General features: G+C 45.0%; 2 long non-coding RNA genes across 2 annotated transcripts; both read right to left on the reverse strand.

Moving 5' to 3' along the window:
• Positions 1-8,865: 8,865 nt before the first annotated feature.
• On the reverse strand, positions 8,866-75,959 carry LOC138745719 (uncharacterized). The gene is made up of 2 exons (XR_011346445.1): positions 75,475-75,959; positions 8,866-11,097 (listed from the first exon to the last, which is right to left on the reverse strand). It is a non-coding gene; the product is annotated as an uncharacterized lncRNA (long non-coding RNA).
• Positions 75,960-100,422: 24,463 nt separating this feature from the next.
• Positions 100,423-105,912, reverse strand: LOC138746387 (uncharacterized). The gene is made up of 4 exons (XR_011346929.1): positions 105,749-105,912; positions 104,458-104,647; positions 103,764-103,844; positions 100,423-100,890 (listed from the first exon to the last, which is right to left on the reverse strand). It is a non-coding gene; the product is annotated as an uncharacterized lncRNA (long non-coding RNA).
• Between the last annotated feature and the right edge of the window lie 38,267 nt (positions 105,913-144,179).

A 144,179-nucleotide genomic window follows, 5' to 3' on the forward strand; every position in this document is an offset into this window, starting at 1 on the left:
TTGCCACCACCTTGATATCTTGTGGTTACTGCCACCCTCTGCTGTTGGAGAATATATTTCTTGGTCTCAGCCCCTCAATGTGACTAAGAGCCCCTTAAATGTCCCTAATGTTTTGGCCTTCATCACCACTCCTGGCAAGGCATTCCTGGCACCCACAACTCTGTGTAAAAACAAGTACCTCTCATATTGCCCTAATCCTTCCTCCCTTTGCTTTTGTCAGATGTCTTCTAGTGTTTGCAACTCCCATTTGGGTTTCAGGCAAACCGAAGGGCATCTTTCACCGAGTTTCTGGTCTTCCGCAGTTCTGGATGTCTGTCTCTGGATACTCTGCTCCGTGGACCACCCCGCAGTATCCCATCTAGTCCTAGAGTCTCTGTGTCAGCAATGCTCTGCTGACCACTGCCTGACAGCCTTGTGGTCAAATGTGTTTGTCTATGAAACCATTCTCAGGAAGGTGAAGGGGCAAAGTCCTGCTGACTGGGTCATTGAGCGGTACCAGGGCCAGACCAATCTTTCGCAATACCTGAGCCAGGTAGATCCTCAGCACATAGTGACATTTGGTGCCCTTGCACTTTGGTTCCACGCACAGCCACACACAATGATGACCATGCTGGTTACACACTTGCCCCCATTGATTGACCATGTACATGGACCCCCACATGAATAGGAAAACTGTTTTTGGAATTGCCAGGCTGGAGGTGTGGGGATGGGCCACACCTGCCCCACGTGCAGCAGTACCGAGAGTTCCTTGCACCTTGCAACTGATGATCAGATTTTATCCGATTGACAGAGTTGGGCATCTCTGTGGTTCTCCCTGTCTCCTGGAGCTGGGGGTGTCTGTACTGCTCCCCATCTCCTTGAGTTGGTGCTTTGTTCTCCACCAGCCCCACAAGACAACCAAGACCTTTGGATGGAGGGCAGAGGTGCAGAGAGATCAGTGAGAACACGGGTAGTTTCAACAGGGTGGGGTCCATCCAGGTGCCTGATAACAGGAGGAAACCAAGGGGGAAGGAGAATGCAGGACATTCATTAACAAGACATAGCGAGAGAATGGGTTCCTCAAACTCTTGAGGGGAGAAGGTGCTGATCGATCCATCGGTTTAGGTGGGGAAGGGTATAGACATGGCAGCTCACTGGAATTGTCAGCGGGATACTGAGACTTGGGAGAGGAGGGGAAGGAGGGTGCAGTAGTGTTCTGACGAGAGAGTGCTGAGGGATAGGCAACATTGGTGGAACCTCAAGGCAAGGGACCCCTGATTGTTTGGAGGGATGGGATTTGTAAATAGATATCCAGCACAGAGCCTCTTTGTCCCCCTGCCATCAGGAAGGAGATATGGAGGAATAAAAGCAAGACAGCCAGGCAGCTTCTTCCCACAGGCCATGAGATTGACAAGGCAACATGAGCTGTCTGGGAGCAAAGAATGAAAAGGGGGAGAGGAATATGGACTGATTACAACAGCTCAGCCAGCAGGAGAGAGGGGCCAAAGGGCCTGTTTCTGTGTTGTCTATCTGGACGAGCCTTTTGAGTTCAAGCTTAAAAAAACCCAACCATTTTTAAATTTAATAATAACGGTACAGAATGAATCAAGAGACAAGATGTCTGTCCAGCAGCGAGCATCGAAGGCACTTCCTGAAACGGAGGCTCTGAAACCACAGGGAGGTTCTGGACGGAAAGAGGCCCAGCTTCTTCTGGAAGGAGGAGAGGAGAGGCAGGGGAAATGCGGGGGAAGGGAAGGGGAGGGGAGGGGCTAGGGATGCCGTCCACCGTTCACCTCCCCTTTCCTCTACACCGTTCCCTGTCCTGGTTAAACTTGTACCTCTCACTTTGTTCGTTTTAGATTGGTCACAGTGTTCGAGCTACCATAAGAAAATAGACACCAACACCGAGAGTAGTTCAGTTTAAACAAATGTTTATTACAAATTCAAAAGCTGATTTCAAACTAAATTATGCAAGCCCTTCCCAATTATACTTATCAACGCCTGGACTGGTCCCAACTGCCGAAGCAAGGCAATGACTGCACACTTGTAATAGGTTGTTGGTGCGCTGGTTGCAGCTTCTCCACCTCCCTCGACCAGGACGTTAGCTGGACTCTAGAAGTTCTTCTTGCTGAAAGATGTTGCCACCTCTCGGAGAGTCTCAAACTTCAGCAGCGGGACCATGGCTTATATTACACAAAAACTGCTTACCCAAGCATATATTCCCAGCGCAGTAAGAAAGATAAGCGAGCAAGCTAGCATGTTAGGCTTCTAAGAAATAACATAATTTTCAGCTTATCACTTTGAATACAATGGTTATTTTGCATCAAGGCTAGGCCTCTGACAGTCTGTGACGAAAACAAGCAGGAAGATTAAATGTTCTTGGTACACAGATGTCCTTTTGTCAGATAACTGCATCTCTGGCCCCTTGGTGGAATTTAGCTTATGTCTGCTGATTGTAAAAAACAAGCAGGTTCTCAGCCTTGCAGAAGCAAAGGTTGCAAAGGTAAAAAAAAACACGGTTTAAATCTTCTATTACATTCCCTTCCCCATTCCCCTTCCCCTTTCCTTCCCCCGCTCGCCTCCCGGTTCCCCTCCCCCTTCCCATTCCCCTACTCCTAACTCTAACCCCTAACAAACCCTAACCTTAACACTACCGATACCCCCTATCACTACTCCACATCCCCTAACTCTACCCCTACACCGTCCCCTAACTCTATCTCTACCCCTACGACGTCCCCTAACCCCAACCCTAATACTACCCACCTTCCTCTAACCCAAACACTCACCGCACCTCTATCTCCTACTCCTAACCCCTTCCCCTAAACCTAATACAAACCCACATCCCCGAACTCTAATCCTAACCCTAAACCTAGACCTAATCCTAGCCCATGTCTCCTAACCCTAACCATGATGTTACCTCAATCCCGGCCCTAACCCTTACTCTCACCCAACCCAAGCCTAAACCCTACCCCTATCCTCTACACCTCTCTCCTTCCCCAAACCATACCCCTTACCCCTATCCCATACCCACACCCCCAAGCCTACCCCTTACTCACCCCGCTTCCATTACCCTCTTTCTCCTACCCCCCTTCCCCTACCACTCCTTCCCCCAGTTAGGGTAGGAAGGGGAAAGGGGGGGAAGGGGAGGTGAAGGGAGGAGGGCTGAGGGAAGGGGAATGTAAGCAGGAGGGGGTTGGGATGGAGGAGGTGTAGGGGAGAAAGGGGGTGTGGGTGAAGGGACATGGAAAATGCAGGGAATGGGGTTGGCAGGGCCAGAGGGAGAAGAAGGGGAGAGATTCAGGCCATCATGATGTTGTCCATTCTCTGTTCAGCTGGGATGCGAGGTTCTTCTGGACTCGTGTCTTGTCTCTGAGATCGCTCCTTCTCCTGGGAAGAGAAATACGAGTGATAGAGATGCTGTCTCCGAGGCCTGATCATAATGATTTTGGAGGGTCCCAATTCTTCCCCCATCACCCCCCTCCCTACCCTTCACACTAGGGCCTTTCCACTTCCTCTGCTTTACCTGAGGAAGTGTGTTTTTGAGAAAAGCACAATCTATCTGTGCAGAGCTCAGAGCATCGTGTCCCCATCAGGCAACACCCTGGTTCACCACTACATGACAGCAAGATGCTGGACAAATCATGGATGGATCAGTCGAGTCCCTTCAGCTGACCCATCTGAACCTACCCCACAACAATATTACCCTTCCCTTCCTCACACCAGTACCCTCTGTTTTTCTTTTATTCCTGTCCCCATATTAAAATCTTTTTTATGCCTTTTTTGGACCAGCCTCCTTTAAATCAAATATTATAACAATTAATATCAAATCACAATGTTACAGTGTTTACAAATATATGTTGATAACATATAAAAAAGAAAAGAAAGGAAAAGAAACTAAGATACGACTGTAGCGGCGGCTACTCTGTTACTGAATGACCTCACAAACAGATGGGTTGAGTTTAGTGAGCAAAAACTCCTTTATTCAGGTCTTATGCTCCGAGCCCGGACCTGGCTGAGAAGCACACCGGGGGCCCTGATGTCACTGGGGGGTCACGTGGGCCGCAGGTTGCGGGCTTCTGAGTCTGGTGCCGAGGTCGTCGAGAAACCCCCGACAGCGCCACTTTGGCTGGCTGCCCCGCCACGTGCGTGACATGAGGGGCTCGATCGCCTGCCTCATGGCTTGCCGCCACACACCCCCCCAGAACCGGCGTCAATGGCCTTTTATGCCGGGCAGCCTCGCTTCTTGGGTTGAGACGCAACCACTGCCTCGTTGGGATCGAGGTGTGCTTTCTTTAATCTGTCCACAGTAAACAGTTCCCTCTTACCACTGATGTCTGGTGTGAAGGTGGATCCCGAATGCTGGATGACTCTGTACAGCCCTTCATATAGTCTTTGAGGGAGTGCTGTGGAAGGGCCTCATCTGATAAAAAACACTGGGGATGTAAGAGGCCTGTGTGCTATGTCTGGGCGGTGGTGGGGGTGTGAAGGAGTCCAATTGGGCCCGCAGGCAGAGAAGTAAACCGTGCGGTGACTGTTGCAGGTTGTGAGGTGCATTGATAAACTCACCAGGCAGGGCTAGTAGATTACCGTAGACCAGATCAGCAGATGACATTTGCAGGTCTTCTTTGGGTGTCGAGCGGATTCCCAGGAGTACCCAAGGCAGCTCATCCACCGAGTTGGGGCCGGTGAGGCAGGCCATAAGTGCCGACTTAAGGTGGCGATGCAATCGTTCGACCAGTCCATTGGCAAGTGGGTGATAGGCCATTGTGTGATGCAGCTCAATTCCCAGTCTGTTGGTGAGCTGTGCCCAGAGTGAGGTGGGCCGGGATGCCGAACCAGGTAACCCAACCTGCTTGGGAACAGGAGTCCGTGGAGACATCTGGCATCGGGATCACCTCAGGTCAACGAGTGGTGCAGTCTACCAATGTGAAAGGATAACAGTTACTTCGGGAAACGGGTAAGGGGCTGGCAATGTCCACATGTATGTGGCTGAAAAGTCTCGGACGTGTTCAAAATCGAGCACGGGCATTCTGGTGTGCTTGTGTACCTTGGAAAGCTGGCAATGGGTGCAGGTTCTGCCCCAGTCCACAATCTGCTTTCGAAGCCCATGCCAGACGAAGTGTTCTGCCACCATATGAACCTTGGACCTGATGGAAGGGTGGAAAAGGTCGTGGATATGGTGAAAACTTGCCTGCACCACTGCTGGGGAACCACTGGTCACATGGTGCTCATCACTGAGAGGCTTCGGGAGGATCTGGAACCGCAGGCCCATGATGGTAGTCCTGAAGGCCTGCATCTCCTCGTCGGACTTCTGATCCGGGACAAGCTGGTCGTAGTCTAGTCTGCGTATCAGCGAGCAAATGGCCGGTTGGGAGAGCGCTTCAGTAACCACATTGTCTTTCCCTGCCTTGTGCTGAATGTGGGTGGTGAACTCCGATACAAAGGACAGGTGACGGTGTAAGTGGGCCAACCAGGGATCTCTAGCTATAGCGACAGCTTGAGTGAGGGGCTTGTGGTCGGTATAAATTGTGAAAGGCCTCCCCTCCAAGAAATAGCGAAAATGAGGCACAGCAAGGTACATCCCCAGAAACTCACGGTTGAAAGCACTATACTTGCAGTCTAGCGGATGAAGAAGTTGGCTAAAGAATTCCAGTGGTTTCCACTGTCCATTAACCTGCTGCTCCAAGACAGCACCAATGGTATTGGCAGAGGCATTGATGGAGAGCACCATAGGAAGGTCGGTGCGTGGGTGGAGGAGCAGGGTAGCCTTCACGAGGGCAACCTTCGTGGCTTTGAACGCCCTGTTGGCCTCTGGAGTCCAGGCGAGTATCTTGTCCTTGGCGAAGTGTGCCTGCATGATGTGTGCAGCTCCTGGAATGAATCGGTTATAGAAGTTTACCATACCTGCGAACTCTTGTAGCCCCTTGTGGTTGTCCGGGCATGGAAAATCTCTGATTGCAGTGACCTTCATAGCAGCTGGTGTAGCTCCTTCGGCCATGATGATGTGGGCCAGAAACTTCATGGACTCTTTCCGGAACTGGCATTTGGCCAGGTTGATTATTAGGCCAGATTCGGCCAGTCGGGAGAAGTGGGTGTGCAGGTGAGACTTGATTTGTGCCCAGTCTCTGCCTGCGACAAGAATGTCATCCAGATAAATGAACATGATATTCAAATCCCTGCGCACCGTATTCATGAGGTGCTGGAAAGTCTGGGTGATGTTCTTGAGCTCGAAAGGCATGCGTAGAAATTCAAACAAGCCGAAGGGGGTGATGATGGCCATTTTGGGGATGTCCTCAGGCTACAATGGGATTTGATGACACACGCGCACCAGATCGACCCTGGAGAATAACCTCGCGCCATGCAGATTGGCCGTAAAATCCTGAATGAGAGGGATGGGGTAAGGGTCAGGTACTGTCGTGTCATTAAGCCATCGCTAATCTCTGCAGGGGCGCCAGCCACAGGAGTCTCTGGACCAGGTGGAGCGGCGAGGCCCCAGTTCCTGCAGATGCGAGAACTCCTCTTTCGCTATCTGGAGCTTATCCGGCAGGTTTAACAGTAATGTATAATAAACTATGTCAGATATTGTGACACGAGGTTCACATTGGGGAGAATATTTAACAGTGATATACGGTAGAGTTTGGCAGATACTGTGACATCAAGTTCACATTGGGGAGAAGTTCATGGTGATGTACAAAAGACTGACGCTGATACGGTGACACTGCATTCACAATAAGGAGAAGGTATATCAGTGATGTACAATAAACTGTGGAATATACTGTGTCCGGGCACAGGGAGAGCAGCAGCGGCCCCGGCCCCGGTCCGGGCGAAGGGTAGACGGCGGCGGCCCCGATACGGGCAGGAGCAAGGGGGAGACGGCGGCCCCAGCCTCGGTCGAGTGAGGCAGGCGGAGGCCCCGATACGGGCAGAGAGTGGGAGGCGGCGGCCCCAGTCCGGGCACAGGGAGAGCAGCAGCGGCCCCGGCCCCGGTCCGGGCGAAGGGTAGACGGCGGCGGCCCCGATACGGACAGGAGCAAGGGGGAACGGCGGCCCCAGCCTCGGTCGAGAGAGGCAGGCGGAGGCCCCGGTCCGGACAGGGAGTGGGAGGCGGCAGCCCCAGTCCGGGCACAGGGAGAGCAGCAGCGGCCCCGGCCCCGGTCCGGGCGAATGGTAGACGGCGGCGGCCTCGATCCGGGCAGGAGCAAGGGGGAGGCGGCGGCCCCGGCCTCGGTCGAGTGGGGCAGGCGGAGGCCCCGATCCGGGCAGAGAGTGGGAAGCGGCGGCCCCAGTCCAGGCACAGGGTGAGCTGCGGCGGCCTCGGCCCCGGTCCGGGCAGTATGGACCGACCTAGGAGGGGAGGCAGGCCCCTCCAGCCCGGGTAAGAAACCTGCATAGGAGAAGGCCACTCCGATATAAAACCTACGACACAAGGACCTCGCTGCCACGTCCCAGCTTGCTCAGCCACGGCACACGAACCATGGGTGTAAAGGGTGGGGCCAGTACTGCGCGCACTGCACTCCACCTAAAAGCTCCTTTGCGCAGGCCCGAGGACAGGTCCACGTCCTCCCCCTCCACGTCCTCCCCCTCCACGTCCTCCCCCTCCACGTCCTCCCCCTCCACGTCCTCCCCCTCCACGTCCTCCCCCTCCACGTCCTCCCCCTCCACGTCCTCCCCCTCAAAAGATGCTCACAAACTCACGTCTCCAGAATGGAGGACCATCGCCTTCCCAAGATCGTGTTATATGGCGAGCTCTCCACTGGCCACCGTGACAGAGGTGCACCAAAGAAAAGGTACAAGGACTGCCTAAAGAAATCTCTTGGTGCCTGCCACATTGACCACCGCCAGTGGGCTGATAACGCCTCAAACCGTGCATCTTGGCGCCTCACAGTTTGGCGGGCAGCAACCTCCTTTGAAGAAGACCGCAGAGCCCACCTCACTGACAAAAGGCAAAGGAGGAAAAACCCAACACCCAACCCCAACCAACCAATTTTCCCTTGCAACCGCTGCAATCGTGTCTGCCTGTCCCGCATCGGACTTGTCAGCCACAAACGAGCCTGCAGCTGACGTGGACTTTTCACCCCCTCCATAAATCTTCGTCCGCGAAGCCAAGCCAAAGAAAAAGAAGATGGGTAGAACTGAGGAATAGCAAGGGGCAGAAAACATTAGTGGGGGTGGTATATAGGCCTACAAATAGTAATGTAGAGGTGAGGGAAGGCATAAAAAGTGAAATTAGATAAGGGAACAGCTGTCGGAGACTTTAATTTAGATATTGATTGGACTAGCCAAATTTGTAAAAATACTGAGGAGGAGGAGTTCCTTGAATGTTTACGGGATGGTTATCTAGACCAATATGTCGAGGAACCAGCTCGGGAGCAGGCCATTTTAGACTGGGTATTATGCAATGAAAAGGGGCTAATCAGCAATTTTGTTGTACGAGGTCCTTTGGGTAGGAGCGATCACAATATGATCGAATTCTCACTCGACATGGAGAGTGAAGAAATTAAAACCGAGACTAAGGTCCTGAATTTAAATAAAGGGAATTATGATGGTATGTGATGGGAGTTGAGTAAGATTGATTGGGTGGTGTTTATCGGGGGGTGGTGGGTTGACGGTGGATAGACAATGGAAAGCATTCACAGATCTAATGGAAGAATTGCAGAAATCGTTTATACCAGTTTGGCATAAAAATATACCAAAAAAGGTGACTCAACCGTGTATAACTCCTGCCCGGAAATTAGAGACAGCATTAGGTCCAAAGAGAGAGCATATCAATTGGCCAAAAAAGTACCAAATCCGAAGACTGGGAACAGTTCAAGATGCAGCAAAGGGGGACAAAGGGATTAATCAAGAGGGTAAAAATAAATTACGAAAGTAAGCTTGCGGCAAACATAAAAACCAACTGCAAAAGCTTTTATAGATATGTCAAGAGGAAAAGATTGGTGAAATCCAGAGTAGGTCCTGTTAGAAATAGAAGTACCTTTAAAGAAATTGCTCGAGACAAATATTGAGAACAAAGAACAATTATTACAACAACAATGCAAAGTTGGGTGCTTCCCCTTACCCTGGGAATACACACATACACTGGGGCTCACCCAACATTTATACGGTAAATTTCAGTATCAGAATACCCTCCCCCTTACATTCTTCTGCCCCCTGGATGGGTTTGGCAGAGGCAATCCTTCCTGCCTACATGCAGTTTCAGTATACTTGGAGGACCAGGGGGTATCCTGTCGGTGTCTTCTTATGCCATTATTCCCATTGTTCTTATTCACATCCTACCCCTTGTCCCCATTCACACCTTCCCGACTCTCAGATCTACAGTCCCTTCATCTGCAGGGTTCGTTAATCTTGTCTAGGGTTTACTAGTTAAATATGCATACTTGAAAAATCTGTTGTATGGCTTACTAATTATAGATGTATAACTTGCTAATACTGTCTAAGGTCTTCTAATTATTTATGCAAGCCTTGCTAATTCTATCTGGGGCTTGGCCACCCTTATCTCGTTCAGACTAACTCTACTTCTATTCTCAATTGTCTGTCCTTCTCTCCTTCATTCAGTGAACTTGCTGGTGTAGGAGATTCTTATCTTACTCAGACAGTGTCAGCTTCCTGCCTTCTAATATCCATGTCTCATGTTGTTTGCACTGGCTTCATTCATTTACTTATGTATCAATTTTATTTTCTTCATTTCTTCATGTTCATATTGCAATGTCAGTTTTTCTCATCTCTCACAATCCTCACTTTTCTTTTAGATCAGTAATACTGATCTCACGCAATGATCAGTGTTACTGATCTCAGTGTTACTGGTCTCTCACAATCCTCCGTTTTCTTTTAGATCTGTATTACTGATGCGGTAAAGTGGAACTTGTTGGTTTTCCCAGCTGGTCAATAAACGGATAGCAGTTTCCATGTCCTCAGAAAGATGTTGAGAATCGTACATCCTTTGGGTGTAAGTGTTCTGACGAAAGGGTACTTAGCGTACACCAAAAGCGTACTTAGAGTCTGTATGTAGGGAAGCAGTAAGATGGTGAGAGTAATGAGTCCAGCTGTTAAAAGGGTTGCGAGTATCAGATTCCAGTAACCGGTGAAAAGTCCAGTCCATCCCGCAGAGGACTGAGGTTGCAAAGTCTGTCCCTGGGCATGGGAAGTTTTTTGACGTCCTGAAGAAGTGTTCTTAACTGCCTGCCCGTTGTGAGTAGTGTCTTTAAGGAGTCTTTCACAAGTGCTGCGTTCAGCAGCGAAGCTGTAATCGAGAGGCAGGCGGTGTTGTTGAAGTGTGTCTGGTAAACGTTGTTTATCTTCAGCCCGTAACCTCAGGGCCATTGTGTTGCGTTGGATGATAATGCCCAAGGCTGCATGGAGTCTGATTAGATGTTTCAGATGGCAAGGAGCATTAGCGATCTGTAGCCGCTGTTGCCGTTTATAACTGGAACTTCCCTTAACGATGCAGTAGTAAGGATTGTAAATGCCGGCGGAACCCAAAGGATGTTTGAGAAAAGACCAGGCTGGGGAGGATTGTGCATTACGATTAGAGATGTGTGTAACAGTCTGAGTAGAATTGAAGTTGTGAGTCGAAGCCTGTCTGTGTACATTAGCAAAAGTCTTCTCTCTCTCTCTCTCTGACAGGTGCATTGGTTACTGACATTCAGTGTGTCTGTGTCATATCGCTCTCTTTGTGCTACAGGTTTAGAACTCATACCTTTAATATCTATGTGGGAAGTTAAGTGATGGTCTCTACAGCTGTTCTGGTCCCCTGGTCCGTATTGGAATCCCTTATTAAAACATATCTTACTATGGCTAAAAACTAAATCTACACTTTGTCTAAACTCTAAAGGAAAAAAATTGTGACCTCTGCTGCCCCTATTCCAGGAGGACTTAATACATTGCGAGTAATTAAGTGAAGTCCCAGAAATGGAGAAGCAACAATTAAACAATACAATAAAGAATAAAAACAACATTACGGCACTTTTTCACGGCGTAGTGTAAGTTTCAGGTCAGAAGGATGAGGCACTGCACGCCAGGTGGAGGGTTGAGTTTGACTGTCTTGATCCTGTGGTTTGGTAGCTGGTTTAATCCGTTGGATGTGGGTCCAGCCTTTTTCTCTTGTTCGCACGGCAGCGTCTGAAATCAAAAGTACACAGTAAGGACCATCCCAGGCAGGTTTCAATCGGTTATCTTGCCATGCTTTGACATAAACCTAATCACCAGGTTTAATAGAATGGATAGGAAATTCCAGGGGTGGAGTTTGGGCTAATAATCCCTTCTGTTTCAGGTCATGTATCGAAGTAGAAAGACCCTGTAGAAATTTTGAAATGTATTGATCATTAGCCTCAGGGATAGGGGTATCAGTGTGGAATCCCATAAATGGAAGTCCAAACATCATTTTGTATGGTGAGACTGCAAGGTCTTTACGAGGGGCTGTGCGAATTCTAAGCAGGGCTAATGGTAAAGATTTAATCCAGGAGAGGCCAGTCTCTTCATGAAGTCGAGTGAGTTGATTTTTCGAAGTTTGATTCATTCTTTCAACTCGACCTGAACTTTGGGGGTGCCATGGGGTATGTAGTTGCCAGTCTATTCCCAGTTTCTTGCAGACACCCTGGAGAACCTGAGAGGTAAAATGTGTTCCTCGGTCTGAATCAATGGTTTGAATCAGACCATATCTTGGAATCACAGATTCAATAAGTATTCCGATTACAGTGAGAGCTCGATCATTCGGGGTGGGGAAAGCTTCAACCCATCGTGTAAAATGATCTACCATGATTAGAAGATATTTGTAAATACCAATTTTAGGAAGTTCTGTAAAATCAACTTGTATGCGTTGAAACGGGCAAACTGCGATGTCGCGACCGCCAGGCATTACAGGGCGCATAGATTTCTTATTGATTCTCTGACAGATCGGACAGCTGCGAGTAGTAAGTTTAGCAATTGTATATATACCGGAGCAGTATAAAGATCGTAGAAAGGCACCAACAAGCGCCTGAGTTCCCCAATGTGTCTGTTGGTGTAGCTGATCTACCACTTGGCGGGCTAATGCTTTGTTAAGGACTTGACGTCCGTCTGCTGTCCACCACAACCCATCGGCAGTTTGGCGAAATCCCTGATCTTTCATTGAGACCTCCTCTTCCCGTGAAAAGATGGGGCTTTTTATAATCTCTAGTGGTTTGGGCAGTAATAGGTGGATGTGAATCTTTTCCGCAAGTGCAGCCTGTTTGGCAGCTGCATCAGCCTGTCTGTTGCCGTGAGCTTCAGGACTGTCACCACTTTGATGTCCTCGGACATGTACTACGGCTATTTCAGTCGGGAGTGTCAGAGCATCTAGGGATTGGACAATTAAGTGTTCATGGGCTAACTTCTGTCCTTTACCAGTTATCATTCCCCGTTCTTTCCAGATCTTCCCAAAGGTGTGGACTACACCAAAAGCGTACTTAGAGTCAGTGTAGATAATGTCTATATTGTTCTCTAAGCCGTGGAGTGCTCTACATAGGGCGTATAATTCACAGGATTGCGCTGACCAATGACCAGGGAGGCGATCGGCTTCAATCACTAGTCCTTGCTTCCCATCCACTACACTATACCCACTTTCGCGAGTTCCTGCAATGCATCGTGAAGAGCCATCAATAAACCACCTTTCAGCTTCTTTTAAAGGGATATCAGTTAGATCTTCCCTAATTTTGGTTTGTAGATCTATGACTTCTAAGCACTCATGTTCTAATTCATTTGTGGAATTGTCCAAATTTGGAGCAATGAGGAAGGCTGCTGGGTTAAGGGTTTTAGTCGTGAGCAAATCATCCCTATCCATTAGGATCGTTTCATATTTTAAAATTCTAGGGTCCGTGAGCCATCTCCCAGCACGTTGTAAGAGAATATTGTGGACTGTGGGAGGGGTGTGAACTATCATAGGGGCGCCGAAAGTAATTTTCCATCCTTCGTCAACTAAAACAGCAGTGGCTGCGATGGCTTGTACACATTCTGGCCAGCCACGACAAATGGGGTCTAAAATCTTTGATAGAAAAGCCACTGGTTGTCTATAGCCTGCCCTGTCCTGGGTTAGTACTCCGGTGGCTACACCTCCTTTGGCATTAGTGTATAAATCAAAAGGCTTATTTAAGTCGGGTCGTGCCAAGACTGGGGCACGCGTAAGGCTATGTTTAACGAAGTCAAAATCTTTAATCTCATCGTCTGTCCAGACTAGAGCTTTGGTTTCTATAATCGTGAGTTTATCGTAAAGAAATTTGACAAGGCTAGAATAATTTTCCATCCAGATTCTACAGAATCCCACTAAGCCAAGGAATTTCCTAAGTTCCTTGGCATTTTTGGGAGGGGGAATCTGCAGAATACCACGTATCCTCTCTGGACTTATTTTCCTAGTTCCCTGACTTACCAGATGACCTAAGTATTTAACTTCTGATTGAACAAATTGTAATTTGGATTCGCTCACTCTAAGACCTTTTTTTTCTAAAAAATTTAAAAGTGCAACAGTAAATTCTTTAGCCAATTCGTATGTTCTTCCAATAATTAACAAGTCGTCTACATATTGTATTAGCTGACAATTGTCTCTCCGAGGAGCCTCATCTAGTATCTGTTCCAGGACCTGACCGAATAAATTTGGAGATTCTGTAAAGCCCTGAGGAAGGACAGTCCACTGGTAATGATTTTTACGTCCAGTAAAAGGGTTTTCCCATTCAAAGGCAAACATGTCTCTGCTTTCTGTTGCTAACGGACAGGTCCAGAAAGCATCTTTGAGGTCAATCACACTAAACCATTTACTATGGGGATCGATTTTACTCATGATCGTATAGGGATTAGGTACAACAGGGTGACGGGTAAGAATGATTTTGTTCAACTCCCTTAAGTCCTGTACTAATCGATAGGTACCGTCTGGTTTCTGGACAGGTAAAATCGGGGTATTAAAGGGTGACATACAAGGATCGAGTATACCATCCTTAAGCAGCTGGTCAATTACGGGCTGCAGACCTTTGCGGCCAGCCAGAGGAATTGGGTACTGTTTTCTTCTAATTGTTTGTTGCGAGTCTTTTAAAGTAACTTGGAGGGGAGGAACGTCTAAAACTCCTCTATTGCCTTTTTCTGCCCATACTCTTGGATTGATAAGTTCTCGATCTTCCTCGCTTAAAATATAAAATTGAACCCCGATGCCTGATTCTAGTGGTCTGGTACCGATAGCCAATTGGTCCTGTAAGTCTCATCCTAATAAGCATACTCCAGCCTGGGGAAGTAGTAGAAGATCCTCTACTATTACCTTATTTCCCATTTGGATTCTGACCTCTCTTAATACAGGGACTGTGAAGTCTCTTCCTCCCACCCACGAAACTATCATTGTCCCTTCTATTTTAACCCCCTTTGGTTGGTGTAAAATACTAGATCGGGCTGCTCCAGAATCAACTAAAAATATCATGTTGTCACTGTGGGGTCCTATGCATAAATTAACTAATGGTTCTCCGTGCAGCCCCACAGTGTGTATTGACTGAGAACCGTGACCCCCCTATTCATAATCTGCTTCCATCAGGGCATAGGATCGTGTGTCCCTGGCTCGCAGTGGGCAATCCTTTTTAAAGTGTCCTTCCTTTTTACAATGGAAACAGACAAATGTTCCCATTTCCCAATCTCTACTTGGGTTTCTAAGATGCCCCGGGAAGGGTCTTCGTCCCCGGAATCCTCCTCTACTCCTCCATCCACTGGGGTCCGCACTTCCCCACCCGTGGCTTCCCTCACCGCATACAGGAGCTGGCACACAGTCCCTATCCTTTTTATGTCGCTCATCTACTACCTCTCTGACTGCTTGGATTAATGTTTTTGCCTTCCCTATTTGCTTATCTTCAGACCTCTGGACAAATGCTTTCTGTGCAATCTGTAGTAGCTGGGTAATTCCTTGCTCATGCCAATTTTCTGTTTTTTGTAATTTTCTTCTAATGTCTGGGGCTGAGTTGGTAACAAAACCAGTTAGTACCAATTGTTGCCCTGCTGGGGATTCTATGTCGAGACCCCCATATTGCTGTATTGCCGTGCGCAATCTATTCAGAAATGCGGAGGGGGTCTCGTCGGGACCTTGGGGAACCTCAAAGGCTTTCTTGAAATTCTGTCCCTTTGGGACAGATACCTTGATTCCTCTTATCAAATTAACCCTGTACTCTTCCATCAATACCCGACCGTCATTGGTATTTTTATCCCAATTAGGTCTTGCCAAGGGGAATTTAGTTTCTCCTGGTACCACATCTAGTCCCCCTTGGTGATCCCTATCTCAGACTTTAATCCCTGCCTGGCGGATCATTCCACGCTCATCCAAAGTAAACAGGGTCCTAAAGATAGATGTTAACTCCTCCCAAGTATATAGATTTGGTCCCAAAAATTGGTCTAACTGTTCGGCACATCCCTGGGAATCTTCTATCAGGGAGGTGAGTTCTTTCTTAAAGTTACACACTTCAGTACTGGTCAGGGGCACATTTATGAAACCGAGACCCTCTCCTACGGGAACTTCCCGCAGGGGTTGCATCCAGTTGGTTTCTGGCTTATTAAGTCTGGGTTCCTGCCCCCTGGGAGATGGATTGGGGGGCTCTGCCCTTTCTTCCTGAAGAGTCTCACACTGTTCTGAACGGGGGTGGTAATCGAGTGCTTTGTGAGCGAGTCATCATACCACTCCTGCTCTCTTCTCTCTTCTCTAGTGGTGGGGGAGGTGGGGAAGGTGCAGAAGGGTAGGTTATAGGAGTGGGAGGAAAGATAGGAGCCGGCATAGGAGGAACATAAGGTGGAGAGAGGGAATGTAGCACATCCCACCCTTGTGGTTCAGGGACAAAAGGTTCCTCATCTCTCTTGTCCCTGTACTCTTTTTCTTTCAAAACCAATTGATCACACGATCCACTAAGCCAGCAGGCTGCATATTCCTTGCTCTCTAGGTTCTCTCTCTGGTTTTGATAGAGCCAGATGTTCAAAGGTTGACACATCCAGTCATCCTCGGATCCGAGTTTTGGCCAGTACACGGAGCTCCCTTTTATCGGGTATTTAACCCAGTCCCTACAACAATACCTGACCATGGTCAGTTTGTCCTTTCCACGGGTCCTTCCCGTGCCCCAGTCAGATAACATCAACCCAAGCGGGCTGTGTGTAGTTATCTGATCCTCACATCCTTTACCAGGACTCTCTTCCTTGCTACCCATATTTCCCATACTGATAGGCAAGTAAAATTCCTCTTACCGGGTTCCAGTAACAAGGCTCTAGCGCGCTTCCTTAACATTTTCCGTTGTTTGTTCTCAATGCCTCTTCTCGGATATCACTCGCTTCTTCCACTGACCAGCCACCCGTCGTCCGTGAGTCCAGCTGAATCAGCTGGGATGCACCTACTCTCGTCGTCGGGCACTCTGTCAGTGGAGGGAGTGTGATCCTGGACGAGCCCCCATTTGTTAGAAATAGAAGTACCTTTAAAGAAATTGCTCGAGACAAATATTGAGAACAAAGAACATTTATTACAACAACAATGCAAAGTTGGGTGCTTCCCCTTACCCTGGGAATACACACATACACTGGGGCTCACCCAACTTTTATACAGTAAATTTCAGTATCAGAATACCCTCCCCCTTACATTCTTCTGCCCCCTGGATGGGTTTGGCAGAGGCAATCCTTCCTGCCTACGTGCAGTTTCAGTATACTTGGAGGACCAGGGAGTATCCTGTCGGTGTCTTCTTATGCCATTATTCCCATTGTCCTTATTCACATCCTAGCCCTTGTCCCCATTCACACCTTCCCGACTCTCAGGGCTACAGTCCCTTCATCTGGAGGGTTCGTTAATCTTGTCTAGGGTTTACTAGTTAAATATGCATACTTGAAAAATCTGTTGTATGGCTTACTAATTATAGATGTATAACTTGCTAATACTGTCTAAGGTCTTCTAATTATTTATGCAAGCCTTGTTAATTCTATCTGGGGCTTGGCGACCCTTATCTCGTTCAGACTAACTCTACTTCTATTCTCAATTGTCTGTCCTTCTCTCCTTCATTCAGTGAACTTGCTGGTGTAGGAGATTCTTATCTTACTCAGACAGTGTCAGCTTCCTGCCTTCTAATATCCATGTCTCATGTTGTTTGCACTGGCTTCATTCATTTACTTATGTATCAATTTTATTTTCTTCATTTCTTCATGTTCATATTGCAATGTCAGTTTTTCTCATCTCTCACAGTCCCTTGCAGTCAGAATCAGGGGAATATATAATGGGGAATAAGGAAATGGCAGACCAATTAAATTCTTACTTTAGTTCTGTTTTCACAAGAGAGGATACAAATAACCTCCCGAGGATGTTGGGAAACATAGAGACTAATGTAAGGGAGGAGGTGAAAGAAATCAGTATCTCTAAGGACATGGTCTTGGGGAAATTGAAGGGATTGAAGACCGATAAATCCCAAGGGCCTGATAATCTACATCCTCGTGTACTTAAGGAAGTGGACATTCTGAATTATTTTCCAGAACTCAATAGACTCAGGATCAGTGCCCATGGATTGGAGGGTAGCTAATGTTACCCCACTATTTAAAAAGGGGGGTAGAGAAAAAGCAGGGAATTATAGGCCGGTGAGGCTTACATCAGTAGTGGGCAAAATGATGGAATCCATTATTAAGGATGTAATAGCGGAGCCTATGACTAGCAGAGAAGGGATCGGACAGAGTCAACATGGATTTGCAAAAGGAAAATCGTGCTTGACAAATCTATTGGAATTCTTTGAGATGGTGACAGGTAATATAGATGGGGGAGAGCCAGTGGATGTGGTGTACCTGGACTTCCAAAAGGCCTTCGATAAGATCCCACATAAATGTCTGGCATGCAAAATCAAGGTTCATGGGATTAGGGGCAAGGTATTGATGTGGATTGAGAACTGGCTGGCAGATAGAAGACAGAGAGTTGGGATAAATGGCTCATTTTCTGAGTGGCAGGCGGTGACCAGTGGGGTGCCACAGGGATCTGTATTGGGACCCCAACTGTTCACAATTTACTTTAATGATCTAGATGAGGGGATTGGATGTAATATCTCCAAATTTGCAGACGACACTAAGCTAGTGTGCACTGAAGAGGGGGTCAGGAAGCTCCAGTGTGATTTGGATAAATTGGGGGACTGGGCAGATACATGGCAAATGCACTACAATATGGATAAATGTGAGGTTATCCACTTTGGTAATACAAACCAGAGGGCAGATTACTATTTGAATGGCAATAGATTGGGAGATGGGGAAGTGCAGAGAGACCTAGGGGGTTTTTGAGCACCAGTCACTGAAGGTGAGCATGCAGGTACAGCAGGCGGTTAAAAAGGCAAATGGTATGTTGGCCTTCATATCAAGAGGGTTTGAGTATAGGAATAAGGATATCTTACTGCAGCTGTACAGAGCATTGGTGAGACAACACCTGGAGTATTGTGTGCAGTTTTGGTCACCTTATCTGAGGAAGAATGTTCTTGCAATGGAGGGAGTGCAGAGGCGATTCACCAGGCTGATACCTGGAATGGCAGGAATGACTTATGAGGAAAGATTGCGCAAATTGGGATTGAACTCGCTGGAGTTGAGAAGATTGAGAGGGGATCTCATAGAGACATATAAAATTCTGGCAGGACTGGACAGAATGGATGCGGAAGGGATGTTTCAAATGGTGGGGGAGTCCAGAACCCGGGGCCATGGTTCGAGGATAATAGGCAAACCATTTATGACTGAGATGAGGAGGAATTTATTTACCAAGAGGGTGGTGAATCTGTGGAATTCATTGCCACAGAGGGCAGTAGAGGCAGGTTCATTGAATATATTTAAGAGGGAATTAGATATATTTCTTCAGTATAAGGGAATTAGGGGTTACGGAGAGAAGGCGGGGACGGGGTACTGCACTTTAAGATCAGCCATGATCTCATTGAATGGCGGAGCATGCTTGAAGGGCCAAATGACCTCCTCCTTCTCCTATCTTCTATGTATCTATGTAAACTATATGGGGAAAACACCACTGTCAAGTCTTCTGCCTTAAAGGAGTAATTATATTCAAATGGGCAGTAGATCAAGAGATGGAAACAGTGAAATCAGACAGAGGTGAGTGGCTGCTTAAATTAGAAACATTCGTGTTCATGCTATAGAGTTTAAGGCTACCCAGGAGGAATATAATGTGTTTTCTTTAAGATTGTTTGCCCTCACCCTGGCGAAGGATGGGGCCAACAGACATGTTGCTGGAAGGGTTCTAGAATTGATATGGTAGGTCACAGGAAGCTCAAGAGCGCATGTGTTTAGCAAAATGGCCACCCAGTCTGTATTTGGTCTTGCTGATATTGAGGTCAACTGAGTCGACTAAATGTATTAGATTAGGTTGGATGGAGTGCACGTGAAGCTCTGCCTCACCTGGAAGGCCTGATTGGATGGAGGTGAGAGGAGATGTAGGGACAAGTTTGGCAATTTCTGCAATTCCAATGGGGAGTGCATCAGGTGGTGGTAGGTGGAGAGGGAAGTGCCGTCGAGGGAGTCACAGAAAGACGTGCACCTATGAAAAAAAGATATGAGTGGAGCGGGTTAGATGTAGCAGGTTAGAGGATGGTGCTGAAGTTCGAAGTGTCCAAGGATAACGTGTCAGATGTGGCAGCTGATGGGTGGTAAGTGAGAAATCTGCGGGATTCTGTCCGTGTTCTGCCGGAAAGGAGGTGGGGTAAAGGCAAAAAGATAATTGGAGATATGGGTGCAGGCTTTATCAATGACTGTATGGGGGAATCGGCAATTATTGAAGAAATAAGACATTTTGGGTATCCTGGTCTGAGGACATAAACTTGGGATTGTTACAGGCCCAGAGGACCCCAAAACCTAGCAGCAATAGAAAATCACCAAGACAAATGGATACTTCAACAAATGTCTTTTTAATTTCCTTGAAACAAAAAAAAACAGGATCAAACTTTAAACTATCACTATTAATTTAACTGCCTAACATTAACCCTTTCTAATTCTAAGCACAGGTGTATGTAAAGTGTATAAAGTTCTTTGACACTCCTACAAGTTCACCGGTATCTATCAATTCTTATACTGTGCACAGAATTCAACATTTATGACTTTTGACCAAGCTCTGGTGCTTAAAAGTAAATGTTTACCCTCCAGGAATGCTCTTGTTGGTTTCAGAGAGGGATTTCTTGCTCATTGGACACACAAAAACTGATTCCCTCTGATCAGCCACTTTGGTGTCTTGCCAAAGAAACTTTCACCATCAGAGTTTTCCAAATGATAACCTCTTCTGCAGGTCACCATTGAGTTCCTTTTGTTTCCCTTATTTCAGGTGAAACACCATTTCTAGCCAGCCATTTCCTCTTGTATGTAGAACAAGGTTTTTCAACAGGCTGAACTGAGAACTCACAACCCGTCTTCAAAATGGGGTTTCAACAAGATGCCAGCTTGCCATCTCTCACTCTCTCTCTTTTAGCAAAAAGCCTATTTGGTGTCTCCTCTCTGCTTGAAAAAGCACATGACCTTCTTAGAACAGTAAACTTCTGAGTCCAATAATATGTTGTTTTAAAAACAATATTCCATTTTGCACCTGCTTTTGAAATTATTTAGCAAAACAATCTTTGCAAAGGCTCTCGGCGGATCTGAGCGCCTGCATGACTCACTCTCGGCAAAGGTCTTGCATTTTAAGTAAGAGCTGTTTTGCAAAGTGTTTGTATTTGTTTGTGACCTACACGACTCCTACAATCTATCCTTCAAAAACATATCTACATACAATATAAAATATAGATAATCTGTCATAGGACAGATGCAGCAGAGGAGTTGTGATAAAATCAATGGTGTCCTTGCAAAAAAATAAGTGGGAAGAGGTATAATCCAGGTAGCTCTGGTGAGTGGAGTTTATAATAGTTTGAAACTTGAACCTCTCTCACTATTTCAGGAGGCAATTTACTGTCATGTATTTAAAATGTGTCATATCACACAAAATTGATTTTTTCTTGCTGAAAGACAGACAGATTCTCCATTGGCAGAAATTGCCTGAAATGCCTCTTGCAGCCAGAGAAGGAAGGAAATGAGAGTCACTCTCCCCCACCCCCACCATTCCGAATCCTGGGCCAAGTCACTGAGGGTCTGTGGATTCTCTTTCAATGCTCACAGACCAATCCAAGCCATTGGTTATGCGAGCTCCAGTTTTGAACCTCTGACACGATTAGGAACCCTTCAGCACCCACTCATATCCCAGGTCTGACACCCTTTTAGCCAGTCTTCAACCAGTCTCTAGGAATCCACGGACTGGTGTGAGTTCCTTGACTGCTTTATGCAGAAGCCCACAGCCTGCGTGGGTTCCTCTCCTCAAGTCACCAACAGCCTGTCACCTGTGTGGTTCCTTCAGCTGCAGAACCCCTCACTGGTCTGCTTCCATTGTCACTGACCTGTGGATTGAATCTTCTGCTTCTAAGATGTTGATGGGGTTTGGTCTTCTTGTTTTCTGGTGCCCTGCCCTAGTCCTTCGCTTCCCTAGAGTTCGCGGTGCCGAGGAAATTTAACACATCTAAATTAAAATTTTACAACTTAGAGGAGAATCTCCCATGTCTAGAGGGATGGAAAGGGCATTATTACAAATTGAAGCCTAATATTTGAATATTCATGTGCCAAATTTGGAAAAGCATAGAGTATATATTTCTCAAGCTATATGTAATTTTTTCCAAAAGAATACAACTTTGAATGTTTGCATGTCATCTTGGCATCCCTAAAAATATATCTGATTTCCAAGTAATGCAATACATTTCCTCATCACCACTAAGGCTAATTTAACAAATTTCAATTGATATATTAATAGTTTTAATTTGGGCCTTGTTCATTCAATATTTCCTAATAAAAATAAAGTTTGATTTTGCGGAAAAACATCTGCTGTAGCTTGTTCCAAAAAATTTATAATTCTCCCTAAAAAGATCTTACATTAGGGCAAAGATAAGTTTAATGCAAGAAAGTTGCCACATCTTCACCACACCTAAAACATTAATCTGATAATTCTGATTTTATTCTAATCAATTTCTCTAGTGTAAGAAGTAACTGTAGAAGAAAAACGAGTTGTGAATTCCTTCCTCACTGCTGTAGTGTGGAACTCTGGTCAATAGTTCCAGACTGCTGAGTTGAAGTGAATTAATACATCTCCCCTTGATCAAGTGATCTCTATTGCCAAATCAGCTTCCTACAGTGCTTTTCATATCCAACTGCCTGAGTCACCTGATTCCAGGTGTAGCTTTCAGATAAAATCCTTGCTGACATCTGCTCCATGACTGATGTAAAAACAATTATATTGAACTAATTTATATCATACATTACTACAACATTAAAATCCATTTCCCACATTTGTCTAGACTTATGAACTCCTCATTTAAAAGTTCCTACTAGTAATAAAGAATACATTATCGAAGTAAACATTTTAACAATTCCTCTTTATAAGGAATTTCTATTTCAGTACAACATGGTTGGTCCTAACTTATCCTTCAAATATGTCCTTAGTTGGAAAGAGCAAAAAAGATTGTGATGAGTTATACGATATTTATTTCTCAGTTGCTCAAATGACATTATTTTACCCCTTTCATCACAATCTTCAACATTTATAATTCCCTTACGAAACCAGCTATTCAGAAATTGATGATCCTTTGAAAAAGAGACGAGGATTTGTATATCCACTTACACCAATTTCATCATTTATTTGATTCCATATATTAATCAAATGTTTCAACAATGGTTTATCTTTATCTCCAACCATTAATTTCAATTCCCACTTGGATATAGATTCTTCTGGTTTTCCTCTCTCCTATTTTATTTGATTCAATTTTAACACAAGGCAATTTTTTCCCTTTCAAAAAAAGAAGGAAGAAATCTCATTTGAGCTGCTCGATACTAATTTTTAAAATGAGGAAGCTGTAGTCCTGTCAATGTAGAATTTGCATTAAGACAAACGCAGCTGTCTTTAGCTACCTTATTGAATTGGCTAAAATGGCATAACATGAGAATAAATGTCCCGGAGGAGTGTGGGTCATTTGTAACATGGGATTCGATCGGAAATGGTTTCACATGACATAAACTCATGACGCAGACTGTTTTATAAGAATGGAATACAAGAGGAAGGTTGTCTAGGTCTCCAGCAGGATATAGGTCACAAGATATAGGAGCAGAAGTAGGCCCTTCGAGTCTGTTCCACTATTCTTCCACTCAGCCCCACTGCCCATCTCTCTCCCCATAACCCTTGATTTCTTAACTAATCAAATACCTGTCAATCTCTGTATTAAATAAACCCAATTACCTCAGTTCCATGGATTCATGACCCACTGACAAAATAATTTTTTCCTCATTTCTTTTAAATTGACACCCTTTTATCCTGAAATTATGCTCTCCTGTCCTAGAATCCCCTACCATGGGAAACATCTTTGCCATATGTACAATGTCCAGGCCTTCCAGCATTTGAAATGCCTCTGAGGTCCCCCTTACCCTTCTGTACTCCAACTAGTACAGTCGAAGAGTCGACAATTGTTCCTCATACACTAACCCTTTCATTCCTGATATCATTCCAGTAAATCATCTTTGACCTTCTCTAACACCAGCACATCTTTTCTCAAATATGGCACCCAAAACTCTAAACCTGATTGAATGGAAAGGGAATTCTCCAATGACACAAACACAACAGTTAAATGATATTATGTCGTGTTGAAATTTACAAAAAATTATTAAAGAGTCAAATAATAACTTGCAAAAGATGCCGGGGCCCAATTATGGACAATTATCACAACCTAAAGAATTCGGGTTGTTCTGAAGCTTGGTGCTGTGTTACGAGACCAGAGGATCCCAAAACCCAGCAGCAATAGATATTCACCAAGACAAACGGTTGCTTAAATAAAAGTTGATTTTAATTATCTTTCAACATGAAAACAGAATTACACTTTAACTTATCACTATTTTACTAAATTACTTTACCTAACTTAGCCCACTTCTAATTCTAAGTGCACGTGTGTGTAATGTGTGTGTAAGTTCAGAAAAGTTCTTTGGTTCACAGTCCAATCTCACTTCTCATTCCTCCAAGTCCACTGTATGCAGGCCATTCTTATACAGAATTGAACATATAAAAAGTTCACCAGACTTTGGTGCTCGAAAGGTGAATGATTACCACTCGGGAAGGTTCTTGTTGGTTTTCAGAGAGAGGTGTGTTATTCAGGGAAGCATTAGTGTTTATTTGTGCTCAACGAACCAGCATCTGAAAACCATTATATCATCAGAAAAGCTCTGATAGCTTTAGCATGGAGCAGAGCTGATCCAGGACTTTGCAGGTATTTAAGGGAGTGTGTGGGCAGGGTTTGTTCTGGACCAACCAATCTCACCAAATGATACTGCTTGAAATCAAGATTCAAACCATTTTGAGGAATACAACAGGAATTGTTCAACAAGAGCCTGGTGTTCCCTGAGGAGTTTTCTTTCAATAGTGGAAATGATTTTTTTTTAAAGTCCATTAATCTTCCTGATGCAGATCTTTGTATTTAACTTTCAGGTTGCTATCTGTTGTTAACTTGGAGGCCTTTAATGGGGTGATGGGGTGGAATCTTTGCTTTAACCAAGCAGTTCTCTTGCAATTTTCCAGCTGTAGGATGCGGTGCAGTTGCTTGCAAGTTTAGCAAGTGGGATGATGATGTGAAACTGCAAGTCACAGCGTCATTTTTGTGTTTGAAAAAGCAAATGTGAAAATATTAACTTTAGTCTCCTTGGTTTGCTTAAGTTTAAAGAGGAGACGTTGGGTCAAGCTGAGAAGACAGAGTTGGATGCCCATTTGGCGAATCTGCTGGGCAAAGCAGAAAGTACAAAACAAGGGACTGAAAAAATAATGAAGCAGAATGAAGTGCCGTTGAAACCAAACCCAAGTAAAATTTAATTTTGTGCAGCGTACTTTAGAGACCAAACGATTTGGGGTTTTAGTGGTGACCTATTTAAATGAACAAAATCTGATTAGAATTGAAGTTCATGGAATGTTTTGAAGTTGCCACAAAAAAAATGAAGCATCTAAATTAGATGTTGTAATTTAGATAAATGAGCAATACAATCAGCCTGGTGTCACAGTATCTGCCTCACCGTTAAACCTTCTCCCCAATATGAACCTGATGTCAAAGTATATGCCAGAATTTATTGTACATCACTGTTAAACTTTCGTACTACAGTGAATCCGGTGTCAGAAATATCTGTCTAAGTTAACTGTACATCACCTTCAACATTCTTCCCACTCTGAACCTGGGGTCACAGTATCTAACAGAGTTTATCATACAACACTGATAAACCTTATTACCCCTGTGAACCTGGGGGTCACAGTATCTTCCACAATTTATCTTAGATCACTGCTAAACCTGCTCCCCACCATGAACCTGGGGTTACAGTATATTTTACAGTTTAGCGTACATCACTGATAAACCTTTTCCCCATTGTGAATTTGGTGTCACAGTATCTGCCTCAATTTTCCGTGCATCACCATTAAACCTCTCCCCAATGTGAACCTGATGTCACTTTATCTGCCACATTTTATTTTACATCACCGTTAAACCTTCTTCTTACTGTGAAACTTCTGTCACTTTATCTGCCACAGTTTAATTTTTTATCACCGTTAAACCTTATATCCATAGTAAACCTGCTTTCACAGTACCTGCCACAGTTTATTGTACATAACTTTTAAACCTTCTCACTACTGAAAACCTGGAGTAACAGTATCTGACTCAGTCTACCGTACATTATCGTTAAACCTTATACCCACTGTGCACCTGACGACACAGTATCTGACACAGTTTATCGGACATTACTATTCAACATTCTCACTGCTGTGAACCCAGTGTCACAGTATCTGTCTCAGTCTACCGTACATCATCGTTAAACCCTCTACAACTCTGAACCTGGTGTCACTGTATCTGCCTCAGTCTACAGTACATCACCATTAAACCTTATCCCCACTGTGCATCTGGTGTCACATTAACTCCCTCAACATACCGTACATCACCGTTAAATCTGATCCCCATGTTAACCTGGTGTCACAGTATCTGACACAGTTCATAGTATATCACTGTTAAACCTTCTCACAAATGTGAATCCTACTATAAAATAATGCTCCCTTTCTAAGTCTCGAATCCCCACCTATTTTAAAAATTCCAAAAAAAAGAGAAAAATCAATCTCAAAACAAGCTACTCAAAAGTAGTAGCCCCCTAAAAATCTGGGTGTGGTGAAGTCCACAAGTGGCAGGTGACTAAAGGACTCAGTGTCACCCACCCCCAGTCAGACTTTCACAAAGTACTGAAACAAAAACATTCAACCCACTGATTCCAGTCCCACTGATTGTTCCGGATCTTCAATATCGAGAAGACTTTGCATCAATTCAACTTTTTGCCATTCTTTCCATATTTTCCAATCTTCCCATTTCCATTCCCATTGACCCTTCCCTTCAGTGACAATGGTGACGATCGCCCATTTCCTCGAACATCTGACAATGAATATTAAAGGATCATGGTCATTCTCAAAAAACTGAGATTGAAAATTCCCCAAAAAATCTTTCAATACTGCCGCATAACGAAAAGCAAATTTATTTCCCTTTCGCCACAATACTTCTTAGACTGAATTAAATTCTCGGTCTCTTCTGATAACTTCTTGACTCAGATCTGCATTTAAAAAAAACCCTATTATTTTGAACCATCAGTGGAGCCTGATTTTGCCGTGTTTTCTGCACCACCAATCGGAGGATCATCTCTCTGTCTTGATATTTAAAACAGTGAATCAAAACTGCTTGTGGTAATTGGCCTAGAAACGGTTTTTTCCTTAACGCTCTGTTCGCTCGATCTAATTCCAGTCCATCTGGAACGAATTACATGCCCTACACTTCTGGGATCCATTTCTTCAAAACCTTCACCGGATCCAAACCTTGCATATCTTCCGGAAGACCTACTATCTTAACATTATTTCTACGACTTTGGTTTTCTAATGAGTCAAACTTCTTCAATAATTCCTTCTTCTGAATCCCCCAATCTACAAAAGGATCTTCCACTATTTCCATTTTTTCTCTATTACGCTCTACGTGACTCTTGCATTCAAGAAAGCCTCCTCAATCTTTTTAAAATGATCTTGCACAGTATCCACTGATCATGTCCATCTCGTAACATCACTCTTAACTACATTAATATCTTGCTTCATGAAAGTTATTTCTTCAAACACAGTGTTCGTTTGAGTTTTCATTTCAGAAAATCCTTGAGTCATCTGATGAGTCATCTGCATTGATATATTTGACATATCTTCCATGAGCTGAGCAATCCCTTCCAGAATTGGAAACACAGAATCCAGTCCAGGATCCATCACCTCCCTTTGAGGCCGACCGTCTTTTGCCTCAGTCCCCAGTTCTTCAAATTCTAATGAAGTTGAGCATCTTCTTCCTCCATAGCAATAGGTCCTCTTCCGGTGCTGCTGCAGGTCTGGACACCCGACAACAGTGTGCGACCTCGTCAGTTCACTGTCGCTCAGGCTCCCTCACAGCCCACACCTTCTCCAAAGGTTTGTGGACCCTCGACGCACTGTGCATGCCCGGTAGGGCCACCGACTGCGCAGGTGCATCTTCTGATGCTACACTGTACCTCTCCTGACCATCAGGCAATACTGCAGGCTCACGGGCCTGTCGTCGCTCAGCTGGCCCACCCTCACTCCTGTGTTCATGAGCTCACGAGTCGAAACCGCTGAACTAATTGCTGAGCTGGCACCATCTTGCGATAGCGCAAATGGTGCTGACAAAATACTTAGCCGGGCAGGAATCCTCTGAGGCTTGGGGACTCCAGTCAATGACTCCGTTGCTTCAACTTGAACTTGGCCTCAATTCTTCAACACTTTTGTAAGGTAATTTCTTCTGTAACTGAGTTTTCACTTTTTTTCACATTTGCAGCTATTTCGATCCTCCACTATTCAAAAGTCTATTAACAGTATTTTTAATCACTTTTACAACTTTGAAAATTGAGCATTTAATAATCTAACTGGGGAAGGGTGGAACCACACGTCTACCCTCTGCGCCATCTTGTCACAGTATCTGACACAGTTTATAGTAAATCACTGTTAAACCTTCACATTCCTCTGAATCCTGTCTCTCAGTTTCTGCCTCCGTCTACCTTTAATCAACATTAAATATTCTCCCCCTGTTAACTTGGTGTTAAAGTATCAGCCTAAGTTTACCACACATCACCATTAAACCTTCTCCCAAGTGTGAGACCGTTTTTACTGTATCTGCCATAGTTTATCGTAAATCACTATTATACCTTCTCACTACTGTGAACTTGGTGTACAGAGTCTGCCAAAGTCTACCGTACATCATCAGTAAACCTTCTCCCCAATTTGAGCCTGGTGTTATTGTATCTGCCACAATTTATTGTACATCACCGTTAAACATTCTCCCCAATGTGAAGCTGGTGTCACTGTATTCACCAAAGATTATCGTATAGCTCTGTTAAACATTTTCCCCACTATGAACCTGGTGTCACAGTAACTGTCTCAGTTTCCCATACATCACCAATAAAGCTTTTTTTTCCTACTTTGAGCCCAGTATCAACGTATCTACGTAGTCTCCCGTATATCACCATTAACCTCCTCCCCATTGTGAACCAGATTTCACAGTATCTGCCACAGTTTATTGTACATCATTTTAAAACCTTCTCACTACAGTAAACCCGGAGTCACAGAATCTGCCTTGTTCTCCAATACATCTCTGTTAAACCTTCTCAGTACTGTGAACACGGTGTCACAGTATCTGCCAAAGTCGACTGTACATCACCGTTAAACATTCTCCCCTCGTTGACCCATTTTTCACTGTTTTTCCCACCGTTTATCATACACCAGAGTTCAACCTTCTCCCCACTGTAAACTTGGAGTCACAGTATATTCCACAGTTTATTGTACATCACTGATATACCTTCTCCTCATTGTGAATGCAGTGTTACTGTATCTGCGTCAGTCTTCTGTACATCACCATAAACTCCCCAATGTGAACTTGGTGTCACTTTATCTGCCACAGTTAATATTACATCACCATAAAACCTTGTTCCAACTGTGTACCTGGTATCACGGTATCTACCACAGCTTATCATGCACTACTGTTAAACCTTCTCACTACTGTGAACTTGATGTCATAGTAACTGCCAAAGTCTACCATATATCACTGTTAAATATTCTCCGCATTGTGAACCTCGTGTCACAGTATCTGACACAGTTTATTGTACATTACTGTTAAACCTGCCGGATAAGCTCCAGATAGCGAAAGAGGAGTTCTCGCATCTGCAGGAACTGGGGCCTCGCCGCTCCACCTGGTCCAGAGCCTCTGGTGGCTGGCGCCCCTGCAGAGATTATCGATGGCTTAATGACACGTCAGTACCTGACCGTTACCCCATCCCTCTCATTCAGGATTTTACGGCCAATGTGCATGGCGCGAGGTTATTCTCCAAGGTCAATCTGGTGCGCGTGTATCATCAAATCCCATTGTAGCCTGAAGACATCCCTAACACGGCCATCATCACCCCCTTCGGCTTGTTCAAATTTCTATGCATGCCTTTCAAGCTCAAAAACATCACCCAGACCTTCCAGCACCTCATGAATACAGTGCACAGGGATTTGAATTTCATGTTCATTTATCTGGATGACATTCTTGTCGCCAGCAGAGACTGGGCACAAATCAAGTCTCACCTGCACACCCTCTTCTCCCGACTGGCCGAATCTCGCCAAACAATCAACCTGGCCAAATGCCAGTTCCGGAAAGAGTCCATGCAGTTTCTGGCCCACATCATCATGGCCGAAGGAGCTACACCAGCTGCTATGAAGGTCACTGCAATCAGAGATTTTCCATGCCCGGACAACCTCAAGGGGCTACAAGAGTTTGCAGGTATGGTCAACTTCTATCACCGATTCATTCCAGGAGCTGCACACATCATGCAGCCACTCTTCGCCAAGGACAAGATACTCGCCTGGACTCCAGTGTCCAACAGGGCATTCAAAGCCACGAAAGTTGCCCTCATGAAGGCTACCCTGCACCTCCACCCACGCACCGACCTTCCTATGGTGCTCTCCATCAATGCCTCTGCCAATACCATTGGTGCTGTCTCGGAGCAGCAGGTTAATGGACAGTGGAAACCACTGGAATTCTTTAGCCAACTTCTTCATCCACCAGACAGCAAGTATAGTGCTTTCAACTGAGTTGCTACGCATGTACTTTGCTGTGCCTCATTTTCACTATTTCTTGGAGGGGAGGCCTTTCACAATTTATACCGACCACAAACCCCTCACTCAGGCTCTCGCTATAGCTAGAGATCCCTGGTCAGCCCTCTTACACCGTCACCTGTCCTTTGTATCGGAGTTCACCACTCACATTCAGCACAAGGTCGGGAAAGACAATGTGGTCACTGAAGCACTGTCCCAACCGGCCATTTGCTCGCTGATACCCAGCCTAGACTACGACCAGCTTGTCCCGGATCAGAAGTCCGACGAGGAGATGCATCCAATGGTTCCCCAGCAGTGGCGCAGGCAAATCTTCACCATATCCACGACCTTTTCCACCCTTCCATCAGGTCCAAGGTTCATATGGTGGCAGAACACTTCATCTGGCACGGGCTTCGAAAGCAGATTGTGGACTGGGCCAGAACCTGCACCCATTGCCAGCTTTCCAAGTTACACAGCCACACCAGAATGCTCATGCAGGATTTTGAACACGTCCGAGAACGTTTCAGCCACATACATGTGGACATTGCAAGCCCCTTACCCATTTCCTGAAGTAACTGTTACCTTTTCACAGTGGTAGACTGCACCATTCGTTGGCCTGAGGTGATCTTGATGCCAGATGCCTCCACGGACTCCTACTCCCAAGCAATTTTGACCGGTTGGGTTACCTGGTTCGGCGTCCCGGTCCACCTCACCAGCGAATGTGGCACGCAGTTCACCTCTGCACTCTGGGCACAGCTCACCAACAGACTGGGAATTGGGCTTCATCACACAATGGCCTATCACCCACTTGCCAATGGACTGGTCGAACGATTGCATCGCCACCTTAAGTCGGCACTTATGGCCTGCCTCACCGGCCCCAACTCGGTGGATGAGCTGCCTTGGGTACTCCTGGGAATCCGCTCGACCCCCAAAGAAGACCTGTAGATGTAATCTGCTGATCTGGTCTATGGTAAACCACTAGCCCTGCCTGGTGAGTTTATCAATGCACCTCACAACCTGCAACAGTCACCGCACAGTTTACTTCCTCGCCTCCGGGCCCAGTTGGAATCCTTCACACCCCGATCACCGCCCAGACTTGGCACACAGGCCTCTTACATCCTCAGTGAGCTGTATTCCGCAGAGGATGTTTTTATCAGATGAGGCCCTTCCACAGCACTCCTTCAAAGACCACATGAAGGGTCGTACAGAGTCATCCAGCATTCGGGATCCACCCTCACACCAGACATCAGTGGTAAGAGGGAACTGTTTATTGTGAACAGATTAAAGACAGCACACCTCGACCCCAACGAGCCAGTGGTCACGGCTCAACCCAAGAAGCGAGGCCGCCCGGCAAAAAAGGCCATTGGCGCCGGTTCTGGGGGGGCTGTGTGGCGGCAAGCCATGAGGCAGGCGATCCAGCCCCTCATGTCACGCACGTGGCGGGGCAGCCAGCCAAAATGGCGATGTCGGGGGTTTCTCCCTGACCTCGGCACCAGACTCAGAAGCCCGCTACCTGCGGCCCACGTGACCCCCCAGCGACGTCAGGGCCTCCGGTGTGCTTCTCAGCCAGGTCCGGGATGGGAGCATAAGACCAGCCAGGCAGACCTGAATAAAGGAGTTTTTGCTCACTGAATTCAACCCGTCTGGTTGTGAGGTCATTCAGTAACAGAGTAGCCGCTGCTACAGTAGTATCTTAGTTTCTTTTCCTTTCTTTTCTTTTTTTATATGTTATCAACATATATTTGTAAACACTGTAACATTGTGATTTGATATTAATTGTTATAATATTTGATTTAAAGGAGGTTGGTCCAAAAAAGGCATAAAAAAGATTTTAACATGGGGACAGGAATAAAAGAAAAACAGAGGGTACTGGTGTGAGGGAGGGAAGGGTAATATTGTTGTGGGGTTGGTTCAGATGGGTCAGCTGAAGGGACTCGACCGATCCATCCATGATTTGTCCAGCACCTTGCTGCCATGTAGTGGTGAACCAGGGTGTTGCCTGATAGGGACATGGTGCTCTGAGCTCTGCACAGATAGATTGTGCTTTTCTCGAAAACACACTTCCTCAGGTAAAGCAGAGGAAGTGGAAAGCCCTAGTGTGAAGGGGTAGGGAGGGGAGTGATGGGGGAAGAGTTGGGACCCTCCAAAATCATTATGATCAGGCCTCGGAGACAGCATCTCTATCACTGGTATTTCTCTTCCCAGGAGGAGTGATCTCAGAGACAAGACACGAGTCCAGAAAAACCTCGCATTCCAGCTGAACAGAGGACGGACAACATCATGATGCCTGAATCTCTCCCCTTCTTTTCCCTCTGGCCCTGCCAACCCCATTCCCTGCATCTTCCATGTCCCTTCACCCACGCCCCCTTTCTCCCCTATACCTCCTCCATCCCAAACCCCTTCCCTCACACCTATGCCCTAACCCAAGCCCTCCTCCCTTCACCTCCCCTTCCCCTTCCCCCTTTCCTTCCTACCCTAACCTAGGGGAAGGAGTGGTAGGGGAAGGGGGGGTAGGAGAAAGAGGGTAATGGAAGCGGGGTGAGTAAGGGGTAGGCTTGGGGGTGTGGGTATGGGATAGGGATAAGTGGTATGGTTTGGGGAAGGGGATTGGTGTAGGGGATAGGGGTAGGGTTTAGGCTTGGGTTGGGTGAGAGTAAGGGTTTGGGCCGGGATAGAGGTAACATCATGGTTAGGGTTAGGAGACATGGGCTAGAATTAGTTCTAGGTTTAGGGTTAGGTTTAGAGTTTGGGGAAGTGGGTTTGTATTAGGTTTAGGGGAAGGGGGTAGGAGTAGGAGGTAGAGGAGGGGTGAGTGTTTGGGTTAGAGGAAGGTGGGTAGTATTAGGGTTGGGGTTAGGGCATGGCGTAGGGGTAAAGATAGAGTTAGGGGATGTGATAGGGGTAGAGTTAGGGGATGTGGAGTAGTGATAGGGGGTATCGGTAGTGTTAAGGTTAGGGTTTGTTAGGGGTTAGAGTTAGGAGTAGGGGAATGGAAAGGGGGAGGGGAACTGGGAGGCGAGCGGGGGAAGGAAATGGGGAGGGTAATGGGCAGGGGTATGGGGAGGGGAATGTAATGGAAGATTTAAACCATGTTTTTTTTTTACTTTTGCAACCTTTGCTTCTGCAAGGCTGAGAACCTGCTTTTTTTTTACAATCAGCAGACTTAAGCCAAATTCCACCGAGGGGCCAGAGATGCAGTTATCTGACAAAAGGACATCTGTGTACCAAGAACTTTTAATCTTCCTGCTTGTTTTGGTCACAGACTGTCAGAGGCCTAGCCTTGATGCAAAATAACCATTGTATTCAAAGTGATAAGCTGAAAATTATGTTATTTATTAGAAGCCTAACATGCTAGCTTGCTTGCTTATCTTTCTTACTGTGCTGGGAATAAATGCTTAGTTAAGCAGTTTTTGGGTAATGTAAGCCATGATCCCATCCCACTGCTGAAGTTTGAGACTCTCCGAGAGGTGGCAACATCTTTCAGCAAGAAGAACTTCTAGAGTCCAGCTAACGTCCCGGTTGAGGGAGGTGGAGAAGTTGCTACCGGTGCCCCGACAACCTATTACAAGTGTGCAGTCATTGCCTTGCTTCGGCAGTTGGGACCAGTCCAGGCGTTGATAAGTATAATTGGGAAGGGCTTGCATATTGTAGTTTGAAATCAGCTTTTGAATTTGTAATAAACATTTGTTTAAACTGAACTGCTCTCGGTGTGGGTGTCTATTTTCTTTTGGTAGCTCGAACACTGTGACCAATCTAAAATGAACAAAGTGAGAGGTACAAGTTTACCCAGGACAGGGAATGGGGTGGAGGAAAGGGGAGGTGAATGGAGGAAGGTATCTCTACACCCTCCCTTCCCCACCCCTTCCCCTACATTATCCCTGCTTCTCCTCTCCTCCTTCTAGCAGGTCAGACCTCATTCCGGCCAGAACCTCCCTGTGGTTTCAGAGCCTCGGTTTCAGGAAGTGCCTTCGATGCTCGCTGCTGGACAGACATCTTGTCTCTTGATTCATTCTGTACCGTTATTATTAAATTAAAAAATGGTTGGGATTTTTTTAAGCTTGAACTCAAAAGGCTGGTTCAGATAGACAACACAGAAACAGGCCCTTTGGCCCCTCTCTCCTGCTAGCTGAGCAGTTGTAATCAGCCCATATTCCTCTCCCCCTTTTCATTCTTTGCTCCCAGCCAGCTCATGTTGCCTTGTCAATCTCATGGCCTGTGGGAAGAAGCTGCCTGGCTGTCCTGCTTTTATTCCTCCATATCTCCTTCCTGATGGCAGGGGGACAAAGAGGCTCTGTGCTGGATATCTATTTACAAATCCCATCCCTCCAAACAATCAGGGGTCCCTTGCCTTGAGGTTCCACCAATGTTGCCTATCCCTCAGCACTCTCTCGTCAGAACACTACTGCACCCTCCTTCCCCTCCTCTCCCAAGTCTCAGTATCCCGCTGACAATTCCAGTGAGCTGCCATGTCTATACCCTTCCCCACCTAAACCGATGGATCGATCAGCACCTTCTCCCCTCAAGAGTTTGAGGAACCCATTCTCTCTCTATGTCTTGCTAATGAATGTCCTGCATTCTCCTTCCCCCTTGGTTTCCTCCTGTTATCAGGCACCTGGATGGACCCCACCCTGTTGAAACTACCCGTGTTCTCACTGATCTCTCTGCACCTCTGCCCTCCATCCAAAGGTCTTGGTTGTCTTGTGGGGCTGGTGGAGAACAAAGCACCAACTCAAGGAGATGGGGAGCAGTACAGACACCCCCAGCTCCAGGAGACAGGGAGAACCACAGAGATGCCCAACTCTGTCAATCGGATAAAATCTGATCATCAGTTGCAAGGTGCAAGGAACTCTCGGTACTGCTGCACGTGGGGCAGGTGTGGCCCATCCCCACACCTCCAGCCTGGCAATTCCAAAAACAGTTTTCCTATTCATGTGGGGGTCCATGTACATGGTCAATCAATGGGGGCAAGTGTGTAACCAGCATGGCCATCATTGTGTGTGGCTGTGCGTGGAACCAAAGTGCAAGGGCACCAAATGCCGCTATGTGCTGAGGATCTACCTGGCTCAGGTATTGCGAAAGATTGGTCTGGCCCTGGTACCGCTCAATGACCCAGTCAGCAGGACTTTGCCCCTTCACCTTCCTGGGAATGGTTTCATAGACAAACACATTTGACCACAAGGCTGTCAGGCAGTGGTCAGCAGAGCATTGCTGACACAGAGACTCTAGGACTAGATGGGATACTGCGGGGTGGTCCACGGAGCAGAGTATCCAGAGACAGACATCCAGAACTGCGGAAGACCAGAAACTCGGTGAAAGATGCCCTTCGGTCTGCCTGAAACCCAAATGGGAGTTGCAAACACTAGAAGACATCTGACAAAAGCAAAGGGAGGAAGGATTAGGGCAATATGAGAGGTACTTGTTTTTACACAGAGTTGTGGGTGCCAGGAATGCCTTGCCAGGAGTGGTGATGAAGGCCAAAACATTAGGGACATTTAAGGGGCTCTTAGTCACATTGAGGGGCTGAGACCAAGAAATATATTCTCCAACAGCAGAGGGTGGCAGTAACCACAAGATATCAAGGTGGTGGCAATGAAGCTAAACATAGACCATCTAAGACGACTGTGCGCCTGGCTGCAGGAATTTGGACTTACTATAAACCTTACTTAGTGCCAGTTCAGGCTGGAAACGTTTGACTTCCTGGGGCATCAAATCAACAGGCATGGAACTAAGCCCGTGCTTGAAAAGGTAGAGGCTGTTCAATGCTTACCCAAACACACCATAAATTCACCAGTACAATTAATTTTTATAACCAATTCATACCAGTAGTGGCCCACATCATGCGGAGAAAGGTAAAGACATTACCTGGGACAATGAGGATTTGGAGGTGTTCCAGAGGGCCAAGGACGCACTGGCCAACACCACCCTTCTGGTACACGCCAGGCCAGAGACACCCACCACTCTCACAGTAGATGCTTCCAGCACAGCATTAAGGGGCGCACTGGAGCATTTCATTGAAGGGCAATGGCAGCCCCTGGCCTTCTTGAGCAGACACCTCTGGCCACCCGAACTCAACTACAGCACCTTTGGCTGAGAGCAATCGGTGCTGTATCTGGCAGACTGAGGCAGGTAATCTGACCACAGCTTCACAGTGGGGAGAATGTTTCACGGAGATGTACGAAAAACTATCACAAACACTGTGACACTTGGTTAACAGCAGTGAGAAGGTTTAACACTAATGTACGATAAACTGTGTAAGATAATGTGAAACCAGGTTCACAGTCGCGAGAAGGATTAATGATAATGAGATAGATGCTGAGACAATGGGTTCACAGCAGTGAAAAGGTTTAACTGTGATGTACGATAAACTATGGCAGAAGCAGTGACAAATGGTTCACATTGGGGAGAACGTTTAACTTAATGTACGGTAGATATGGCAGATATTGTGACAATGAGTTTACAGTTGTGAGAAGGTTTAACGGAGATGTACGGTGGACAGTGATGGATACTGTGAAACTGGGTACACATTAGTGAGACGGTTTAATAGTGAGGTTCAATGAACTGAGGCAGGTACTGTGACACCGGGTTCACAGTGTGGAGGAGGTGTAAAGGTGACACGTGATACATTGTTGCAGATACAGAGACACAGATTTAACAGTGGGGAGAAATTTTAATGGTGATTTTCGGGAGACTGAGACAGATACTATTTCACCGGGTTCACAGTGGGGAGAAGGTTTAAAGCTGATGTAAGGTTGACTGAGATAGATACTGTGAAACTGGGTAAATAGTGGGGAGAGGATTTAGCAGTGATATATGGTAGACTGAGGTAGATATTGTGACACCGGGTTCACAGTCGGAAGAAGGTTTATCAGTGATGTAAGATAAACTGGGGCAGATACTGTGACACCAGGTTCACAGTGGGAAAGAGGTTTAATGGTAATATACGATTCAATGTTGCAGATACAGTGATACCGGTTTCACAGTAGGTAGAAGGTTTAACATTAATGTACGGTAGAATTAGGCAGATTTTGTGACAGTGTGTTCACATTAGGGAGAAGGTTTAATGCTGATTTTAGGTAGATTGAGACTGGTACTATGACACAGGGTGCACAGTAGTGAGAAGGTTTAACAGTGATAACTATATAACCATATACCCACTTACAGCACAGAACAGGCCAGTTCAGCCGTAACAAATCCCCACCCTCCTAGTCCCACTGACCAGCACCCGGTCCATACCCCTCCAGTCCTCTCCTCTCCATGTAACTATCCAGTCTTTCCTTAAATGTAATCAATGATCCCGCCTCGATCACGTCTGCCGGAAGCTCATTCCACATCCCTACCACCCTCTGCGTAAAGAAATTTCCCCTCATGTTCTCCTTATAATTCTTCCCCTTCAACCTTAAACCATGTCCTCTAGTTTGAATCTCCCCCACTCTTAATTGAAAAAGCCTATCCACATTTACTCTGTCTGTCCCTTTTAATATCTTAAACACCTCTATCGTCTCCCCTCAATCTTCTACGCTCCAGAGAAAAAAGCCCCAGTCTGCACAACCTTTCCCTGTAACTCAAACCTTGAAATCCTGTCAACATTCTCGTGAACCTTCTCTGCACTCTCTATTTTGTTTATATCTTTCCTATAATTTGGTGACCAAAACTGTACACAGTACTCCAAACTTGGCCTCACCAATGCCTTGTACAATTTGATCATAACCTCCCTACTCTTGAATTCAATACTCCAATTTATGAAGGCCAACATTCCAAATGCCTTCTTCACCACACCATCTACCTGAGTATTAGCCTTGAGGATACTATTTCCCACAACTCCTAAATCCCTTTGTTGCTCTGCACATCTCAATAGCCTACCATTTAATGCATATGACCTATTTAGATTTGCCTTTTCAAAATGTAACACCTCACACTTATCTGTATTAAATTCCATCAGCCATTTCTCAGCCCACACCTCCAGCCTTCCTAAATCACCTTTTAATCTCCAGTAATCTTCCTCACTGTCCACAACACCACCAATCTTTGTATCATCCGCAAACTTGCTTATCCAATTCTCCACCCCTTCTTCCAGATCGTTAATATATATAACAAACAATAGTGGACCCAGGACCGATCCCTGAGGAACTCCACTAGTCACCGGCCTCCAATTGGACAAACAATTTTCTACCACTACTCTCTGACACCTCCCATCCAACCATTGCTGAATCCATTTCACTACCTCCTTATTTATACCTAATGCCTCCACCTTTTTTCCTAACCTCCCGTGGGGAACTTTGTCAAAAGCTTTACTAAAGTCTAAATAGACAACATCCACAGCTTTCCTTTCATCAACCTTTTTTGTAACCCCCTCGAAAAACTCAATCAGGTTTGTCAAGCATGATCTACCCCTGACAAAACCATGCTGATTACTCCCTATCAATCCCTGTACCTCCAAATATTTGTAAATACCCTCCCTCAGAACACTTATCATTAACTTACCCACCACAGACGTCAGACTCACGGGCCTAAAATTCCCAGGTTTACATTTGGACCCTTTCTTAAACAGAGGAACCATGTGTGCCACCCTCCAATCCTTTGGCACTACCCCTGTGACCAGTGACATCCTAAATATCTCTGTTAATGGCCCCACTATCTGTCCAAAAGCCTCCCTGAGTGTCCTTGGGAATATTTTGTCCAGTCCTGGAGGTTTATCCACCTTTATCTTTTTCAACACACCCATCACTACCTCCTCAGTTATCCTTATATGCTTCATGACTTCCCCACTATTTTTCTTTACTTCGAATGGTTCATTCAAAATTTCCCCCATTTCCTCTGACTTCTCACTCAGCCTACCTTCGCTATCTACAAGGGGTCCAATTTTATCCCTCACTAATCTTTTACTTTTAATGTACCTATAGAAACCCTTTGGATTTATTTTTACTCTGTCTACCAAAGCCTCTTCATGCCTTTTTTTGGCCTTTCTAATTTCTTTCTTAAGATTCCTTCTACACTCCTTGTAGTCCTCCTTCAAATTGTCAGCTCCCTGTTCTTTATACCTCTTGTACACCGCCCTTTTACTCCTAACCAGATTTCCAATATTCCTCGAAAACCAAGCCTCCCTGTGACTTCCAGCCTTTCCTTTGATTCTCACTGGGACATATCTACTCTGTATCTCCAAAATTTCTTTTTTGAATATCCTCCATTTTTCATTTATATCCTTACCTGAAAATACCCTGTCCCACTTAATACTCCCCAAATCCATTCTTATTCCTTCGAAATTTGCTCTTCTCCAATCCAGAACCTCAACTTTAGGCCCCTCCTTGCTCTTCCCTCAAACTACCCGAAAACTAACAGAATTATGATCACTAGACCCAATGTGTTTTCCAACCTTAATGTCCGATACCTGACCTAGCTCCTTCCCTAACAGGAGATCTAGTATTACACCGTCCCGAGTCGGGTCTTCTACTAATTGATTTAGAAAACAACCTTGAACACATTTAACGAACTCTAGCCCATCCAGCCCTCTAACTGTATGGGTATCCCAATCAATGTGAGGGAAGTTAAAAATCTCCCACGATCACTACCTTATGATTCTCACACATATACGTTATCTCCCTACAAATCTGTTCTTCTAATTTTCTTGGTCCATTTGGTGGTCTGTAATACACCCCTATTAGCATCCTCATGCCTCCTTCACCCCTCAATTCCACCCAAACAGCCTCACTGGAAGATCCCTCCAGACCATCCTACCACTTCACGGCAGTAATGTGCTCCTTACAAGCAGAGCAACTCCTCCCCCTTTTTTTACCCCCTGCTCTATCACATCTAAAACAAATGTATCCTGGAATATTAAGTTGGCAGTCCTGCCCCTCCTGTAGCCAGGTCTCACTAATTGCCACAATATCATGACCCCAAGTATCTGTCCATGCTCTCAGCTCATCTACCTTGTTCACTATGCTTCTTGCATTAAAATATATGCATTTCAGAGAGTGACCCTCATCTATATTCCCTTTTCTAACTTTTATCCTAATCTCCATCCTACCATTGTTATCGTTATTATTCCTATCTAGGTGGCCATGCTCCCTTGACACTGCACTCACACTCTGTTCTCCACCCCCCTGCGAAACTAGTTTAAACCTTCCCCCACAGCTCTAGCAAATCTGCTTGCCAGCACATTGGTCCCCCTCCAGTTCAAGTGGAGTCCGTCACTTTTGTACAGGTCCGACCTTCCCCAGAAGAAATTCCAATGATCCAGAAATGATCCCTTTCCCCCTGCACCATCTCTTTAGCCACGCATTCATCCTCCACATCCCCCTATTTCTACCCTCACTAGCTCGTGGCACGGGCAGCAATCCAGACACTCCAAGGAATAAAGTCCCAACCTGCTCAACTCCTGAAGATCTGGCAGTGTCCTGGTAAATCTTCTCTGCACTCTTTCAATCTTACTAATACCCATCCTGTAGCTAGGTGACCGGAACTGCACACAATACTCCAAATGTGGCCTCACCAACATCTTATCCAACCTCACCATAACTTTCCAACTCCTATTTTCTTTTTGTTAATTAATGAAGGCCAAGATGACAAAAGCTGTCTTTAGAACCCAGTCTTCCTGTGACACCACTTTCATGGAATTATGTAACTGTGTTTTATCTCTTGCTGCCGATTTCTATAACTTGGCTGTTCAATTTCATAATGTTGGCTTCTGGAGTATTTTATTGTGTCCCTTGATCTAGAGAGTTCTGGCAAAGCAAAGCAATTTTGTTTTTTTTTGTAAGGTCAAATTTTGTCACATTGATCCAAAAACAAGTATTTTCACCATTCCTTCATTTCATATTCTCTGCAGCTGTCGTATTGAACCTCACAGTGACGGCATCATGTTTGTCTTGTTTATTCTTTACCCCTCCATCCAGACAGATATGCTGATCAATGAGTCGACTCCACTCATCCAGCACCACTGCCATTTCTGCTGCTCGGGCTTTTCATCCCATGTATTCAGTTTGTTATTTCCCCTCTTCTTTTTCTCAGCAAATAGAATCAGGTTTGTTTGATCATCTTTCTGAATCCCAGTGAAAGGTTTTCAACCTGAAGGATTTAACTCCGATTATTTTTCCAGCATTGAGTTTTTATTTTATTGCCTTGGTGTATTACTGAGTGCTTTGAATGGGAGAAGAAATATGGGTTGTGTTAAGTGGAGATGTCTAGATTATGGAGTGGGATAAGAAAAATAATTGTAAAAGGGAAGGGAGCATGGAAATAGTTAATTCATCTTTTCAAATTGTTTTCTGAGCTATGAGTGTTTTCTGATGTACGCGCAGTGTTCAGAATAAAAAAAATTATTGTGATGAACATGTCACAAAATTTGTCATTTTGTGGCAGCAATACAGGTGCAAATATTGTTCTAAATTACATTTTAAAAAAATAAATCTATTTGTTCAAATTGAAGAGTAAGTGAGGAGTGACTCTGGTTCCTTGTCCATTCAGAAATCAGATGGCAGAGGGGGAGAAGCTAAGTTTGTATCATTGGGTATTCGTCTTCACACTCCTGGACCTGTTTCCCTGGTGATAGCAGTGTGAAGAAGGCCTGGCCTGGGTGGGAAGGGGGAGGATAGAGGTTGTTTTCTTGAGACTCCGCCTCTTGGAGAAGTCCTTAATACATGGGCTAAGGATGAAAGGGGAGAATTTTAGTGGAAACATGAGGGGGAGCTTCTCCACACAAGGTGGTGGGAGAGTGGAACAAGCTGCCAGCTGCATGAGGAAATGTGAGCTCAATGTTAGTATTGAAGAACTTGGACAAGTTCAGGGATACAAGGGGGATGGAGGGCTATGGACTGGATGCTGGTCAGTGGGACGAGGCAGAATAATAGTGATTCAGTGAGTGCGTGAAACCATAAGACACAGCTGGGTACTCACCCATTTAATGGACCGTGCGTGGTGCAGCGTGCCGAGGAACAGCACGTTAATTTGTGGAGTCTCCTGCCGGAAATCTCAGGATATTCACGGGGCTTAATTTAATCCTGCCGGCAGGAAACTCTTAATGATGTCCCACCTTGTCCCATGGAGCCTGCCACGTATAACCATATGACAGATTACAGCATGGAAATAGGCCATTTCGGGCCTTAGAGTCCGTGCTGGTTCACATGAACCACTTCACTTGTTGCCCCATCCCACACTCTGCCTATATTCCTCCAACCCCCTCATCAATGTACACATCCAACCTTCACTTAAATGATAGAATCGACGCTGCCGCAACTATCTCTTCTGTAAGATCATTCCATTCTGTCACCACTCTCTGTGTGAAGAAGCATCCTCTAACATTTCTCCTTAAGCTTTGCCCCCTTACCCTTAACTAATGCCCTCTTCTTCCAACCTCCCCTGCCCTCAGGGAAAGAGTCTACTCATGTCTAGGCTATCTATTCCATTCATAATTTTAAATACCTCTATCATAACCCCCTTCAACCGTCTATGTTCTAATGAATAAAGAAACAGTCTCCTTAATCTTTCTCTGTACTCTAGATTTTGTAAGTCAGGGAACATTTTTGTAAATCTCTGCACCTTCTCCACCTTATCTATATCCTTCCTATAAGTGGAGATCAGAACTGAACACAATTCTCCAAACCTGGCCTCACCAATGTGTTAAACAGCTCTACTCTCGTCTATGCTATGATTTATGAAGGCCAGCATGCCATATGCCTTCTTAACTACCCTGTCTACATGGGAATCCACCTTCATTGAACTCTGTACCATAACTCCAGGATCCCTCTCCATTCCTCGACCCCCTCCCCTTAACTGCATAGGTCCTATTTTGGTTATTTTTTCTAGAATGCAGCTCCTCACACTTGTCAACATTAAATTCCATCTGTCAACTTTCAATCCACTTTTCCAAAGAAACCAAATCCTGTAATGCAAGAAAATCTTCCTCACCATCCACCACTCCTCCTATTTTCATATTGTCTGCATATTTGTTTACCCAGTTAACCACCCCCTCATCCAAATCATGAATATAAATGGTAAACAACAGAGGACCCAGCACCGATCCCTGAGGCACACCACTCGTCATATGCTTCCATCATGACAGACACTAGTCCAACATGACTCTCTGCTGTCTGTTTTACAGCCAACTCTGAACCCAGCTCACTATCTATTAATCCCTAGTGACTGAACCGTCCTAAATAACCTTATCAAAAGCCTTACTAAAATTCAAATAAATCTCGTCAACCACCCAACCTTCATCCACTTTTCTTGTCACCTCTTCAAAAAATTCAACAAGATTTGTCAAACATGATTTTCCCTTCACAAACCCATGCTGGGTGTCACTGATCAATCCCTGCCTATCCAGATATTTGTACATACTATCTCGAAGAATGCCCTCCATAACCTACCCCACCACTGAAGCCGATAATTACTTGTCCTACACCTACTGCCTTATTTAAACAACAGAACTACATTTGCAACCCTCCAATCCGGTGGCACCATACCTTCCTCCAGTGATCTTTGAAAAATTACTGTCAATTACTATTTGTTCCCTGGCCTCCCTTAAAGTCCTGTGAAAAATCGCATCAGGACCAGGAGACTTATCCACCTTAATTGACCCTAGATGCTCCAAAACTCTCAATTTACTTATCCCGATCCTTTCCATAACTAAGCCCTTTGCCACTCTTATCTTGTATTGCCCAATGTCCCATTCCCTCATGAATACAGATGAGAAAAAAATGTTCAATATTTCTCCATCTCATACGGTCCCTGACATAGTTCACTGGTCCCATCATCCAGTGGACCTATTCCATGTTTAACTTTCCTTTGACTGTTAACATATCTGTAAAAACCCTTAGGATTCACCTTCGCCTTATTACCAAAAGACACCTCATACCTTCTTTTTGCCTTTCTAATTTCCCTCTTAAGGTTCTTCCTGCAAACTAAGTAATGACCGTACATCTCCTCAATCCCTTGTTTTTTATATTTGTTATAGGCCTCGCTCTTGTCCCGAACCAACTTCTTAATTTCACCAGAAAACCACGGCTCCCTCAAAACTTTAGTCTTCCCCTTTGTCTTGACTGGAACATAAAGATCCTGTTCTCTCAAAATCTCACCCCGAAATGCCCCCCCAAATTTTCTCTACATTCTTTCTGGGAAAAAGTTCAGCCCACACCACTCTCTGCAAATCCCTTCTCATTTCTCCAAATCTGCCCTTCCCCCACTCAAAAACCTTCAACCTCGGACCAGATCTATTCCTTTCCATAATTAAGCTAAAGCTAATGGACCCATGATCACGGAATCTGAAGTTCTCCCTAATGCTCACCTCCGTCAAAAGTTCATGGAACCTGCCTACCACCCACCCCCCCAAACTTTCCCAAACCACAGATTTGGGATTTGCATTCCCAAACCACAGATCGAACACTGCTCCCCCTCTAGTTGGCGTCTCAACATATTGCTGAAGAAAGCAATCCTGAACACTAAGCCATCCTGCCCTTCTACTGACTGCGTTTCCCAATCGATGTTTGGAAAATTGAAATCCCCAACCAACACCATCCTATTTCACCTGCACAGCTCACCTTTTTCGTTGCACATTTGCTCTCCTCATTCCCTTTCCCCATTTGGAGGCTTATAATATACCCCCATAATAGTAACCTCACCCTTCTTATTTTTCAGTTTTACCCACACTGCCTCTCTTGATGAGCCCTCCAGTCTATCTTGCCTCAGCACTGCTGTAATATCCTCCCTGACATGTAATGCCACACCTCCCCCTCTTAATCCACCAACTCTGTCACATCTAAAGCAGCGAAATCCTGGAACATTCAACTACCAGTCACAACCTTCTTTCAAGCATGTCTCGCTAATGGCCACAACATCATAATGCCACATGTCAATCCACACCTTTAGCTCATCCAGCTTCCTTACTACGCTCCTGGCATTAAAATAAATACAACTCAGGGATCTCCTACATCCTACCTTCTGCATATCCTCCTCTCTACCATTCTCACAATTTTCACTGCAACATCTGTTTACTACTTCCTGCTTTTCCTCCCTCAAATTATTTAAACTTGTCTCTTTCCCTCTCTGACTAACCCTCACCCTGCTGTCCTGCCAAACCTGAAACCCTATCCCCAACCATACTAGTTTAAATCCCCCCTGACAGCCCTAGCAAATGCCCCCTCTAGGTGACTGGTCTCTCTGGGATTAAGATGTTACCCATCATTATGGTATAGGTCCCAGCTTCCCCAAAAAAGGTCCCAGTTGTCCAAGAACTTGAAACCCAGTCTCTTACTCTACCCCTTGAGCCACATGTTTAACCTCCACCTCCTCCTATTTCTGCCCACACTGTCATGTAGCATAGGAAGCAATCCAGAGATTACAACCTCAGTGGTCCTCCTTTCAAGCTCCCTACCCAACTTCCTATACTCATTCATTCCAACATTATTGGTACCAATATGTACCACAACCTTACGCTCCTTCCCCTCGCCTTTTAGGATGTTCTGAACGTGCATAATCACATCCCGGACTCTGGCACCAGGGAGGCAAACCACCATCCGGTTTTCCTTATCGCATCTGCCCTCCTAACCATTGAATCCCTTATGTCTATCGCCCTTTTCCTTTTATCCCTACAGAGTTTGGCACCACACCTCTGCCCATCATAGTCTGACTATCCCCCTCCTCAGTATTCAAGGTGGAGTACTGATTTCTGAAGATTACAGACTTGGGTGCTTGCACATGAACCTGACTCCTCCCTTTCCTCTTCCTAACGGTAACTCACTGCCTCTCCTCCCGTGGGCCCCTGTGCGACCACCTGCCTGTAGCTCTTCTCTACGATAGCCTCATTCTCCCTAACCAGAGTAAGGTTATCGAGCTCCAGCTCAAATTCCCTGACTCGATCCCTTAGATGCTGTGGCTCAGCACACTTTGTGCACACGTGGATATCCGGGAGACATGAAGACTCCATTACTTCCCACATATAACACTGAGAGCAGAAAACTGCCCTGATACTCATCCTGCCTCCTTCTCCTCACACCTTACAAAGTCAAAAAATTAACAGATCTGTATTAAATTAACTGTGAATGTCTTACCTTTAGTGCAGTACGCTCATCCTCAGCCTCTGGAGCCAAAGCCTCAAGGACCCACACCTTCCCTGTGCCACTCACTCACTGGGCTGCTCCACATTGGCAGCTCCCCTATACTTATCCTCCTTTTATTGGCCCCTTGACCAATTAACCCCCTCACTCTCTCCAACCTCCTCCTCCTCCAGATCGTTGCTCAAACTCCAGTCCCCGCCTCCTCTGACTCACATCCTGAAACAAGTAGGTCCAAGCCCTGGTAAGCCCTGAAATTAACAGCTTACCTGCCCATCACTCTCTTCAAGCTCCTTCTCCAGATCGTCGCCCGAGCTCCAGTCGCCATCTCCCCTAACTCACAGCCCGAACCAAGTAGCATGTTAGAAAAACATTGACTTCTGGTTGAGGAATCAGATCAGGAACGGTACATGGATATGGCGAATAAAAGTCCATTGACATCTTCCACATCACCCAGTTCATGGTTAATAATTATTAGCTAGAAAATCAAATAACTCTGGGAATAATACCAACTGTATAAATTGAGGTGTTTTTCTCTCTTTCTTTGGGGAGAAGGAGGGAGGCGGTGTGCAGAAAATAGACCAAAGATTTGGTATCATTTTGCATTCTGTTGTTGTAAGATATTCTCTTTATTGGCTTAATGCTTGCATTGATGTAAATGATAAACAAGAAAAGATGTGGGACTGAGACAGGAACTTTTTGACGTGCCACATGGTCGTGGCTGAAGGTGAGGCCATTTTGGCAAGAAAAATTAACCAGGGATAACAGGAGTGGCTTTCACGGGCAGCCCAAAGTGCTATCTACTAGGTAATGTTATGGACGTCAGCAACAAATTGAACAAATATACAATCTCATTGATAAAAATAGCATTGGCTGGAGCAAAAAAAGTGGCGCGATCACTTGGACGTCAGACTTCTAGCAGAATGGATGGCAGAAATGGACAGCTGGAAATACATGGAAAAAGTCACATCTAACTTAAAGAATAAATATGACACTTTTGTAAAGATCTGGCAGCCGGTCCTGGACCACATTGGGGCTCAAATATAGTCATAAAAAAGAAAAGGGACTGTAAATGCAACTATTATATTTATTTAAGCATGGTTTCCCCAATTGGATACTATATATTTAAAAGACATATAAACTCTAATGGTGAGCGGATTCATTTGTTTGGAAGGGGTGGGAGGGAGGGAGGGAGGCTTTTGTTGATTGTAAGAAAAAAGTTTCATATTATGATATTGAAATATTTATCAAGTATATTTTTGAAGAAAAAGTAAATAAAATATTCAAAAACCATTTCCATCCAAGCAAACCTTCCTTAACATCTCCTAGTGAGGGTCACGTGATGTAGTGAGGTGAGACGGACGCTGACAACTAATTCACAGAGATGGCGTTTGAACCCCACCCATCTTCAAAAACCAGATTTTGGAAAGGATATTAGCGACCAGTTATTGTGGGAGTCAAACTGTGCCTCTTCGCCCAATAGTTTTATATTATGGGGATAATATCACATACAAAAGGGATGAAGAAGAAATACATGGCAGAAATAGAAGAGCTGTTAACAAATTTGGAAATTGGAAAAGGAGTTCCAACAGTTTGGTTCCAAGGAATTTTTAAAAATTACTTTTAAACAAAAAGCTCCAATACGTCACATCCTTCGAGAGCTGAAAACGACATGAAGGGAGAAAGCCAAGTGGTCTTGTTCTGGCAACTGAGAACAGAAGAAAGTTGAAGGACAACTGATGCAATTCAAACTGGAGCAAGTTAACTCTCATATAATCCAATAGAAATTAATGACACAGATTTATACAAATTTATATCCATCAGAGGCACACAAAAAGAAATTGAAAAGGTCCGAGGCTAATTACAGTCAAATAAATCACCAAGGGAAGATGGTTGATCTCCTGAATTTTACAGAGAATTTAAGGATTTACTTAAATAATACAACCCTCTCATCATGGATGTTATTAACTTCACATCTAAATTTCAAACTCTGCATCGTGGGGGCTGAGTGGAATACCCTGACTTTGCTAATGTCCAGATGTGCTGGCTTGAGGTGGTCGATGGTGAAGATCTCTTCCTTCGCTCCGATATACAGCACACATGTCGACGTGTTGCGTTCGGCTACTTTCTATAGCCACACTCCGATCAAAAATATACACACAGGTCCCTGAAATTTTGGATCCAAGGATTTGGCCTGGCTGTTCAGAGGAGGCTGCAGAGGGGCTTGAGTTCCCATCTTTCCTTTTGTTTTGTCATTGAGGCCGTCAGGTCCTGTGGATTCTTGGCAGCAGCCAAAACCTTCCTGGTATCACCATCCCGGCTGCTGAGGTGTTGAATTCTTCTTTGAGGTTTACAAGAATGATCCTGTGGATTTGAGCATGATGGGGCGGGGTTTGCCAGTGGAGATGTCGCAGAGCAGCGTCTACTTACCAGAGTCGATGGCGACATCCTCCAGACTGAGCTGGAAAACTGCTGTCCCATTTGCCGGGATCTCAGTATCTTGCAGCTGTGCCCTGCCTAGGACTGCAGAGTCTATTCCCTGGGACAGACTCGATCGTGGGGTGGGACAGTGCGTCAGCCACCATGTTGGTTTTATCTACGATGTTTTGAATGTCTGTAATGAACTCAGACTCATATGAGAGGTGTTGCTACTGCCTGGCCAACCGTGGGTCCAACACTTTATGGAAGGCAAAGGTTAATGGCTTCTGGTTCATGAAGACACTGGATTGTCTACCTTCAAAAAAAACACATGAAGTGTCTGACTTCCAGGTACAGCACCAATTGCTGTCGGTCAAAGGCACTGTAGCTGAGTTCAGGTGGCCAGAGCTGCCTGCTAAAGAAGGTCATGGACAGCCATTGCCCTTCGATGAATTGCTCCAGTGCGCCCCCTACTGCTGAACTGGAAGCTTCTACTGAGAGAGTGGTTGGCGCATCTGGCCTGGTGTGTACCAGAAGGGTGTGGGCCAGTGCATCCTTGGGCCTCTGGAATACCTCCAAAGCCTCATTGACCAAGCTAATGTCTTTTCATTTCTCCGCCATAAGTGCAAAATGTGGGTGCATGATGCGGGCCACTGTCAGTGTGACGTAGTGATAAAAGTTAATCACCAGTGAATTCTTGCAGCCCCTTCACTGTGGTGGTGGTGAGGTGGTTTGGGGAAGCACTAAACAGCCTCTACCTTTTCAAGCAGGGGTTTAGTTCCGTGCCTATTGATTCAACCCTCAAGGAAGTCGAACGTTTCCAGCTTGAACTGGCTCTTAGCAAGGTTTATCCTTAGTCCAAATTCCTGCAGCCTGGCGCACACTCACTCTTAGATGGGCTGCATGCTCTGTGTGAATGCGACTGGTGATGAGAATATCATCCAAATAGATGAACATGAAGCTGAAATACCAGCCCACCGCATCCATCAGCCTCTGAAGGGTCTGGGCTGCATTTTTAAGTCCAAAGGACATTTACATGAATACAAAAATTCTAAGAGGGGTAACGATGGCAGTTTAAGGGATGCAATTGTGCTGGACCAGGATCAGGAGATAGCCCCTGATGGGGTCAACTTTGGAAAATAACCCCGCCCCTTGTAAGTTTGTACAAAGTTTTGGATATGAGGCACGAGGTAACATTCCAGTGGGGTGGTCCCGTTGGGGCAGGGATAGTCACCACATGGCCTCCACCCTCCTGCCTGCTTCGGTACCATGTGCAGGGGGGAGGCGCAGGGGCAGCTGTTCCAGGAAAATCTGTTGAAAGAGCAGCAAGGCCTGTGTCCCTCAGCAAGGGCAAGCATTTGGCTCAGTAGGGTAGATGGGACTCTGTCTGCGGGAACCCAAAGGTAGGGGTTCATCGCTCCTTGAGGGTATCGTATTTGCCTTGCTCAGGAGGCTGCTGCAGGGGGTCAAAGACCCTTGCTGCCGTGTCCTAGTCGAGCGAGCTCACCACATAGTAGTCACGCATGTCATTGGCGGTGATCTGCTAGAATTGGGCCTCGGTCTGTTTAAACCACGTGTGGTTGTGATGCCCAGAATATTGACAGCTTCAACTAAACTGCATGAAGAACCACCTGATCTGTCATCTTCAGGCCCAACTAGTGGTTGGACCTGTCGGGGTCACCAATGAAGCATGCACGATACACCAAAGTGTGGAAAGAATGACACACACCCAAGAAGTCGAAGACTGGTTTGTTAAACTGGCAGCTCTGCTTGTATATTCTTTCACTGCTGACGACAGAACTTACGAGACAGTAACACCGGCCTTGGATTGGTGGGTGTTCCCACCATTGCTCATTCCTTCCCGCCATGTGGGTTGTCACCTGGGACGAAGTTTGTCTGTCCCTGCGGAATCTGCGCAGTCACCACGTTCGTCAGCCATCTTGTGTACTGGGTTGCGTCCCGGTTAGCGGGCAGTAACAACCATATATTTTGTAAGAATATGGAGCCCATATTTACAAAGGGTGGGTATGAATATATAAATGAAGCTCAGACATTCCCTTTCTCCTGAAGGCCTCAGTTTTTGAAAAGGAACGTTAAAGTTTTCATCACTCCTGGTAGGGGTCCCTTGTCCTCATTTTTCTTTTTCTTTTATCAAGGGAATGGAGGGGGGATGGGGTGGTTTATGGGGGGGGGAAATTTCTTTATTCTTTCTTTTAACTCTGACTCGTGTATTTGTGTTTAATTTGTGTTATTTTTAATTGTGTGAATTCTTTGTAGTGTTTAATTTATCAATAAAATATATTTGTAAATGATCGGAGTTCAATCCAAGGGACCATGAGTGGCCGAGAGAAACACTGGTGACTCCCCCTGCCCACCCTGATCACAAATATCAATGTGATCTACTAGGATTATTGACAAAATGATCAAAATGTGTGTTTACATGTGTTTTCCCCAAGAACGCTGTTTCATCAGGTTGTACTTGTGTTATCCAATGGTACTAAATTTAACCTTGTACTTTGGAGCAGGTGCAGAGGAGATTTCCTGGATCGGACAATGTCTACCTGAAACCCAGATGTGAGTAGCAAACACATCTATACAAAACAAAGGGAGGAAGGTTGAGGGGAGATTTTCTTTTACCCAGAGTTGTGGGTGTCAGGAATGCCTCACCAGGGGTGGTGGTGAAGGCCGAAACCTTAGGGGCCTTTAAGAGGCTCTGAGTCACGTGGATTAACGGAGGGTTATGAGGGAGGAAGGGGTGAGTTATTTTTATTTTGGTAGGAATACATTGGTCGGCACAACACTGAGGGCCAAAGTGCTTGTACTGTGCATCTTATATTCAATGTTAAACCTGTCAGTCTTTCAGCATGCAGACATTTTTTTTAAAACTTTATTTAAAATTTTATGACATGAATAAAATAAAAATTACATTTAAAGAAATAATAAAAATAAGATAATAAAAATTAGAATACTACATCATTAAACTACACAAATTAACCCCCCCGATAATTATAACACAACATTAATCGTCTAATTTAAAATTAGTCCAACCCTCCCCCCCCCAAAATAAAGAGTGAAGAATTAATTAACAATGTTGTAAAATTCTCTATCGAAATTAACTTAATTTTATTAAACTCTTCTCCCTCAATGTATTTGTACTTGGTTTTCTTCTTTTTCTTCTTATCACCTTTCCCCTCATCTTCCTCATCATCTAATTCAACATCCTCAATTTTTAACTTATTATCTTCTGTGACATCATCCTCTTAAAAAAGAGAGAAAAATAAACCCCAAAAAAAGAGAAAAAAAAGGAGAAAAAACCTCCAAATTCCCTCTCAATTACAATCAGAAAACAAAAAGAGTTAAAAAAAATATTTATTTAAAAAAATAATTTAAAAAAAAACTTCACTTCTTCACCCAAAAATTAAAAAGAAAAAAAAAACAGGTCGGAGGTCACGACTACCTCCACCTGTTTAAACCGCCCAAAGCGGTAACTCCCCCAAAATATTGGGTGTGAGATAACTCACAGGTAGCTGATGACTTCTGGAAACTAGTGCCCACCCAGTTCCCTCTCCCAACTCCCATTTCATTAAACTATCATCATTATTTAAACTATTTAAACTCTTCTCAAAAAAAAAGATAAAAGATTTATTTTTTTAAATCAACATTACCACTTCGGTCACCATTGCTTCCATTTCTTTTAAAAATCTGGATCCCACCTTACATCTCTACTCTCTTTGGAGACCTTGAAGGACTACATCGTTCCTGAAACTGCATGATTGGTAAAGACTGAGCAAAGTCCATAACCTCTTTAGGATTGTCAAAGAACTTTGGCTGATTTCCATCCTGAAAAATCTTCAGTACCGCAGAATACCTGAATGTTCCCTTATGTCCTTTTTTCCACAACTGTTCTTTCACAGAATTAAATTCGCGTCGTTGAAACATAATTTCTTGACTCAAATCTTGATAGAAGAAAACAGGATTATTCTGAACCATCAAAGGAGATCTATTTTGCTGGGGCATTTCTAATAGCCGTAGGTAAAATTGTCTCTCTGTCACAATAGTTTAAACAACGGATCAAAACAGATCTTGGATTCTGTCCTGAAAAAGATTTTCTTCTTAAAACTCTATAAGCACATTCCAGTATTAAACCTTCAGGGAATTTATCCTGTCCTAACACTCGTGGAATCCATTCAGTAAAAAATTTTCTTGGATCTGTTCCTTCTATGCCTTCTGGCAAACCAACAATTTTCACATTGTTCCGTCTAGATTCATTCTCCAAATAATCAACCTTTTTTGCTAAATTTTTATTTTGGATCTGCAATGTTTCAATTATTCTATTTTCATCTTGCAGTTGATCCTGTGCATCGACTAAACCTTGATTACATATTTCAAATCTTTCAATGGTTTCAAGCTTAAAAGCTCCATTAATGACTTCCGCCATCACATTAATCTTGGAAATAAACAGGTTCACAAAATTAGCTAAGTGACTCGATACAGAATATATCTTATCTTCAAGATCCTTAACAGACATTTCAACAGAAGTAGATTCAGGCATAATGGGGTCTTGCTGGTCCTTGGAGACCACGGGATCTTCTGTCCCTTCCCTTAATTTAGTATCTTTTCTAGCAGTTTGACTTCGTATAAAAATCCCTCTCAAAGTCCCCCCAGCAATGCCAGGAGACTGAAGATCAGAGTTATCTTTAAGCCAAATCTCTTTAATCATCTTCACTGAATCGATGTCTGGAAAAACCATTGTAATTGAAGATGCATTTTGCAGCGCCACCACTGTAGCAGTCGAATGACAGCTCTTTAACTCTCCAGCTGGTAGCGCCCCAGCTGATTCAACTGTCAAAGTCTCAGTAACAGCACTCACAGTGGCCGTTGTGTGAAATACTGGCACCCGTCTAGCTCTTTGGTCTGAAAGCTGTTGAATGCGACCTTCAAAGAGCCTCACCGGCTTAAAACGGAGTTTCAATGCCGAACTCTGTACGTCTTCCTTTGGATCCATTCTATGCTGAGTCCTGGCTTCTTGTAAACAAGTAGGCTCAGACAATTTCGGAAAATGTAGATTTTTAACAGTCTGTTGATGTTTTCTTTTACCTTTTTTTTTTGCATATAAACCATTAGGCACTAATCCAACACCTCTTATTATTTATAAATTTTTAAAAGAACTTTAATGGACACTTAAAGACAAAACAATAAATCAGAGTCAGGAGATGTCTGGAAGGCACATCTGTTCCCTACGCCATCTTGCCATGCCCCCGACCTGCGCCAGTTCTAATTTGGACCCTGGTCTCACCTAAACCATTGGAATAACCTGCACCTTCTACCCTCGAGAGCCCGAGGGAATCTGCACCCTCAGCAGTGTCCTGCTGGTGCACCATCGAATTCCCTCCATCCCCTTCCACGGGTTCCCTGCTGTTATCATGCTCCTGGATGGACCCCACCCTGGCAAAACTACCCATATTTTCACTGATTCCTCTGCACCTCTACATTCTGTTCAGGGGTCTGGGTTGTGTTGTGGGACTGGTGGAGAACAAAGCACCAATATCAGGAGACAGGGAGCAGTGTAGTGACCCCCAGCTCTGCGAGATGGGGAAGAGTGCAGAGACCCCCAGCTCCAGGAGACAGGGAGCGGCACAGAGGCCCTCAGTTCTGGGAGACCGGCTGAGTTGTATACAAGTCTGGAAGTGGCTGGGCCCAGAAGTATACAATGCTATGTTCCAGGGTAAACTGGAACAAACGCAAGGCAATGCACTTTGGTAAATTAGTCCGCTGTCCTCTTCACAGTCAGATCTGACTACCTGAAGATGTCGGGGAACTGGCTTGGAGGGGCCGAGGCATGCAACAAAAAAATGGTCAGAGCCGATTGTAAAAGTCCACCAGAAACTGGGTCTGTGGGAATGACATTCCCTCTCAGTAATGGGGAAGAACCTGGTCATCAGGTGCAAGGTGCTCTCGGTACTGCTGCGTGTGATGCAGGCGTGGCCCATCCCACACACCTCTTCCCTGGATATTACCAGAGCAGTTTCCCTCTTCATGTGGGATCCAAAATGGATGGAGTGTGAAGGAGGTCCATGTACATCGCCAGACTATGGTGTTATGAGCCCAAAGGACCCCAAAACCCAGCAGCAATAGACATTCACCAAGACAAGTCGTTATATAAAGATAAGTTGTTTCTAATTATCTTTAAACATGAAAACAGAATCAAACTTTAACTTATCTCTATTAACTTAACTAACCTTAATCCCCTTCTAATTTAAGCACATGTGTATGATGTGTGTGTAAATTTAAAAAAAATTATTTGGTTCACAGTTCAATCTTACTTCTAATTCTTCCAAGTTAATTGGTTGTAGGCAATTCTGATACTGTGCACAGAATTGAACATGTATAAAGTTCATCAGGCTTTGCCACTCAAGAAAGTTCCATAGGGTTTTTAGAGAGAGATTTGTTGTTCCAGGATTTCCACAACTGAGCTACCACCATTAGTCACCTCAATGTCTCGCTGATAAAACTTGGCCCATCAGGGTTCTCCAGATGATAACCTCTTTCTTTCAGGCTAGCACAGTGTTCCTTCCTGTTGCACCTATTCCGAGAGAAACATCAGACGGATAGCCCTTCCAGCCATCCGCCATTCTGGAGCTTTCTGTTTCCTGCAATCTTCTCCTAGCTTGCACTGTTCAGCTGGTTTCATTGCCTGGCTGAGAGAGCTTGTTTCACCCCTTTCTCTCTCTCTCACTCCAACTGAGACTGCTAGAAAGCCCATGTGACTCTCTCACTTGCAAACCCCCCCCCCCCCCACCTCTTCAGCAAACAACAGAACTTATCCTTCTTTGGCAAGCCCTTGTCTTAGCTAAACAAATCCCAGGGGTGACCTTTCTATCAGCACTTTGTAGATATTCAACCAGCCAGCCTGTCTCCAAACCAAAACAATGGTCTATTTATTTCATGACCTCATTTCAATTAGCAGCTACTTGACAAATGTGCATAGCATTCTCCATAGTTTCTGTGATGTAACTGAATATGAATTCTTCAGTATTTCAAATCAGATATGCTTTAAAATGTGTGTATGTATTTAACCTACACTAATTTTACCAGATTCTCCCAAATATATATTCCATGACAATGGGGTTAAGGGCGTAACCAATGTGGCCTTCATCGTGTGAGGTTGCATCAGACTGAGCATGGAAACTAAGTACAAGGGCACCGAGTGCCGCTATGAACCAAGGATCTACCTGTCTCAGGTGTTCTGAAGGATTGGCGCAATGTCCCAGTCAGGTGGACTTTGCCACATCACCTTTGTGGAAAAGTTTTCATAGATAAACACTTTTGACCATAAAGCCATCAGGTAGTGGTCAGCACGGAATTCCTGCTGACACAGAGAGACCAGGATTTGATGAATAATGTGTGATGGTCCTCTGAGCAGAGAATCCAGAGACAGACTCCAGTCCTCCCTCTGGTTAAGGAGAGTGAGGTCATCACGGGCAAGGCATGTGGCCTGAAGGACCGGGTCAAGGAACATGAGCTGCAGCTCGATGACCTTACTCTTGTTAGGGAGAATGAGGCTATCGTAGACAAGAGCTACAGGCAGGTGGTCGCACAGGGGCTCACGGGACGAGGGACAGAGGGTTACCATTAGGAGGAGGAAAGGGAGGGGTCAGATTCATGTGCAAGCACCCGAGTCTGTAATCTTCAGAAATCAGTACTCCACCTTGAATACTGAGGAGGGGGATAGTCAGACTATGGTGGGCAGAGGTGTGGTGTCAAACTCTGTAGGGATAAAAGGAAAAGGGCGATAGTTATAGGGTGAGAGTTAGTAGGATAAGGAAGGGACAAGTTTATATAATTTGAGGGAGGAAAAGCAGGAAGTCGTAAACAGATGTTGCAGTGAAAATTGTGAGAATGGTAGAAAGGAGGATATGCAGAAGGTAGGATGTAGGAGATCCCTGTATTTATTTTAATGCGAGGAGTGAGTAAGGAAGCTGGATGAGCTAAAGATGTGGATTGACATGTGGCATTATGATGTTGTGGACATTAGCAAGATGTGGTTAAAAGAAGGTTGTGACTGGCAGTTGAATGTTCCAGGATTTCACTGATTTAAGTGTGACAGAGTTAGTGGATTAAGAGGGGGAGGTGTGGCATTAAATGTCAGGGAGGCTATTACAGCAGTGCTGAGGCAAGATTGACTGGAGGGCTCGTCAAGAGAGGCAGTGTGGGTAGAGCTGAAAAATAAGAAGGGTGAGGTTACTATTATGGGGTATATTATAGGTCGCCAAATGGGGAAAGGGAACTAGGAGAGCAAATGTGCAAGGAAATAGGTGAGATATGCAAGTGAAATAGGGTGGTGTTGGTTGGGGATTTCAATTTTCCAAACATCAATTGGGAAACGCAGTCAGTAAAAGGGCAGGATGGCTTAGTATTTATGCATTGTGTTCAGGATTGCTTTTTGCAGCAATATGTTGAGACGCCAACTAGAGTGGGAGCAGTGTTTGATCTGTTGTTTGGGAATGCAATGGGGCAGGTGACAGAGGTGAGCGTTAGGGCGAACTTCTGATCCAGTGATCATGGGTCCATTACCTTTAGCTTAATGATCTAAAGGGATAGGTCGGGTCCGAGGTTGAAGGTCTTCGAGTGGGGGAAGGCCAGATTTGGAGAAATGAGAAGGGATTTGCAGAGAGTTGTGTGGGCTGAACCTTTTCCTGGAAAGGATGTAGAGAAAATTTGGGGGGGCATTTAGTAGTGAGATTTTGAGAGTACAGGATCTTTATGTTCCAATCAGGCCAAAGGGGAAAACTAAAGGTTCGAGGGAGCCGTGGTTTTCTGGTGAAATTAAGAAGTTTGTACGGGACAAGAGGGAGACCTACACCAAATATAAAAAACATGGGATTGAGGAGATAGATAAAAAGGGATGTGTCTATAGCTAATAAGGCGAAGGTGAATCTTCAGGGTTTGTTGAGATATGTGAACAGTAAAAGGAGGGTTAAACATAGAATAGGTCGACTGGATGATGGGACCAGTGAACTATGTCAGGAACCGTATGAGATGGAGAAATATTGAACAAATTTTTCTCATCTGTATTCACGAGGGAAGCAGACATTGGGCTATACAAGATAAGAGAGGCAAATGGTTTAGTTATGAAAAGGATAGGGATTAGTAAAGTGAGAGTTTTGGAGCTTCTTGGGTCAATTAAGGTGGATAAGTCTCCTGGTGCTGATGGGATTTTTCGCAGGACTTTAAGGGAAGTCAGGGAACAAATAGCGGGGGCACTGACTGATTTTTCAAAGATCACTGGAGGAGGGTGTGGTACCACGGGATTGGAGAGTTGCAAATGTAGTTCTGTTGTTCAAAAAAGGCAGTAGGTGTAGGCCAAGTCATTATTGCCAGTAAGTTTGACTTAGGTGGTGGGAATGGTTATGGAGAGTATTCTTCGAGATAGTATATACAAATATCTGGATAGGCAGGGATTGATTGGGCGCTCCCAGCAGGGGTTTGTGAAGGGAAAATCATGTTTGACGAATCTTGTTGAGGTTTTAAAGAGGTGATAAGAAAAGTGGATGAAGGTAGGGCGGTTGACGAGATCTATTTAAATTTTAGTAAAGCTTTTGATAAGGTACTGCATGTAAGGTTAGTTAGGAAGGTTCACCACGATGGATTAATAGATAGTGAGATGGGTTCAGAGGTGGCTGGGAGATAGACAGCAGAGAGTCATGGTGGACAAATCTCTATTAGGATAGAAGCCTATGACGAGCAGTGTGCCTCAGGGATCGGTATTGGGTCCCCTGTTGTTTATCATTTATATTCATAATTTGGATGAGGGGGTGGTTAACTGGGAAAGCAAATATGAAGATGATTTGAAAATAGGGGGAGTGGTGGATGGTGAGGAAGGTTTTCTTGGATTACAGGATTTGGTTTGTTTGGAAAAGTGGACTGATGGAATTTAATGTTGACAAGTGTGAGCTGCTGCATTCCGGAAAAAAAATATTCAAAATAGGACCTATGCAGTTAAGGGGAGGGTGTCGAGAAATGCAGAGGAACAGAGGGATCTTGGAGTTATGGTACAGAGTTCACTGAAGGTGGATTCTCATGTAGACAGGGTGTTTAAGAAGGCATATGGTCTGCTGGCCTTCATAAATCATAGCATAGAGTGTAGGAGCTGGTTGGTGATGCTGCAGCTGTTTCAGGTATTGGTGAGGCCAGGTTTGGAGTACTGTGCTCAGTTCTGGTCTCCATACTATAGGAACGATATAGATAAGATGGCGAGGGTGGAGGGAAGATTTACAAGGATGTTGCCTGGCTTACAGCATCTGGATTACAGGGAGAGATTAAGGAGACTGGGACTTCATTCATTGGAATGCAGATGACTGAGAGGGGACTTGATGGAAGTATTTAAAATTATGAAAGGAATAGATAGAATAGACATAAACAGACTAATTCCCCCGAGGAAAGGGAAGGTTGGAACAAGAGGCCATGAGTTAAGGGTAAGAGGGCAAAACTTTAGGAGAAATATTAGAGGATGCTTCTTCACTCAGAGTGTGGTGGCAGAATAGAATGTTCTTCCAAATGAGATAGTTACAGCAGGGTCCCTTCTGTTATTTAAGAGAAGGTTGGATGTGTACATGGAGGTGAGGAGGATGGAGGGATATTGGCGGAGAATGTGAGGATTGAGCTAGTGGATTTGTTCTAGTGAACCGGTGCGAACTCGAAAAGCTGACATGGCCTGTTTCCGCTCTGTAAATGGTTATTATATGGTTACATGATGACACAGTTTTGCATTTCAATTTCTCATCCCTCATTACAAAACTCTCTGCTCTCCATGTTCGTGCTGCACATTTCTTCATTGCTGCTATGCCTAGACTCAGAAAGTTTGTTTGATATTTATCCAACTTCAATTTTTTATCTGCATCTTAAATATGACTAAGCACAAATATTCTCACGTCCTTTTGTATTTATATCTTCATAATTTGTCCTAATAATCTACTGAAATCCTTCCAAAATTCTTCCACTTTTACACAGATCCAAACCGAATGGAAAAAAAAGTCCCAATCACGTTATTACATTGAAACATTTCTCGGAATAATTGGAGATAAGTCCATTTAATTTATATGGAGTAGAGCAGAATTGATGTAGACAATTGTGCTTTTATAACTGACATAAATCATATTTGTAACACTCTTGAAACAATCTTGACCCTATTTCTTCTTGAATTTGTATATTTCAATCTTCTTTCCACCTTTGTTTCGATTTATATAAATCCTTTTCCCCATATTATATTTGATGTCTATAAAATCTCTTTCCCACAAATTTAATATTCTATTCCCTCTGTTCATAGGCAATAACACATTTTTACCCACTGGTGCTTTTCTTGAGATCCCTACCTTTTTTCCCTAAACCTACATTGATTTCTTGCCACGTTCTGATCGGATGTAACTGTGTTTTTCTTGTGATTTGACTCTCCATTTACTGATAAAATACTTTGCTTCCCCTCCTCCATTGTTGTCGGGTTCGTGTGGGTCCCACAGGTTAAGAACCAGACCAAAGCAGAGGTACAAAGCACATTTTTATTTCGGGGATGGAAACATGACAACAGGGTCGATATGTTAGGCAAACCTCTATACACAGAGTACGCAGGGAGTAAATATACACTTCTAATTAGGAGGGAGAAACCGACAGAGGTTGGGGGAAATTACATAAACTTACACATTCAACATTCAGGATCAAGGTGATACTGTGAGCTCCCACCCCTTGACCGATATGGACATGGCTCTTCCTAGCTGACCTCGAGACTCACCCCAACCCAGTGTGGAAGGTGCTACTTCCTAGCCACGATGAGTTGAAAGAGGCAGAACAAAGGGGGACATGGTTCTTTATAGTTCTGGGGGACCGTGCTGGGAGGGCCAATCACTCAGGAAAGGCTGGTCCCCGTTGACTGCTGTGGCCAATGCTCGAAGCCAAGTGCAGGGGCTCGGCAGGGGTCAGTCGAGGTGATTCACCTGGGCCAATTGGGTGAAGGTCAGGGCTGAGTCTGGCCGGGCTGCCTGGACTGCAGCTCCTGGTGATTTAGGTGGGCCAATCGCAAGGGTCACCTTGATGGCTTGGAGTGAGTCTTTGACCTGGATTGACAGGTAGTATGTCCACTGAACAGGAGTACAGCAGCGCCACCAGGTGGTGGACACTGCCTCTCCATGACAATCCACCCCTTCGGAAGACATGCTGCTTGCCAATAAAGTGCGACAGGTAATAAGAAGGTCTAACGGGGCAATGCAAAGATGCATATAAATTGACAATCACATCATGGAATAACTATAGCAATGATAACAAAAATAAGTGCAATCCCCCAGTGAATGATAGTCACCCAAATGCCCCTCGTGGAGCCAAATGGCCCCCAGGGTCCCCATGAGGTGGTGATACTGGTGGATCTGTCCCAGGATTTTTGAATTTTGGCCACCGAGTCCCGAATGTGGTCTGCCAGGTGGGTGATGTTAGAGGATTCCTTGGGAATGTAGGTGCAGCCCTCCTGGCCATTGACAGCACAGCCACCAGGAGGTAGTCCAGGGCCATCCGATTTGGCATTGGCACTATACGTCTCTCCTTCAGCTCCACAACTGTTCAGGTCAGGGTGTCCTTTGTATGGTGCAGGGACACTGCCATCTCGTTGGCCAACAACTCCAGGAGGGTGGCCATCCGGTTATTTCGTTGGAGAGCCATGCGGTGCCATATCTGGGGAAGGCGATCATCCAGAACAGTTCACCTGCAGTAAAGGCCCTCTTGTTCCAGTGGTCGCCAAAGGCTGGGTGCTCCCCTAGGTCATCGAGAGAGTGGATGTAGGGCACCTCGAATGTGGGGAAATGGCAGCCCTACCAGGTGGTAGGAAGCCAGGTGTAGGCACTGAGGCCGCCTACCCAGTGGGTGCCATTCAAGGTCCAGGGGCCCCCCAGCTTGGTGACATCAGTGGAGGTGGTGAGTGCGGAGCCCGGGTACCCTCTTTTTTTTAAAAAACTTTATTTAAGATTTTATAACATGAATAAAATAGAAAGTTACAGTAAAAGATTAAACATAAGATAATAAAAATTAGAATACTACATCGGCAGTCTAAATAAACTGAATCCCCCCCAAAATTAGTACACAACATTAATGACCTAGCTTAAAGTTAGTCTAACCCCCCAAAATAAAGAGTGAAAGAGTGAAGAGTTAATAAAATGCACAATAATTATATAAAAAACCCTTACACAAAAAATGATAAAAACATAACAAATAAAGATGCTAACATCAAAAAAAGAAAAAAAAATTAAAAAAAATTAAAAAAAATTATCAATACTAAAATATCAAACTTAAAAACATATTTAAATCAAACTTAAATGCATATATTTAGCAAACGGAGTCCACTTCAACCTATCCTGAATTGAAAAAGATATCCTTTCCATAGTCAAACAGAACTTCATCTCCAAATACCACCTATCTAAAGTTAATATATTTCTATCTTTCCAAGTAAGAGCTATACATTTCTTGGCCACAGCTAAAGCTAAATAGATAAAAGAAATCTGATAATCTTGTAGGCCCAAATCAATTAATGATTGCATATTCCCTAATAAAAATATACCAGGATCTAATACAAGACAAATATTATATAAACTATTAAATATAGATTGAATACCCTTCCAAAACTGTTGCAACCGATCACAAAACCAAACAGTATTCAAAAAAGTATTAGCCGTCTGGTCACAACGAAAACAGCAATCCGACTTACTAAGACCAAACTTTTTTAGTTTTTCCGGTGTTAAATATAACTGATGTATAAAATTGTAATTAATCATCGCCAATCTAGCATTAACCAATTTCCTAATACTATTCTGACAAATTTCCATCCAAGCTTCTTCAGCTATTATAAAACCTAATCTTTTTCCCATTTCAACTTATCCTTATCCCAATCTTTTTTACTATCAATTTCTTGTAAAATACAATTCAAATCAGATATATATCCCTTTTGTGGTATTGAAAGTACATATTCCTCAAAATTAGAATCAGGCAATAAAATCATATGTCGACCACATATCTGTTTTACAAAAGATCTTAAATGATAATACACAAATACAAAGTTTCCACTAATACCGAATTTCCTTCGTAATTCATCAAAAGAACAAAAACATCCCTCAGAAAAACAATCGGATAAATTTTTTATTCCCTTCCTTTCCCATTGTTTCAAAGTAATATTGGAGACTGTAAAAGGAACAAGTTGATTGTTATATAATGGCAATCGTCCAGACCATTTACTTTTGATCCCCAATTTATTAAGTTTACTTGTCCATAAATTTAATAAATGCTTCAATATTGGGACATCATAAGTTCGTAATAAATTTTTATTCCATCAAAACAAAAACTCATGAGAACATTTTTCTGAATTAACTGCCATTTCTATCTTTGCCCAACTGGGCGGATCATCCATATTCATTAATGCACTAAGAAATTTAAATTGAGCTGCTTCATAATAATGTTGAAAATTCAGTAATCTTAAACCTCCAAATTGAAAATCCCACATCAGCTTTCTCATCGCTACCCTCGGAAATTTTCCCTTCCATAAAAAGTCTCTAATTGCTTTATATAGATCCTTAAAAAACTTTTATTTAAAAAATAAGGAATTAATTGAAACAAATATTGTATTCAGGGAAAAATATTCATTTTTATAGTATTAATCCTCCCTAATAGACCCAAAGGCAAATCTTTCCACCTAGTCAAATCTAATTTAATCCTTTTTATTAAAGGAAGATAATTAATTGAATATAAATCTTGAAATTCCGTATTAATATTAATTCCTAAATATTTAATTTGTGTAGTGCATTTCAAATTTGTAATACTTTTATACATTGAATAATCATTTTTACAAATTGATAAAATTTCACTTTTGGTCCAATTTACTTTATAACCAGATAATTGACCATAAATTTCTAAACATTCTTGAATTGCTGGTAAAGAAATACCCGAATCCACCAAATATAATAAAACATCATCAGCAAATAGATTAATCTTATATTCCTCATTCAAAACTCTCGTGCCTTTAACATTTTCATTCTGGCGTATTAATTGTGCCAAAGGCTCAATAACTATAGCAAATAAAGCAGGTGACAATGGGCATCCTTGTCTAGTAGACCTTGTTAAATTAAAAGATTCTGAAATCTGCCTATTGACAGTAATTCTGGCCTTCGGACTATTATATAAAGCCTTTATCAATCCAATAAATGAAGAACCAAAACAAAATTTCTCAAGTACTTTAAACAAAAACTTCCATTCCACTCTATCAAAAGCCTTTTCTGCATCCAGCGAAACCACTATTGGATAATTCATCTGAGATTTAGATTTATTTATCAAAGTTATTAAATGCAAAATATTATCTGATGCATATCTATTTTTTATAAATCCTGTTTGATCACTATGTATTATTTTAGGCAAATATTGAGCAAATCGATTAGCCATAGCTTTTGCTACAATTTTATAATCTATATTTAACAACGATATTGGTCTATAAGAAGAAACCTGTAAAGGAGCTTTATCTTTTTTTTGGTATAACTGTAATTATTGCATTGGAACAAGACTCGGGTAATCGAAAAGTGTCATAAATTTGTTGTAAAACATCCTTATATATAGGAAATATATCAGCATAAAAATTTTTATAAAACCCATCTTCACCAGTGCCTTTCCATTTGGCATATCTCTTATCGCCGTTTCTATTTCCTTTTCTGTAAAGGATTTATCTAACTCCTGTCTATCTTCTTGATTCAATTGTGGCAATTTAATATTTTTCAAAAAAGAATCTATAGCATCCTCAGTTACATCTTTACATTCTGAAGTATATAATTTTTTTGTAAAAATTACAAAATTCCTCATTAGTTTCCTTTTGACTAAAAGTAATACCCGATTTCTTTCTCATTACTGGTATAATTCTAGATAATTGTTCCTTTTTTAACTGCCATGACAGAACTTTATGAGCTTTCTCACCCCATTCATAAAATTTATGTTTAGTTCGGTTCATTAAACATTCAAACCGATAAGTTTGTAATTCATTATATTTAAATTTTAAATTAGTTAACTGATTCTTTTGCGTTTCAGTAGCATTTTTTTTTAAATTCTTTTTCAGTAACAGTTATCTTTTTCTCTAAATCTTCAATCTCTTTAATTCTCTCTTTCTTTACTTTAGAAGCATAACTAATTATTTGACCTCATAAAAAAACTTTCATTGCATCCCATAAAACAAATTGACTAGAAACAGAATTACTAATATAAACCTCAATTTGTTGTTTTAAATAACTAATAAATTCCATTTTTTGCAGTAACATCATATTGAATCTCCATCTTGGAGCTCTCTGAACATCCTGTGAACTCTGATATTTTAATAATAATGATGAATGGTCCGAAACCAGTCTTGCCTTATAATCCACAGATGTAACCCTATCCTGCAAATGTGCTGAAATTAAAAAATAATCAATTCTAGAAAAAGAATTATGTCGTGACAAATAAAAAGAAAAATCTTTCTCTGTAGGATTAAATCTTCACCAAATATCAACTAAATTCAAATCTGACATCATATTAGTTACTTGAACTGCCATCTTCGATTTCTTAATTACTCTTGGATACTTGTCCAATAAAGGCTCCAATACCACATTCAATTTAGACATTCAATTTAGACATTCCTTACAACAACTCAACCCAAGAAAAAAGAAGAAAGAAAAAAAAGAAAAGAAACTCCCCCCAAAAGAGAAGGAACCCTTCCTCTTATTCCCTCTTAAAACTACAATCAAAAACAAATTAAAATAAAGAAAAAAAAATTACTTAAACAAAAGTAATAAAAAAAACTTCACTCCTTAACCCAAAAATTAAGAAAAAAAACAGGCAGGAGGTTACTATTACCCCCTCCTGTTTAAACTGCACAATGCAGTAACTCCCACAAAATACTGGGTGTGAGATAACTCACACATAGCTGATGACTTCTGGAAAATAGTGCCCACCCAGTTCCCTCTCCCAACTCCCATTTCATATTAAACTATCATTAATGACTAAGATCTTCCAAAAAAAAAGATTTATTTGTTTTAATCAATTTTATCACTTCGACCACCATTGTTTCCATTTCTTCTTGGAATCTGATTCCCATCTTGTGTCTCCACTCTCTTTGGAGACCGAGGAGGACTACGTCGTTCTTGAAATTGCGTGATCGGTAAAGATTGAGCAAAGTCCATAGCTTCTTTAGGATTATTAAAAAACTTTGGCTGATATCCATCCTGAAAAATCTTCAATACCGCGGGGTACCTAAAAGTTGCCTTGTATCCTTTTTTCCACAACAACTCTTTCACAGAATTAAATTCACATTGTTGAAACATAATTTCTTGACTCAAATCCGGATTTAAAAAAAACACGATTATTCTGGACCATCAAAGGAGATCTATTTTGCTGAGCGTTTCTAATAGCCACATGTAAAATTGTCTCTCTATCACAATAATTTAAACAACGGACCAGAACAGGTCTCGGATTCTGTCCTGAAAAAAGGTTTCCTTCTTAAAGCTCTGTGAGCACGTTCCAATATTAAACCTTCAGGGAACTTATCTTGCCCTAACACTCGTGGAATCCATTTGGTAAAGAATTTTCTTAGATCTGGCCCTTCTATATCTTCTGGCAAACCAACAATTTTTACATTGTTCCGTCTAGATTGGTTCTCCAAATAATCAACGTTTTTTGCTAGATTTTTATTCTGAATCTGCAATATTTCAATTGTTTTGTTTACATCTTGCAGTTGGTCTTGTACATCAACTAAACCTTGATCACACATATCAAGTCTTTCAGTGGTTTCAAGTTTAAATGCTCCATAGTTGAGTATTGATATTCACCAATTCATTAAGCTTAGAATAGACCTGGTTCATAGAGCTACCGAGCTGTTTCATTGAAGAATACATCTTAAATTCAAGATTCTTAACAATCACATCAGCAAAAGTAGATTCAGACATGGTAGGATCCTGCTGTTTCTGAGAAACCAAAGGATCTTCTGTCCCTTCCCTTGGTTTAGCAGCCTTTCTTGCAGTATGGCTCCGTGTAGAAACTCCTGCCACAGCCCCCTCAGCAATATCAGGAGGCTGATAATCAGGGTTATCCTTATCCTTAAGCCATATGTCATCAAAAGCCTCCATTATATCCATACCTGGGGAAAATGTCATGACTGGTGGTGCATTTCGCAGCGCCACCGCTATATCAATCGGAGGTCGGCTCTTTAACTCTCCAGCTGGCGGCGCCCCAGCTGATTCAGCTGTCAAAGTCTCGGTGACAGCGCTCACAGCGGGCGTTGTCTGAAATACACGCACCCGGCCAGCCCTTTGTTCGAAAGGCTGCCGAGTGCCATCTTTAGAGAGCCCTACCGGTACAGAGCAGAGCTCCAGTGCCGAATCCTGCACTTCTTCTCCTGGATCCATTCCACGCTGAGTCCTGGCTTCTTGTAAACAGGTAGGCTCAGATAATTTCAAGAAATGTAATTTTTTAACAATCTGTTGGTGTTTTCTTTTACTTTTTTTAAACAAATGTACCATTAGATATTAATTCAACATCTCTTACTATTTTTAAACTTTTTAAAGAATTTTAACAGGCACTTAGAAACAAAACAATAAATCCGAGTCAGGAGAGGAGTGGAAGGCACGTCAGTTCCTTACGCCATCTTGCCACGCCCCACAGTTGGCAGGATATTTGTACTTACCAGCGTCGTCTTGAAGATACAATAGGCCAGTCGGTACTTGTGCCAGCTGCCGAGGCCCCAACTGGCAGCCGTTTTTTAAATTTCCTGCCTTTTTTCTCTAATAGATAAATGGCGGGACACATTTATGGGCTTTTTACCCCATTGGCGATGGTAGAAACACCATTCTCACCGCCTGTCAGTGCACTCATCCTTCTTTAACTGAACTGCAGATATAGGAGGCTTGCAGGACACGGGAGATGGATCTACTGATCAAAGCGGCTGTTCGTGAACAGACACTTGCATTGCAGTATGATCGAGCCTGTCAGCCTCCCACGCTACATCATGGGGATGGCAGAAATCCATGTTAACGATTGGTATTGCGACACGACCCGGGAGTTTGGACAGGAATAGAGTCTCAAAAAGTAAACAATGAGAATGGCCATCTGCTAATACGAGCATCTCATTCATTAGATCAGATGGATCCCTGTCACTCAGGCCCTCCATATTTAAAAGCTCATGTCTAGTCAATTCCAGGAGAAATAGGCAGAACCTGGTTTAACTGCAGCCGTGGTGGCAGCATCCGCTGTCGTTGTGTCTATGATCACTGGAGATTCAAGCTTCGGCTGAATCTTGCATTCGGGGGTCACCATTTCTGGCGGCAACTTCAGTACAGCTACTAAAGTCATACACATACCCACGTTAGTCAACACAAGACTGCTTTATTCAAACTTTACAGACTTCTTTTATATTCCGCATTACTTGTCAGGGAAGATATTACAGCGGTGCTCAGGCAAGAGACTGGAGGTCTCATCAAGGGAGGCAGTGTGGGTAAAACTAAAAAATAAGAAGGGTGAGGTGACTATTATAGGGGTACATTATAGTCTGGCAAATGGGAAGGGAGAACTAGAAGAGCAAATGTGCAAGGAATTAGCTGACATCTGCAGTAGGAATAGGGTGGTGTTGGTTGGGGATTTCAATTTTCCTAACATCGATTGGGAAACACAGTCAGTGAGAGGGCAGGATGGCTTAGAGTTTGTACAATGTGTTCAGGACTGCTTTTTGCAGCAGTATGTGGAGATGCCCACTACAGGGGGGGCAATGTTCGATCTGTGGTTGGGGAATGAAATGGGATGGTTAACTGGGTAAGCCAATATGCAGATGATATGAAAATAGGGGGAGTGGTGGATGTTGAGGAAGGTTTTCTTAGATTACAGGATTTGGTTTGTTTGGAAAAGTGGACTGAAAGATGGCAGAAGGAATTTAATGTTGACAAGTGTGAGGTGTTACATTCCGGAAAAAATAAGCAAAATAAGACATATGCAGTTAAGGGGAGGGCATCGAGGAATGCAGAGGAACAGAGGGATCTTGGAGTTACGGTAGAGTTCCTTGAAGGTGGATTCCCAGGTAGACAGGGTGGTTATGGCAAACTGGCCTACATATATCACAGCATAAAGTGCAGCTGGAAAATGGTGCTGCGACTGTTGAAGGCATTGATGAGGCCAGGTTTGGAGTATTGTGTTCAGTTCTGGTCTCATTTGTCAAAGGAAGGATATAGATAGGTGGAGAGAGTGCAGAGAAGATTTACAAAAATGTTTCTTGGCTTACAACATCTAGAATCCAGAGAAAGATAAAGGAGACTGGAGGGCTCATCGAGGGAGGCAGTGTGGGTAAAATGAAAAAATAAGGATGAGGGTACTCTTATTGGGGTATATTATAGGCTGCCAAATGAGACATGGTGAGACATTATTAAGAGTTTGCTATCGATCCATGGAACCAGCAGGTTTAAATTAAGCCCTGTGAATGTCCTGCACCTATCCGCAGAAGACAACACAGATCAACGTGCCATTCCTCGGCATGCAGCACCGTGCACGTGTGGTCCATTAAATGGGTGAGTGCCCAGTGGTCTGTTGGCTCATGATTCATACTTTTGAAGAGACTTAATGGACTTTAAAGGCAGAAATGATGGCACATGTCATGGGATGAGCCATTCTAGAGAAATATTACAAACGAGAGGCAGAAGTTGTTGTCCATGCTGTGGGGAAGAGAGGATTGAAGATACAGTCGTCAGAGAAGGTACAGTTACATCGTCTTCTCCTTTCTTCAGGAGTAACAAGTGGATTTTGAAGGAGGAAGACCATTTCTAACCGTCTCTTTGAGATCAAGAGAGCAGCCTCGTTGTGACCATGGAAATGGCCACTTTAGATGAATAAAGCCAAAGTAATCTTGCATTTGCAACATAACCATTTTTAAATGGAGACTTAGTTCAGCCCTTGACTGGGTTGATGAAATCTTGGTGGAAGAAAATAGCCACTCCACTGTCTCTTTGAAAAGACAACAGATTCATCATGTGGAACAGCTTCTGAAACCCTGCAAGAGAGGAAAATAAACTCTTGCAGAGTAAGTTTCAGAGCAATGTTTTTTCATCCAAGAAATTCAGAGGAGTTTGAAAGAGGACCGATGACGAGGATTCGAAATCCTTTTGTTGCTTTTGAGCCACAATTTAAAGAAATCTACAGGGTGTCAAATGACTCAAATCCAGATACAACCCTTCACGAATTGAGCTCTTCCAGCTCTGTTGGGTTAAACCAGCGAAAGATGAGGGGGTAAAGCCACAGGGTTAGAGAGAGTCAGCAGGTCAAACAGGCATAGAGCAAAGAGAAAGAGACATCAAACACGTTGTGGGTTTGTCCCTTCATCAAGGAAAGATGAGGAAGAGAAGGTCAGAAATGGGACCATTACATTGTGGGGGTGGAGGGCAGGAGGAAGCCAACACACACAGAGAGGGGACGGGACTCCCCCCGCCCTGCTCCCCCCGCCCTGCTCCCCCCGCCCTGCTCTCCCCGCCCTGCTCTCCCCGCCCTGCTCCCCCCCGCCCTGCTCCCCCCCGCCCTGCTCCCCCCCGCCCTTCTTCCCCTGCCCTCCCCTCCCCTCACCCTCCTTGCCCAGCCTCCCCCTCGCCCTCCAACTCCCCCTTCACCCTCCCCCTTACCCCTGCCTGGCCCCGCCCCCTCCCCTCCTCAACTTTCCCCGCCCCCTCCGGGCTCCCGCCCCTCCCATCCCCCTCCCTCTCCCTCATCCCCCTCCCCTACCCGACCCCTGCACCGACGCCTCGGCTCCACCCAAACACCCCACCCGTACTGGCCACTCCCGGGTGGGGCCCGGCGGGCTGCGGGTCGCCCGCTTTCCCTGGACCGTGTGGCTGAGGAAGATCCCGGCGCTGCCGGCAACTTCTTCCCTTTAGGCCCGTGGCAACGCGACGGACCCCGAGCAGACGACGCCGCCGCCAACATCCCGCCTCCTCACAGCAAGAGCCAATCAGCCCGCGAACCCGCCTATCAATCCAACCCGACTTCAGCATCCAATCCAATAGCGACCTCACTGAATCAACCCATTGGCTCGCGCAACTGAAGCAACCAATCAGCGTGCGGGCGAGCGAACACACAGGTGAACCCAATCAGCATCGCAAGACAGAAAACAAAGGCAGTGGAAGGAGCAGGAGACCTTTCGGCCCTTCCACTTTCAACTACCCCACAACTCAATCAAATCCTTGGGAAACACAGGATCACTTTGTCTTGGCTCCAGGATTCCTCTGATCTCAAGAAATACATTGTACCCCAACTGCAAGGGAGACTATTTATTATCAAACTTTCCTTTATATTTATTACCGCTTCCAATTTAATGGAGGACACAAGTGGTTGTGTCAGTCAGCTGGACCGCCTCGGGGAACCTCATGGAGCAGGCAATCATGGTGAGAAGGTAACTCGTCCCGTGGGAGGCCGGTAGTGACCCTACAATGTCATTGTAGATGTGGCTGAACCTATGTGGTGCTGGCTCGAATGTCTGGGGTGGTGCCTTCACGTATGTCTGCATTTTGGTCATCTGGCAGAGTGTGCAGGCCTTGGCCCACTGACAACCTGTTTCTGGAGGCTCAGCAAGACCAACCTATTGACCACCATTTTGACAGTACTGATGGTTGTCAGGTTGTGCACCTCATCATAAAACTGCCATCTCCATGCTGTCGGCACGATGAGGTGGGGTTTGCCATTGGAATGTCTCAGAGGAGCGTATACTTACCAGGGTCGATGTTAACATCCTCCAGCCTGAGCCTGGACACTGCTGTCTTGCTTGCAAGGATCTCAGGGTCGTCCTGCTGTCCCCTGCCGAGGGCTAAGTAGTCTATTCACTGGGACAGGGCCTTGATAGACTTGATTGCGGGGATGGGGCAGTGCGTCACTCATGATATGTTGAATGTCTGTAGTGAACTCAGACTCATAGGAGAGGAGTCGCTGCTGCTTGGCCGACCACAGGTCCAACACTTTATGGAAGGCAAAAGTTAATGGTTTCTAGTCCATGAAGACACTGAATTGTCTACCTTCCAAAAATACCTTAAGTGCCTGACTGCCAGGTAGAGCACCAATTGCTCTCAGTCAAAGACGCTGTATTTGAGTTCAGGTGGCCAGAGGTGTCTGCTAAAGAAGGACAAGGGCTGCCATTCCCCTTTGATGAATTTCTCCAGTGCACCCCCTACTGCTGTGCTGGAAGCATCTACTGAGAGAGTGGTGGGTGTCCCTGGCCTGGCGTGTACCACAACGGTTGTGTTGGCCAGTGCGTCCTTGGCCTTCTGGAACGCCTCCAAATCCTCATTGTCCCAGGTAATGTCTTTACCTTTCTCCGCATGATGTGGGCCATGGGGGGCGTGGCAAGATTGCGTAAGGATCAGACGTGCCTTCCAGTTCTCTCCTGACTCTATCTTAATGTTTTGTCTAGAAATGCCCGTTAAAATTCTTTAAAAGTTTAGATAACTTCAGTGTTGTTAATTTAACTTCTGATGGTACAATTGGTGAAAAAGAGCAAAAAAAATGACAACAGATCATCAGAAAACTATTTTCCAAAAGTTCAAGTTTTGGAGCCTACCTGTAGAAAAGACTCAGCGTGAAATGATTCCCAGGAGAGAGGAACAGTGTTCGGATGCAGAGCTCTATGTTACATCGGTAGAGCCCCCTAAAGAGGGCGCCAAACAGCCTTTAGAACAAAGAGTTACTCAGGTTTGCACATGCGCAGTAGCATCTGACGGCAATGTTATGAATGAACCGCTTGTAGTATCATCAGCTGAAGTATTACCAGCTGAAACACCGGCTGGGGAAAGGCATCTGTCACCTGTAGCGGTGGCGCTGCAAACTGCACCTTTTAAGATAAAAGAACCTATACAACTTGATGTACTGGGAGAAATTAATACATTATGGACTGGGGAAAACCCCGGCCAGCGTCCTCCAGTCATTGCTGGAGAGGCTGTGGCTGGGGTTTCCACACGCAGCTATACTACAAGGAAGGCAACCAGAATGAAGAAAGCAACAGAAGACCCTTTGGTTATGCAGAAGAAGCAGGAATCTGTTGAGCCAGAATCTCTTCCAATTGAAAAGATTCTTGTGAATCTTGAATCTAAATTATCTTATACAATGCAGGGATTATCCAAGATTATGACTGAACTTGGTACTAGGTTTAATAATCTGTGGTGAAAATACATTCTCAACAGATGGCTGAGTTTGGAGCTTTTAAGCTTGAAGTGAGAGATAAATTTAATTCGTGTGAAGAAGATATAGACGAAATACGAGATCATGTTTCAGATGTGACCAAAATGGTCAAAGACTTACAAACTCAAATTAAAAATTTGGTGAAAAAGATTGATTATTTGGAAAACCAATCCAGACGGAACAATATAAAGATTATTGGTTTGCCGGAAGGAATGGAGGGACCAGACCAAAGAAAATTTTTTACTGAATGGATTCCGCAGGTGCTGGGTCAAGAACATTTCCCGGAAGGTATAATACTGGTACGTGCTCACAGAGCCTTGCATAGAAGACCTATTTCAGGTCAAAGTCCAAGACCTGTTTTGGTTCGTTGCTTGAATTATTACGACAGAGAAATAATTTTACGAGTGGCTATTAGAAATGCACAACAGAGAAAATCACCCTTGATGATTCAAAATAATCGAGCTTTCTTCAATGCGGATTTGAGTCAAGAAGTTATGTTCCAATGACGGGAATTCAATCCTGCTAAAGAGTTGTTGTGGAAGAAAGGTTATAAGGCAACCTTTAGATATCCAGCTGTTTTGAAGGTTTTTCAAGATGGTTGCCAACCAAAGTTCTTTGATTCTCCAAAGGAAGCTATAGCATTTGCTCAAGAGCTGCCAATTACTCGGTTTCAACAGAGACGTAGTCCGCCGCGAACTCTAAGGAGACAAGAGATGGAAGAAAAGAGCCGTGCTCCAAGAAGGAATGGTTGTAATGGTGACTCGGCAGTTGGAGCTGATTAAAAGAAGAGTTGTTCTTTTTCTTTAATGTTTTTTTTTAAAAAAAGGAATATTAAATAATGATGATGTTAGTTTAAGATGAAGTGAGAATTGGGGGAGAGAACTGGATGGGCACTATTTCCTGAAAGTCATCTGCTCCGTGTGAGTTATCTCACCCATTTTTTTTGGGAGTTACCGCATTGCGCAGTTTAAACGGCAGGGGGTATTTTTAACCTCCTACCTGTTTTTTTTTTCCTTTTTCATACTCCCAGTGATCTAGCTTCCACTGCTGTATGAGGCAGCGAGTTCCACAGATCCACAACCCTCTGGCTAAAGAATTTCTTTCCAATCTCTGTTTAGGATGGATAACCTCTAATTTTCTTGTCCTCGATTCACCCACCAAGGGAAACATCTTACCCGCATCCACCCTATCTAAACCTTTCAAAATACAAAATGTCTCCATGAGCTTTCTTCTTTAATTTCCGATACCCCAATGAATGCAACCCAAGGGCTGTCAAACACACTTCGTACATTATATTTTGCATTCTGGGAATCCTTGTCATTCTCCTCTGCACCCTCTGCAACATCACATCCTTTCTCACATAGGGGGCCCAAAACTGCACCCAGCACTCGAAATGAGGTCTCACCAGTGCCCCATAGAGCCTCATCAACACCTCTTTACTCTTGTACACTATTTCTCTTGAAATGAATGCCAACATAGCATTCGCTTTCTTCATTACCAATTTCACCTGGCCATTTTCTTTTAGGTTTCCTTGCACAAGGGCACCCAGGTCCTTTCGACATCCAAGGTCTGAATTTTCATCCCATCCAAATAGTATGCTTCCTGTTTATTTCCACTGCCAAAATGTACAACTGAACATTTCTCGATGTTAAATCTCATCTGCCATCATTTTGCCCAGTTTCCTAATCTGTCTATATCCTTCTGCAACTTTATGGTTTCTACATTTCCTACTCTGTTCCCTATCTTGGTGACCTCCGCAAATTTGGCCACAAAACCATTTAAACCACAATCCAAATCATTAATTTCTTTTTCCTTGGAATATATCTATCCTGCATTCTTTTTATTACTGCCACATGCCATTCTAGAATCGATCATTACTGAACCTGAACATGTTTATTGTCATAAACATCTTCTAATAAATGTTCTGGGTTTAATTTTTTTTAAATCATGTTGTGGATCGTCTTCATCACCTCTTTGGAAGCTGAATTCACAAAATATTCCAAATATTTTGTCATCAATAATTCTATGGTACAGAGGATTACTAATCTTTCCTAGAGGTTAAAAGTTGCATTTTGATTTTGTTGTCTCAACTGAACATTGTACAAGGTGAAGGCTGATTAAAATGGATTTAGTAATGATGGCCTTCAAATTTTGCATTATTGCTGTGGCTACACAGCTTGAATGATAAACTGGTGTTTCTACAGGGAATTAACTCATGGAAATGTTCTAAATACATTTAATGCCTCAATGACCCCGACAGGTCCTCTCCGACCTGCGACCGTAGTGGAGTCCAAAGTTCCCACAATGGTCGCGTTGGTGGGGGGGGGGGGGGTCCACGATGGTCGCAAGTCGAGGTTTTGACCCCGTGCGAAGAGCCTTGAAGCCTTAGAGCCTATTTTTAAAATCAAATGATTTGACAAAGGAGAACAGAGACACAGGGCACAAAAGACCCAAAATGTCCAGATTGACTTTGTGACTCAGGATCCATTGGATGGGGGCAGCCATCTTAATTTCTGTGCGCATGCGCCAGTCATCAGTTGGCGCTTGCGCAAATGCTTCGCTTCGTGGCCCTCAATCGGCACATGCGTATCTGTAACATATGCGCGAACTCACCACGCATGCGCGAACCAGACTTGCCAATCTCATGCCCCCGCCACCTTCCGCTGCAAGTAATCCCGTTGCCTCCAGCCTCGCCCTGTCGGCGCCATCAGTCCTCGCACCGACGCCTCGGCTCCATCCAAACACCTCGCCGGTACCGGCTACTCCCAGGTGAGGTCCAGCGGGCTGCTGGTCGCCCGTTTTCCCTGGGCCGCGCGGCTGAGGATCCCGGCGCCGCCGCCAACTTCTTCCCGTTGGACCAGCGGGGACGCGATGGACCCTGAGCAGACGATGCCTCCGGAAACGTCCCGCCTCCCCACAGCACGAGCCAATCAGCCCGTGAATCCGTCTAACAATCCAACCCGACCAGCCTCCAATCAAATAGCGGCCTCAACGAATCAGCCCATTGGCTCGTCCAACTGAAGCAACCAATCAGCGAGTGAGCGAACACAAAGGCGCACCCACTCAGCATCGCAAGGCAGAAGACAGGCAGTCGAAGGAGCAGGAGACCCTTCGGCCCTTCCATTTCCAGCTACCCCAACAACTCAATCAAATCCTTAGATTTCATAGGATCACTTTGTCTTGGCTCCAGGATTCCTCTGATCTCAAGAAATACATTGTACCCCAACTACAAGGGAGACTATTTATTCTCAATCTTTCCTCCAAATTTATTACCGCTTCCAATGGAATGTCTGTTACTTTTTTCAAAGTATCTGCATCTAAGTTAAATGCATATGATCCCTCTACGAATGTGTACGGCAATTAACTCATCACAAGTTCATGGATCCCAATTTCAAATTAACCTTCAATAGGGTAGAGATTTCCAAGGATATTTCATATTCATTGAAGACATTTCTTAAAATCTAAGCAGCCAATCGGTTATTGGGAAATTGTGACACTTGGTGTTCGGCTCCTTTGCATTATCCTCTCTCGATCCGTGCTGCTGTGTCCTCTCATAATGTTGAAAGGTCATCTCCCTTTTTATCAACAACCAAGAGATCCATATTCAAACTTTCCTTCTATCACCCGGTTAAAACATCCCAGAAACAAATTTGACAATATGTGTGCACATCTCATTCTTCATATAAGGAAACTGGACACATGACTCCCGATGTGAAATTGGAGCGTGCACGCTACTGTGAAGGGTGGAAAGAAATCAAAGTCAAAGATTGCTTCATTACACTGGCAGCTCTACTATTCTCTCCCCGCTGCTGTCGACAGGAGTGATGTCACATCCGCGCCGGCCTCCGATTGGTCAGTATTCTTGTCCTTGTTGATTCCTTCCATGTGGGTTGTCCCCTGGGTTGAAAGTTGTTGGTCCCCGTGGACTCTGCGCGGTCACCACGTTCGTCAGCCATCTTGTGTATAGGGTGGATTCCCAGTTAGTATGATTCCCCCCACCTCTCCAGAACCAGTGATTGGAGCACTGTCTGCTGCTTTCGGTAGCCTATATCTGTGTCGTGGGGGCTGAGTGGAGGCCAGTTTGCTAATGTCCAGATGTGCTGGCTTGAGGTGGTCGATGGTGAAAGTCTCTTCCTTCGCACCAAGATGCAGCAGACTTACCGTAAAGTGTGGAATGAACGATGCACACCCAAGCAGTCAAAGTCGAAGACTGGTTTGTTGAACTGGCAGCTCTGCTTATATACTCTCCCACTGCTGAGGACAGGTCTTTTGAGACGGCAGAGCCAGCCTCGGATTGGTGGGTGTTCCTGCCATTGCTCATTGCTTCCCGCCGTGCAGGATGTCACCTTGGAAGAAGGTTGTTGGTTCTTGCAGGATCTGCTCAGTCACCGCATTCGTCAGCCATCTTGTGTACTGGATTGCATCCTGGTTAGTGAGCTGCAACAACCATATATTGTGGAAGAATATGGAGCCCATATTTACAAAGGGTGGGTGTGAATATTTAAATGAAACTCTGACATTCCCTTTCTCCTTAAGGCCTCAGTTTATGAAAAGGAACATTAAAGTAATCGGCGCTCCTGTTTGGGGGGTCTCTTGTCCTCATTTTTCTTCTTTTTTCTTTTAGCACGGGGATAGAGGGGCGATGGGGTGGTTTATGGGGGGGGATTTCTTTATTCTTTCTTTTAACTATGACACATGTATTTATATTTGATTTGTATTATTATTAATTGTGTGAATTCTTTGTGGATTTATAAATATATTTTTTAAATGATCAGAGGTCATTCCATAGGACCTAAAGTGGCCTAGAGCAACACTGGGGATAACTTCCTGCCCCCCCACCTCCCCAAATATCAATGTGATCCACTACGATCATTGAGAAAATCATCGAGGACCCCTTCACCCGGCCAACAGCATCATCCAGCTATTCCTGTTGGGAAAGAGATCCAGGACTTTCAGAGCCTGTACCACCAGGCCCAGGAACAGCCTCTTCCTCCAGGCAGGGAGAACGTGGAATGATTGATGAGCTGCTCATACAAATACTCCTCGACTCTGCTATTTATTCAACAATATCGAGTAATTTTTCTGGATATGCTGCACATGTATCATTTGTCTGTTGGTGTGAGGGCTTCGTTGTGTGTTTCTATGTGTTTACCCCAAGAACTCTGTTTTATCAGGTCGTACTTGTGCTATCCAATGGTAATAAATTTGGCCTTGTACTTTGGAGCAGGTGCAGAATAGATTTCCTGGATCGGAGAATGTATCTCATGAAGCAAAGTTGACTGAGTAGGGCTTTTCTCTTCCCCTCCCCCCAACCCCGCAAAATTGACTTTATTTACAAATTATATCCAAAGAGGAAGACCGTTCCAAGTCTTTTCTCCTCCTCCTGTTGTATCCAGATATTCCCTTCACTACACATTGCTGCATACGTCTCTGGTTACCTTCATTGCCACCACTTTGATACCGTGTGGTTACTGCCCCCCTCTGCTGTTGGAGGAGTTCCCCTTAGTCTCAGCCTCTCAGTGCCCGGTTATGGAAGGATTATGAGCCATCCCCAGAGTGCCTTTGTGTTGGCTGCGCCAAGCCTCTGTCCTTCCCTCAGCATGACTCCTGCAGCCTGGAATGTGCCAGTCGGCAGCGTTCCCTCCCCAAGATCTCTGCTCGCTGAAAGACCGACAGGTTTAACATAGAACACGAGAGCACAGTACAAGCACTTCAGCCCTCGATGTTGTGCCGACCGATGTATTCCTACCAAAATAAAAATAACTAACCCCTTCCTCCCTCATAACCCTCCGTTCTTCTTTCATCCACATGACTCAGAGCCTCTTAAATGCCCCTAAGATTTCAGCTTTCACCACCACCCCAGTTCTAGGGCTCATCCCATGTCCCTGACCTGGTACACATATACTGCATCCCCTCCTCTTGTCACCCTCCTGCTGCCCCACCCCAAGTCAGTGGTGAAGGTGGTTTCTGTCCCAACAGGTGTTGGGACCTCAACCAGGGAGCAGACCCGGGAGATGAACCTCAACTGCATCGAATTCACATTCCCGCAGATCAATGCATGACCGTGGGCCATGGTGAGTGACCCAATGGTGAACCGGAGCTCCATGGGTGGTCTCCATCCTCTGGGTCCATCCCCAATCTTGTCCCCTCTCACCCACCAGGCCCATCCCCAAAGCCCCCATCTCCCACCAGGCCCGTCCCCAAACCCATCCCCCTGCTGAGATTGTCCCCAAAACCCTGCTCACCACTGGGACTGTCAAGAAAGCCCCTATCCCCCACCGGTCCCATCCCCAAAGCCTCTGTCCCCCACTGGGCCCATCCCCCATGCTCCACCGATTACTTGGACTGTTCCCAGAGCTCCTGATGCCCACCAGGGCCTTCACCCAGCCCCTGTCCCCCAACATGCCCAACCCAAAGTCCCCATCCCCACCCCCCTCACCTATTTGCCTATACCCACAGGCCCATCCCCATCAGGTCTGTCCTCCCACCAGACCCGTTCCCTCACTGGGACCCTCTCCAATCGATCACCCATCACAACTACCCCACCCCAGTTCCTGACCTCCCTCTTCTGCCACCCACAGGCCTTTGAATCTGAGCTGTTCCTGGGACCCCAGACAATGGAGATGGGGGAGGGCAGTGGTCCATCTCCTTCCCGGTGGCAGCGTCCCATACCTTCACCAAGCTGGGGAAGCCCCTGACCCTTTGCACAGGGATATATGTCCCATCTGAGCCAGTCCTCTCTCTCCCCCCACCCTGGAAAATGTGGCCCAGTTCAGCTGGCTGCTACAGTACACACTGCCCTTCACCTCTTTTCCCAGGACTCCTGCTCCCATTTGTCCTTCAACGAGCTATGTGACCACAGCCACGAGCTGCCCCATCCTCATTACCCTGTGGGTGAGTGGGTGGGACATGATGACAGGGTTGTAGGTGGTGGAATTGGTGTAGGAAAGTTTGGGTGAGACCTGAGAAAGAGAGCGGTGATCATCCGGCTGTGATCATCTGGCAAAGATGGTGTGAGGCATTGAAGACAGAGTCAATGGGCAGTCCCCTGCTGGGTCCATCCCCCACCGGGTCCATCCCCCACCGGGTCCATCTCCAAAACTCTCCTGCACCAGGTCCATCCTCAATATTATCCCTCGCTGGGTCCATCTCCAATCACGTCCCCACTGGGTCCAACCCGAATACCGTCCCCCGCTGGTCCATCCCTAATCTAGTCCCCACCGCTTCCATCCAAAATCCTGTGTCCCGACGAATCCATCCCCAATCCCACCCCCCGCCGGGTCCATCCCCAATCCTGTCCCCGCCGGTTCCATCCAAAATCCCATCTCCCGACAAGTCCGTCCCCAATCCCGTCCCCCGCTGCGTCCACCCCCAATCCATTCCCCCACTGCATCCAACCCCAATACCGTCCCCCGCCAGATCAGAACCGAATACCATCCCCCACTGGATCCATTCCCAATCGCATCCCCACCGGGTCCATACAAAATCCCAACTCCTACCGATTCCGTCCCCAATACAGTTCCCAACTCGGCCTGTCACTAATTATTTTGCCCGACAGGTCCTCCCACAAACGCAATTCCCCACAGGTCCCTCCCCAAAGTCCCTGACCCCCACCAGGTCCATTCCCAAAGCCATTGTCCCCCACTGGCTGGTGCCCAAAGCCCCTGCCTCCCTGCTAGACCCATCCTGAAGCCCCAGCTGGCCTGCCCCAAAGGCCCATTCCCTATCATGTCTGTTCTCCCACTGGACCTATCCTCTCACTAGGCCCATCTCCAATCGATCACGCATCAGAAATGCCCCACCCCAGTTATTGAACCTCCCCTTCCCCCACCGAAAGGCCTTGGAACCTGCTGCTCCAGGGAACCCCAGACGGTGGAGATGTGGGGGGAAGTGGTCCAGTCTCCTTGCCGGTGGCAGCATCCCAGACCTTCATCGAGCTGGGGAATTCCCTGATCCTTGGCACCGGGACATCTGTCCCATCTGAGCCAGTCCACTCTCCCCGCTCCCCCACCCTGGAGGCTGTGCCCCTGTAGCTGGCTGCTACTGTACACACTACCCTTCACCTCTTGCTCCAGGACTCCTGCTCTCACTTGTCCTTTGACAAGCTGTGTGACTACAGCCTGGACCTGCCCCCACCTCATTACCCTTGGCCCTGTGGGTGAGTGGGTTGGACATGACAGGGGGGGTTGTAGGTGGTGGAAATGGGGTAAGAAAGTTTGGGTGAGAGCCGGGAAAGAGAGCAATGATCATCCGGCCAGGGAGAGGCATTGGAGACAGAGTCACTGGGCAGGGGTCAGAGCCTCAGGGAAACAAGGGCACTGGAATTTGAAGCAATCACAGCTCATGGAAAGTCAGAGGAAGAACCTTGGGAACCATTGAGAGTGGCGAGGTTAGCATCGCGGTTAGAACAACGCTGTTAAGGGGCCAGCGAGCTGGGTTCTAATGTGACACTGTCAGTGGGGAGTTGTACGTTTTTCCCATGTCTGCGTGGGTTTTCACCAGTTGCTCCAGGTCCTTCCACCATTTAAAATGTACTGGGGGTTGTAGGTCATTGGTGTAATTGAGTGGTTGTGGCTCATAGGCTGAAAGGGCCTGTTCCCGGGCTGCATGTGTCAATCTAAAATCTCCATCTAAAATGATTGACCAGCCTGTCATGATTTTTTTAAAGATTCAACTCAAATGACTGGTCCAAATAGACAACTCTGAAACAGTCTTTTTGGCCCTTCTTTTCTGCTGGCCAAGCTGCTTGCAAACAGACCATATCCCTCTCAACCTTTTCATTCCACTGACCCATTCAACTGACATTGTCAACCTGTGTGCCTGTGGGAATAAGTTATTTCCCTGCATGGCAGCCTGATTATGTTCCTCCATATCTCCTTCCTGATGGTAGTGAGTCAAAGATGCTGTGTGCTGGATGTCTGCGGGTCTATTACAGGCCCCATCCCTGACAATCAGTGGCTCCTTGCCTCGAAGTCCCATCCATGTGGCCTCTCCCTCAGCAATCCCTCATCAGAAGCCCGAGGGAATCTGCACCCTCAGCAGTGTCCTGCTGGTGCACCATCAAATGCCCTCCATCCCCTTCCACGGGTTCCCTGCTGTTATCAGGCTCCTGGATGGACACCACCCTGTCAAAATTACCCATGTTTTCACTGATCCCTCTGTAGCTCTACATTCTGTCCAGGGATCAGGGTTGTGTTGTGGGACTGGTGGAGAACAAAGCACCAATATCAGGAGACAGGGAGCAGTGTCAAGAATCCCAACTCCAGGAGGCAGGGACCAGGGACCCCCAGTTTTGGGAGAACGCCTGAGTTGTACACAAGTCTGTAAGTGGCTGGGCCCGGAAGTATACAATGCTATTTTCCAGGGTAAACTGGAACAAAAGCGAGGCAATGCACTTTGGTAAATTAGTCCGCTGTCCTCTTCACAGTCAGATCTGACTACCTGAAGGTGTCGGGGAACTGGCTTGGAGAGGCCGAGGCATGCAACAAGAATTGGTCAGAGCCGATTGTAAAGGTTCACCAGAAATTGGGTCTGTGGGAATGACATTCCCTCTCAGAAATGGGGAAGAACCTGGTCATCAGGTGCAAGGTGCTCTCGGTACTGCTGCGTGTGATGCAGGTGTGGCCCATCCCACACACCTCTGCCCTGGCTATTACCAGAGCAGTTTCCCTCTTCATGTGGGGATCCAAAATGGATGGAGTGGGAAGGAGGTCCATGTACATCGCCAGACTATGGTGTTATGAGCCCAAAGGACCCCAAAACCCAGCAGCAATAGACATTCACCAAGACAAGTAGTTATTTAAACATGTTGTTTTTAATGATCTTTTGATAGGAAAACAGAATCAAACTTTAACAATCTCTATTAACTTAACCAACCTTAATCCCCTTCTGAGTTTAAGCGCACGTGTATGATGTGTGTGTAAATTGAAGAAAAGTTATTTGGTTCTCTGTTCAATCTCACTTCTCATTCTTCCAAGTTCACTGGTTGTCGGCAATTCTGATACTGTGCACGGAATTGAACATGAATAAAGTTCATCAGGCTTTCCTACTCAAGAAAGTTCCATAGGGTTTGCAGAAAGAGATTTGTTGTTCCAGGATTTCCACAACTGAGCTACCACCATTAGTCACCTCAATGTCTCGCTGATAAAACGTGGCCTATCAGGGTTCTCCAGATGATAACCTCTTTCTTTCAGGCTAGCACAATGTTCCTTCCTGTTGCACTTATTCTGAGAGAAACATCAGACAGATAGGACTTCCAGCCATCTGCCACTCTGGAGCTTTCTGTTTCCTACAATCCTCTCCTGGCTTGTACTGTTCAGCTGCTTTCAGTGCCTGGCAGAGAGAGCTTGTTTCACCCCTTTCTCTCTCTCTCTCACTCCAACTGAGACTGCTAGAAAACACATGTGACTCTCTCAATTGCAAACCACCCCCCCCCCCACCTCTTCAGCAAACAACAGAACTTATCCTTCTTTGGCAAGCCCTTGTCTTAGCTAAACAAATCCCAGGGGTGACCATTCCGTTGGCACTTTGTAGATATTCAACCAGCCAACCTGTCTCCAAACCAAAATAATGGTCTATTTATTTCATGACCTCATTTCAATTAGCAGCTACTTGTGAAATGTGCATAGCATTCTCCATAGTTTCTGTGATGTTACTGAATATGAATTCTTCAGTATTTCAAATAAGATCTGTTTTAAAATGTGTGTATGTATTTAACCTACTCTAATTTTACCAGATTCTCCCAAATATATATTTCATGACAATGGGGTTAAGGGCGTAACCAATGTGGCCTTCATCGTGTGAGGTTGCATCAGACTGAGCATGGAAACTAAGTACAAGGGCACCGAGTGCCGCTATGAACCAAGGATCTACCTGTCTCAGGTGTTCTGAAAGATTGGTGCAATGTTTCAGTCAGCTAGACTTTGCCACATCACCTTTGTGGAAAAGTTTTCATAGACAAACAATTTGAACACAAAGCCATCAGGTAGTGGTCAGCACGGAATTCCTGCTGACACAGAGAGACCAGGATTTGATGGATAATGCGGGGTGATCCTCTGAGCAGAGAATCCAGAGACAGACAACCAGACCTCCCTCTGGTTAGGGAGAGTGAGGCCATCACTGAGAAGGCATGTGGCCTAACGGACCGGGTCAAGGAACTTGAGCTGCAGCTCGATGACCTTACTCTTGTTAGGGAGATTGAGGCTATCGTAGACAAGAGCTACAGGCAGGTGGTCGCCCAGGGGCTCACGGGACGAGGGGTAGTGGGTTACCGTTAGGAGGAGAAAAGGGAGAGTTCAGATTCATGTGCAAGCACCCGAGTCTGTAATCTTCAGAAATCAGTACTCCACCTTGAATACTGAGGAAGGGGATAGTCAGACTATGCTTGGCAGAGGTGTGGTGTCAAACTCTGTAGGGATAAAAGGAAAAGGGCGAGAGTTATAGGGTGAGGGTTAGTCGGATAAGGAAAGGGACAAGTTTAAATAATTTGAGGGAGGAAAAGCAGGAAGTAGTACACAAATGTTGCAGTGAATATTGTGAGAATGGTAGAGAGGAGGATATTCAGAAGGTAGGATGTCGGAGATCCCTGTATTTATTTTAATGCGAGGACTGTAGTAAGGAAGCTGGATGAGCTAAAGGTGTGGATTGACATGCGGCATTATGATGTTGTGGCCATTAGCGAGACGTGGTTGAAAGAAGGTTGTGACTGGCAGTTGAATGTTCCAAGATTTCACTGCTTGAGATGTGACAGAGTTGGTGGATTAAGAGGGGGAGGTGTGGCATTAAATGTCAGGGAGGATATTACAGCAATGCTGAGGCAAGATAGACTGGAGGGCTCGTCAAGAGAGGCAGTGTGGGTAGAACTGAAAAATAAGAAGGGTGAGGTTACTATTATGGGGTATATTATAGGCCTCCAAATGGGGAAAGGGAACAAGGAGAGCAAATGTGCAAATAGGTGAGATATGCAAGTGAAATAGGGTGGTGTTGGTTGGGGATTTCAATTTTCCAAACATCAATTGGGAAATGCAGTCAGTAAAAGGGCAGGATAGCTTAGTATTTATGCATTGTGTTCAGGATTGCTTTCTGCAGCAATATGTTGAGACGCCAATTAGAGTGGGAGCAGTGTTCGATCTGTTGTTTAGGAATGCAATGAGGCAGGTGACAGAGGTGAGCGTTAGGGAGAACTGCGGATCCAGTGATCATGGGTCCATTAGCTTTAGCTTAATGATGGAAAGTTCCGAGGTTGAAGGTCTTCGAGTGGGGGAAGGCCAGATTTGGAGAAATGAGAAGGGATTTGCAGAGAGTTGTGTGGGCTGAACTTTTTCCTGGAAAGGATGTAGAGAAAATTTGGGGGACATTTAGTGGTGAGATTTTGAGAGTACAGGATCTTTATGTTCCAATCAGGCCAAAGGGAAAGACTAAAGGTTCGAGGGAGCCGTAGTTTTCTGGTGAAATTAAGAAGTTTGTACGGGACAAGAGGGAGATCTACACCAAATATAAAGAAACAAGGGATTGAGGAGATAGATAAAAAGGGATGAAGTGTCCATAGCTAAATAAGGCGAAGGTGAATCCTCAGGGTTTGTTCAGAAATGTGAACAGTAAAAGGAGGGTTAAACACAGAATAGGTCGACTGGATGATGGGACCGGTGAACTATGTCAGGAACCGTATGAGATGGAGAAATATTGAACAAATTTTTCTCATCTGTATTCACGAGGGATGCAGACATTGGACTATACAAGATAAGAGAGGTAAATAGTTTAGTTATGGAAAGGATAGGGATTAGTAAAGCGAGCGTTTTGGAGCTTCTGGGGTCAATTAAGGTGGATAAGTCTCCTGGTGCTGATGGGATTTTTCGCCGGAATTTAAGGGAGGTCAGGGAACAAATATTGGGGGCACTGACAGCGATTTTTCAAAGATCACTGGAGGAGGGTGTGGTGACGCGGGATTGGAGGGTTGCAAATGTAGTTCTGTTGTTCAAAAAAGGGAGTAGGTGTAGGCCAAGTAATTATTGGCCAGTAAGTTTGACTTCGGCGGTGGGGATGGTTATGGAGGGTATTCTTTGAGATAGTATGTACAAATATCTGGATAGACAGGGATTGATTGGGGGCACCCAGCATGGCTTAGTGAAGGGAAAGTCATGTTTGATGTTTGAAAGTGAGATGGGTTCAGAGGTGGCTGGGAGAAAGACAGCAGAGAGTTATGGTGGACAACTGTCTATTAGGATGGAAGCCTGTGACGAGCGGTGTGCCTCAGGGATTGGTGTTGCATCCCCTGTTGTTTATCATTTATATTCAGGATTTGGTTGAGGGGGTGGTTAACTGGGAAAGCAAATATGCAGACGATACAAAAATAGGGGGAGTGGTGGATGGTGAGGAAGGTTTTCTTGGATTACAGGATTTGGTTTGTTTGGAAAAGTGGACTGATGGAATTTAATGTTGACAAGTGTGAGGTGCTGCATTCCGGAAAAAATAATCAAAATAGGACCTATGCAGTTCAGGGCTGGGCGTCGAGAAATGCAGAGGAACAGAAGGATCTTGGAGTTATGGTACAGGGTTCACTGAAGGTGGATTCCCATGTAGACAGGGTAATTAAGCAGGCATATGGTCTGCTGGACTTCATAAATCATAGCATAGAGTGTAGGAGCTGGTTGGTGATGCTGCAGCTGTTTCAGGTATTGGTGAGGCCAGGTTTGGAGTACTCTGCTCAGTTCTGGTCTCCATACTATAGGAAGGATATATATAAGGTGAAGAGGGTGCAGGGAAGATTTACAAAGATGTTGCCTGGCTTACAGCATCTGGATTACAGGGAGAAATTAAGGAGACTGGACTTTATTCATTGGAATGCAGATGACTGAGAGGGGACTTGAAGGAAGTATTTAAAATTATGAAAGGAATAGATAGACTAGACATAAACAGACTCATTCCCCTGAGGGCAGGGAAGGTTGGAACGAGAGGCCATAAGTTAAGGGTAAGAGGGCAAAACTTTAGGAGAAATATCAGAAGATGCTTCTTCACTCAGAGTCGTGGCAGAATGGAATGTTCTTCTGAATGAGATAGTTGCAGCAGGGTTCCTTCTGTCATTTAAGAGAAGGTTGGATGTGTACATGGAGGTGAGGGGGATGGAGGAATATTGGCGGAGAGTGGGAGGATAGAGCTAGTGGATTTGTTCTAGTGATCCGGTGCAAACTCGAAAGGCTAACATGGCCTGTTTCCGCTCTGTAAATGGTTATATGGTTACATGGTGACACAGTTTTGCATTTCAATTTCCCATCCCTCGTTACAAAACTCTCTGCTCTCCACGTTAGTGCTGCACATTGCTTCACTGCTATGTTTGATGTTTATCCAACTTCAGTTTTGTATCTGCATCTTAAATATGACTAAGCACAAATATTCTTGTGTCCTTTTGTATTTTTATCTTCATAATTTGTCCTAATAATATACTGAAATCTTTCCAAAATTCTTCCACTTTCACACAGGTCCAAACCGAATGGAAAAAAAGTCCCAATCACCTGATTACATTGAAAACATTTCTCGGAATAATTGGAGATAAGTCCATTTAATTTACATGGAGTATAGCAGAATTGATGTAGACAATTGTAGTTTTATAACTGGCATAAATCATATTTGTAACACTCTTGAAACAATCTTTACCCTATTTCTTCTTGAATTTGTATATTTCAATCTTTTTTCCAACTTTGTTTCGATTTATATAAATCCTTTTCCCCATATTATATTTGATGGCTATAAAATCTCTTTCCCACAAATTTAATATTCTATTGCCTCTGTTCATAGGAAATAACACATTTTTACACACTGGTGCTTTTCTTGAGATTCCTACGTTTTTTCCCCTAAACATACATTAATTTCTTGCCAACTTCTGATTGGAATTAACTGTCTTTTTTTCTTGTGATTTGACTCTCCATTTATTGATAAAATACTTAGCTTTCCCTCCTCCATTGTGGTCGGGTTCGTGTGGGTCCAACAGGTTAAGAACCAGACCAAAGCGGAGGTACAAAGCACACTTTTAGTTTGGGGATGGAAACAGGACAATAGGGTTGATATGTTTGGCAAACCTCTACACACAGAGTACGCAGGGAGTAAATATACACTTCTAATTAGGAGGGAGAAACCGACAGAGACTGGGGGAAATTACATGAATGTATACATTCAACATTCAGGATCAAGGTGATATTGTGAGCTCCCACCCCTTGACCAGTATGGACATGGGTCTTCCTTGCTGACCTCGAGACTCTCCCCAACCCAGTGTGGAAGATGCTCCTTACTAGCCACGATGAGTCGAAAGAGGCAGAACGAAGGGGGACATGGTCCTTTATAGTTCTGGGGGCCATGCTGGGAGGGCCTATCACTCGGGGAAGCTGAGCCCCATTGACTGCTGTGGCCAATGTTCGAAGCTAAGTGCAGGGGCTCAGCAGGGATCAGTCGAGGTGATTCACCTGGGCCAATTGGGTGAAGGTAAGGGCTGAGTCTGGCCGGGCTGCCTGGACTGCAGCTCCTGGGGATTTAGGTGGGCCAGTCGCAAGGTTCACCTTGATGGCTTGGAGTGAGTCTTTGACCTTGATTGGCAGGTAGTATGTCCACCGAACAGGAGCACAGCAGCGCCACCAGGTGATGGACACTGCCTCTCCAAGACAATCCACCCCTTCGGAAGACATGCTGCTTGCCAATAAAGTGCGACAGGTAATAAGAAGGTCTAACGGGGTTGAATTTTGGCCACTGAGTCCCTAATGTGGTCAGTCAGGTGGGTGATGTTAGAGGATTCCTTGGGAATGTAGCTGCAGCCCTCCTGGCCAATGACAGCACAGCCACCAGCAGGTAGTCCAGGGCCATCCAATTTGGCATTGCCACTATACGCCTCTCCTTCAGCTTCACAACTTTCCAGGTCAGGATGTCCTTTGTATGGTGCAGGGACACTGCCGTCTCGTAGGGTGGTCATCTTCGTTGGAGAGCCTTATCTGGGGAAGGCGTTCATCCAGAACCATTCACTTGCAGTAAAGACCCTCTTGTTGCGGTGGTCACCAAAGGCTGTGTGCTCCCCTAGGTCAGCAAGTGAGTGGATGTAGGGCACCTCGAATGTGGGGAAAAGGCAGCCCTACCAGGTGGCAGGAAGCCAGGGGTAGGCAGTGATCTCCAACCCAGGTGGTGCCATTCAAAGTCCAGTGGCCCCCCCAGCTTGCTGACACCAATTGAGGTGGTGAGTGCGGTGCCCGGGTACCCTCTGTGCCGGCTGTCACTGTTGCCGACTGGGAGGGGGGAGTTGTGTCTGTGGGGGAGTCTGCACCAACACTTCTTTGGTCTATGATGAGTTGTGGGATGATGCGGAGTGTCGGGACTCGAGTGGTGGTCCAATTTTAGGCAGAGAAATACCAGTTCCTGAAGCATCCACACCATCGGGAGTCAGTGGAAGGGATAGTGTTGAGTAGAGATGCCAGGGGTGGTGGGCTGCCATTAGGCCCACCCCATACAGTTAACCCAAACCCACTGGAGCAAAGAGTCTCAGTAGGCAGTTCATCTGAGAGTCGTCCAGTTGGATGGGGGTGAGTGGTAATGCTTGATTGGTGTGTGCTGGAGTTTGGACACAGATCCAGCAGTCCGATCTATTCGTGGTGGTGGCAAAATCATAGGTAATGCAGAGGAACGTGATCACCGATCTGACATTGCAAATGGTTGCCGCTAGCAGCAAGGGTAGAAGCAGGGCTTGCATGTTCCTGTGGGGTGGAAAAAAAAACTCATTGTCCCTTTGTGAGATGGTGGGTGTGGAGACAGGAGAGTTTGGTTTGGCCAAGAATTGCGAACCACCGGATATCTCCTGGACTGAATGCGACAATCTCCCCCTTTTGGGCTGGACTTTGTGGCTGTTGTACCCATACTCTCCCCAAGTCCTGTCTCGGAGGTTTTGGGGAGGCTCTCAATCCGGGGATGGGGAGTGTTAGAAATGGTGAGATATGTGGGTGTCTCCTTGGCCGGTGAGGCGCGAGTTAAAGTGATCCACAGCCTGTTGCAGCACGGTCAGCCCCCCCCCCCCCCACCAACCTTGATGTCAGTTTGTGGATGCTCTCCGTGAACTGGCCATTCATCCTTTCAAATGACCCTGATGCCTGGGGGTGATAGGGGATGTGGAGCAGCCAGGAGATCCCTGCCTCAGCAGTCCAGTCTTGGGCTTTAGACTCTGGAAAGTGTGAGCCCTGATTGGATCGCACCTCCCAGGGGATTCTATAAATGGAGGAGAGGGGCTGTAATCCAATAATGGTGTTATTCTGGTCGGATTTCTCACAGGACACTGCCACCAGTGCACCAGAATATGTATTCACCATGGTCAGGATATACTAATTTTTTAAATCTTGGCATGGGAGCGATCTGATATCGTCAATCAGCCATACATGACCTGCTCCCCTGCCACAGCTAATGTGTCCCGGAGGCACCATTGGTCATTCCCTTAACTTTACCTGCAACAGATGGGGCAGTCGAGCACGTCAGTTTTGGACTGATCCAGGGTGAGGGCGACCCTGAACTGTTCTGCCCATTGTCATGTGCTGTCAGCCCCTAGGTGGCTACTTTTGCGGTGAGCCCAGGTGGCCAGAGCCCCATTGTCAGTGTCTGGTGGGGAGGTGGAGGCAGTGCATCTTTGGGCAACTTGATCCACGGCCGCGTTGTCCGCTGCCTCCTCTGTGGTGTTGCGGGTGTGGGTGTCTATGTGGTGAACTGTGATCTCCTTGTGGGGGCTTGGTCCCAGAGCAACTGCCCATGGTGCTGTCCCCAAAGGGGGCATCCGTGGATTTCTCACCCTGTCTCATGCCATTGGGCCATACAGACCACCATGGCATTGGCCACTGCCCATGAATCGGGGTGGATGTTAATGGGCCCAGTGGTGTCCTGAAGTGTGAATGCCACCCCTGCCAGCTCAGCAAGCTGGCTGGAGCCCCCCTCTCCCTCTTTGGTGATGACTTTCCCCATGGTAGAGTGGAGAGCCACTGCCTTCCGGTATTGATTACCCCCTTTCCAGCAGCTCGAGCCGCCTGTGACCCAGGCTTGTGTCAATTGTTGGGGGTCGAGGGAATCAAAGGGGCATGGGGAGTGTGGGATTTCAGCTAGTTCTGGAGCCGGCTCCTGGGTTTGTTGGAAGGACATGACCTGTTCATGGAGGTGGCTGACCCCTTCTGGGCTGGGCTCAGTGCATTCCACAATGTGGGTGAGGGTCAGGGCTGAGTCTGGCCAGGCTGCCTGGACTGTAGTTCCTGGTGATTTAGGTTGGCCAATTGGGTGAAAGTCAGGGCTGAGTCTGGCCAGGCTGCCTGTTCTGCAGCTCCTGGTGATTTAGGTGGGCCAAACGCAAGGGTCAACTTGATGGTTTGGGGTGACCTGGATTGGCAGGTAGTGAGTGGGTCCTCCTAACATGAGTGTTGGAGGCTACTTCTTCATTACACACACACACACACACACGTGAATGCATAAACGTGCACATATAAACACTCACAGAATCACACAGATGTACACACGCATACACACTCACCCACTCCTGCACAAAAGCATGCAGAATTATGCACCCACATACACGCATTCATGTGCACACACAAATGAATAGATGCACACACACACACAGACACACACACACACAGACAAACACACACAAGTACACGTGCACACTCATATGCATGTCCGCCTGCCATCTCATGAACTCATGCACAGACACGTACGCATGCACATGCGTACACATGGTGTGACACATGGTCTCACAGACTCACACACAATTGCATAAATCAAGATGAAAGTGGGAAAATGTTTTGGGCAGAAAAATAGATCAAAATGATTGGAAAATGCTACGTAAAGATAATCCCACAACTGTGGAGATCAGGCCGGCACAACGCGTGGTAATAAACTTTTGAGATTTCACCAAAGACTTGCCAATTTCTACGAGTTGCATCACCTTCTGGTACGGAGCTGCCAATATACAGGACAGGAAAATGGGACGGAGAGTGGTGAACTCAGCCAGCGCCACCATGGGCATTAGTCCCCACTCCATCGAGGACATCGACAAGAGGCGGTGTCTCAGGAAACCAGCCTCGATCTTCAAGGACCCCCACCACCCGGGCCGTGCCATCTTCTCACTGCTACCATCGGGACAGAGGTACAGAAGCCTGATGAACACCCAACAGCACCAGGAAAGCTTCTTCCCTTTTGCCTACAGGAGCCTGATACCTGTTTCATGAACACTGTTCTTGAAGCTTGGGGTGGGGGTGGGGGTGTCAGGCAGAAGGTTTGTGCAATACGACCATCTACAAGGCATGGCCTTGTGTCCCTCGCTCTGCCAGTGCTGTCAGGCATGGGGTGGCCGTGGTTGGAGCATGCTGGGAGCAGCACCGTGCATGCTGGGAGCACTGCCAGGCATTCTAAGGGCAACAAAGTGCCGACTGTGATGGCTATTTTTGTGAGAACAGCCTTCTACTCAAAACAGAGATGCTGAATGAGGGAGAGCTGACTGTTGAAGAGGTGTGTCAGTTGTCACCTCAGTGGCTGGCATATTCAAAGTGTTTTATTCTGTGAAACAAGGCAATAAACTGATAACATCTATGAAGAAGGCGACAGTATTGCGAGCCTGCATGATTTCAAAGCCTTTGGTTCCTGCTGGCTGCCTTGCCAACTCCTAATACATATTTTTACAGGATGCAACTTCATCCACTTCTGAATGGTTCCCTCAATTCCAGATCTCTCAAGGTTGCCCTTGCAGGTTGATAGGATCGTTCAGAAGGCTTAAGGTATTCTGGCCTTCATTAGTTGGGGATTGAGCTCAAGAGTTGAGAGGTCATGTTACAGCTCGAGAAAACTCTGGTTAGACCACAATTAGAATATTGTGTTCAGTTCTGGTTTCCTCATTACTGGAAGTTTTGGAGAGGGTAAATGTAAATGTTTCACTATCATCATGTAACACTACATTTCGAATGTAACATACATGAAATTCTTTAACTTTTTTCTACCAGAAGGCGGACAGAGTGTTGCCCCTTTGTACAGAGCCCCTCAGAATCCTACAGCACCGGGTGTCCCTAGGCGGTCTCCCCTCCAAGTCCTGACCAGTCCTGAGCCTGCTTTGCTTCCAAGATCAGGCAATCTGAGGCGTATTCAGGCTATGAGGGTGCAGAAAAGATTTATGAGGAGGTTGTCTGAATTGAAAAATGAGGCGAGCTTAACAGAGCTAGAGCTTTTCTCTTTGGAGTGAAGAAGGAAAGGAGGTGACAATAGAGACTTAGAAGATTATGAGGGTATTGGTAGGACGGACAGGCGGCAACATTTTTCTGCGGTGAGAGGAGCAAATACCAGAAGACAGAGAGGTGTTAATGAGTCTCTTTCTCAGAAAGGATGTGATGTTGTTGGAGATGGTGCAGAGTTGATTTACTAGGATGATTCCTGGAATGGAGGGGCTGGCATATGGGGAACATTTGGCACCTCATGCGTTGTATTCATTGGGGTATAGGAGAATCTCAAAGAGATATTTTGAATTTTAAATGATTTTGACAGAGTGAATGCGGATTAGATGTTTCCCTTGATAGGTGAATCGAGGACAAAGGTCATAGTCTTAAAATTAGAAATTATTCAATCAGAGAGGAGGAAGAACTTCTTTAGTCAGAGGGTCGTGGATCTGTGGAGGCCAGATCACGAGGAGAATTTAAATAGGAAATAGATAAGTATCTCGTTAGTAAGGGTATCAAGGGACCTGGGGAAAAGGCTGGAAATTTGAACAAGGTGTGAGCATTGTTCAGCTGAGTGTAGAGTCATGGAACAGACTCGATGAGCCTCGTGACCTGCTTCTGTCCCGTTACCTTGTGATCAGATTTCCGAATGTTCAATGAACCATAGACACGACCTCGTATTCTCTTCTTTTGAAAATGTAATTTATAGCAATATTTGCACCTGTGATACTGCTGCGGAACCACCAATTCCGTGAAATGTTCATGACAATAAATTTGGATCCGAATTCTGCATTGTTCCAAAACAAAGTCTAATTAATAGAGTAGAGATACATGCTCCATTTGTGTCTCCTGACCTATTGTTAATGTGAGGGGTGGTGGGGGATATCAGTCACTTTGGACTAATTTAGGAAGATTTATTTTCGAGATTTGCAGTATATGGATGATTACTAAGTTACAAGTGATGAAGCTCCTCCTGTCAGGGAAGGGATACAGAAGGATTTCAGCCAGATCCCACCGGCTGAGGAGCTGCTTCTTCCCACAGGCAGTGAGAAGAGCTGCTGAACAACGGATGAATTGCTGAATCAACTTCCCATGACTCGACGATTTGTGAAGAATATTTATTTTTAATAAATGTATTTCAGACATGCATTGAGGTGTAATGGGTTTACATAGAGTGTAGAAAAAGAGACGTCTCACAGAATTGTTTTCCAGCATTTTGCTACGTAGGTTCTGTGTCGATGTGTCGTTGTTCTGTATGTGTCTTGTGTCTGATGTGTGTTTGCATGTTTTTGCATCAAGAACCTCTGAGTGTTGTGAATTCATATTGAAGGGCAGTGGATATCCTTTCCTGAGGATATTTCACCTGGTCGATGTGTCGTTTTGTATGTGTAATTTATTATCTTTGACTTTGGAAGAAATTTGACCTATTTGCCCAGACAGAGCCGGAGTTGGTGCTGGAATCTTCTCAAGAACAGAACTTATTAAAGTTGATTTCGGACTCCTTTTCGAAAGATGGCGACGAATGTTGATTTGAAATATTTGAAATATTTTCTGAAGATAAACATATATATGGAACTCCTTGACCTGCAATAAGGTTTATTAGTGATTTTTTTTTTGGATGGAATATTGGAAGAGTGAATTTATTATCTGTGAGTATGCATACATTGCAAACAGATTTTAATAGTTTTGAAAAGGTTTTTTTTTAAACTAAACAACAAGATCAGTTTAATATTGAGAAAATAGGAAAAAACGGAAACTTTATTATTAAATTTGGAAATTCAGTAGAAAGAAACTATGAACAAGATTGATGATTTATAAAATTAAAGTCGAAGGAGCAATGTCCAAGAAGAGTTAAAAATTTTGAATAAGTTTTTCTTGAAAATAAACAATAATTTCAACTTAACATTGAGAAGATTGACAAAGTGGAAAATTTGGTATTAAATTGGGAAACTCAGAAGAAAGAACTTATGAATAACATTGATGCTTTAGAAGATCAAGACCGAAGGAATTATGTTCAAGAAAATTTTAAAAGATTTGAAAAAAACTTTTTTTGAAAGTAAGCTACAAATTCAACTTGAGACTGAGAAGAATGGAAGATTCGGTGTTGAACTGGGATGTTCAGAGGTGTTTTAATTCAGTGGATGAAATTCAGGAAGACTTGAAAAAAAAATTAAAAAAAAACTTTTATTGATTGTAAACAATGTTAAACTCAGTGTTGGGAGGGTGGAAAGGGTGCAAAATTTAATATCAAGTTTGGATTTTCAAAAAAAAGAGTTTATGAATAAGATTGGTTAAATTGATGGACCGGGGTTTTATGGATATAAGAAATGATGATTTTTCGGTTTATACGTGTATTTTGTCTGCCTGGGGGGGTGGGGGGGAGGGAGTGGTACTTCAGCTCCTGAAAGTCATAGGCCACTTGTGGTTTATACCACACCCATTTGGGTTTTTGGGAATTAACCACCACAAGGTGGTTTCCTAAGGGGTTAGGGAAGGTGGGGGGGATGAAAATTTGAAAATTATTTAGTATCTATTATGTAATATTATACTAAGTCAATTTGAAATGAACGTATGGAGATACTATAAATAAATTTAAAAAAAAAAAGAACATTTCCCGGAAGGTCTTGCGTAGAAGACCTATTTCAGGTCAAAGTCCAAGACCTGTTTTGGTTCGTTGCTTGAATTATTATGACAGAGAAATAATTTTACGAGTGGCTATTAGAAATGCACAACAGAGAAAATCACCCTTGATGATTCAAAATAATCGAGTTTTCTTCAATGCGGATTTGAGTCAAGAAGTTATGTTCCAACGACGGGAATTCAATTCTGCTAAAGAGTTGTTGTGGAAGAAAGGTTATAAGGCAACCTTTAGATATCCAGCTGTTTTGAAGGTTTTTCAAGATGGTTGCCAACCAAAATTCTTTGATTCTCCAAAGGAAGCTATAGCATTTGCTCAAGAGCTGCCAATTACTCGGTTTCAACAGAGACGTAGTCCGCCGCGATCTCTAAGGAGACAAGAGATGGAAGAAAAGAGCCGTGCTCCAAGAAGGAATGGTTGTAATGGTGACTCGGCAGTTGGAGCTGATTAAAAGAAGAGTTGTCCTTTTTATTTCTAATTTTTTTTTAAATAAAAGGGATATTAAAAAATGATGATGTAGTTTAAGATGAAGTGAGAGTTGGGGGAGAGAACTGGATAGGTACTATTTCCTGAAAGTCATCTGCTTCGTGTGAGTTATCTCACACCCATTTTTTTCTGGGAGTTACCGCATTGCGCGGTTTAGATGTGAGGGGGTATTTTTAACCTCCTACCCATTTTTTTTTTCCTTTTTTTGTATTATTAGATTAAAGAGTTAAGGGTTTTCTTTTGTGTTTATAAAAAAAAGCATAAGAAAGTATTTGATTGTTTAAAAAACTAAAAATTCATGTGGTTTTTTTTGTAAAGTTTATTCAGTAGATAAGGAATATTTGAAATTTAAATGTGAATGGGATGGATAAGTTTTTTTTAATATTTTTTCTTTAACTTTAAGGTGAAAGGAGTGGTAATTCTGGTGTATATTATTTTGCTATTTTAGCAATAGAACGAAGGGAATAATGGTGAAAGTTATAAATTGAATTGTACAATTCTTAATGAGGCTTGAATTTTGTTTGTGGTTTATGCTCCATTTGTTGAAGATATAGATTTCATTGTAGATGTGTTTTTATTATTTGGATATCTGAATTTTAACGTAATGATTGGGGATATTTAAATGTGGTATTGAAGCTTTTATTGGGTAATTATTCAAAGTTAAAAGGGAAAAATGGTGGAAGAGTACCAAATTTGAATTGTACAATGTTTAATGAGTTTGGAATTTTGTTTTAAGATGGCGGTTTATGTGACTAATATGATGATAGATGTGAAGTTAGTTGATATTTGGTGAAGGTTTATCTCTATAAGGAAAGTTTTTTTTTCATCTTTTTTTTCTCATGCTACAATTTTTTTAAAGAATTGATTATTGTTTAAGAATTTTTGATAGACAATGTTACTAATTTTACTAATTTTTTATATTAAGTTTGAGTTAATTATAGGTTTCATCTTAACTCTGTTAAATATATGCATTTAAGTTTGATTTAAATATGTTTTTTAAGTCTGATATCTTAGTATTAATTACTTTTCTTTTTGTTAGTATTTTAATCGGTTATGTTTTTGTTTTTTTTTTGTAAGTGGGTTTTTTTCTCACATATATCATTAACTTTATTAATTCTTCACTCTTTGTTTTGGGGGGAAGGGGGGGTTGGACTAATTTGAGTTGGGTTATTAATGTGTAATAATTATTGGGGAGGGTATACTTTATTTAGATTACTGATACTGTATTGTAATTTTATTATTTTGTTCTTAATTTTTTTTAATATAATTCTATATGTTATTCATGTTATAAAATCTTAAATAAAGTTTTAAAACAAAAAAATGATGTCGGCCACTACCGGTATGAATCGTTGATAAAAATTAATCGTACCAGTGAATTCTTGCAGCCCCTTCATTATGTGGGGTTTGAGGAAGCACTTAACAAACTCTACCTTTTCAAGCAGGGTTTAGTTCCGTGCCTATTGATTTGACCCCCAAGGAAGTCGAACGTTTCCAACCTGAACTAGCACTTAGCAAGGTTTATATAGTAAGTCCAAATTCCCGCAGCCAGGCGCACAGTCACATTAGATGGTCTCTGTTTAGCTTCATTGCCACCACTTTGACATCTTGTGTTTACTGCCACCCTCTGCTGTTGGAGAATATCCTCCTTGGTCTCAGCCCCTCAATGTAACTAAGAACCCCTAAAATGCCCCTAATGTTTTGGCCTTCATCACTACTCCTGGCAAGGCATTCTTGACACCCACAACTCTGGGTAAAATAAAATACCCCTGATATCTACCCTAAATCTTCCTCCCTTTGCTTTGGACAGATGTCTTCTAGTGTTTGCTACTCCCATCTGGGTTTCAGGCAAACTGAAGGGCATCTTTCACCGAGTTTCTGGTTTTCCAGCAGTTCTGGATGTCTGTCTCTGGATGCTCTGCTCCGTGGACCACCCCGCAGTATCCCATCTAGTCCTAGAGTCTCTGTGTCAGACATTCTCTGCTGACCACTGCCTGATGGCTTTGTGGTCAAATGTGTTTGTCTATGAAACCGTTCCCAGGAAGGTGAAGGGGCAAAGTCCTGCTGACTGGAACATTGTGCAGCACCAGGGCCAGGCCAATCTTTCACAACACCTGAGCCAGGTAGAACCTCAGCACATAGCAGCATTTGGTGCCCTTGCACTTTGGTTGCAAGCACAGCCACACACAATTATGGCCATGCTGGTTACACCCTTGTCCCCATTGATTGAGTCCTTCTCCAGACTCTATCCATTTTGGACCCCCACATGAATAGGAAATTTGTTTTGGGAATTGACAGTGTGGTGGTGTGGGGATGGGCCAAACCTGGCCCACGTGCAGCAGGACCGAAAGTTCCTTGCACATTGCACCTGATAATCAGGTTTTACCCGAATGACAGAGATGGGCATCTCTGTGGTTCTCCCTGTCTCCTGGACCTGGGGGTCTTTGTACTGCTCCCCATCTCCTTAAGTTGGTGCTTTGTTCTCCACCACCCCCACAAGAAATCCAAGACCCCTGGATGGAGGGCAGAGGCGCAGAGAGATCAGTGAGAACACGGGTAGTTTCAACAGGGTGGGGTCCATCCAGGTGCCTGATAACAGGAGGAACCAAGTGGGAAGGAGGATGCACGGCATTCGATAGCAGGACATTGCGAGAGAGTGGATTCCTCGAACTCTTGAGGGGAGAAGGTGCTGGTCGATCCATCGGTTTAGGTGGGGCAGGGTATAGACATGGCAGCTGACTGGAATTGTCAGCGGGTTACTGAGACCTGGGAAAGGAGGGGAAGGAGGGTGCAGTAGTGTTCTGAGAGTGCTGAGGGAGAGGCAACATGGGTGCCACCTCAAGGCAATGGTCCCCTGATTGTTTGCAGGGATGGGCTCTGTAAATAGACTCATAGATATCCAGCTCAGAGCATCTTTGTCCCCCTGCCATCAGGAAGGAGATATGGAGGAATAAAAGCAGAGCAGCCAGGGAGGGAAATAGCTTCTTCCCACAGGCCATGCGATTGACAAGGCAACATGAGCTGGATGGCAGCAAAGACTGAAAAGGGTGAGAGGAATATGGACTGATTACAACAGCTCAGCTAGCAGGAGAGAGGGGCTGAAGGGCCTGTTTCTGTTTTGTCTATCTGGACCAGCCTTTTGAGTTCAAGCTTTAAAAAACCCAATCATTTATAAATTTAATATCAACGGAACAGAATGAATCAAGAGACAAGATGTCTGTCCAGCAGCAAGCGTCGAAGGCACTTCCTGAAACGGAGGCTCTGAAACCACAGGGAGGTTCTGGACGGAAAGAGGCCCAGCTTCTTCTGGAAGGAGGAGAGGAGAGGCAGGGGAAATGCGGGGGATGGGAAGGGGAGGGGAGGGGCTAGGGATGCCGTCCACCGTTCACCTCCCCTTTCCTCTACCCCGTTCCCCTCCCCTTACCACTGCCCGTTCCCCTCCCACATCCCCTCCCCCCTTCCCTTCCCCAGTTCCCATCCCCCTCTCGCCTCCCCATTCCCCTCCCCCTTCCCTTCCTCCTACTCCTAACCCTAACCCCTAACAAAATCCTAAAACTAAGCTTAACACTACCGATACCCACTTCCACCACTCCACGGCCCCTAACTCTACCCCCACCCCGTCCACTAACCCTAACTTTATCCCTACGCCTATGCCGCCCCCAAACCCCAACCCTAATGCTACCCACAATCCCCTAACCCCAAACCTCACTCCTCCTCTACCCCCCTGCTCCTACCCCCTTCCCCTATACCTAACACAAGCCCACTTCCCCGAACTATAAACCTAACTATAAACCAAGATATAGCCCTACCCCATGTCTCCTAACACTAAACCTAATGCTACCTCTACAATGCTCCTAACACAAACCCTAACTCTACCCAACTTCCCCAACCCAAAACTAAACCCTACCCCTATCCCTTACAACCTACCCCCTTCCCCTAACCCTACCTTCTACCCCTTCCCCATACCCGCACCCCCTACAATTACCCCCTTCCCCTAACCCTACCTCCTACCCCTTCCCCATACCCACACCCACTACAACTATCCCCTACACTATCCCTTACAATCTACCCCCTTCCCCTAACCCTACCTCCTACCCCTTCCCCATATCTGCACCCCCTACCACTACCCCTACCCTATCCCTTACAACCTACCCACTTCCCCTAACCCTACCTCCTACCCCTTCCCCATCCCCGCAACCCCTACCAGTACCCCCTACCCTACCCCTTGCCACAACCCCTACCCTTACCCCCTACCACTACCCCCTTTCTCCTACCCCCTTCCCCTCCCCCTCCTTCCCCTAGGTTAGGGGTAGGAAGGGGAAAGGGAAGGGGGAGGGGAAGGGGAGGAGGAGAAGGGGAGGGGAAGGGGGAGGGTTAGGGGAGGGGAAGGGGGAGGGGAAGGGGAGGGGGTAAGGGGAAGGGAAGGGGAGAGGGGAAGGGGGAGGTGAAGGGTGGAGGGCTGGGGTTAGGGCATAGGTGTGAGGGCAGGAGAAGGGGAAGGTGAGCGGGAGGGGGTTGGGATGGAGGAGGGGTAGAGGAGAAGAGGGGAAGTGGGTGAAGGGACATGGAAGAGGCAGGGAATGGGGTTGGCAGGGCCAGAGGGAGAAGAAGGGGAGGGATTCAGGCCATCATGATGTTGTCCGTCCTCTGTTCAGCTGGGATGCGAGGTTCTTCTGGAGTCGTGTCTTGTCTCTGAGATCGGTCCTTCTGCTGGGAAGAGAAATACGAGTGATAGAGATACTGTCTCTGAGGCCTGATCACAATGACTTTGGAGGGTCCCAACTCTTCCCCCATCATCCCCCCTTCCCCTGAACACTGGAGCCTTTCCCCTTCCTCTGCTTTACCTGAGGAAGTGTGTTTTGGCGAAAACCACAATCTCTCTCTGCAGAGCTCAGAGCAATGTGTCTCCATCAGGCAACACCCTGGTTCTCCACGATATGGCAGCAAGATGCTAGACAAATCATGGATGGATCGGTCGAGACCGTTCAGCTGATCCATCTGAACCTACCCCACAACAATGTTACCCTCCACTCCCTCACACCAGTACCCTCCATTTTTCTTTAATTCCTGTCCATATTAAAATCCTTTTCATGCCTTTTTTGGACCAGCCTCCGCTACTACCCCGGCAATGCATTCCAGCCACCCACTACATTCTGTGTGAATAAAATGTACCCCTCACGTCTTGCCTAAAGTTCCCTCAGCTCACCTTATTTAGACGTCCTCTGGTATTCTCGCCCTAGGAATGCACACAATATTCCAAGTGTGGTCTGACTAGAATTTTATACATCTGCAATGTTACCTCTCAGTTCTTGAACTCAATACCCTGACTCCTGAAGGCCAGCACACAATACACCATTTTAAACTCCCTCTCAATTTGGACAGCAACATTGAGTGATTTATGGAGCAGGATCTAAATATTTCTCTGTCCTGCACACTGTTCATAATCCTGCCATTAACCAAGTGCTCTGCCCACACATTCTTGTAATCCGCATTCAATAAAGATATTGGTCTATATGAAGCTACTTTTAATGGGTCTCCAACCTTCTTTGGAATAACTGTTATTCGTGCCCTTGAAAATGACTCTGGAAATAAACCTGGACCAGTTGCTTATTTAAGTACATCTGATTTACAGGATTGAAATCCATCTGTCACTTCTCGGCAAACTGGATGACCTATGACAACCTTCTACACTGTCTGCAACATCTCTACCTCTGTGTCATCCCCTGACATACCCACCCTTCCACTCCCATCACCTTTGTAAATGTTCTCCACAACCTTTACCTGTACCACACCCATAGGAACATAGGAAGTGGGAACAGGAGTAGGACAAAAATGGCCTATCGACCCTGCTCCGCCATTCAATACGATCATGGCTGATCTAATTTATGACCTAACTCGACCTACCCTGCCTTCTCGCCATATCCCCAAATTCCTCTATCATGTAAAACTTCTGTTCGCTTACATCCACATGCTCGTCTCAGAGACTTTTATATGTACCTATTCTACCAGCCACTACCACTTTCTCCGGTGACACATTCAAACCACTCACAACTCTCTGCATAAAAAAAATCTCCCCTCACCTGAAGCGGGTGCACTCTGGGATTTGCACCTGACACTTTAGGAAAATTTGCTGGCTGTTCATTCCATCTAAGCCCCCCACAATCTTATTTAGAATAAGTTATTAAGCTGTGGAGGGGAAAGTTGGGAGAGGGAGGAGGGAAGAGAGCTGGTGTGGGAGGGGTGAGAGCTGGTGCGGAGGGGACGTGTTGGGGAGAGGGATCAGGACCGCGTTGAGGTGGTGAACGGGCAGACATGGGTGGATCTACCTGCCGAAATAAAGGAGCAATAAGAAGGCCATCTCGGGATCTACCAGCATCTTCTAGGGCTTGATGTCTTAATGGCAAACCCCCTGAGGATGGATGTAGGCCAGGCTCTGCTACAGCTGGTACCTGAACATCTGGCAACACAACGATATAACATGACCCACTCTGCCTCCACACTGGCCGGGTCTGGATCCTGAGGGTAAGGGGAGGTGGGTGAAGGGCCCCACCCTGCCAATCAACGTCCATCCTCATCATCCTCTCCACCCCTCTCCCCTCACTACCCTTTCTCTCCTCACCAATACCCATTGAGACCCTCATGCACCCTTCATCGATATCCAGTCCCCAGTGAGACTCAGCCAGTGAACTCCTTCATATCCTCCAACCCCAACATCCAAGCTTGCCCCAGTGGACAACTTGACCACCCAGACCCACAACCACCTTGATGTCGATCATGGAAATGGGCTGCTTGGCCTTGTTGAAGTGCTGGGCCATGCAGTGAACCGTCTCTGGAACATAGTCCAGACCCAGATTCAAATAAACCTCCTCTTTCTCTTGGACACAATACAAACATGTCAGTTGGATTTACCCTCCAACACCCAGCGCCTCTCCCAACAGGAGTGCCAGCCCCTCCTGCTCTCTGTAGGCCTGATGCCCCCAGTGCTCAACATAACGTGGCATGAATCCAAGGGCTCAGCGAGCAGAGCGTCAACAGGCCGTAGTGGACCCGTCCGCTGCCCCATCATTCGGCTTCTGGTGAGACTGCACAAAATGTGCAGCTCTGACCGCCCTCCCTCGTGAGGCAAGGATTCACCAGGAGAGAAAAACCATTGACGTTTCGAGATGAGAAATGTTTGCAGCCGGGTGTTGGCTGGGGTCGAACATGTGGAGGCTGAGTTGTTGGGACGATTCAGAGCAGGCGTTGATTTGGAAGGGCACCAAAAGGTTCTGGGGAAGTGAGTTATGGGGGAAAATACATTCGTGAAATGATTTGGGGAAACAGACTGGAGGGGCTGAGTGGCCGAATTTGGCGATCTTGTTTTGTGGTCTTGGCTGCTGCTGTCTGGAGTTGAAATGGCAAGAGGTCATGAGTTAATGGGTGAGGAGCAGGGCAGCCAGCATCAAGGAGTCGGCACTGGTCAGAGGGGCAGGATGGAGGCAACAGAGAGGCTGCAGCGAGACAGATCGATTGAAGGAATGGGGAAGGTAGCAGCAAATGATATGCATCAGAGTGGGGGTGGGGTGGGTGCAGGTGGATCTTACCTTGACTACAGAGGAGTAGAAGTTGAGAAGAGGGACGATGATGGTGTGATCCAACTTTCGCACGATCTGCAGTTTGCGGTTCTATGGCGAGAGAGGAACATCAGCAAGGATGGGCGATGGGTCGGGGCCCTGAGGGGCGACATGTCCAAGTTGAGGGGGGAGGCGGGGAGGAGATTCGTCAAGAGGTCAGAGGTGGGGAACTCCTAGGGAGGCCGAAGTGGGGGACTTTTCGAGAGTCAGTGGGGGGGACTTTTCGTGTCGCTGGAGCGGGGATTCGTCAGGGGGTTCAATGAAGTATCATTTCAGTTTTTATGATTGTTTTCCCAGCTTCTACTAAACAATGAAATCTCTGATATTTGCCAGGTGTGTGTGTGTGTGTGTGTGTGTGTGTGTTGTGTGTGTGTGTGTGTGTGTGTGTGTGTGTGTGTGTGGGGTGGGGGGTTGTGTGTGGGGATGGGGGGTCTGTTGTTGGTTTGTGTGACTTTCTCTGTTTCCAAACCCCATGGCTGCCTTGGTCTCTGTCAGATGCTCCTCTTTCCACCCACCCTTCAAAAATGTGTTTGGGGTGTTGTTTGTCAATTGGGTGTAATTGTGTGAAACGGGTCATGTGTCGCAAGGGCCTGTGAACGTGCTGTAGGCCCTAAAGTTAAATATCAGGGTGTTCCATTTCCCCACAACTGCTCCTCCCCCTCACCTTGAATCTCTTGTCCTGCAAGATCTTCTTGATGGCAATCAGCTCTCCGGAGTCCACCAGCCTTGCCTGGTACACCACACCGAATGATCCATTGTCGATGATTTTAACATCTGTGCAGGACACCACCTTGGGGATGTTGGGTCCGTGACCCGGTGTGGCCACCTCTGTTGTGACCTTATTGCCATGTCCTCTGGGGCAGAAGCAGCAGCATTTACACACCCAGAGGGTACACAACAGGTCATTTATCCCAACCCAGCCTTGCTGTCCAAGTTAGTCCCTACCCCTCCCTCTAACTCCCTTCCAAGGGTCACCTAAATGTCAGAATTAATCCTCTGGTGGTTCTTTCCAGCCTCTCAGTAGAAATATTTCCACTCCAGGTCCTTCTTTGATCACTCTCCTCAGACTGAGGCCAGTTCCGCAGCCGTTCACTTTGTCTACAACCCTCCCTCCATGAGAGCACGTCCCGGGGAGATGAAGCACTCTGAACCCCACCACGGGTTTAGCAGAAGCCCTCCACATTCCCAGAAGCTCAGCAACACCGTGATCTTCCATGATGCAAGCGAGACCTCGTCGCATGAGGGAGCAGGTGGTGCGGAGATAGACCCATGCTTCGTCACTCAACTCTGTTGGGTCCGCCGCAGCAGAAACACTTTCTAGCACCTTGATCCAGGTCCACTGGGGGAAAGAATCCTATCCCGGTTTGGGGGGTGTGGGGGTGTATGCAAGGGTGGAAGGGATCTTGTAACCCTGGGGGGGTGGGGGTGGGTGGAGGAGCGGTCCTGTCTCTCAGTGGACAGATCCCATTCCAGGTGGAGGGGGAGCTCTGTCCCATTTCTGTTGAAAGGTCTACCTTCCATCCCCCTCGCAACTTCTCTTCTCCCTCAGACACCTCACACTCTCCCCTGCCCCGATTCCTCTACCACACTCTGATCCCCCACCCAACACCACCCCCATGGTTTCCCCAGTGCCTTCCGTCCCCTCGCACCCCATCCCCCCAGCTCAACCCTATGTCCCATACCTCTGATCCAATCACCCTTGACATTAGCCCCTGATGAAATCCCATTCCTTCGTTCTCCCCTCCACTCCGATAGACCCCATCCCTGTATCCCCTCACATGCCATTGTTCTCCCCTCCCCAGTCCCCTCCAGCTGCCTCATAAAGTGCCCTGCACTCAGGATGGGGAGAGGGGATTAAATGCAGCCTCCATTCTCTCCGCCCACACTGGGTGAAGGATGGTGCCAGAGGAGGCTCTGTCCCAGTAGGGGAGCCTGTAACAGGCTCTTTATCTCACCCATTGGTGCAAGGTGCTTCCAAACACAACTCTGTTGATCAGAGGGTCTCTGGGATGAGACAGAGTCCTACTCCGACATGCAGGCCAGAATCCCCTTCCAGGAGAGGCATCTTTCGCATGTTGCTGTGCCATGGCACGACTCAGCTATGGCTGCCCCATGCAGTGACATCATCACCCCCTCTGTGTCATCATCTCCCCCCTCTGTGACACCTCCCCTCTCTGTGACACCACTAGTGTAATGGGCAGGGACATCCAACCATTTAAATCCTCCTCAATTTCCCCAAGCAAGGGGAGAATAATTCAGCTGGTCTAAATTACTCGTTGTTATCTATTCTAACTCCTAGATATTTGATCCCATTTTGCCACCACATTTGTTGACTATTTTCTTGACATTGGCTCTAATCCCCCTTCCTAAGTGACATGATTTTGCACATATCCCAAAAGAACTTATACCCAGAGATCTCCCCATAGTCCTCCAGGGTGGAGCACAACTTGGGCAATGAGTGTGTCGGGTCTGTCAGATATATCAGAACAACTTCTGCAAATAAATTGATTTCATGCTCTTCCTGGCCTGTTCTGAAACCTTTAATGCTTGAATCCTGGGAAATGGCCTCGGGTAATCGCTCCATGGCCAGTACAAACTCACTCACTGCGGGTGTGGGGGGGGGGGGAGTCAGACCTTGATTGGCATGCCTGTTGGCTACCTCTGTCCCTCTCATCTCGACATCAGTGGCTCAGGTTGGGGGAGTCTGTGCTGCCTCCTGCAGTGCACAGCAGCACTACTGGACCACCTTTATCTCCTTATTTTCCTGGGCCCTCTCCAAATCTTTCCTTTCTATGATTTCACATTGGTTTCTCAGGAGAAACACTGGCAGCCAAAAGGCATCCTCTGATTCCCCTTAGATTTTGGGAACCCCAACTTCTTGAAGTGGGACAACACGTGGTGACCTATTTTCTCAAGATGTGGATCCAGGAGCTTGGACCAGTCTACCAGTTTGCCATGGTCCGCCAGCATGCTTTCCAAGCTCCCCAACCCTGCACTCTCATCAGTCCACCCCCAGATCTTGTTCTCCTTGCCTGCACTAGATTTCCTGCCCCGATTCCAAAGCATCTCCACTGCAGCTGTGTTCAGTCGGAACTCGAAGGACCCTGCTCACTGCACCAATTATTATGTGTGTGAAACTGATTCAAGGGGTCCCAAGGGTGACGAATTTGAACACAGTTGTCTTTTATTGACACATGTAGTGCAGTCGCATGAGAAGTTAAAGACACACACAGAGAGAAACTCGCCGGGTTAATCGATACACTTGCAACCACTCGTGGATAGAAGACTTGACAATCAACTTGTCACATCTTTCTCTCTCTTTGGCTTGGCTTCACAGACGAAGATTTATGGAGGGGTAAATGTCCATGTCAGCTTCAGGCTCGTTTGTGGCTGACAAGTCCGATGCGGGACAGGCAGACACGGTTGCAGCGGTTGCAGGGGAAAATTGGTTGGTTGGGGTTGGGTGTTGGGTTTTTCCTCCTTTGTCTTTTGTCAGTGAGGTGGGCTCTGTGGTCTTCTTCAAAGGAGGTTGCTGCCCGCCGAACTGTGAGGCAGCAAGATGCACGGTTTGAGGCGATATCAGCCCACTGGCGGTGGTCAATATGGCAGGCACCAAGAGATTTCTTTAGGCAGTCCTTGTACCTCTTCTGTGGTGCACCTCTGTAATGGTGGCCAGTGGAGAGCTCACCATATAACATTATCTTGGGAAGGCGATGGTCCTCCATTCTGGAGACGTGACCTGCCCAGCGCAGTTGGATCTTCAGCAGAATGGATTCGATGCTGTCGGCCTCTTCCATCTCGAGTACTTCGATGTTAAGGATGAAGTCGCTCCAATGAATGTTGAGGATGGAGCTGAGACAACGCTGGTGGAAGCGTCCTAGGAGCCGTAGGTGATGCCGGTAGAGGACCCATGATTCAGAGCCGAACAGAAGTGTGGGTATGACAACGGCTCTGTATACGCTAATCTTTGTGAGGTTTTTCAGTTTGTTGTTTTTCCAGACTCTTTTGTGTAGTCTTCCAAAGGCGTTATTTGCCTTGGCGAGTCTGTTGTCTATCTTGTTGTCGATCCTTGCATCCGATGAAATGGTGCAGCCGAGATAGGTAAACTGGTTGACCGTTTTGAGTTTTGTGTGCCCGATGGAGATGTGGTAGTCATGGTGGGGAGCTGGCTAATGGAGGACCTCAGTTTTCTTCAGGCTGACTTCCAGGCCAAACATTTTGGCAGTTTCCGCAAAACAGGACATCAAGCGCTGAAGAGCTGGCTCTGAATGGGCAACTAAAGCGGCATCATTCCTCAACATGGTTATCCAACTGCACGAAAACCAACAAGGTCGGGTCAGATACAGCAATGAGCTATCTGAACACTTCTCCATTAACAATGGCGTGAAGCAAGGCTGCGTTCTCGCACCAACCCTCTTTTCAATCTTCTTCAGCATGATGCTGAACCAAGCCACGAAAGACCTCAACAATGAAGACGCTGTTTACATCCGGTACTGCACGGACGGCAGTCTCTTCAATCTGAGACGCCTGCAAGCTCACACCAAGAGACAAGAGCAACTTGTCCGTGAACTACTCTTTGCAGACGATGCCGAACTTGTCACATACGATACCTTGAACAGGTCATTTATTCACTCATTGATCTTGGATGTCTGTGGGTGGTAGGGGATATGCAGGTGGCCGCAAATACTTGGCACTACCTATCGGACGTTACCCGTTAGGGTATTTCACATATGGAGCACGCTTAAATGGTGCTTGGTCGGCCCGCTGGCAGGACATCCGAGTATGTGCTGACCATCATGAGAACTTATCACTTTTTTTGGCAGGGGAGAGGCCTGATATAGTCAATTTATCAGACTTGGCCGGCACCCGAACCCCGGCGAATGCAGCCCTTGGTTTTACTTGCTGACAGTTCTTGCAACATCATGAGACCCCCAGATCCTCTGTCCATTATAGTGCCCCCATATGCCCACATTTATGATGCACCAATGCTGCCAAGGCTCCGGGGTCACTCTTATTGGGGAAAATAGTGGCAGAGCATATTTGAGCAGCTCAGTCCACAGTGGCATCACGTCAGCTTCAGCGGTTTTCCTGGAGGTGTGTCCATCCACGTGGTGGACCCTGACTATTCTTTTGTTGTTCCACCTCTCAGAAGATCTGCCAGTGCTGTTGTCCTCAGAGCAGGCAGCCATGGATCTTCCTCCCTGTCTCCTGCCGCCGACCCAGCCCAGAAATCCTGTGGCACTGATTGGAAAAGAGGCTCCTGGGCCCGCCTGGTTGTCCCTTTTCAGATCAGTGCCACAGCTGCTAGCTTGGACAGTTGGCTCTCCCCTCCATTACATCCTCTTGTGTCAGTACTTTATCTGTGGTGGGCTGGAGCGCTGCCACCATACACCACTGTTTTCCGCACCTCCACCAGCCGGAGCCGTCAGTAAACCAAGCTTTTTCCTGGTGTCCATCATCGAGGGTGTTGAATGGTTTGTCCCAGGCCATGGTGCCAGGCTCTTCTCGGGGTCATTCAGGTGGGAGGCTGTCACTTTCGGGCAGGACATGATCTGTTCTTGCAAGTGGCTCAGCCCTTTGCCCCGGCCTCTGTGCGGTCTGCCTTGTACCACTTCTTCGGTCTGCTGTGAGTGGCATTCGCAGATTTAACCCACCACATGTTGGGGAGGTGTGGCTGGAGTGTGACTGTCTCTGCTGCCATCTGGTTCTCTGTGGTGAGCAGGCGAGCATCTGACACTCAAATGGGGAGTCGTGGGAGGCAGCTTCCAGAAAGCAATTGAACCAGAAGCTGTGTGGGACTAGGCGACCTTGCCTCTTTTGCTCGAGGCTCCACTAGGCCATTGTCTTCATGGCAGAGACAAGTCATTCAAAGGGTCTTCCAGTCTTGAGGGGTTGGGGGGTGCTTGTGGTCAGTGGCAGTGGTGTTCAACCGTGTTTTGCCATTAAGCCGTTTGTTGTTCAGGTCATCAATGAAACGTAGAGTTTTTTTTTCTGGGCAACAGATGGAGGGGCAGGGTGAGATGGGGAATATGTTGGCACCAGTAACCCAAAAGACCCACAAAACCTTGTGCCTCAACTTGTTGGTGGGCACCGCAATGAGGATTTTGCTTTGAGCAACCATTGATATTTCTCTGCTGCCTGGATTCTCAGGAAAAGGACTGTTGGATTAGGACCCTGGACCTTTTCCAGGTGGTGCCTCCCTGGTGCCAGTGTCTGGGGTGTTGCTGCTGGTGTCCAAGACATCCTAAAGTGGGCCAGAGGTTGTGGTATATGGAGATACCAATGACATAGGGAGGAAGAGGGAAGAGTTCCTGAAAAGTGGGTCCAGGGCCTTTGGTGAGAGCTGAAAAGAAATAGAACAAAGGGAGTCATGTTGGGATGACTGTCTGGGCCATGCGACAGTGAGAGCAGGAACAGAATGAGGTGGAGGATGAAGGCGTGGCCTGAAGGTGCGGGTTAAGAGCTCCTTGAGGGCATCCTATTTGCCTTGCTCGGGAGGCTTATGTCGGAAGTCGATGAGCCTTGCTGCCATGTCCTGATGAGCAAGATCATCATGGAGGAGTAATGGATGTCATCAGCGGTGATCTCTTGGAGGTGAACTGGTCCTCGGCCTGTTTTCTGAAATCCACGTGTGGCTGCGACATCCAGAATGTTGACAGCTTCAACCAAACCATCTGAAGAGCCGTCTTGACCGTGATCTTCACGTCCAACTGAAGGGCTGGGTCCTGCTGAGGTCACTACTCTAGCAGGCGCGTTCCCGCAAACTCTGGAAAGAATGACATGCACCCAAGAAGTGGAAATGGAAGATAAGTTGCTTGAACAGGCAACTCCAGCCTCGGGTTGGAAGGCGATCCTCCCATTGCTCATTGTTTCCCACCACGTGGGTCGTCCCCTGGGATGAAGGGCATTGGCCCCAACGGGGTCTGCGCTGTCAGCGTGTTTGTCAGCTCTCTAGTATAGTGGCTCGTGTCTCAGTTAACAGGCCACTCCAACTTGATATGTCAGAATAAAATGGAGCCCATATTTACCAAGTGTGGGTGTGGAAATTTACATGAAACCCTGACACTCCCTTTCACCTGAAGGCCTCCGTTTATTCAATGAAACTTTAAAGTAACAGACATTTCTGTTGAGGAGAGAAGGGGGAGGGGGTAGGATATTGGGGAAGTGGGTGGGGGGTGGTTTCTTTATTCTTTCTTTTATAGATGCCACACATTAGATGAACATTATAATTAATAGTGTGAATTTGTTGTGGTTTTAAGTTTATAAATATTTTTTTAAAATATTTTTTTGTGGGTGGCAGATAGGATCATGCGGACTCTCTCCCCCCCAACCCACCCACCCCAAATATCAATGGGATAAACCGGGTTCATTGTCAACATCGTCGAGGATCCCTTCCACCTGCCCACAGCATTTGGCAGCTCTTCTCACCAGGAAAGAGGTCGAGGAATATCGGAGCCAGTAGCACCAGGCCCAGAAACAGATTCTTCCTGCGAGCACTGAGGATGGAGAATGATGGATGACTGGCTCAAAGACTCCATGACTCTGCTATTGATTCAACAGAATTTATTTCTTTTTTGGGAGGGACTGCACGTGTATCATTTGTCTCTCTGTGCATAGGTCCGGTTGTGTGTTTGCAGAGGTTTCACCATGAACGCAGTTTCCTCGGGTTAAATTTGAACGGGTACAGAGGAGCTTTCCTGGATAGGAGAATGTATCTCATGAAACAAAGTTGACTGAGTTCGGGCTTTTCTCTTTTTCACCCCAAAATTAACTTTATTCTAAAATTATTGACCAAGAGGACAACTGTTCCATGTCTTTTCTCATCCTCGTGTTGCATGCCTATATTCCCTTCACTGCACACGTTCTCTGTTTAGCATCATTCTACCACTTTGACACCTTGTGGTTACTCCCTGCACTCTGTGGTTGAAGGGGTTCCCCTTAGTCTCCGCCCCTCAAGACACGGGGGATGAGAGTCCTTCCCCACAGCGCCCTCGTGTTGGCTGCGCCAAGCCTCAGTGCATCTCTCAGCAACCTGGAATAGGCTGGTGGGCAGCGTTCCCTCACCCACATCTCCATGTGCTAAAAGACCAGCAGGTTAACGTCGAACAGTTATGCCCTTTGGACCTCGATGTTGTGCTGACCTATCAATTCCAAGCAAAATAAAAACTAGACCCTTCCTCCTTCATATCCCTCCATTCTTGCAATGGAGGGAGTGCAGAGGCGATTCACGAGGCTGATACCTGGAATGGCAGGAATGACTTATGAGGAAAGATTGTGCAAATTGGGATTGTACTCCCTGGAGTTTAGAAGATTGAGAGGGGATCTCATAGAGACATATAAAATTCTGGCAGGACTGGACAGAATGGATGCAGATGGGATGTTTCCAAGGATGGGAAAATCCAGAACCCGGGGCCATGGTTTGAGGATAATAGGCAAACCATTTAGGACCGAGATGAGGAGGAATTTCTTTACCCAGAGGGTGGTGAATCTGTGGAATTCATTGCCACAGAGGTCAGTAGAGGCAGGTTCATTAAATATATTTAAGAGGGAATTAGATATATTTCTTCGGTATAAAGGTATTAAAGGTTACGGAGAGAAGGCGAGGACGTGGTACTGAACTTTAAGATCAGCCATGATCTCGTTGAATGGCGGAGCAGGCTCAAAGGGTCGAATGACCTACTCCTGCTCCTATCTTCTATGTTTCCTTCATTCATGTGTCCAAGAAGCCCTTAAATGCCGCTAATATTTCAGCCTTCATCACCACTCCTGGCAAGGCATTCCTGGCACCCACAACTCTGTGTAAAATCAAGTATCCCTGATATTGCCCCTAAACATTCCTCCCTTTGCTTTGGGCATCTAGTGTTTGCTTCTCTTATCTGGGTTTCAGGCAGACCAAAGGGCATCTTTCACTGAGATTCTGGTCTTCCAGCAGTTCTGGATGTCTGTCTCTGGATGCTCTGCTCAGGGGACCACCCCGCAGTATCTCATCAAGTACTAGTCTCTGTGTCAGCAGGAATTCCATACTGACCACTGCCTGATGGCCCTGTGGTCAATAGTGTTTGTCTATGCAACCATTCCCATGAAGGTGATGGGGCAAAGTCCTGCTGACTAGGACATTGTGTGGCATCAGGGACAGACCAATCTTTCGCAACACCTGAGCCAGGTAGAACCTCAGCACATAGCGGGTTTTGGTGCCCTTGCACTTTGTTTCCAAGCACAGCCATACACAATAGCCATGCTGGTTAGGGTTATGCCCCCAATGATTGATGACATACATGGTCCTCCAGACTCTATCCATTTTGGAACCCCACATGAATAGGAAATGTGTTTTGGGAATTGACAGGGTGGAGGTGTGGGGATGGGCCACACCTGCCCCACGTGCTGCAGTACCAAGAGCTCCTTGAACCTGTTGACCAGGTTCTACCAGATTGACAGAGTTGGGCATCTCTGTGGTTCTCCCTGTCTCCTGGAACTGGGGGTCTCCTTACTGCTCCACATCTCCTTGAGTTGGTACTTTGTTCTCCACCATCCCCACAAGACAACCAAGATCCCTGGATGGAGGGCAGAGGCGCAGAGAGATCAGTGAGAATACGGGTAGTTTCAACAGGGTGGGGTCCATCCTGATGCCTGATAACAGGAGGAAACCAACAGAGAAGGAGGGGGCATTCGATAGCAGGTGGGGCAGGGTGTAGACATGGCAGCTGACTGGAATTGTCAGCGGGATACTGAGACCTGGGAGAGGAGGGGAAGGAGGGTGCAGTTGTGTTCTGATAAGAGAGTACTGAGGGAGAGACAACATGGGTGGAACCTCAAGGCAGGGGACCCCTGATTTTTTGCAGGGAAGGGCTCTGTAAATAGACTCACAGATATCCAGCGCAGAGCATCTTTGTTACCCTGCCATCAGGAAGGAGATATAGAGGAATAAAAGCAGAGAAACTCGGGAGGGAAATAGCTTCTTCCTACAGGCCGTGAGATTGACGGCAACATGAGCTGGATGGGAGCTAAGAATGAAAATGGGGAGAGGAATATGGACTGATTACAACAGCACAGGCAGCAGGAGAGTGGGGCCGAAGGGCCTGTTTCTGTGTTGTCTATCTGGACCAGCCTTTTGAGTTCAAGCTTTAAAGAACCCAATCATTTTTAAATTTAATATCAATGGTATAGAATGAATCAAGAAACAAGATGTCTGTCCAGCAGCAAGCGTAGAAGGCACTTCCAGAAATGGAGGCTCTGAAACCACAGGGAGATTCTGACCGGAATGAGGCCCGGCTTCCTCTGTAAGGAGGAGAAGAGAGGCAGGGATAATGTGGGGGAAGGGGTGGGGTGGAGGAGGTAGGGATGCCTTCCTCCGTTCACCTCCCATTTCCTCTACACCGCACCCCTCCTCATTCCCCTGCCCATTCCCCTCCCCCATCACCTCCCCATTTCCCGTGTCCCGCTCGACTCCCCCGCTCCCCTCCCCAACCTAACCCTAACCCCAAACAAACTTTGACCTTAACAGTACCGATACCCCTAACCACTACCCCACGCCCCCAACCCTAACTCTATTTCCACCATGTCCCCTAAACCCGACCCTAATCCTACCCACCTTCCCCTAACCCCAACCCACACCCCACCTCTACCTCCTATTCCTACCTCCTTCCTAACCTAACCCAAGCCCACATATCCTAACCATAAACCTAACTGTACCTCTACCCATCCCTGACCCTTATCTTAATTCTACGCACCTTCCCCAACCCTAACCTAAACCCTACCCCTATCCTCTACACCTAACCCTACCCCATACCCGCACCCCCTACCACTATCCCATTACCTACCCCTACCCTCTCAATACGCCCTTTAACCTACCCCCTTCCCCTATCCCTCATTCCCCTAAGTTAGGGGTAGGAAGTAGGAAGGGAAGGGGAGGGGAAGGTGAGGAGGGGAGGGGGAGGGGGAAAGGAGAGGGGAAGGGGAGGTGAAGGGAGGAGGGCTGAGGTTAGGGCATAGGTGTGAGGGTAAGTGAAGGAGAAGGTGATCGGGAGGGGGTTGGAATGGAGGAGAGGTAGGGGAGAAATGGGGGAGGGAAGTGGGTGAAGGGATATGGAAGAGGTGGGGAATGGAGTTGGCAGGGCCAGAGGGAGAAGAAGGGGAGGGGTTCAGGCCATCATGATGTTGTCTGTCCTCTGTTCAGCTGGGATGCAATGTTCTTCTGGACTCGTGTCTTGTCTCTGAGATCGCTCCTTCTCCTGGGAATAGAAATACGAGTGATAGAGATGCCGTCTCCGAGGCCTGATCACGATGACTTTGGAGGGCCCCAACTCTTCCTCCATCACCCCCCTCCCTCCCCTGCACAGTAGGGCCTTTCCCTTCCTCTGCTTTACCTGAGGAAGTGTGTTATGGAGAAAACCACAATCTATATCAGCAGAGCTCAGAGTACCGTGTCTCCATCAGACCTTTATAAATGTTCTCCACAACAAACTAACCCTTACCCGTACCACACCCATGGCTATGGGTGGATTAAATACCAATTAACCTCTTTCTGAAGTAATAGTCATGAATTTGATGTTGATTCCAATTCTGAATAACTTCTCATAATTCAAGTTCAGCTCCTGTAAAGTTAGATCCATTATTAGTACATAATTCTTTTACTTGACCATGTCTAGGAATAAAACACCAAAGAACATTAATGAAAGAGTCTGTATCAAGCAATGACGCTACTTCAATATGAATTGCTCTCATAGTCAAACAAGTGAAAATAACTCCATATCGTTTTTCAACACTTCGTCCTCACTTTACTTGCAAAGGACCAAAATAATCAACTTCCACGGATGTAAATGGGAATTCATCAGGTGAAACTCTGTCCTGTGGTAAATCTGCCATTTGTTGTTGTCCAGGTTTTCATTATCTATGTCAGTCACAAAGAGATGAAACCTCATGATTTCATTATTAATATATTTAAGCACTAATGTTCTATCAGTCCAAAACACAGGATCTACTAACTCCATCTGTAATTCTCTTCTTAACATAGCGTCCATTTTACTCGCCATAATAGCAGCAGTCAATTCCATTCAAGGTCTGGTGACTGACTTTAATGGAGCCACTCTGGCTTTTCCCATTACAAATCCACCATCTACTCGCACTTGGTTATTTCACAGGACTCAGTAACTGACAGGATCAAAACCACCTTCACTTACATCAGAAAAATGGTGTAACTGATCAAATGTGGCCACTCCAAAGTCTGTTGACGTCAAATTCTTCCAAGTATTTGAAGACGCTCAATCTAATTTTTCCAATCTTGTGCAATAGATTCTGGATTAGTTTTATCTCATCCAAATTTTCTTTTGCACAAAACTGGTATTTGGCCGGGCTGATCATTAGGCTGAATTCGGCCAGTCGGGGGAAGAGGGTGTGCAGGTGAGACTTGTGTTGTGCCCAGTCTCTGCTGGCGACAAGAATGTCATCCAGATAAATTAACACAAAATTCAAATCCCTGCGCACCATATCCATGAGGTGCTGGAAGGTCTGGGCAGTGTTCTTGAGTCTGAAAGGCATGCATTAAAATTTGAACAAGCCGAAGGGGGTGATGATGGCTGTTTTGGGGATGTCCTCGGGGTGCAATGGGATTTGATGATACACGCACACCAGATCGACCTTGGAGAATACTCTCACACCATGCAGATTGGCCATAAAGTCCTGAATGTGAGGGATGGGGTAACGGTCAGGTACTGTCGTGTCATTAAGCCGTCGATAATCTCCGCAGGGGCACCAACCATCGGAGGCTTTTGGGACCAGGTGGAGCGGCAAGGCCCAAGGACTGTCGGAGCGACGAATGATCCCCAGTTTCTGCAGATGCGAGAACTCCTCTTTCGCTATCTGGAGCTTATCTGGCGGGTTTAACAGTAATGTACGATGAACTGTATCAGACACTGTGACACCAGGTTCACAGTTGGGAGAATATTTAACGGTGATATACAGTAGACTTTGGCAGATACTGTGACACCAAGTTTTCAGTAGTGAGAACGTTTAACAGTAATGCATGATAAGCTGTGGTAGATACTGTGATACCAGGTACACAGTTGGAAGAAGGTTTTACGGTGATGTAATATTAACTGTGGCAGATAAAGTGAAACACCAGGTTCACATTGGGGTGAAGTTTATGATGATGTACGGAAGACTGACGCAGATATGGTGACACCGCATTCACAACGAGGAGAAGGTATATCAGTGATGTACAATAAACTGTGGAATATACTGTGACTCCAAGTTTACAGCGGGGAAGGGGAGGGGAAGGGGAGGAGGCAAAGGGGAGGGGGAAAGGAGAGGGGAAGGGGAGGTGAAGGGAGGAGGGCTGAGTTTAGGGCATAGGTGTGAGGGTAGGTGAAGGGGAAGGTGAGCTGGAGGGGGTTGGAATGGAGGAGAGGTAGGGGAGAAATTGGGGGGGGAAATGGGTGAAGGGATATAGGTGGGGAATGGAGTTGGCAGGGCCAGAGGGAGAAGGGGAGAGGTTCAGGCCATCATGATGTTGTCCGTCCTCTGTTCAGCTGGGATGCAATGTTCTTCTGGACTCGTGTCTTGTCTCTGAGATCGCTCCTTCTCCTGGGAAGAGAAATACGAGTGATAGAGATGCCGTCTCCAAGGCCTGATCACGATGACTTTGGAGGGCCCCAACTCTTCCCCCATCACCCCCCTCCCTACCCCTGCACACTAGGGCCTTTCCCTTCCTCTGCTTTACCTGAGGAAGTGTATTATGGAGAAAACCACAATCTATATCTGCAGAGCTCAGAGTACCGGGTCTCCATCAGGCAACACCCTGGTTCACCACGACATGGCAGGAAGATGCTGGACAAATCATGGATGAATCAGTCGAGTCCCTTCAGTTGATCCATTGGAACCTACCTCACAACAATATTACTCTTCCCTCCCTCTCACCAGTACCTTCTGTTTTTTTTCTTTTATTCCTCTCCCTATATTAAAATCTTTTTCATGCCTTTTTTGGACCAGCCTCCACTACTACCCCTGGCAATGCATTCCAGCCACCCACTACATTCTGTGTGAATAAAATATCCCCCTCACATCTTGTCTAAAGTTCCCTCATCTCACCTTATTTAGACGTCCACTGGTATTCTCGCCCCAGAAATGCACACAATATTCCAAGTGTGGTCTGACTAGAATTTTATACATATGCAATGTTACCTCTCAGTTCTTGAACTCAATCCCCTGACTCCTGAAGGCCAGCACACAATACACCATCTTAAACTCCCTCTCAATTTTCACAGCAACCTTGAGCGATTTATGGAGCAGGATCTAAATATTTCTGTAAGTGTGATAATCTCCCAAATATTTATATATGTAGCGGATACTTCAATAGAGCTACTAAAGCAACACACACACACACACACACACACACATACCAGGTTAGTCAACACAAGACTGCTTTATTCATTCTTTACAGGTTTCTTCTATTTACAGCGTCTCCCGGGCTCCATGGGTCAAGGTGCGACATCATTTATGAGTTTGCTGCAGATCCACGGGACCACAGGTTTTAATTAAGCTCTGTGAGTGTCCTGTACCTTCCGGCAGGGGAAATCACAGATCTGCGTGCCGTTCCTCGGCACGCAGCTCCACGTGCATGCGGTCAATTAAATGGATGAGTTCCCAGCTGTCTGCCTTATGATTTCATGTGCTCGCTAAAGACCCTTGCCCTCTCGGCCCACTATACAGCTGCTACACCCCCACAGAACCGTCGCCAGAAAGTAAAACAGCAGCTGCATGCACCTTAGGTGGACACCCTCATTGTCTGGGCTGGGGGCACTGAATGGGTGAAGCGGGATCCACATGGGCAGGGTTGTATCTGTCCAAACTAAACAGCTGTGAATGTCCCCTAATGTCCAAAGTATACTCAAACCTATCCTTCTTCACCACGCAGAAAAAGCCCTCATACGGGTCATTGTAACAGCACTCCTGGGTCCTGTCTGCGCACAAAAAAATCAGCGTCCAGGAGTGGTGGGGCATGTTCTGTTAAGGGGATCCAAGCCAATGGGTAGGAAAAGCTTTGCTGATCACGATACCATGTCGAAGCTGCTGAAGGATGTTCAGATCAGAGTTGGTTGAAAAATGAATGTCCCATGAAACTGGAAGGACCAGACCATAAACCATCTCTGCGGACAATGCAGATATATCTTGCATTGAAGCTGTGCGCACTCCCAAAAGAATGCATGGCAACTCATCAACCTAATTGGGACCAGTGAGTCAGGCCTTAAAAGTGGACTTCAGTTGCCGGTGGGAACGTGGGTTAATTGTGTTCCATGGACTGAATTAATGTGGGAAAACCAAATCTGGCCATCCAGTTGACGATGAATGCTCTGGCCCTTTTGTCAGTGTCACTGGATGGCAACGGGACTGCCTCTGGCCAGCACGTGAAATGTTCTACAACTGTTAGAATGTATCTTATGTTTTGAGATTCTGGCAATGGTCCAAGCAGGTCCACATGCACATGTTCCAACTGCCTGCATACTGTCAGAAAATGTTGAAGAGGTGCCTTAGTGTGGCACTGAATTTTGGCAGTCAGGCAGGAGATAGTCGTGCAAACCCATTGCATGACGCCTTTTCTCAGTCCATGCTATACATATTTATTTGACATGAGCATGACAGATGTTCTGATGGACAGATGATATAAGCTGTGTATCTGGTCAATAAGGTGTTTCCTCCAAGATGCAGGTAACATTGGTCTAATGTAGCCCAAAAACATGTCACAAAGTAAGGTTGGCCACCCAGTTGTGCTGCCCACTGCTGTATGTCCAGGTTAGTAATGGCTGTACTGTATGCCTGAACATCGGGGTCCATTGCCTGGACACAGGCTAATTCAGAAATATCAATGTCACCCAAAATATGTTATACGGTCGGTCTTGTCAGAATATTCATGACGAGGTTGTTTTTACCAGATGTTATCCAAGTAGATCTAAGGGAACTCTAAATCTCTGTCCAAAGTGTCTATAACCCGCTGGCAGGTTTCAACACCATTCTTCAACTCAAGTGGCATCCTAAGACATTCAAAAAGCCCAGAAGGGGTAATAATCACCATTTTCGGAATATCTTCCTTATGGATGGGATCTGATGGTATCTCATGACAAGATCAACCTTGATGAAAGCACAGAAATTTTGCAGATGGGAGGCAAAATCTTGCATATGAGGGACATTAAGACAGTGGGTCTTATCCTGAGATATGGTCTGCTGGCCTTCATAAATCATAGCATAGACTAGAGTATAGCTGGAAAGTGATGCTGCAACTGTTTAAGGAATTGGTGAGGCCAGGTTTGGAGAATTGTTTTCAGTTCTGGTCTCCAAATATAGGAAGGAAATAGATAACGTGGAGAGGGAGCAGAAAAGATTTACAAAAATGTTACGTGGCTTACAACATCTCGAGTACAGAGAAAGATTAAGGAGACAGCGACTTTATTCATTGGAACGTAGGTGGATGAAGGGGGTTATGATAGAGGTATTCAAAATTATGAAAGGAATAGATAGACTGGACGTGAGTAGACTCTTTCCCCTGAGGGCATGGGAGGTTGGAACAAGAGGGCATGAGTTCAAGTTAAGAGGCAAACTTTAGGAGGAATGTTAGAGGATGTTTCTTCACTCAGAGAGTGGTGGCAGAATGGAATGATCTTCCAGAAGAGATAATTGCGGCAGGGTCCTTGCTGTCATTTTAGAGAAGTTTGGATGTGTACATGGATATGAGGGGGTTGGAGGGATATGGCCAGAGTATTGGTGGGGAAAACTAGTGGAGTTGTTCATGTGAACTGGCACAGACTCGAAGGGCCGATATGGCCTGTTTCCGTGCTGTAAACTGTCATATGGTTATATGTGCTGGGCTCCACGGGACAAAGTGGGACATCATTAAGAGTTTGCTGCCAGCGGGTTTGAATGAAGCCCCGTGAGTATCCCGCACTTTCCGGCAGGAGACTCCAAAAATCGAAAAGATGAATTTACTATTTCCATGAACCCTTCACTTTTACGTCTATTTTTCTAAATCCACTCCATAATCTAGACATCTTTACTTTACCCAACCCACATTTCTTCTCCCATTCAAAGCGCTCAATAATACACCAGGGCAATAAAGTAAAAACTCAATGCTGGAAATACTCAGCAGATCTTCTACTGGAAAAATAATTCAAGTTAAAAACTTCAGGTCGATAACCTTTCACTGGGATTCAGAAAGATGATCAAATAAACCTGATTCTATTTGCTGAGAAAAAGAAGAGGGGAAATAACAAACTGATTATGTGTGATGAATACCCGAGCAGCAGAAATGGCAGTGGTGCTGGATGAGTGGAGTCACCTCATTGATCAACACATCTGTCTGGATGGAGGGGAAAAGGATAAACAAGACAAACACGATGCCGTCACTGTGACGTACAATACGACAGCTGCAGAGAATCTGAAATGAAGGAATGGTGAAAATACTTGTTTTTGGATCAATGTGACAAAATTTGACCTGACAAAAGAAAACAAAATTGTTTTGCTCTGCCAGAACTCTCTAGATCAAGGGGCATAATAAAATAGTCCAGAAGCCAACATTATGAAATTGAACAGCCAAGTTATAGAAATCGGCAACAAGAGATAAAACACAATTACATAATTCCATGAAAGTGGTGTCACAGGAAGACAGGGTTCTAAAGACAGCTTTTGTCATCTTGGCCTTCATTAATTAACATATTGAAAACAAGAGTTGGGAAGTTATGATTAGGTTGGATAAGATGATGGTGAGGCCCACTTTGGAGAATTGTGTGCAGTTCTGGTCACCTAGCTACAGGAAGGGTATTAGTAAGATTGAAAGAGTGCAGAGAAGATTTACTAGGAAGCTGCCAGATCTTCAGGAGTTGAGCTGCAGGGAAAGGTTGAACAGGTTGGGATTTTATTTCTTGGAGTGTCGAAAAATGAGTAAGAGATTTCTTCAAGTGGGGTATGAATGGGAAAAAAGGCTGAGAAAGACTGCAGTAGACCCAATTGTGAAGGAAAGATTTTGCCTGAGAAAAATTGTCATTGGCCCATTTCCTCTTGAGTTATGAAACCACGCACAGAACAAGTCAATGAGGTACCATTAAAACAGTGGTTTTCAAACTTTTTCTTTCCAATCACATTCCACCTTAAGTAATCCCTTACTAACAGAGCACTTCTGGCACAGAGATTAAGTGGAATATGATCTGGGGGGTGGGGGTGGGGGTGTGGAGGCGGAGTTTGAAAATCACTGCTCTTGATGAAAAGGTTTCTCCATCTCCGTTTTAAGCAGACATCCTTTTATTCTGAGGTTGTGCCCACTGGTCCTAAACTCTCCCACTACTGGCAAAATCCTCTCTATCCAGCCCTTTCACTATTCATCAGATTGCAATAAGGTCCTGCCTCATCCTTCTAAACTCAGGCGAGTCCAGACCCAGAACCATCAAATGCTCCTCCAACATTATTCCTCTCATCCCCAGGATCATTTTTGTAAATCACCTCTGGGCCATCACATCCTCTCTTCGAAATGGGGCCTAAAATTGCTCACAACACTTATTAGATCAGGACAACAAGAAGGTGGTCACGGGAGGGAAGACAGCTGCAGGGGTGCCTTGAGTCCACGGATTTGATGGTGTTCAAGGAGTCAGCTGAGGGGAGGGGGGATTGTTGTGGAAGAATGGCATCGGAAAATGACGTGAGAAGACACCTCTCCCTGACTAAATTGTTCAATACTCGAACTGTAGTGACTTTTTCGACTTTATCAATGTTTTGAACAGTAATTTACTACAGTAGGATTCTGGAAATGAAGAAAGGAAAAAAGCAGTGTTGGGCACTGCCAGTTGCCCCAATAATCACAGAGAAAGTATTAGGGGAACGATAGGCTTTATTACACACAAGACTGCAGGCCCGGGTCCAAGTGAGGGAAGTGAAGGGATGGAAGAGGTGGCTCGACCTTTATGGCTGGGTCACAGTGGAGGAGTTCAGGGAGGAATCTAGGAGAGGATGTCATCAGGAGGGTGGGCCTTCCCATGCCTGTACTGGTAAGTACATACAATACCATTTCATTACCAGCAACTTAGAAAAAACCTAGGTTTTCAACCTGTGAAAAGTGCAGAAGAAGCAAGGCCGACCTTCCAGAAGGAACCTCGGGAGCAGTTAGAGATAGATCCGAATCCTCAACGTGGAACTCGGGAGAAGCTGGAAGAAACATCCACATCCTCTGCGCATCCAGTGACGCAAGATGTCGTCAAGTTGTTTGGCCTGGGGGCGGGCCAGGAGGAGTGTGATGTCTGCCGGAAGATATTGAAGGTTCAGATCCTGTAAAATTATTTTTGGAAATGGATTCCAGAGATGTTGGGAGTCGAGTCTTTTGAGATCGGGCTCATAGGGCGTGAAGGAGAAAACCTTTTCTGGGTCAAATGTCAAGAGCGCTTCTTTTAAGATGTTTGTGATATCAGGATAGAGAAATTATATTGTGGCTTGCAGATCAGAAAGTCGCCTTGATCAAAGCCCTAAGATGTATCAAGGCAAAAGGGTTTTATTTTAAGCTGATTTAAGTCAGGAGATTATTAAGTGATGGAAAGAGTTTAATCTGGTCAAAGCAGTGCTGTGGAAGAAAGGGTATAAGTTTACTTTTTGGTATCCGATTATATTTAAGGTGATTTATGGGCGAGATCAGTCTCAATGTTTTGAGAGTCCTTATGGTGCATTATCTTTTGCAAATTCCTTCCCAGATTTGAAGGAATTGATGGGGAAAATGCCCGAGGATAAGATTGGGAAGGGAATGGGAATCGGTGAATGATGTTGAAGATGAAGCTCAAGCTCAATGTGGGTGTTATCACTGGGATGACTGATGGGTTTTAGTGTTCGGTTGGGGGGTGGTGGTTGACTATACTACTTCTAAAGTCATCTGCCACTTGTGGTATTGACTGCACCTGGTCCACAGAGGGGGGGCTGACTCTTGGGCTCTTAGGTTTTTACATGTTTTTACAGTGGTTTCGTATTTTTTGAAAGGGGGGTTTGGGTTTTTAAAAAAATTATATCTAATTGTAATTGCTGTGTGAAGTGTCAAACTCAGGAGGAAATTAAGTTATGGCTCTTTTAAATTTTGTGACCTTTAATGTTAAATGACTTAATAATCCAATGAAAAGGAAGGTAATATTGGCATATATAAAGAAAATTATGGTTGATCTTGCTTTTTTGCAAGAAACTCATTTGTCTGAGAAAGAACATATGAAATTGAAAAGAGATTGGGTCTGACATGTTTTTCATCTCCATTTAATTCGAAAGCTTGAGGTGAGTTGCTAGTTTGTTCATAAGAAGATTCCGTTTCAGTTGGAATCATTCTCTGCCACATTGGGTCGAGAGCTGTTGGTGAATTGTAAAATTTTTGCTGAAGCATGGACTTTGATGAATGTTTATCCACTCAATGAAAATGATGAAGATGCTATTTCTGAAACTTTTTTGAATCTGGGTCAAGCTAATGAAAATATTTTGGTTGGTGGGGATTTTAATTGTGTGTTGGATAAATTTCCAAAACTGTACAAAGAACCAAAATGGCAAAATGGATGTTAGACTCAATGAAAGATTTGAATTTGGTAGAAATATGGAGGAAATTAAATCTGACAGAATAACTTATCTCTTTATTCACCCAGACATGATCCTTTTTTGAGAACTGAGTTTTGCTTAATGTTAGGACAATTACAGGGTAGATTTATACATGCAGAGTATAAGAGTAGGATTTGTCTGATCATTCCTCATTGTTAAGTAGAAGTACACAATCCTTTATCTGGACATCTAAAATCCAGAAAGTTCCCAACACCAGCAAATGGGGAGAGAGACGGCAGCGCAAGGCAGGCGGGAGAGGGGTGGGGGGAAAATGGCAGCATGACTGGAAGGGAGTGGGGGTGGATACAGCAGCACAATTTGGGTGGGCTTAAATCTGGGTTTCTGAAATCTAGAAAAATCTGAAATTCAGAACACAGTGACCCCCCCCCACCCCCAAGGGTTCTGGATAAAGGATTGTGTACCTGCACATGTTCTGGTTTGCATAATGTAGACACCCCTTATCGGTGAATGTTTAATGGGATGTTATTGAAGCAACCAAAGTTTCGAAGTTATATCAAAGACCATATTTGCAAATTAATACATATTCAGTACAAAGTAAATTTGTTTTGTGGGATGTTTTAAAAGGTTATATAAGAGGTCTGATAATCAATTATACTGCATTTGGCAGAGAGCCAAAATTTGGAGAAGGAAATAACAATTTGAGAGAAGGAATTCCAACGAAATTCGACTGTGGATAAAAAGACTTTTTTGATTCAGTTGAAACTGTTACAATATTATGCAAACATATAAATATGAAAAATTAATACAATGATCCAAATAGCGTTATTATGAGTTAGGAGAAAGAGTGTATAAGGTTTTCGCTCAGCAATTAAAGACTGAACAGGCATCAAGGACAATAAATGCGATAAGAAATAATTCAGGAGTTACTTTTAAACCTCAGGAAATGAATGATGAATTTCACTCATTTTACCAGAATTTATATCCTTTTGATGTAAGTCAGGATGAGGAACGTGTTGAGTCTTTTTTAGGTAGTTTGGAGTTATCGGTTTTGGACGATAAATATAGGACAGAATTGGAAGTTCCTTACAGTGATTTAGAAATTGAAGAAGCGATATTGAATATCACCTGGAGAAGATGGGTTTACAGGAGGGTTTTATAAATAATTTTATGAAGTCTTGTCTCCTGTTTTGGTGGATGTTCTTAAATAAGCTACAGAAGAGCAAAAGCATTTCCAGAATCCTTTTCTAGACCTAGACTTAGTTATTGCAAAAAAGAAAGAGCCCCATTGAAAGTTGCCTCATATCGACCAATATCTTTATTAAATGTAGTTTATAAGTTAGTAGCTAAGGTATTGGCCAATAGACTTGCGAAGTATTTAACACGTTTAATCGAGCCTTTGATCGAGTTGAAAGGTACTTTTTATTTAAAATACTTGAAAGATTTAAGTTTGGAACTTTTTTACCTGGTTGGTTTAAAGCCTTGTATAAAAAGCCTTTGGTGAGTATGGTGACAAATGGACAAATTTCAGATACGTTTAATTTAACACACTCCACAAGGCAAGGTTGTCCTTTGTCACCATTGGTGAAAGAACCGCTAGCCCAAGCTATAAGACAAAATGATAAAATTAGTGGGATTAAAATAAATGAAGAGGAACGTAAGATTAATTTGTTTGCAGATGACGTACTAATATATTTAACAAATCCTCAGTAATCATTATGACATCGACAAACCTGTTTGGTTCAATATGGAAAAATGTCTGGTTATAAGGTTAATCGGGATAAGAGGAACATATTACCAATTACACAGGAAGATTATCCTGCTTGTAAACAGATTAATCAGCTTAGATGGACTAAGAAAATTAAATATTTAAAGGTAATGGTTGATGTGGTTTATGTGTAAGTTTAACTATGTTTCTCTATTGATAAAATTAAAGCTGATTTAATTAAATGGAAAGATCTTCCTTTGACATGAATGGCACATGTGAATTGTATTAAAAATGAATATTTTTCCCTGAATTCAATATCTTTTTCCATCAATTCCATGTTCGTGTCCAAACATATTTTTTAAAGAGTTATGCAGCAATCAGAATATTTTTATAGAAAGGTTCATTGGCTAGAGTATTTTTTCAAAACTTAACATGGTAATATGCATTAGGGACAACAATGGCCTCATTTTCAGAATTATTCATTAAATTATTAGTTTATTATCAGTTAAAATTTATTAATATGATGTTCGATGTTAATCAATCTCCACACTGGGCTAATGTGCTATTAGCACAGATTTCACATTCAATAATACATCAATGTATATTTAGATGGACTCCTCATCTTTTGCATTATTATAATGTGCTAGTATTATGACATTTATGTGATACTTGGTATAAAAGAAATCTGTCAATAGGAACTGGAGATAAGGTTTCATTACAAATTCCATCATATCAGGATAAATACATATCCTTCTCGATGAATAATCTCAGTGTTTAAAGATTTGCCAGATGAAAGGTATTCAAGTGTTAGCAGATTGTTTTGAAGATGGGATATTTTTTTCCTATGTTAGGCTTCAGGAAAAAATTGAGGTACTGTTAAATTCTTTGCTTGCATATTTTCAAGTACATGCTCCAGTAGTGAAGAATTTTGGGCGGGAATCGAACATGCCTAAGTTAACTAAATTTAAAATTTAATTGTAAATGAGGCAGAAAGGGATTTATTTCAGAAATGTATTCTTTGTTGCAAGAGAAAATGGCCAAACTGGATTGAGATAAATCAAAGCTTAAATGGGAGAAAGATTTATCCTTAGAATTATCCCAAGAAGGATGGACTACTCTGTGTGAAGATAGTGTGACTACATTTGGTGAACTACAATTTTCTACATCAGTTGAATTAAACACCAGAAAAGTTAAAAAGATATGGATTTAGTCATTCGGATTTATGTTTTAATTGTGGGACTCAAATTGGTACTTTTTTTTTCCAATTCTGTCTGGTTGTGTGATAAAGTAAGTCTCTTTGGATAAAAATTAAAGAGTTTAAGGCAGATTTATTAGAGACTACTTTAATGTTAGATCCACTGCTTTTTTTTAAATGGGGTATATTACAACTTTAACAATGGGTTTAAGAATGGATAAATCTCAAATTGAGTTTATTCGGTTCGCATCAGCATTGGTTGGGGAATGTATTGTTATTACGTGGAAAAATGATGTGGATTTAAATATGAATCGTTGGCAAAATGAAAACGTATTTGTTTGGAAAAGATAACATAATTTACGTGATAATTATTTTTTTTATATGAAGATGTGGTCTAAAATTTACAGTCTTTTGCCTCTCTTCCTTCTTAAAGAGTGGAGTAACATTTACAAATTTCCAGTCCAGCCTGGGCAGACAAGGATAGATAGACTTTAAACATGAACATGTTGAGGAATTAGCAAAGCTATTCATTCAAATATACTGCTTACAACTAGGTAATTCCAAATCATCCAAGTTATAGGGTTCCATATGAGAGACGAGGCCAATAGCTGCAGAGATCAAGACAAAGCAGAATCATGCACACCATTACTACCAAGATTTACATTAGTGACATATCAGAGTCAATGGGATACTTTAAGATTAGTTACAACACAGCAACAGACCCTTTAGGCCCACAAGCCTGTGCTTCCCAGTTGACCTTCAACACCCCCATACTTTTTGAACAGTGGGAAAAATTTGGAGGCCCCTCCCCCACCCTGGGGAAAACCTAAGCACACACAGGGAGAACATAGAAACTCCTCATAGAGAGAGTACGATTTGAACCCCATCCCTATCACTGGCAGCGCAACAGAGTTCCGATTGTGCCATCCACTGTCGAACCATGTTGGACAGGAAGAAACTCAAATCAAGAAAGTCAATAAATGGAGAGCATCAATATTTTGTGAATTGGTACGGATTAGTTCAGATTTTGAGAAAAGATGGATGGACAGTACTTTGCAACAACATAATGACAGACAGTACAAAAGAAGCCACAGCGAGCTTGCATGGGAGCCAGGAAGGGAAAGTAGCCACTTTATTGAAATGGAGGCAAGAGAATGGTCTTAGGAGCAAGAACCCATGTGAGAGAAATTCTGGTTCACGAGCAAGTCACTAAAACCCAATGATGCCTTCCAAAGTGCATTCCGATTTGGGAATACGAGGCATTTATCTCGACTTATTTCTCCAGTTTGGGCATTTTAGATCATTAATATTCCCCAGTATTCTTAAAAATCTGATGATGAGGTGTTACATGTGTTGCTATGAGGTGTAACAATGCAGCTCGCAGTATTTGCACAGCAGATATAATAAGGGATCCACCCTTCCCCCTCTCCTTCATAGTGTCTATTTAAGACAAACATAATCTGCAAAGAAATGATGATGAGATCACAAGATGTAGCAGTAGAACTTCATTCATCTTTTGATTTGATCGTCTAAACAAGCTTAAAAAAAATTTCAGAGCAGTGAGGGTCTGGGATGCATTGCTGGGGTGGAGGTGGGGGCTGGTACAATGAGGACATTCAAAACACTCTAAGATACATGGATGGAAATATAATAGAGGGTAATGAGTGTGAGGTAGGGAAGAGTTAGATTTGTAATGGCACTGATATACCATCGTTTACAAACAATTAAAGAATACCCTCACTCGTTTCTTCCAGAAGGCAATCCTCCTCAGACACAACATTGCATTCTTCAACTCCCGAAAGACCACCCAGCCAAACCCCTTTGACCTTCTCATTGGCTCATTGCCACATTGTAATCCTGACCCTCTCTCTCTACTCCTCCTGCATCGGAGATCCATCACCCATACACTGATGTTTAACACTCTCGGACACATGGGCTATTACTCCAGCGCGATGCTTCAAATACATTATCAGCGGCAAATGGCACCGTTCCCAAAGCAGGCAGATGCATCACCGTGACAGCCCCTCCCCCCACCTCCAGCCTCCGAGCCATGCAAGGAGGCGACTGAATGGAACTGTCCCCAGTGTAACGGTCTGGAGGGTTGACAGTTCACCTGATCTCGTATGATACTGGAAGACAGGCGATGCAGGGGTACGACTGGTCCTTTTGCTCTGGCCCTGATGCAGAATGTGGACATTCGAAATACATTGGCTTCAACCTGTTCATGGAAACAGTGTTACCTTTTCCATTCCTGTCAATAACAAAACACTATGGATGGTGTCATAAGACCTGGAAAGAACCATCGTAAATGGGATTAAGTGGTTTACGAACAACATCATGTCAAAGAAACACACGAGTACAGTGTTGACAATCATTTGGCACATCCACTGCAGAAGATGCTGCCACATAGGAGAACATCAGAGTAATCTCATTTTCTCAAAGACGGTCAAGATAACTGACCTGTTCATGGAGCACTGTGTTTGGACTCAGATTCACAAACTCACCTGGCAAGGTCAGCATACAGTCATAGACTAGCTCTACCACTAAACATCCATGATCTGCCCTCAGAGCTGTAGTCACGCAAAGGAGAACCATGGGCAAACGTTCGCTCCATGTAGATGATTTTCCCCCTGCTGTCAATGGTGCTTTCGATCGTCAATGGAAATGCTCAAAGAAGCTGTTGGCCTGAAATACTTAGCCGTAATTCAGGTAGTGACGAGAGGATCAGTGAGAGCTCAGACCAATGCTGACTCGAACTGAGACCCTCGATCTGTTGTAATTGTGCCCAGAACACCAAAAGATGGAATCCAATGATCCACAAAAGCCCAAGCAATTGTCTCTGCAGAGATGCCGATGATAGGAATTTCGTCCTTCCACCTGGTAGTCCTGTCCTCACCCGTGAGCAGAGAAGTACATTGCCGAGATGGCGGAAGTGAACCTTCCAAGCCACAAGGTGCATGTGCTGGAAATGGGAATCCAAAACAACAAAATCCCCCAGCTTGAATTTCATGTGCCTGGAGACTTTAGGGTGTTGACTCAGCAAGCAAGTCCTTGCCCATAATCCAACATTCTGTTTAACACGAACAGATGTTCCTTAACCAGTTTGATTGATGCTCTTCTACCAGGAAGAGATAGATTGTGAAGAGAAAATCTCCTGCCTCATAGCCACCCACACAAACAGCCTCGTCCTTTCTGTTGGGGTAAAAAAATCACAAACCAACTTTTCACCTGATTCATCCAGCATCACATCTTGAAAATGGAGACCAGAGTTGATCTGGTTTCACCGGATGAAATCGGCATCAGTGTGCCGTGCATGAGCCATGGCACTGAAATGGATGGCAGTAGTTTTATGTAATGTCGAGACTGAATAGGGCACCAGCCACAGCATTCACTTTTCCTCAGATGTGCTGTGTGTCCAATGAAAATTGAAGGATGAAGTCCAAGTGCCGAATCTCTCTGGGCAAATAGAGACGTGTGCTTCTACTTGCAGTATGCATAAGAGGCTGGTGGTCTGTACAAATGGTCAAAGAATGACCTTCCAATAAAAAACTGAAATATCGAATTGGAAAATGGGATTCATGAGAGAATTACAAAGAAATTTATTTCAAAATTGTATCTACTATTTCAAGAGTAATCTCCAAATCCAAACTTGAATAAATCAAAAGAAGAATGGGAATTGGATTTGGGAACTGAAATTGACCCTTTTTGCTGGTCTGACGTTTGTTGGGACAATAATTATTGTTTTTGATAGATTAGTTAATAATAACTTTATTCATCAATTATATTTAAAGCTACAACAATTAATTTATTCCTAATTTTTCAAATTCATATTTTAGATGTGGCACATAAACTGGTACATTTATACATTGTATCTGGAGATCTCTCAAGGTGACATCATTTTGGAAAAATGTGGGCAAGTTTTTGGAACAAATTATCATAATGTTTACCATTAACACCTGAGCTTTTACTTTTGGGAAATGTTTATGATTTGGAAGCCTAATTCAATTTCTCAAAGAACAATTAATTATTTTAATAAGTCGCATTGGCAGTTACCAGGAGATGTATAACAATTCAATGGAAATCTGAATCCCATCTTAAAATTGATTGTGGGGGAATGTAAAATTGTATTCCCTTAGCAAAGGTGACTTATAATATTCGAACTGGGTATGATACATACTTCAAAATATGGAAACCATATTTAGATATGGGTTTGGATATCTAATGTATTAACTTCTCCACCCCACCACCACTTTTCTTTAATCTTAATGGTTGAACCTTATCATGTTGGTTTAATTCTACTATTTTATAAATATCCTGCCTTTCCTTTTGGGAGGGAATAGTTATCACAGTAGCTTTGCACCTAGATCTGTATTTTTTATCTTTTATACTTTTTTCTCTTCTCACTTTTCTGTACAGTTCAACCATTTATTTTTTATTCTATTTTCATAATTGTAAGTTTCATTTGGATACGATTCTATAATTATATTGAACTGTATACAAAACTATACATATATTTTTTTTAAAAACTGAAATATTTCACTGCGAGATAGATAGCTAAGAGTTCTTGCCCAAATGTACTATATTTTCCTGAGCTGGTGACCACTTGGCTGGAAAAAAAATGTCAAAGTTTCCAATTGCCCACAGACTCGTTGTTCGAACACTGGTCCCACAGCACTGACAGATGCATCTGTGGTAAGAGAGCAAGGCCTTGGGCATTTGATGTACAAGCTGAGTGGCCTTTGTAAGAACAGTGTTCACATCATGGAAAGCATACACGGCATTGTCTTTCAAAGTTAAGGTCTTTTTGAAACAGGCATCAGATCTTTTGAGTCATTCAGAAAGAGGTAATAGAGATGCTGTGGCATTCACCAGGGAACAGCAATAAAAATTCCTCCAACTTAAAAAAACATCACAACTGGCCAACTTTAACGGCGGGAGGAAATTCTCAAAATTTACGCATTTCCCATTCATTAGGCAAAATACCATGTTGCATAATTCTAGGTCCCAAAAATACAAGATCAGAAGCACCAGAAACACTTTCCTGGGATTGATCACGATGCCACATTCCTCAGGTCTTGGAAACAATGAGATAAGGTGGCTCTTGTGCTCCTCTTCATCCACACTTACAACCAGAATCTGATCGATCAACACAAGCACCAAAAAAACCCAAGGCCAGTGAGTTTGTGGTCCATGAACCACTGGAATGTCTGAGCTGCATTTCATAGACTGAATGGTATTCTCAGAAACTCAAACATGCCGAACGGGAGCATCACTGCTGTCTTCGTGACATCCGGAGACTCAAATTGAATCTAATAGTCAGCATGTACTAGATCTATTTTGGCAAATGCATATTTGCTGTGGAGGTTTGCTGAGAAGTCTTGTAAATTTGGAATATTGTATCAGTCAGGCACGGTGGAATTGTTCAGGGGACGATCATCTCTGCAAGGCCGCCAATCCCTAGTTTTTTTCAGAACCATATGCAACCGTGAAGCCCAGTAGCTGTCAGATCTGTGGGCTACACTCAACTCTTGCCAATCCAATCTTGCAATTTTAAGATAATCTGGGGGTATTACGAGCCTGTGTCTCAGACCGTGCCTTTATATGGTGGCTAATTGCATGTCTGTACACCGTTACAGTGGGGTCATGAGGCAAGGAAAGCACGAGTAAGACTTGGAAATGGCAGGAATCAGGTTGAAGGTTTGTCAGGCAGCAGGTGGCATTGGAAGGACAACAAATGCAGCTCACTTGCATTCAAGAGCTGCAGTCCACACAACGTTTTTTCAAATACATCACGGAAAAATGTGACAAGAAATTCACTCCCAAAATGGAATTTGCCACATTTACAACTGAAAAACTACCCAAAAAGATGGCAAGACTGAAATTAAGCATGAGTAACCTCTGGCCATGTTTGAATAAGAGAATCATTTGTAGCTGAAAGAACACATGACATATTAGAAAGACTATGTTCCTCAAGGATTGAAGGGACCGGCACCGATCGAAACTGACAGATAATTTTGAACTTTTACATAGAGATGGCAAACAAATAACCTACTCCAACAATTGCCTCGAATGTTTCCATTTTTCTCAGTTGCCTTCGATAATCTCTCTCAAATGAGAACAAGATCCCAAAACAAAGGAGGAGAACCATGCCACCAGGCCCATTGAGCCTGCTCCATAAATACACACTGAGCTACTCTACACTCCTTCCACTTTCCAGCTTTTTCCCCATATCCCTTCATGCCCTCACTAACGAGATACTTGTCTATTTCTTGTTTAAATACTCCCAGTGATCTGTCTTCCACTACTGTATGAGGCATTAAGTTCCACAGCTCCATGACCCTCTGGCAAAAGAAGTTCTTCCCAATCTCTGTTTTGGATAGATAACCTCTAATTTTCATGCATCGATTCACCCACCAAGGGAAACATCTTACCCGCATCCACCCTATCTAAACCTTTCAAAATAAAAAATGTCTCCATGAGCTTTCTTCTTTAATTTCCGATATCCCAATGACTATAACCCAAGAGCTGTCAAACACTCCTCGTACATTATATTTTGCATTCTGGGAATCATCCTCGTCGTTCTCCTCTGCACCCTCTCCAACAACATCACATCCTTTCTCAGATAGGCAGCCCAAAACTGCACCCAGTACTCAAAATGAGGTCTCACCAGTGCCCCATAGAGCCTCATTAACACCTCTTTACTCTTGTACATATTTCTCTTGAAATGAATGCCAACATAGCATTCGCTTTCTTCATTACTAATTTCACCTGGTCATTAACATCTTCGAATAAATGTTCTGGGTTTAATTTTTTAAAATCATGTTGTGGTTCCTTTTCATCACCTCTTTGGAAGCTGAATTCACAAAATTTTCCAAATATTTTTTCAGCAATAATTCTGTGGTACAGAGGATTACTCATCTTTCCTAGAGGTTAAAAGTTGCATTTTAATTTTGTTGTCTCAACTGAACATTGCACAAGGTGAAGGCTGATTAAAATGGATTCAGTAATGATGGCCTTCAACTTTGCATTATTGCTGTGGCTACACAGCTTGAATGATAAACTGCTGTTTCTACAGGGAATTAACTCATGGAAATGTTCTAAATACATTCATTGCAGATAGACCTCTGTGAAAAGTTTACGGCCCATCGACAACAATCCTTGAAAAGAGATGAATCATCACCCAACAGAGCAGCCCAGGAATAGGCCATTTGGTGAACAATGTCTGTGGTGACCATGATGCTCATTTAAATTAATCCCATGTGTCAGCACATGGTCCATACACATCACCCATTCCCTCTTGTTCATGTGCCCAACCAAATGCCTCTTAAATCGTGGCGATTTCACCACTATCCTGGCAGCGTGGGCCAGACCCCCACCACACTGTGCAAAAACCTGCCTCACTTCTCTCCTTTTCCCCTCTCATGTTCAATATAGGCATCATAGTATTTTTACATTTCCCACGGGGGTGGGGGGGGGGTGGGGAAATAAGAAATCTACCTTCTCCAGGACTACAATAATTGGATAAATTTCAACCAGGTCATCACTCAGCTTCCAATGCTCCAGAGAAAACTATCCAAACTATCCTCTCCTCAGAACCAATGCTCTAACCCAAGCAACCCCCGATAAACTCCTTTGGTCATGCAGCAACTAGAATTGCAGAAAACACTCGAAATGTGGCCAAAATAACACCAAAGTCCCTATATTTTTCAAGGCATTTGGACAAGTAACTGAGAAAAATTACATTTTAGACACATGGTACGTCAAGATCAGAAGGATTGGAGCATTATTGTTCAGGTGACACAACTTTAAAAAATAACATCTAACTTTATGAAGAATGTGATACAACAACAGGAAAAATGGATGGAATCAGACACATTCTATGAGCATTGGGAAGCAAAGAAAAATGAATTGGTTTTCCATCTCTTCCAAAGCGACCCAATGACCCCGACAGGTCCTCCCCAACTTGCGACCGTAATGGAGTCAAATCCCATAATGGACGCAAGTCGGGGTTTTGACCGCGTGTGAGGACCCCTGAAGTCTTAGAGCCTATTTTTAAAATCAAATGATTTGACAAACGAGAACAGAGACACAGGGCACAAAAGACCCAAAATGTGCGGATTGACTTTGTGACTCAGGGTCTATTGGCTGGGTCAGCCATCTTAATTTCTGTACGCATGCGCCAGACGTCAGTTGGCGCTTGCGCAAACAGTTCGCTTCGTGGCCCTCAATCGGCACATGCGTATCTGCAAGATATGCGCGAACTCACCACGCATGCGCCAACTAGACTTGCCAATCACGTTCCCGCGCCCCCTCCCGCTGCAAGTAATCCCGCGGCCTCCAGCCTCGCCCTGCCGACGCCATCAGGCCTCGCACCGACGCCTCGGCTTCACCCAAACACCCCGCCGCTACCGGCCGCTCCCGGGTATGGCCCAGCGGGCTGCTGGTAGCCCGTTTTCCCTGGACCACGCGGCTGTGGATCCCGGCGCCGCCGCCAACTTTTCCCGTTGGGCCAGCGGGGACGCGACGGACCCTGAGCAGACGATGCCGCCGCAAACGTCCCGCCTCCCCACAGCACGAGCCAATCAGCCCGCGAATCCGCCCATCAATCCAACCCGACTTCAGCGTCCAATCAAATAGCGGCCTCACCGAATCAGGCCATTGGCTCGCGCAACTGAAGCAACCAATCAGCGAGCGATCGAGCGAACACACAGGTGAACCCAATCTGCATCGCAAGACAGAAAACAAAGGCAGTGGAAGGAGCAGGAGACCTTTCGGCCCTTCCACTTTCAACTACCCCAACAACTCAATCAAATCTTTGGGAAACACAGGATCACTTTGTCTTGGCTCCAGGATTCCTCTGATCTTAAGAAATACATTGTACCCCAACTGCAAGGGAGACTATTTATTATCAAACTTTCCTTTATATTTATTACTGCTTCCAATTTAATGGAGGACACAAGTGGTTGTGTCAACCAGCTGGACGGCCTCGGGGAACCTCATGGAGCAGGCAATTATGGTGAGAAGGTAACTCATCCCTTGGGAGGCCGGTAGTGACCCTACAATGTCATTGTAGATGTGGCTGAACCTATGTGGTGCTGGCTCGAATGTCTGGGGTGGTGTCTTCATGTATGTCTGCATTTTGGTCATCTGGCAAAGTGTACAGGCCTTGGCCCACTGACAACCTGTTTCTGAAGGCTCAGCAAGACAAACCTATTGACCACCATTTTGGCAGTACTGATGGCCGGGTGCGTCAGGTTGTGCACCTCATCATAAAACTGCCATCTCCATGCTGTCGGCACGATGAGGTGGGGTTTGCCATTGGAATGCCGCAGAGGAGCGTCTACTTACCAGGGTCGATGTTAACATCCTCCAGCCTGAGCCTGGACACTGCTCTCTTGCTTGCAAGGATCTCAGGGTCGTACTGCTGTCCCCTGCCGAGGGCTAAGTAGTCTATTCACTGGGACAGGGCCTGGTCAGACTTGATTGCGGCGGTGGGGCAGTGCGTCACCCACGATGTGTTGAATGTCTGTAGTGAACTCAGACTCATATGAGAGGAGTCGCTGCTGCTTGGCCAACCACAGGTCCAACACTTTATGGAAGGCAAAAGTTAATGGCTTCTAGTCCATGAAGACACTGAATTGTCTACCTTCCAAAAATACTTTAAGTGCCTGACTGCCAGGTACAGCACCAATTGCTCTCAGTCAAAGACACTGTATTTGAGTTCAGGTGGCCAGAGGTGTCTGCTAAAGAAGGATAGAGGCTGCCATTCCCCTTCGATGAATTGCTCCAGTGCACCCCCTACTGCTGTGCTGGAAGCACCTACTGTGAGAGTGGTGGGTGTCTCTGGACTGGCGTGTACCACAAGGGTTGTGTTGGCCAGTGCGTCCTTGGCCTTCTGGAACGCCTCCAAATCCTCATTGTCCCAGGTAATGTCTTTACCTTTCTCCGAATGATGTGGGCCACTACCGGTATGAATCGGTGATAAAAATTAATGGTACCAGTGAATTCTTGCAGCCCCTTCATTATGCGGGGTTTGGGGAAGCACTGAACATCCTCTACCTTTTCAAGCAGGATTTAGTTCCGTGCCTGTTGATTTGACCCCCAAGGAAGTCGAACGTTTCCAACCTGCACTGGCACTTAGCAAGGTTTATATAGTATGTCCAAATACCTCCAGCCAGGTGCACAGTCACATTCAATAGGGTAGAAAATTCCAAGGATATTTAATTTTCATTGAAGACATTTCTTAAAGTCTAAGCAGCCGATCGGTTATTGGGAAATTGTGACACTTGGTGAGCCTTTTAAATGCCCCTAAGATTTCTGCCTTCACCACCACTCCACTTCTTGGGCTCGTCCCATGTCCCTGACCTGGTACGCATACATTGCATCCCCTCCCCTTGTCACCCTCCTGTTGCTCCACCCCGAGCCAGTGGTGAAAGTGGTTTCTGTCCCAACAGGTGTTGGGGACCTCAACCAGGGAGCAGACCCAGGAGATGAACCTCAACTGCATCTAATTCACATTCCCGCAGATCAACGCACGACCGTGGGCCAAGGTGAGTGACCCATTGGTGAACCGGAGCTCCGGGGGTGGTCTCCATCCTCTGAGTTCATCCCCAATACTGTCCCCTGTCACCTACCAGGCCCATCTCCAAACCCCCATCTCCCACCAGGCCCATCTCACACACCTCTGCCCTGGCTGGAGCAGTTTCACTCTTCATGTGGGGGTCCAAAATGGATGGAGTGGGAAGGAAGTCCATGTACGTCGTCAGACTATCATGTTATGATCCCAAAGGACCCCAAAACCCAGCAGCAATAGACATTCACCAGGACAAGTAGTTGAGCGAGTCAAGGGTTGATTCGGTGAGGCCGCTATTGGATGAGACGCTGGGGTTGGGTTGGATTGATGGGTGGGTTCGCGGGCTGATTGGCTCTTGCTGTGAGGAGGCGGGATGTTGGCGGCGACGTCGTCTGCTCGGGGTCCGTCGCGTCGCCGCGGGCGCGAATGGGAGGAAGTTGGCGGAGGCGCCGGGTCCTTCCTCAGCCGCGCGGTCCAGGGAAAACGGGCGACCAGCAGCCCGGTGGGCCCCACCCGGGAGTGGCCGGTACCGGCGGGATGTTTGGATGGAGCCGAGGCATCGGTGCGAGGCCTGATGGCGCCGACAGGGTGAGGCCGGAGGCCGTGGGGTAACTGGCAGTGGGAAAGGGGCGGGGGAGGGGCAAGAAGAAGTTTTGGAAGTCTGGTTGGCGCATGGGCGGTCGATTTGCGACTTGGAGTTGGGTTTACGCATGTGCGGCTAATATGCACGTGCCGACTGACGGGCCACTCAGCAAAGCCACAAGTCGCGCATGCGCACTGAAATTAAGATGGCTTCCCCCAGCCGATGGACCCTGAGAAACTGAATCACAAAGTCAATCCGCACATTTTGGGTTTTACGTGTCCTGTGTCTCTGTTCACCTTTGAAAATCATTTGATTTTAAAAATAGGCTCTAAGACTTCAGGGTTCCTCGCACGGGGGCAAAACTCCGACTTGCGACCATTGTGGTATCTGATTGAACTTTTGGGTTCCATTGCGGTCGCAAGTCGGGAAGGACTTGGGGTCATTGGGTCGCTTAGGAAGGGATGGAAAACCAATGCATTTTTTTTTGCTTCCAAATGTTCATAGAATGTGTCTGATTCCATCCGTTGTTCCTGTTGTAGTATCACATTCTTCATAAAGTTAGATGATATTATTTTAAAAGTTGTGTCTCTTGAACAATAATGCTCCAATCCTTCTGATCCTGGCATACCATGTGTTTAAAATGTAATGTTTCTCAGTTACCTGTCCGAATAGCTTAAAAATATAGGTACTTTGGTGTTAAAAATACAAGGTAAAGATTTCACCAATCCTTTTGAATTTATGATCTCTGGGATTTCTGGACATGTTTTCTATTTAGGTTAGTGTATCATGCAGACCTGTTTGGTTGCAGCAAGTAAGAAGTTATCGCCTTGTAGCATCCGCTGTGGCAGCGCTACCAAATAAAGAGACATCCACCCAAGGTGAGAGTAAACCAAAGACTGGCTTTACTGTTTTAAATTCCCCATGTGTGCTCGCTGGCCCACCCACTTCTGGTGACGTACTCCCTGACTTCCAGCTTTACGTCATTGTGTCATGGCATCACTCTCCAGCTGTCTGCCTCTACGTGGAAGTGTAGGGCTCCTCAGCCCATACATGGTGCTAGGTGCGGGCTCCTTCTTGGCAGTGAAGGGGAGTCCGTGCCATCTTGGACTATCCGAGTGTTGCAGAGATTTGGCCTCTTTTTGCTCACCTGGTCTCTTGGCATGCTACAATCTCAGTGTTTATAAGCGGGAAATTCTTTCAATGTTTCATTCAACTTTATTACAAAATTCTTCCTAGATTATCTGTGTACCATTGAAGGTTATGGGTTTTCTTGAACAGGGATCATGATTATACTCATAATTTGGTGAGCCAATGGATGGGACATTTTTTGCTCATGCCCCATGAGAATCGAAATAAAAATGTAGTGACAAAATTAGGAAGGTTTGTTGACACTTCTTTTTAAGCAGGATGTCATGATGATGTTCATCTTGCATATGATTTGTCAGTTCTTAATGGCAGCTGCCATATTGGCATTGTAAGGAGAGATGGGAAATGGGTCAGGTCCTTGGTGGTCCCAGTAATGCAACATAGAAAGATGTCTTAGGGCTGAATGTGGTTTAGGGAGGGAGAGGGTAGAGTATTAATTTTTAAGAAACGTATGTTGCCAGCCACCTATCAATATTTTTTGTCAAATAGAAACTCCTGCTGGTAGAACCCATTTCCTACTTTGAACATTCCCAATGTCATTATCCAAGCAGATATTGTTCAATCTCACTTCTCCTTCTTCCAAGTTATCTGGATGCAGGCAATTCTTCTGCTGTGCACAGAATTGAACGTTTCTAAATTTCACCAGGTTTTGGTGCTCAAAAGGTAAATGTTTCCCGCTCAGAAGGTTCTTGTAGGGTTTTTAAAGATTTGTTGTTCCAGGATTTCCACAACTGAGGTACCTTCATTAGTCATCTCAATGTCTGGATGATGAAACTTGCCCCATCAGGATTTTCCAGATGGTAACTTATTTTTGCAAGCTACTACATAGTTCCATTCCTCTTATTCCAAACAACAGGAGTTCTTTCTTCTGCTCAAGCTGTTGTTAGATAAACAAAACCCACGTGTGACTTTCCTCTAAGCACCCTGCAGAAAAGTACTTGTAGCCATCCTGGCTCCATTTTCAAACAATGGTCATTCATTTTATGACATCAGTTCGACTAACACCAACTTGTGAATGTGAATAACTTTCTCCAGAGATCTTCAATATTTCTTCAGTCTTTCAAATAAAATGTTTTATAATATATGTGTGTGTATGTATGTAACCTACTCTAAATCTTACCAAAATCCCAAATATTACCAAATTCTCCAAATATATTTATCCATTACAATATCACGTAAGGTGCATTTAAGAGACTCTAAGACAGGTTTACATGGGTGAAAGAAAAACAGGGTTGTAGCGGACGCAATGTCACCGTCAGTTCACAGACTTACCTGACACGTAGCAGGCTAACAGTGCTGGGCACCAAAGTACAGTGAGTGGATCAGATGAAGCCCCTGCCTAAAGGCATGGGGCACAAATGGCTGGTAGCTTTAACCTGCTGGTCCTCTGGACCAGGTGTTCACTAATGTTCTCATTGAGAGGCAGGGAATAAAAGGTCTGTATGTCTGCAATAAACCAGTCTTGAGTTGACTACCTTTGTATGTGTTTTCCTTTATTTAGTAGCATCTACCGCAGTAGCTGCTACAGGGTTTTTTTTTTTGCTGGAAATATCAAGATCAACAAAACATCGTGGGTCAAAGGGCTTGTACCGTGCCGTAATATTCTGTTATTTCTGTTATTGCTTGATTTGAATATCTGTTGTAAGCTCTGTGAGACTTCAATAATGTAGCAAATTTGGGCAGCAACATTGCAGTCAGAAATTTGTATCTCCTGGTTGACTTGAGTTTTTTACCTTTTCACACAATGCTTTATAGTTCTGGTCAGTAAGAAAATAAATATTGTGCATGTTGAATATGTCATTATGTCTGAAAGTAACACTGGAAAAGAGTCATTAACACCAAGGTAAATAGCACCCTGTAGTGGGTGGTGCAGTTTCCTGATGGGCACAAGTTATCCCTCAGTGGCTACAGTGATGTGAAACTGTGGGTAAATTATTTTGATTTATACATGGCAAAATTGGCTGTTGTTTGTTCCAATTTCAGGTAGATGAGATTGCAAAGAGGGTAAGGATAGAAAATAGTTGGGGAACAAAACTGGGGCTTGCATTTGATGGTGTGAAAGTCAAAATGGAAACTCAGAATAGGCTAATCTGATTAAGCAAGCCACTGGCTCTTATACTTCCACCAGAAGTGAATTGAATTTTGAGGCATTTACGGTGGGTAATTTCAAAGTCTGTTGATTGTAAGAATAAATTAAGAGCCCTTTTGCCCCTGGCTGTGCTGAAACATTGTTTTGTTTATTAACTAAATCTTTCTGAGAGGGAGAATAGACTGAAGCTACTTTACTACTCGTTGTTGATGAATCTTGCAGTAGGATCTTTCAACTAATTACAGACTCCTAATTCCTCCCCCTCCTCAGTCATTTTCTCCTGCAATCTACATCATTTACCACCATCGAGGGATTCTCATGCAGGGTAAAGTTTCACAATCACCTCCTGCAACCATGTCTGTTCTCTCTGTGGCAGGAAACCCAATGCAGAGTAAATGACAGATTGGCTGAGCACCTCCAATTTGATCACAATGGCCATCTTGGCTCATGGTCACAAGCCGTTTTAAGTTCCATTCCATTCTCACACTGACCTTTGTCTTCTGCCTCCTCCATTGTCAGGGTGAGGTCAAATCCAGAGGAACCATCTCTTATTGCATTTGTGACTCGATAGTATGCATATGGAATTTTCCAAAATCATGTAACCTGTCCACCACCTCCCCCCTCCACAGGTTTCACTCTCTCTCCTGCTGATTCACCGAGTTCCCCTCGTATTCTCCCTTCCAAACCGATAACTTTTAAATGTGGGCAGAGAAATGGCAGATGGAGTTTAATCTGGACAAGTGTCTTGCTCTTCGAGAGGACTTGTCATACTGTTGCATAGAGGGATCTTGGGGTACAAGCGTGAGCTACTTGAAAGTGGCAAAACAAGTGTAGGGTGTTAAAGAAAGTATTCTTCATTGAGCAGGGCATTAAGTATTAAATGTGATTAGGCCACATTTTGAGTATTTTCTGCAATTCTAGTTGCTGCATGACAAAAGGAATTCATCTGGGGTTTGCTTGGGATAGAGCATTGGGTCTGAGGAGAAGTTGGACAAATTTGGATACTTTTCTTTGGAGCATGGGAGGGTGAGAGATGACCTGGTTGAAATTTATCCAATTATTGTAGTCCTGGAGAAGACAGATTTCTTCTTTCCTGGCCCCCGTGGGAGATGTAAAAATACTACGATCCCTATATTGAACATGAGAGGGGGAAAAGGAGAAAAGTGAGGCAGGTTTTTGCACAGTGCGGTGGGGGTAGGGCCCACACAGCCAGGATAGTGGTGAAATCACCATAATTTAAGAGGCATTTGGTTGGGCACATGAACAAGAAGGAATGGGTGATGTGTATGGACCATGTGCTGACAGATGGGATTAATTTAAATGAGCATCATGGTCACCACAGATATTGTTCACCAAATGGCCTATTCCTGGGCTGCTCTGTTGGGTGATGATTCATCTCTTTTCAAGGATTGTTGCCGATGGGCAGTAAACTTTTCACAGAGGTCTATCTCCAATGAATATATTTAGAACATTTCCATGAGTTAATTCCCTGTAGAAACAGCAGTTTATCATTCAAGCTGTGTAGCCACAGCAATAATGCAAAGTTTGAAGGCCATCATTACGGAATCCATTTTAATCAGCCTTCACCTTGTACAATGTTCAGTTGAGACAACAAAATCAAAATGCAAATTTTAACCTCTAGGAAAGATGAGTAATCCTCTGTACCACAGAATTATTGCTGAAAAAATATTTGGAAAATTTTGTGAATTCAGCTTCCAAAGAGGTGATGAAGAGGAACCACAACAAGATTTTAAAAAATTAAACCCAGAACATTTATTGGAAGACGTTCATCACAATAAACATGTTCAGGTTCAGTGATGATCGATTCTGGAATGGCATGTGGCAGTAATAAAAGGAATGCAGGATAGATATATTCCAAGGAAAAATAAATTAATGATTTGGATTGTGATTTAAATGGTTTTGTGGCCAAATTTGCAGAGGTCACCAAGATAGGGGACAGAGTAGGAAGTGTAGAAACCGTAAAGTTGCAGAAGGATATAAACAGATTAGGAAACTGGGCAAAATGATGGCAGATGAGATTTAACACCAAGAAATTTACTGTTGTACATTTTGGCAGTGGAAATAAACAGGAAGCATACTATTTGGATGGGATGAAAATTCAGACCTTGGATGTGCAAAGGGACCTGGGTGTCCTTGTTCAAGGAAACCTAAAAGTTAATGACCAGGTGAAATTGGTCATGAAGAAAGCGAATGCTATGATGGCATTCATTTCAAGAGGAATGGTGTACAAGAGTAAAGAGGTGTTGATGAGGCTCTATGGGGCACCGGTGAGACCTCATTTCAAGTACTGGGTGCAGTTTTGGGCCCCCTATGTGAGAAAGGATGTGATGTTGTTGGAGAGGGTGCAGAGGAGAATGACTAGGATGATTCCCAAAATGCAAAGGATAACGTACAAGGAGTGTTTGACAGCTTTTGGGTTGTATTCATTGGAGTACAGGAAATTAAAGAAGAAATCTCATGGAGGGATTTTGTGTATTGAAAGGTTTAGATAGGGTGGATGCGGGTAAGATGGTTCCCTTGGTGGGTG

Source organism: Narcine bancroftii, chromosome 11, assembly GCF_036971445.1.
Source record: "Narcine bancroftii isolate sNarBan1 chromosome 11, sNarBan1.hap1, whole genome shotgun sequence".
NCBI lineage: Eukaryota > Metazoa > Chordata > Chondrichthyes > Torpediniformes > Narcinidae > Narcine > Narcine bancroftii.